This window comes from Scomber scombrus, chromosome 24 (assembly GCF_963691925.1).
Source record: "Scomber scombrus chromosome 24, fScoSco1.1, whole genome shotgun sequence".
Lineage (NCBI taxonomy): Eukaryota > Metazoa > Chordata > Actinopteri > Scombriformes > Scombridae > Scomber > Scomber scombrus.
In genome coordinates this window covers 2812655-2941462 of record NC_084993.1, presented here as the reverse complement: position 1 = coordinate 2941462, position 128808 = coordinate 2812655, and the positions used below count along the sequence as shown (strand labels likewise).

At 38.6% G+C, this 128808-nt stretch overlaps 4 protein-coding genes across 13 annotated transcripts; all 4 read right to left on the bottom strand.

Annotated features, from left to right (window-relative positions):
- Nucleotides 1–14604: 14604 nt before the first annotated feature.
- On the bottom strand, nucleotides 14605–43416 carry LOC133976334 (NACHT, LRR and PYD domains-containing protein 12-like). 7 transcript variants are annotated; one of them, XM_062414520.1, is made up of 19 exons: nucleotides 43162–43416; nucleotides 38633–38785; nucleotides 37977–38102; nucleotides 37257–37382; nucleotides 36290–36415; nucleotides 35490–35615; nucleotides 34559–34684; nucleotides 32857–33101; nucleotides 30959–32777; nucleotides 30131–30304; nucleotides 29497–29670; nucleotides 28451–28624; nucleotides 26366–26539; nucleotides 25500–25673; nucleotides 25002–25175; nucleotides 22596–22769; nucleotides 19124–19297; nucleotides 15646–15822; nucleotides 14605–14788 (listed from the first exon to the last, which is right to left on the bottom strand). In XM_062414520.1, the coding sequence occupies exons 2-19, from the start codon at nucleotides 38764–38766 to the stop codon at nucleotides 14782–14784; spliced, it is 4404 nt and encodes a 1467-aa protein (XP_062270504.1). In that variant the 5' UTR covers nucleotides 38767–38785; nucleotides 43162–43416; the 3' UTR covers nucleotides 14605–14781. The 7 variants fall into 7 exon arrangements, with proteins under 7 accessions (XP_062270504.1, XP_062270503.1, XP_062270508.1 ...); XM_062414519.1 differs by lacking the exon at nucleotides 43162–43416 and adding an exon at nucleotides 40996–42039; XM_062414524.1 differs by lacking the exons at nucleotides 19124–19297; nucleotides 43162–43416 and adding an exon at nucleotides 40996–42040.
- Nucleotides 43417–48596: 5180 nt separating this feature from the next.
- On the bottom strand, nucleotides 48597–107318 carry LOC134006589 (plakophilin-4-like). Its single transcript, XM_062445508.1, has 21 exons — nucleotides 107187–107318; nucleotides 90176–90288; nucleotides 87795–87829; nucleotides 87044–87160; nucleotides 84752–84906; nucleotides 80926–81394; nucleotides 70221–70391; nucleotides 67694–67895; nucleotides 67395–67527; nucleotides 64137–64350; nucleotides 59792–59978; nucleotides 55615–55732; nucleotides 54284–54478; nucleotides 52606–52779; nucleotides 52029–52179; nucleotides 51098–51290; nucleotides 50719–50803; nucleotides 50329–50446; nucleotides 50109–50240; nucleotides 49881–49954; nucleotides 48597–48857 (listed from the first exon to the last, which is right to left on the bottom strand). Exons 1-21 carry the CDS (start codon nucleotides 107316–107318, stop codon nucleotides 48597–48599), a joined length of 3429 nt encoding a protein of 1142 aa, XP_062301492.1.
- A 6403-nt stretch (nucleotides 107319–113721) lies between these two features.
- Nucleotides 113722–120066, bottom strand: LOC133976272 (uncharacterized protein C7orf57 homolog). 4 transcript variants are annotated; one of them, XM_062414434.1, is made up of 9 exons: nucleotides 119966–120057; nucleotides 119252–119285; nucleotides 119037–119104; nucleotides 118305–118508; nucleotides 117052–117145; nucleotides 116104–116215; nucleotides 115273–115337; nucleotides 115054–115154; nucleotides 113722–114426 (listed from the first exon to the last, which is right to left on the bottom strand). In XM_062414434.1, exons 2-9 carry the CDS (start codon nucleotides 119272–119274, stop codon nucleotides 114362–114364), a joined length of 732 nt encoding a protein of 243 aa, XP_062270418.1. In that variant the 5' UTR covers nucleotides 119275–119285; nucleotides 119966–120057; the 3' UTR covers nucleotides 113722–114361. The 4 variants fall into 4 exon arrangements, with proteins under 4 accessions (XP_062270418.1, XP_062270419.1, XP_062270420.1 ...); XM_062414435.1 differs by having other exon boundaries at nucleotides 118305–118484; nucleotides 119966–120055; XM_062414436.1 differs by lacking the exon at nucleotides 119252–119285 and having other exon boundaries at nucleotides 119966–120066.
- A 2685-nt stretch (nucleotides 120067–122751) lies between these two features.
- Nucleotides 122752–127310, bottom strand: LOC134006640 (four and a half LIM domains protein 2-like). The gene is made up of 5 exons (XM_062445582.1): nucleotides 127112–127310; nucleotides 126310–126484; nucleotides 125547–125716; nucleotides 123910–124096; nucleotides 122752–122984 (listed from the first exon to the last, which is right to left on the bottom strand). The coding sequence occupies exons 1-5, from the start codon at nucleotides 127265–127267 to the stop codon at nucleotides 122833–122835; spliced, it is 840 nt and encodes a 279-aa protein (XP_062301566.1). The 5' UTR covers nucleotides 127268–127310; the 3' UTR covers nucleotides 122752–122832.
- Nucleotides 127311–128808: the final 1498 nt, after the last annotated feature.

Genomic DNA, 128808 nt, shown 5'->3' with positions numbered 1-128808 from the left:
AAGGTTTTGAAGTTGTGGGTTCAATTCTCGGTCATTCTCTGAGCATTTTTTAAGTCAGCCACACTGCTGAGGATTGAGAAGCTCTGATGAAAACCATTCGGTTCAGTCTGATCCTGTGGCTTGCTGTGTTAGACAATAACTTTGAGGTTTTGAGGTTGTGGGTTTGAATCCTGACTCTGTCAGTGAGTTTTGAAAGTGATGACTCAGAGGAGAAGGGGGGGGGGGTGTTACCTAAAGTCATGTGATGCAGGTCACCTGACTGACACCATTGAGTAAAACAGCTGTTTGGACTCTTCACGTTAAGTTTGCTTTCTTTCATACTTATTTTACCTTTATTTACAGTAACTTTACACTTTGTTTCTTGCTCTTTGATGTTTGTGGTTCATCTTTTTATTTATTTATCATAAACTTTGGAGAACATGTTAGAAGATAAATCTAAAATCTGGTTAATGATTGATCAACCTGCTGAAATCAAACAATATCAAACAGCTGATCATTATTTCCTTTCTGCAGCTCTTAGAAATCAACATTTTTTAAGGGTCAAAGGCGAGACGTGACCATATTAGTCATTTTTTCTGGGTAGTTATATTTCTGACAATCGAAACATACATATGGAACCATATGATTATGATAAATGGACAACAATTAGTGTTACACTGAGTGACATTTTCTACAGTATTTTCATATTAATCCCCTAGTCAAAACGTCCTAATAGGATCCAATAGGATTCCCATTGATTAATTAATTAATTTATTTTGTCATAATTTAAATATATTAAAGTAAGATAAGTGCTATGTCTGTAATACTTTCTGTAATAATTTATTTAAGATATTAAAGTAAGATAAGTGTTATTTTTGTAATAATTTCTGTAATCATTAAAGTAAGTTAATTGATGTATTGGTTGAGTGTATCTCTGTTTATACCATTTTTTTTATTTACAAATGCTATATCTAGAAATTAAAGGTACACAGAGTAAATCAACATTCCTTTAAGATGCAATAAATTACATTTAAAAGCATATAGGATTTTGAATAAGATGGAAAAACCTGTAATCCTATAGAGGTATAATATTATAAATGTATAATCAATAGGATTCCTATTGGATAAAGTCCTATTGGACCAGCAGGACTTTATCCAATACGAATCCTATAGTGTAAAATCCAATGAGATTTATTGGACTTTATTGTATTGGAATGCTATAGGAATAGGATTTTGTCATGTTGGATTGGTTCCAAAGTAGAATTTCTAATTGGAAGTTCCTTTTGGAATCCTATAGGACTTTTTGACTAAGGCGCAATAAAAAGAAATAATTTAACAACATGTAAAAATAGAAAAATCCTTAAACAGCACTTTTTTATTGAGTTGTAATGAATACAAACAAGTCCACATTTAATAACATAACATAACTTATTTGTACATGCACCCTGCAAATATTTCCCTCCTGCTGCTTCACCAAGCACACATCTATCCACCCAGTGAGTCCACCATACACCTCATATGTATTAAATGCAACCTCCAAATCATCCTCCAATTCTTCAAATCACTCTCATGTCCATAAATCCATATGTGTCTGTGCTGTATTTTTAAAGGACCCTCTGATGCTCCATGTGTGCCTCCTGCAGGTGACACTTCATCTTTAAATTTCATCCAACGCTGGAGATGTGAAAAAAAGAGGTAAAATAACTGTCAGTGGTTAATATGATCTTAAGCTTCAGACTCATCAGTGTTATTAGTTATTCTTTAATTATTATTCAAGCTTCTGAATATTGTATTATGGAGTGAAGGCAAGGTTTTAGTCTATACTCTACTATGTATATATTTGTGAGAGCTGCAAAACCACCAGGAGTTTTTCTTTTTATGCAAATGTATTACAGCATATAAACACACACAATAAGTTGTTGATGTCTGTCTAACTCTACAGGATCCTTTCCCATACCACACCTCCTTCAGCATCATCAGTGTAACAACCAGCACCTCCTCAACTTGAGTAACTTGGTAAAAAAAATGAAAGTTTAACTTGAAACATTGTTAACAGAATTTTCTGTTTCTATTGAGCTGTAGATCTCTGCTGCTGCTGCTGCTGCTGCTGCTGCTGCTGCTGCTGCTGCTGCTGCTGCTGCTGCTGCTGCTGCTGCTGCTGCTGCTGCTGCTGCTGCTGCTGCTGCTGCTGCTGCTGCTGCTGCTGCTGCTGCTGCTGCTGCTGCTGCTGCTGCTGCTGCCGAAGACGGCGACGCCACGTCAGGACCACAGGTAGGTATCTGCAGATTTATTCAAGGCCCCTCCCCTCACAGCTGAAGGTTGTCACGCAGCTTCAATTCAATTCGAACTTTATTTGAATTGAATTGAAGCTGCGTGACAACCTTCAGCTGTGGGGGGAGGGGCAGGCAGGGGCTATACACCTTAAACTGTATGTAATACAATGAATAGAGACCATTTATCTAATGCAAAAACTCCCTGCCATGAAACGTTAATAAATATTCTTTATACTTGTGAAATTTGATGATTTCAAGCAAGACAATCTGCCAGTGGGGTCAGAAAACATAAAACTCTGACCACTAAAGATGTTGAAACTGAATTGATTTTAAAGAATGTCTCTACAGCTGTATTTACTTGGATTCTGTCATTTGTTTGACTCAGGACCAGGAAACCCTCCTTGGACTTGATGGAAGATTAAACGCCTCCCAGACAGTCGGTCCCCACCAGCCTGTGACGTCACTCATCGCTCTATCCTCATCCTCCGCCATGTTTCTACTCAACAATTTGTGAGTAACCTCTAACTGGTGCACATGCTATTTTATTTAGTTGCTTGCATTAGTGAAGCTGCCATTTTTTTTTTTAGCTCACTATGATTTGACTCAGTCCTGCACCTTTTATTACGGTTTATGGTTTAATGACGAAATCCACAAAATGAGATTTCCAAAATGTTCAATATTCAACTTCAAGAATGACATGGATTTATTCTGTTAATTGTTATAATAGAGGAGATAGAGCTGTTAATAGATTGTTGAGTCTGAATTGGATAAACACTTTTCTAAAGGAATATTTCTGAATTATTCATTAGAAGAGTTACAATGTATGTAATATCTATATTAAATGAAATGACTATTCATTGATGAACGCTCCAGTTACTTACAGTTATAGTGACACTGAAATGATGACACATTTACTGGTTTATATAATAATAATATAATAAGTGTAAAAACTAAAATTTCAGCTGGGATGAAAGTGACCAGAAAGGGCTCCACTGTCAAAAGTTTGAAATGGGATACATGCTAAAAAATGAGCAAAGGTAAATGTATTGAGGTGTCTAGTCATTTGTGTGGAGGTTTCACTTGAAATTTACTGGCTATCATGAAGATTGGACCAATGGCTACAAAACTTCCAACTGGTCCCTTATCAGTTCAACAGTTGTACTTGTTTATTAGTGACCTTATTTTTGTTTTACTTACTTACTTACTTACTTACTTACTTACTTACTTACTTACTTACTTACTTACTTACTTACTTACTTACTTACTTACTTACTTACTTACTTACATACATACATACATACATACATACATACATACATACATACATACATACATACATACATACATACATACATACATACATACATACATACATACATACATACATACATACATACATACATACATACATACATACATACATACATACATACATACATCATTATTTTTTTGACAGAGAGCAGTGTTTGTTCAAGTTGACTGGAGACTGATTTGAATTGGGAATAAATATAAATAAATAAATAGATGTTGCAGGAGATAATTGTAATAATGAGGAATACTAATGAGTATGAAATCAAAACTTTATTTAAAGATGGCAAAAATGTTTTTTACACTTGGAAAGTCAAAGCAATGTTGAAATCCAATTCTGTTTGCTGTGTTTGGGTCCAGTGTGAGTTGACAGAAATCTGATGGAGAGAAGGAGACACAATACAGCTGCGGTTATTGATCTATCATCATCATCTTCATCCTCAGTAGGATGTGAATGAGTGATGTCACAGTTTGATGAATGAAATGGAAAAACACACTTACACTTCCTCAGACTTGGTTTCAACCATCGGACTCCAGCGGGCTGAAAGTGTGGCACATTCTCTTTTAGCATGCTAACATGGGCGTTGCATGGTTGTAGTCTAGTGTTTTAATGTGTTGACAAGAAGTATGCACCAGACATACTAGTCTGCCCCCTATGAAAACTTGGCAAGCTTAGTGTTGAGATTGCTGTGTAAAGACGATTTACTGGTGTGTATTTGTTATGTAGTATTGTATTGTGAGTTAGGACAGTTGGTTTGACTGTGTACCCATGTTTGGATTTCCTGATGTGTTGCCACTCCCCCTAATGGGTAGGTCCTTTGTTTTGTGTGGGCGTGGTGCAATCAGCGGAACAGGTGGATGGAGTGATTGGCCACAGTATATTAGAGCATGGCTCTCAAGAGCGCTTAGCGGTCTTGGCGCTTAGCCGGTCGAAGCGTTAAGCCGGGCGTAACGTCAAGGGGGGCGCGTCTACAAAGGGGGGGCGCTCGTCTACAAAATCGTCTACCAAAAACGTCATCCAAAAACGGAGACCGAACACGGCAGGAATCTAACTTCAATTTTACAAAACCTAACCTGTCTTCCTTCCTTCCTTTGTCTTCCCCATGCAGTCCCTGACTAAAAAGTCTTGTTGCTGGGCTACAAGTTGACTGTAAGTATGTCTAATCCATTTCTTTTACAAAACATAGCTAATCTCAATCCCCACACTTTTTCAAACAATGTTTTGCTACCAAAACAAACTGCTAAAAAGTGTGTGCAATGACTAGATCGCAGCCTCACCTGCAACCAATAATTGATTACTCAATTACTGGGTGTGTATGAGAAGAACCCTAGCACACCAGACCTTCGCATCAACTACAACATGCCTAAAATTCACCCTGTGCTTTTCCTTTTCTCGTCTCACAGGCAATCCAGATGACAGATTCCAGTCCCAGACCTTTCTACCTTCAATGTTTATTTTCAATGTGCTTCTCCCTCTCCCCCAACCAGTCAATGTAAGGCAAATGGCCGCCCACTTTGAGCCTGGTTCTGCCTGAGGTTCCTTCCTGTTAAAAGAGAGTTTTGTTTTTCCTTGACATTGTCAAGTGCTTGCTCATGTGGGAATGTTGGTTCTCAAACCTGAAGACTACGCTTTAGACCTGCTCTATGTGTAAAGTGCCTTGAGATACCTTTGTTGTGATTTGGCACTATACAAATAAAGAAAGATTGATTGATTGATTGATTGATTGATTGATTGATTGATTGATTGATTGATTGATTGATTGATTGATTGATTGATTGATTGATTGATTGATTGATTGATTGATTGATTGATTGATTGATTGATTGATTGATTGATTGATTGATTGATTGATAAGAGGCTGAAGACCAGATCCACTGCTGAGGTGGCTGACACCTTCAATGTGTCTCAGTATCAAGTACAAAAGATTTCAAAAGACTGGAGATGTTTTGGACAAGCCCAAGTCCAGCAGACCCGCAACACGACTGCTCGGGAGGACTGTTTGTTGGCTCCGAAATCCAAGACCGGCCCCTTTTCCACTGCAGCTCCACCAGGCCTGGTCACCTCAACTCCCCATGTCAACAAGAACAGTTTGTAGAATTCTGTCTCAAAATGGCCTCCGTGGTCAAATTGCTGCCCAGAAACCAGCACTAAACAAAACACAATTTCAAAAAAGGATGGACGCTGGAAAAGTGGAAGAAGGTGGATTTCGCAGACGAATCTTCAGTCCAATTACATCACGGCCGCCGCAAATATTGCAGGAGACCTACTGCGGCCCGCGTGGATCCAAGATTCGCGTTTGGTGGCCGAAAAATCACGGTCTGGGGTTACGTCCGGTATGGGGGTGTGCGAGACGTTTGCAGGGCGGAAGGCGATATCGATAGCCTTAAATATCAAAAAGTATTAGCTACCTCTTACATTCCCAACCATAAAAGGGGTCAAATTTTGCATACTTGAATCAAAGTTCCTCAAGGCAAAGAAGATCAAGGTGCTCCGGGACTGACCGGCCCAGTCACCAGACATGAACATCATTGAGCATGTCTGGGGTAGAATGAAATAGGAAGGGTCAAACACCAAACCAAACAATCTTGATGAACTCTGGGAGGCATGTAAGATGTATGTCTTTGCTATTCCTGATGACTTCATCAATAAATTGTATCAATCGTCGTCCAACCGCATGGATGCAGGCCTTCAACCTCATGGAAGTCATACAAGATATTCAGCACCACTACTTAATTCACTGATGTTATGCAACATATTTTTGTATTTCAAGTCAATTATTTGTTCAATTTTCACATTACTCTCTGTAGGCGACAAAACTTTTGTCTTGCCAAAATCACACCTTTCTGTGTTCATTAAATGATCAATCTTTCTTCAGTGAAACTCATTTATTTTAGTATAATAAACATCATGTGGGAGAGTTTTAGCTTTCATATGAGCCATTTCTAAAACTAACATTAATTACAAGTCAGGTTATAAGTTGTTGTTTCTACACAATGGATAACTCAGCAACTCTACACAATGTGCCATTACCACATCTCTACAACTCCAAGGTCACCCACAAAGCCTCATTATAACAAACAAACAAACAATGCAATCTAGATAACCTCAGGTCACTGAAGCAAACCTGAAGCAAACATCAACTGCAAAGACCTCCTTCTCTGTTGGCTTGTGGAATTGTCAATCTGCCGGCAGACTTCATTTCTGCTCGTGCCAACCGCCTCTCCTTGGAGCTCCTTGCTCTCACTGAGACATGGATTAAACCAGAAGATAGAGCAACCCCAGCTGTTACATTATAACTTCTTATATTAAATAAAGGTAATGGAATACAATTGTTCTACATATTACATTTAATCTGGTAACCATGGAGATCAGGAAACATTTACATGTTTCAAATGAAGTCATTATTAGTATAAGTCCATTTAAATACACTGTAGGTGATACAATATGTAATATGTATCCGGTGTTGCAGCTAAACTTCCCCTCATAGAACCTTTCAGAACTCAAAACTGTTCAAATATTCACTTTAATACAAATAAATATGAATTAAAACTTGTTTTTTTGTGTTTGTTGGACTCACGTTGCGTTACTGAAGCCGACGTATTCGTTTCCTGCCAGTTCATGAAGTTCATGACCTGCAGACAAGATTTAGAGGAAGAGATTCAGTCAATTCATTAATCGATCAGTTGTTTGATCCATAAAACTGTTTCTCAAATGTCTCGTTTTGTCCACAACTCAAAAGTATTCAGTTTACTGTCAAAAAGTCTGAAGAAACCAGAAAATATTCACATTTATTCTTTTAAAAAATGACTCAAAACAATCAATTGAAGGTTTAATAATTGATAACTAACTGATTCAGTTTTAGTTGCATTAAAGACTTTTTCACAATTTATGGTTTTAGTTCCCCCAGCCCTCCAGACTGAAGGTCTAAAGAAAGACCATGCAAGTTATACAGTTGTAGATTGAATTTACGTCATTTTTAAACAACAAAAAACTACAAGAAATTCACTGGTTGTGACTTCTTTCATGATTATAAAGTCAATATGTTGGTGTTTTTCAACCAGTTGGACAAAACAAGACATTTAAAAGAGTCAATTTATGCATTTTTGTGACATTAATTCATCAATTTATGAATGAACATCACTTTAAAAGAACATTTATTATCTAAAAAACAACTAGTGATACTCACATAATCAAACTTCTCGACGTTGCTTGCTTCTTGCTGCAACACAAACACAACAATCAACATAAATAAATACAATAAAAAAAAGATTAAAATTAAACTAAACTAAAATACACCACACTGACACTAAAAGTTACCCATGTCATGACACTACGATCCAAAACTCTACATGATGATATTAAAACAGTGTGAGTTTTACATCACTACAGCTTTTCTAATTAAAAGTGGAGACAGCTCATCATCAAAGTTACGTGACCAATTCAAAAAAACAAAAACAGCCATTCAAGTCATGACATCAGATGAATTAAGATTAGGAGGTGGGAGACTAGCTGGAGATGAAGGAGGAGGTGAAATATTAAAAAAACAAGTTAATCCACTCAGGAGGTTTTTTCTTTCTTTTTGTTTTAAATATATATAAAACAGAGACAAATACAAATGTTTAATCTTTGGCTTCTCTCATCGAGGCGACTACGGGAGTGAAAATGTGCTAAAATCAGAATAGAATAAACATTTCATCAAAAAAAAAAAGAAGTAAGAACCCATCCCTACAACTTCAGAGGAAGTCAGCATCTCTTCTATTAATAATCAGGTATGTTTTTCACCATTGTTATGATATAAATTGAGTATATTGAGTATGTATATAAGTTAAACAGGAGGAGAAATAAATTAAATAAATAAATGTTTGGACACCTTTAAACCTCCTTATGTACAAACATCAAAATCTTCATAGACAGAAAAAGCACTAAATAAATACGGCAATACAATTCAAATGTATATATCATTATATTTATAGAATATATTTTGATATTAACATGTTTTAATCATATAAAATTATTATTTATTTATTTAATCTGGCTTTGAATTAGTATCATTTTTTTTATTTTCCTAAATGTCTACTATTAATATCTTATTTGCTGTATTTTAATTGTATTTTTTTTTATTATTTAATTTATTTGTTTATTTGCTGTTTCTAGAGTATTGTATTTTAATTTTATTTTCTCTGTAAAGCACTTTGAGCTACATCCCTTGCATGACAGGCACTCTATAATAAGTTTATTATTATTATGTTCTATTAAAATTGACTAATTGAACAACTAATTTTGGATGTTTTTGTGAACATTTGCTAAAAAGTTAACAGATATTTTATTTAAAACAGTAATAATATGTTCATCATCACACTCCTGTTACTGTACAGACTTGTTAGCATGTAGCTTGCAGTGTGAGTGCATCATTTTGGGTTTTTTAAAGTCATTTTCTGCCCTGGATTGATGAGACCAAACTCAAACAGATAGCTAAAGATAAACTAACTGAGGGGTTTATCAAATAAGAATGAAGTGATTTTAACATGATATAAAAACCAGTAGTTTGAGTTGAGGCAGAGCTGTGCTGTTTATAATCCAGACGTATATATAAACAGTTGGAGGACAAGAAGAAGGAGGGATGCAAGTGAAAAGTATAGAAAACAACATTAATAAAACAGCCATGTGAAGGCTAAAAGCTTTGTCACAAATCCAGACCCAAAAAAGAGGGGAGAGTAAAAATAAATAAATAAATCAAATTAATTTCAAAAAGGGGAAAATTACCAACATCATTGACCTGTTGCAGTGGTCATAATTCCCTCATAAGATCCTAATGCTGTAAAATATGCAACAACACATAAAACCACAACAAGCCTTGAAGAAAGGAACATTGCACATGAGTGTATCTGAACTGTAGAGGAGGAAGAGGAAGAGGAGGAAGAGGAAGCATGCACAGAGTCTCTGATAAATGTGTAAATACAGAAATATCAGCAGAGACAAAGGTGGGATTGTTTGTTTCATATCATATGGAAATGATCGGCTGCAAGAGGAACAATATTTTTCATTGCTGGTAAAATTACAATAATGAAGAATAAATCTGCATTTTTTGTTGTTTTTTTACATTTAAATGCCATCACTCTCATATGATGTGAACACAACAGAAGACAGTAAATGATTCATCTGCTCATCTGGACATGAACAGCTGGTGTCAAGTGAGAAAAAAGGAGGAGAAAAAATAAAATAAAAAGAAAAACACTTCATTTCTTTAATGTGTTTGTATTTAACCCTTACATATTGTTCAAAGTCTAATTTGACCCTTTTTTTTACATTTAAGATTAAAAAAAATCCCCATTCAACTTTTTTTTTTTAACCATAAATGTGATGATTTATATTAATGTGACCCTCAATATTCAAAAAAATGGAAATATTTCAACTTTCTAAACATGTTTTTGTGCAGTGGCTGCCATCAGTCCGTGACCCACAAGTGGTTTTCCAATATTTGCCAATTTTGAAAAAGTTAATGTAAGAAAAACTTTCAAATTGTTACTGAAACTTCAACAGGAATATTCAATGGATGGAATGTAAAACTACTTCATATTTCACAACTTCATTTATAGAAAAACCGTGTTGAAAATGTGTCTACTAAAATCGATACGGCAGGTATATAAGGTCATTTATTTGCAAATCTGTCATTTGTCATTTTATTGCATTCTATGCATTTTCCATTCAATAAAGCAACATAGTGTTTTTCTTAAATTAATTAAAGGTTTAACTGACAATTAGGTATATTTAAAGTAGAAATTGAGATATTTCTAACCTATTTAGTATTTTTATATATGCAACCTGCTGTATCATGATGATTGATAACTAGTTGAATATTGGCCATGCCTCCCTTGCTAATGATTGTCTTTTATTCATTGATTTCTACTATAACTGAACAATTCAGAAAATAAAATACACAATCATTTGTCATTGCTGCATGATACCTTCATTTCAGCAGATACAGAATACCTATGACGTTGTTGTGAAATATGGAAACATTTTCTTCTGGATGTTTGACTTGAGGGTTTTAAAGGAAACTCAAAGTTAAATGAGTTTCAAATGTTGGGTTTTTACATGTTTTTGGTCAAATAAGATAAACCAACTGTGACCAATAAATTACACAAAAATTCCTGATGTAGCTTTATGAAAAAATAAATGTGTCAGAAGGTTCAATAAACACTCCATCCACATTATTTCATGGTTCAGGCTTTACAGGGTTAAGCAGCACACATGATGCTTAGAGGAAGATTTACATTCACTGACTGAATCATTAACATTCAGCAAATTCAAGGCCAATAAAACATCATTTAAATACATTCAGGTATCTATTAATTCTCTTTAGTGTTGTAACATTAATATTTCACATGATACACAAAAACAAATGTATTCAAATATAATCGTGACACATTTACTTTGATATTAATTATTTTACAGTAAAAACAGTAAGATCTTAATTTAACTTCATTTACTAGTTTAACTTTTGACTCTTCGCTCAGTAGATGAAGTATTATCACAGAGAAATAAAGCAATAAATACAGAGATCATCTCCTCCTGTCTAAGTGTAATTAGGCTGTTTGCATATTATTGTAGTAATACTGACTGACTGTTCCTCCACATCAGTGAATACGACACATTTAATATTCAAACATAAAACATATTGATTAGCTAATTGATTTTAGATTTATCTTCTAACATTATGTATTTATTTTAAAAAAAAGGGACAGTGTACATTCATGAACATTTCAAATTAAAATGGAAATGCACCGGAATTAGCTAAAATAGCTACTTTTCATTCGTGAGTTTATGATATGTTTATGATAAATAAATAAATAAAAAGATGAACTACAAACATAAAAGAGCAAGAAACAAAATGTAAAGTTACTGTAGATGAAGGTAAAATAAGTATGAAAGAAAGCAAACTTACCGTGAAGAGTCCAAACAGCTGCTTTAATCAATAATGATAGTCATGTGACCAGCATCACATGACTTTAGGTGACACCCCCCCCTCCAGGTAAAAGTCAATGTTGATGTTTTCACAGCGTTGGATGAAATTCTCTGGGGAGGAGCAAAAGATGATTTGTCACCTGCAGGAGGCACACATGGAGCATCAGAGGGTCCCTTAAAAATACAGCACAGACACATATGGATTTATGGACTTGAGAGTGATTTGAACAATTGCAGGAGTGATGATTTGGAGGATGCATTTAATACAGATGAGGTGTATGGTGGACTCACTGGGTGGATGGATGTGTGCTTGGTGAAGCAGCAGGAGGAAATATTTACAGGGTGCATGACATGTGCAAGTTAGTTATGTTATTAATGTTGACTTTTTATTCATTCCAACTAAATAAAAAAGTGCTGTTTAAGGATTTTTCTATTTGTAGATGCTGTTAAATTATTTCTGCAACAATTTTTTAACCTACAAGTGTCCTCAAGAAATTAGTTTAACACAATTTAATTCGATTTAAAAAAAATTATAACTCACAAATAACCTTTAAAAATGAAGTGGATTTCCTGTAACAGATCCACTATTCGCATTAATATAATGTTTTATATTATTTATTATGTATAATACTATAGGTTAATGAAACAACTACACATGCAAACATTTTATTTCATTTTCATTTACTTCAAAATCTGGACTCAGTTACCCAAATGTTTGTTGCATGTGGTCCCATCCTTGTTGCTACCTTCAGGTGAGAGGGCAGACTATCAAACAGGAAGTGGGAGAATCCAATTTCATTTATAGAAGGGGAGCTCAGACTGTACTAAGTGGGGAAGATTACAGGGGGTGTCTGTTGTCTACTGTGATTATTTTAATACTACAGTACTATTTTAACATTGTCATTGCTTTTTATTGCCCTTGCAATAATCTACATAGTAGAGTATAGACTAAAACCTTGCCTTCACTACATGATATGATATTCAGAAGCTTGAATGATAATTAAAAAATAACTAATAACACTGATGATTCAAATATAATCGTGACTCATTTACTTTGATATTAATTATTTTACAGTAAAAACCTAACAGCAGCAGATGTTATATCTTAATTTAACTTAATATAGTAGTAGTCATTTTAACTCTTCGCTCAGTAGAGAAATAAAGCAATAAATACGCAGATCATCTCTTCCTGTCTAAGTGTAATTAGGCTGTTTGCATGTTATTGTAGTAACACTGACTGTTCCTCCACATCAGTGAATACAACACATTTAATATTCAAACATATAAAACATGTTCATTTTTAAGAGCTGAAGAAAGGAAATATTGATTAGCTGATTGATATTGTTTGATTCCACCAACAAGTTGATCAATAATTAAACAGATTTTAGATTTAACTTCTAACGTTATTTATTTATTTTTTTTAAAAAGGACAGTGTACATTCATGAACATTTCAAATTAAAATGGAAATGCACCGGAATTAGCTAAAATTTTCATTCGTGAGTTTATGATATGTTTATGATAAATAAATAAAAAGATGAACTACAATCATAAAAGAGCAAGAAACAAAGTGTAAAGTTACTGTAGATGAAGGTAAAATAAGTATGAAAGAAAGCAAACTTACCGTGGAGTCCAAACAGCTGCTTTAATCAATAATGATAGTCATGTGACCAGCATCACATGACTTTAGGTGACACCCCCCTCCAGGTAAAACTGCTGCTGGTGTTACTGGTTATCAGACTGGTCCTGCTGCTGAAGCTTGTCTTTAATGGTTTAATTAGTTTGTTGCTCTTAAAAATGTGAAGATGTAATAACCAGCATTCATTTTTAATTTTGATAAATGTCTAAAATAAAGTAGGCTAACTAATTATTTTAACACGTTTATTATATTCTATTAAAAAACTTTTTTGACCCTGTGAAGCTGTCAGTTTGATGACGAATCAATTAATAGATAATAACTATTATTATTCATATATTAATTATTCATATAATAATAATTAATAATTATTTCTATAAATACTGTATAGGTAAATTAAGATTTTTTTTTTGGTTTGTTTTGCCTAAATGAGCAGTACTATAGCGACAGTCTGGAGAAGGACAATGCAACTGCAGATAAAATGACAGACATCTTGACCTCTGCCTCCGCAATTGACAGGAAGTCACGTTGTTTAATACATTGTTTATTAAAATAAATTGATTTAAAACATTATATGACACATTAAAATAATTTACAACTTTCCAAAGAATTAATTTGTTTTAAAAATCTTCAAACTTCTCTGTTACATATTGTTTAATGTCCTTAAAAGTCAATTGACTGTTTTTAGAAAAATGTTATGTTTTAAGGATATGTCCTGCTCAATATTGACAAAATGCATGAACATTTAAATGAAGTATTCTTTTTTTAGAATAATTTCAAATGACATAACACAGACGAAAACACAAAATAAATATATTAATAAACCTGATGTTACTTTTAAAACATTTGTTAAGACATTTTTGGATTTCTCATCTTGCCAACCTTTATTTTTCACTGACCCATATATAAAGTAGTTAAACTAGCTCCACCTGCTGCAGCTACAACTGTAACATACTGTGTACACATGGATGCGACAGTAATCAAATTAATTACACTGACACATAGGGGCTGATTTTCTCCAAACTGAGTACTTTTAATGTTAATACTTTTAAAGCAGTAAAGTACTAGTACTAAAGTAAATTGAGTATTTACAAATCCTGTAAATTAACAGTTATTCTGGTTTCAACAGATACAGATAGTCACATGTAAAGAGACATTTCAAAATGATATGCCAAGACATGATTTTTACAAGTCTTCTCTGCTGGAGATGATCCAGATGGACCAACATCCAGACTCACATCGAGGTGGTTGAGTGGAGGAGTCTCCGTGTGTCTGCAGAGAGTGTGTAGAAGGACAGAGCAGCAGCAGATCAGTCCAGATACACTGATGATACTCTGTCAGATCCAGACGAACACACAGGGATGATGGTGGACTTGACTTTGTGTCTGACAGTGGAGCTGTTCTCAGATCAGTTCAGACTGCAGCACTGAGAGTCATCTCCACTTCTTCTGATTCCTCTGTCAGTCACTGCTGGATGAAGCTCTCCCCTCCACTCTACCTCCCAGTAACATGGTCCAGTCACAGCCTCTCTACACACAAACTGCTGCTGCTGCTTCAACCTCTCTGGATCATCAGGATACAGCTGATCCTCTCTCAACACACACTGCTGTTGTGGAGATCATCACAAGCTGAGGAGAGAAGAAACAACAGAGGTGATGAATCAGTGTTTAGTGAGACTCACTTCATTAGCTGTCAGTCAGTGATGCAGCACATCCAGTATAAAGAGCAGCAGGGACTTCAGTCCTGTTCAGACCAGAAGTGGAACAGCTGTGCAGCGTAGCTTGCTTCCTTTCAGCTCTCATGTTAACATGTTGGAGCGAACACACTGATCTCCAAACTCACACACCTGCACACACTTTTAGTATCAAGTGTGTTTACTCTGCAGATTTCACTGAAGTACACAGAGGAAATAAAGTGCAGAGAGTCATGAACACTTCAGTACTGCACAAACACTTTAGTGATACATTTACTGTTGTTACATGTGACCTGCTGTTAAAGTTAAAGCAGAGTCTCTGTGTGTTGATGAACATCTTTTCTGCTTTTAAATATCATTTGACAAATAAAAATGGAGGCTGTCATTGAAAATATTTGGAGGAAACTAAATAAGTGATGGACAGATACAAAGATGTGATTCCTGGACTTCAGCAGAGGTTCTGGTCTGTATAAAGACCACATGGTTACTAAATGTAATGATGGTTCTGTGAAATCAGAGCCAGTGATTTACAGGCTGCAGTCAGACTGATCTTAGAGCTCTGACAAAGATGAACTGATCAATTGTTTAGTGTTGAAATGAGAGAACAAACACTTTCAGATCAGATTTGATGAATGAGGATCACTGTCTCTATACATGTTGTAAGGCTGTCAGCTGTAATCCAGCTTTATTTCCTGCAGACATGAACACAACAACAACAGTCGTCTTCACATCAACTCAAACACATATAAAACTGTTAAAACCAGCACAGACTGACTCCAACTCTCTACTCACTCCACAGTCTCCAGTTTACAGTCTGGACTCTCCTTGAGATCAGACAGCAGCTTTTTGTCTGATTCCTTCAGGTTGTTGTTTCCTCTCAGATCCAGCACTCTCAGATGGGAGGGGTTGTTCTTCAGAGCTGAGACCAGAGAAGCACAGCTGATCTCTGACAAACTGCAGTCCCACAATCTGAATAAAGAAGAAATCATGTAGTGTTAGAAGCAGATTATTCTGCTTGAAATCATTCAATGTTTCATAATCTGTTCAGAGCTGAAGAAGGTTTAAATGTACAAGTTTAGAAAAAGGAAACTCCAAACACCTGAACCCAACAGGATGCAGGTTCAAAACTGTCAAATACAAACAGTGAAAAAGAGCTCTCATTAATATTAATGACAACATGCTGCTACTTCAATAAAGACACAGTGACTTAACAGTGAATTAGTCAGTGCAGCATTTTCTAGTTATATTAAATATGAAGACCAAAAAGATGCTCAGTGTGGTTCAGTATAAAGTCTATGTGATCACAGATGTTTTAATGTTAATGAAACTGATTTAAAACAAAGATCTGAATGTTTGAAAGTATGTTTTTAAATTGTTAACTTTGGTTTGAAGTTAAATTTAAATATTTAAAAACAACATTTGAATGTTTGAATCTGAAGGTGATTTAACTCATTAAAATGAACCTAATGTCTGTAGTTTAGTGTCATCACAGTTTTCATATCAAGAATATTTTTGAGAATTTTTATTATATTTTTAAGTATCGATTCTATTTCTCTGTTTTTTTGTGTTGGTCCGTGTATCAGTCCAAACAATCCAAAATCAAAAAAACTAAAGAATGACTTGTTATTTCATTATTTGTTCATGAATGTGATACAAAAAAGAAAATTACACTTTGTTTTTCAGACTTTTGATTTTAGGTTCAGGTCAAAAAAAGAAAATTAACAAAACGGCTCCAGGGCTGAATTTGTTTTTGTCTCCACTTACAGTAAGTTAAGTAAGAGTGAACTGTTGAGTTTCCAATAAGCAGGAGTCTTCCTATTTCTTTATCTTATATCTTTAGTTTAGTGTCATCACAGTTTTCATATCAATATAATTTATATGATATTTTGCAGTGTTAAATCAAGATATTGTGCTTCCTCTTCACCGTCTGCATTAGTCCATAGATCATATGTTGGCTCCTCTCTGTGGGATAATGTGTTTCTATACTGGCAGAATAAGAACATAAAAACACTGCAGGATCTCTTCATAGACACACTTTTTACCTCTTTTTAACAGCTGTGTATTAAATGTCTCACTTCACACTTGTTCACATGTCTGCAGGTGTGTGAAATTGTCTAGAAAGAGTTGACTAATGGGCCTCATGTAAGAAACACTCAAACGCACTGATTTATTATGAAATGACGTAAACGAGAGCTTTAAGAGAACTTGCCACTGAGTTTTCTCTTAGGTACCAACAAAATCTACGAGTGGTGCAGTCCTGTCGTATAACCAACCTGCTGTTCTCCAAAGCAATAAAACTTTGCTGTTGACTAATGGATTGTGTCCCATTCATGACTTTGAAGTCATTTTGAGTTGTAATATATAAACTACACTTCATGGTGACATTACCCTGTTTGTAGAAGTATTACTTTAGTATTAAATTAGTGTTCAACTATTTAGGCATGATATCATCAGTCATTTAAATTACCAATTGAAACTATGATATAATGCCAGCTTACAATACAAATATTAACAGTTGAAACTACAAAGCGACTTCTCCACAGTTACTTTTCCACAATGCAAACTGACTATTTGTTCATTACTTTTATTCATTTAATATAAATGTAGGTGATTGAGGTTATGGTTTGGTTTCCTGGGTGATGACTCTAGTGAGACTTTTTTTGCATCCAATTTCACATCAAACCATTTCTTTTTTTATTTCTGTGACAGTGAGCACAACAGCTGAGACAGTGTTCACACCACAGGTCATTTTTTTCTCATTCTTTGGCTTTTCGGGTCCTTTAATTCCTTCATTTACACTCTAAATAAAATGTGTTTCTGTTGATCTATTTCTGAGAGCAGAATCTCAATCTCTGAGCTCCTAAAGTTCTTCTTCTTAGTCTTTGGTGTCATTTTCATGAATGGAGTTTCTCTACAACTTGCTGGACCCCTGACCTTATATGATATTTTGAGGACGTCAATTATGCTGATTTATTATTCTTGGGAAAACACGTTCATTTAGAACAGGTGGGATTCATCATGTTTACGCAGGTTATGTATGACTGTTTCCTGGTGATAAAGTATTTGGTGAATATCTGACGTGGATCACTCGTACAGGTCCACCTAACGAAAAAAGTAAGTGAAATTTAAGATAAGAATATGAAAATCTTCTTGAATGAGGCAAACTGACTCTTTATTAGCACCTGTTTGATCATTTAAAAGCATAATATCTAACCTATATAATCCCTCACCATCATCACACATAGATGGGAGGAAGACCTGGATGAGAACATAACAGACTAAACTTGGGATGTTGTATTAAAACGTGTCCTCATCTCCTCTATCTGCATAAGACATGAACTACTGCAGTGTAAAATACTACATCAGACACACTGGACTAAAGACAAGTTGGCAGAGAGATTCCCAGACATAGATCCAGAGTGTAACTGTTGTAAAATGATCCCATCTTCATATCTACATACATTCAGGAAGTGCTCCAAACTAGCAATAAAGTCCTCCAGGTGACTGTGGACCCCTGCTCTATTATAGCTCAGAGAACCACTGATGTCTACTCTGTTAACAAACTCTAGTCTGACTTCTAATAAACATTTAATCCTACTGAAATGGAAAGATGTAACTCCTCCATCTCATACACAGTGGATCAGGAATATCTTGTATTATATGAGGTTAGAAATACATTAAACACACACTGTGAGGTTCATCTGACACATTCTGTAAGATTTGGCCACATTTTCTGAGATATGAAGAAGAGGAGCTAGAGCTATACGAGAACCCTGAGAGCAAATGTGACAGTAAGATAATGATATTGGTTGGATATCCTGCTCTGATAGACCCTGAGTATTAGGATAGTCTCTCCTCAGTCAAACCTCACTTTGTTGTTTTGTCTATTTTTTGTTCATTCTTATTTAGTTTGACTTTTATTTACTTTTTTTATTCTATCATTTTTAGAGGACAGACTCTAATGCTATTATTCAGTGTTATTGATCATTCTGAAAACGTTGTCAATAAAGTTAAATCGAGCATATAAACTTGTGTTATTCAAATTTGCTGCACTTAGTCCTTCTCTGCTGTATTTTTATGGTATTTTTTCTACTTCATTTATTTCTCTGCTTATTTCTTTTGAGGTTTGTTTCTACCTGTTCCCTTAAAAAAACAATAAACAAAGTAAAAAGAACAAAAAACAAAAGACAATCCTTATGTCTGCAGTTTTGCAACATCAAACTTTCACATCATATTCATCTCAGCACAGAAGTAAGAAATGGTGTCTGACCTCAGAGTCTCCAGTCTGCAGTTTGGACTCTCCATAAAATCACAAAGCAGCTTCATTACTGAATCATTCAGGTTGTTGTAACCCAGATCCAGATATCTCAGATGGGAAGGGTTGTTCTTCAGAGCTGAGACCAGAGAAGCACAGCTGATCTCTGACAAACTGCAGTAGTACAATCTGAATAAAGAAGAAATCATGTAGTGTTAGAAGCAGATCATTATGCTTGAAATCATTCAATGTTTCATAATCTGTTCAGAGCTGAAGAAAGTTTAAATGTACAAGTTTAGAAAAAGGAAACTCCAAACACCTGAACCCAACAGGATGCAGGTTCAAAACTGTCAAATACAAACAGTGAAAAAGAGCTCTCATTAATATTAATGACAACATGCTGCTACTTCAATAAAGACACAGTGACTTAACAGTGAATTAGTCAGTGCAGCATTTTCTAGTTATATTAAATATGAAGACCAAAAAGATGCTCAGTGTGGATCAGTATAAAGTCTATGTGATCACAGATGTTTTAATGTTAATGAAACTGATTTAAAACAAAGATCTGAATGTTTGAAAGTATGTTTTTAAATTGTTAACTTTGGTTTGAAGTTAAATTTAAATATTTAAAAACAACATTTGAATGTTTAAATCTGAAGGTGATTTAACTCATTAAAATGAGCCTTATGTCTGTAGTTTAGTGTCATCACAGTTTTCATATCAACAATATTTTTGAGTATTTTTATTATATTTTTATGTATCTACTTTGTTTCTCTGTTTTTTGTGTTGGTCCGTGTATCAGTCCAAATAATCCAAAATCAAACAAACTAAAGAATGACTTGTTATTTCATTATTTGTTCATGAATGTGATACAAAAAAGAAAATTACACTTTGTTTTTCAGACTTCTGATTTTAGGTTCAGGTCAATGAAAGAAAATTAACTAAACGGCTCCAGGGCTGAATTTGTTTTTGTCTACACTTAGAGTAAGTTAAGTAAGAGTGAACTGTTGAGTTTCCAATAAGCAGGAGTCTTCCTATTAACTTATCTGTTATCTTTAATTTAGTGTCATCACAGTTTTCATATCAATATAATTTATATGATATTTTGCAGTCTTGAAGCAAGATCTTGTGCTTCCTCTTCACCGTCTGCATTAGTTCATAAATCATATGTTTGCTCCTCTCTGTGGGATAATGTGTTTCTATACTGGCAGAATAAGAACATAAAAACTCTGCAGGATCTCTTCATAGACACACTTTTTACCTCTTTTTAACAGCTGTGTATTAAATGTCTCACTTCACACTTGTTCACATGTCTGCAGGTGTGTGACTTTGTCTAGAAAGAGTTGACTAATGGGCCTCATGTAAGAAACACTCAAACGCACTGATTTGTTCTGAAATGACGTAAACGAGAGCTTTAAGAGAACTTGCCACTGAGTTTTCTCTTAGGTACCAACAAAATCTACGAGTGGTGCAGTCCTGTCGTATAACCAACCTGCTGTTCTCCAAAGCAATAAAACTTTGCTGTTGACTAATGGATTGTGTCCCATTCATGACTTTGAAGTCATTTTCAGTTGTAATATATAAACTACACTTCATGGTGACATTACCCTGTTTGTAGAAGTATTACTTTAGTATTAAATTAGTGTTCAACTATTTAGGCATGATATTATCAGTCATTTAAATTACCAATTGAAACTATGATATAATGCCAGCTTACAATACAAATATTAACAGTTGAAACTACAAAGCGACTTCTCCACAGTTACTTTTCCACAATGCAAACTGACTATTTGTTCATTACTTTTATTCATTTAATATAAATGTAGGTCATTGAGGTTATGGTTTGGCTCCCTGGCTGATGACTGTAGCGAGACTTTTTTTGCATCCAATTTAACATCAAACCATTTCTTTTTTATTTCTGTGACAGTGAGCACAACAGCTGAGACAGTGTTCACACCACAGGTCATTTTTTCTCATTCTTTGGCTTTTCGGGTCCTTTAATTCCTTCATTTACACTCTAAATAAAATGTGTTTCTGTTGATCTATTTCTGAGAGCAGGATCTCAATCTCTGAGCTCCTAAAGTTCTTCTTCTTAGTCTTTGGTGCCATTTTCATGAATGGAGTTTCTCTACTACTTGCTGGACCCCTGACCTTATATGATATTTTGAGGACGTCAATTATGCTGATTTATTATTCTTGGGAAAGCACGTTCATTTAGAACAGGTGGGATTCATCATGTTTACGCAGGTTATTTATGATGTTTCCTGGTGATAAAGTATTTGGTGAATATCTGACGTGGCACACTCGTACAGGTCCACCTAGCGAAAAAAGTAAGTGATATTTAAGATATGAATATGAAAATGTTCTTGAATGAGGCAAATTGACTCTTTATTAGCACCTATTTGATCATTTAAAGGCACAATATCTAACCTATATAATCCCTCACCATCATCAGACATAGATGGGAGGAAGACCTGGATGAGAACATAACAGACTAAACTTGGGATGTTGTATTAAAACATGTCCTCATCTCCTCTGTCTGCATAAGACATGAACTACTGCAGTGTAAAATACTACATCAGACACACTGGACTAAAGACAAGTTGGCAGAGAGATTCCCAGACATAGATCCAGAGTGTAACTGTTGTAAAATGATCCCATCTTCATATCTACATACATTCAGGAAGTGCTCCAAACTAGCAATAAAGTCCTCCAGGTGACTGTGGACCCCTGCTCTATTATAGCTCAGAGAACCACCGAATGTCTACTCTGTTAACAAACTCCAGTTTGACTTCTAATAAACTTCTAATCCTACTGAAATGGAAAAATGTAACTCCTCCATCTCATACACAGTGGATCAGGAATATCTTGTATTATATGAGGTTAGAAAACATTAAACACACACTGTGAGGTTCATCTGACACATTCTGTAAGATTTGGAGACATTTTCTGAGATAAGTAGAAGAGGAGCTAGAGCTACATGAGAACCCTGAGAGCAAATGTGATAGTAAGATAATGATATTGGTTGGATATCCTGCTCTGATAGACCCTGAGTATTAGGATAGTCTCTCCTCAGTCAAACCTCACTTTGTTGTTTTGTCTATTTTTTGTTCATTCTTATTTAGTTTGACTTTTATTTTGTTTTTTTAATTCTATCATCTTTAGAGGAAAGACTCTAATGCTATTATTCAGTGTTATTGATCATTCTGAAAATGTTGTCAATAAAGTTAAATCCAGCATATAAACTTGTGTTATTCAAATTTGCTGCACTTAGTCCTTCTCTGCTGTATTTTTATGGTATTTTTTCTACTTCATTTATTTCTCTGCTTATTTCTTTTGAGGTTTGTTTCTACCTGTTCCCTTAAAAAAACAATAAACAAAGTAAAAAGAACAAAACACAAAAGACAATCCTTATGTCTGCAGTTTTGCAACATCAAACTTTCACATCATATTCATCTCAGCACAGAAGTAAGAAATGGTGTCTTACTTCAGAGTCTCCAGTCTGCAGTTTGGACTCTCCACAAAATCACAAAGCAGCTTCATTACTGAATCCTTCAGGTTGTTGTAACCCAGATCCAGCACTCTCAGATGGGAGGGGTTGTTCTTCAGAGCTGAGACCAGAGAAGCCCAGCTGATCTCTGACAAACTGCAGTTAATCAATCTGAATAAAGAAGAAATCATGTAGTGTTAGAAGCAGATTATTCTGCTTGAAATCATTCAATGTTTCATAATCTGTTCAGAGCTGAAGAAGGTTTAAATGTACAAGTTTAGAAAAAGGAAACTCCAAACACCTGAACCCAACAGGATGCAGGTTCAAAACTGTCAAATACAAACAGTGAAAAAGAGCTCTCATTAATATTAATGACACCATGCTGCTACTTCAATAAAGACACAGTGACTTAACAGTGAATTAGTCAGTGCAGCATTTTCTAGTTATATTAAATATGAAGACCAAAAAGATGCTCAGTGTGGATCAGTATAAAGTCTATGTGATCACAGATGTTTTAATGTTAATGAAACTGATTTAAAACAAAGATCTGAATGTTTGAAAGCATGTTTTTAAATTGTTAACTTTGGTTTGAAGTTAAATTTTAATATTTAAAAACAACATTTGAATGTTTAAATCTGAAGGTGATTTTAACTCATTAAAATGAGCCTTATGTCTGTAGTTTAGTGTCATCACAGTTTTCATATCAAGAATATTGTTATGTATTTACTCTAGTTTTCTGTTTTTTTGTGTTGGTCTGTGTATCAGTAAAAAATAATCCAAATAAACTTTAAACATAAACTGATGTTCTATAGAGTCAAAGGTCTTATGAAGATCTAGAAAAAGAATAAAGCTGTTATCTAATACTAAATCGGAATAGTCTAATATATCAAGGATGAGTCTTATATTATGAAGCCATTTTGTGATTCATCAATGATGTCATTTAGGACTTTATTTAATTTATTAGCTAAACACATTGCAATCATTTCTGGGGCTTTGGGATTAACGTAATTAAACCTTGGGATAGTGAGAACGGGAGTGCTCCACTGTTAATACTTTCAATAGAAACATTAAGCAAGAAAGGGACGAGCTCTGATTATAAAATTCAGAGGTCAGCCCATCTCTACCACGAGATTTGTTCTATTTAACTTTTTTAAAAGCATCCTTCATTTCTAAAATAGAGATTGGAGCATTTCCAATTGTCCTAATATTACTTAAGGAATTAAAAAAGGTCCTCAAGTTCAGCTGTTGATCATTTAGATTCATAAAGAGTTTTATAAAAATGCTCTCACATTTCAGCAATGTCTTTTGGATTATTGATAATTGAGCCATTTAAGGAAAGTTGTGTTATTAGATTTTAGTTTTGCCTTTGTTTTTCTAATTTAAAGAAATAACAGGAATTCTGTTCCCCCTCTTCCATCCACTTAGCCCTCAGCGTATAAAAGCTCCTTTGGCTTTACTGATGTATAACTGATCTAGTTTCTATTGTAGTGTTTGTAACTGAACTCTTTGATTCTCACACAGATTTTCAGGCAATATGGAGGATAAAGAAATGAATTCAGCCATCAAGCAGTTTTCTTCTTTTTTCTTATCTTTCCTAATATTTGCACTTGTTTCCATTAAAAGTTTTCTTAACTCAAAGTTTAAAAGCTCCCAGTATTTTCCATAAGCCCCTTCACTTTCTGCCATTTCAGGTACTCACTTAACTTGTTTTTAATAACTCCACTTAGAGTAAGTTAAGTAAGAGTGAACTGTTGAGTTTCCAATAAGCAGTCCTCCTATTTACTGTATCTGATATATTTAGTTTAGTGTCATCAGTTTTCATATCAAAATGCCTTCCTCACCATCATCAGACATAGATGGAAGCAAGACCTGGGTGAGAACATAACAGACAAAACATGAAATGCTGTATTAAAACGTGTAAATGTGATAGTAAGATAATGATATTGGTTGGATATCCTGCTCTGATAGACCCTGAGTATTAGGATAGTCTCTCCACAGTCAAAACTCACTTTTTTGTCTATTTTTTTTTGTCTATTTATTTTTCTTCTCTCATTTTTACACACCATTATTTTAGTGTTATTGATCATGATGAAATTGTTGTCAGAGTGAAATTGAGTATGTAAACTTGTTTTATTTGAGAATGCTGCACTTAGTCCTTCCCTGCTGTATTCATGGTATTTTACTATATACTACTATTTACTTTGTCTCTGCTTATTTCTTTTGAGGGGCAGGGTATTTTGTATGTGATTTCATATGTCCACTTAAAAAAAAGAACAAAGTTTTTAAAAAAAAGAAAGTAATAATAATAATAATAATAAGGTAATCATTTTATCTGCAATTTGGTGTCATCACAACTTTCACATCATATAAATGTCCCAACAGAAGTAAGAAATGGTGTCTTACTTCAGAGTCTCCAGTCTGCAGTTTGGACTCTTCACAAAATCAGACAAGAGCTTCATGTCTGAATCCTGCAGCTTGTTGTTACTCAGATCCAGCTCTCTCAGATCGAAGGGGTTGTTCTTCAGAGCTGAGGCCAGAGAAGCACAGCTGATCTCTGACAATGTGCAGCTCTTCAATCTGAATAAAGAAGAAATCATGTAATGTTAGGAGCAGATTATTCTGCTTGAAATCATTCAGTGTTTCATAATCTGTTCAGAGCTGAAACAGATTTCAATGCAGAAGTTTAGAAAATGCATTCAAAGTATTCAACTTTTGCCCATTTGGTTTACAGATTTGAGTTTCACACACGGAGCAAAAATTATGAACATTAAATTGGTCTCAGAGATCATTTTCCAATAATTTCAACAGTTTTTCTTTCAAATTTGAGACCCTTTCGATTTTGGACTAAGTTCAAAGTTAAACCAACTGTTCAAGCATTTTGGACACAGTCAGTGAACTGACCTCAGAGTCTCCAGTCTACAGTTTGGACTCTCCTTAAGATCAGACAGCAGCTTCACTCCTGAATCCTGCAGCATGTTGATACTCAGATCCAGCTCTCTCAGATGGGAGGGGTTGTTCTTCAGAGCTGAGACCAGAGAAGCACAGCTGATCTCTGACAAACTGCAGCCACTCAATCTGAATAAAGAAGAAATCATGTAGTGTTAGAAGCAGATTATTCTGCTTGAAATCATTCAATGTTTCATAATCTGTTCAGAGCTGAAACAGATTTCAATGCACAAGTTTAGAAAATGGAAACTCCAAACATCTGATCCCAACAGGATGAAAAAGTTGTTGTAAAATCTTCATATCTACATACATTCATTTTTCTCTTTTTTAAAGCTGGATTTCCTATTCACTTTATCAAATCATTTGCATGTTTTTACTTTGTTTTAGTTTGAGTTTTCTTTGCATATATTTATATATTTTTTGTATATAGTGCATTGCATAGTTTGACATTTTACTGTTACTATAGATCCTGAATATTAGGATAGGCTCTTCTGAGTCATACCTCCCTTTTTTTTTCTTCCTCTCTCTTGTTTAAACACTATAGACTCTAATGATATTATTAAATTTTTATGTAAACTTGTGCTTGTCCTTCCCTGCTGTATGTTTATGTTATTTAATGTATCTACTTTATTTCTCAGTTTATTTCTTTTATTTGCATTTAATTTGGGTATGTGTTTTCACCTGTTCCCTTAACGAAGCCATAAACAAATTTAAAAAAATATTAATTAATTAATAATATTATCCTTATGTCTGCAGTTTAGTGTCGCCACAACTTTCACATCGTACTTATCTCAGCACAGAAATAAGAAATTGTGTCTGACCTCAGAGTCTTCAGTCTACAGTTTGGACTCTCCACAAAATCACACAGAAGCTTCATTCCTGAATCCTGCAGGTCATTGTAACTCAGATCCAGCTCTCTCAGATGGGAGGGGTTGTTCTTCAGAGCTGAGACCAGAGAAGCACAGCTGGCCTTTGACAACCAGCAAAACTCCAATCTGAAAAGACATCACATTATTATGTCCTAATAAATGAGCTTTTCCCTGAATTCAGCATATTGACTTTGTCATTGTGTTATTGTGGATCATCATGTCAGCCTTCTACAGACATCATCCTAATGTCACCACAACATTCAGACACCTTTTCATGTCAACACAGATCAAAAAAATGCTGCTGACCTCCATCAAGTCTGTAAAAATGATCAAATTAGACATGTTGGATTAAAAGGCTTTTGCATTACTTTTATTTATTTTCTTCCTGTAAATAGTAACAGTTAAGTGTAATTTCATTAAAAACTTTGCAGAACTTGAGTATATACAGAAAAATCAACATTTTCCTCCTACTGAGGCATTTATTTCAGATTTACTCTCATCATCACTGCTGACTGACTGTGATCAGTGCCAAACACCAGACTGTCACATGACTTCCCTTTTAACTGGTGGTGCAGCTACACAAAGAGACATCATTTTCTGCCAGGAAGCATCATGCACAGGTTGAAGTGTGGCAGCTCAGACACGACTAAAGATACAAACTGCATTTGGAAATATGATTTGCTCTCTTTGTCTGTACTCCTGTATGAGAGCTTTAAAGTGTGTGAGTGAAAGAAACTTTAAGTATAAATTCCTGCAAAATACAATACAAGTCTTCAACATTTTTCCTATTTGGTTTACAGATTTTAGTTTCACAAACCAATCAAAAAACTATGAACATTAAATTGGTCTCACGAATAATTGTCCAATAATTTCAAACATTTTCTAACAAATACCATACCTTTCGATTGTTGAATATATTCAACGTGAAACCAAATGTTCAGGAATTTTGGATTTTAAACATTTTAATGATTTGTGAAATACAAATGAACCAAATTATAAATCTGAAACTTCTGTTATGTATTTAAATAACTGGATACATACAATATGTACAAGAGGAAAACACAGTTAGTAAACTGACCTCAGAGTCTTCAGTTTACAGTTTGGACTCTCCACAAAATCAAACAGCAGCTTCATTATTTACATACATTTTACACTGCAGAACTACTGCAGTGTAAAATACTACATCAGACACACTGGACTAAAGAGAAGTTGTCAGAGAGATTCCCAGACATAGATCCAGAGTGTAACTGTTGTAAAATGATCCCATATTCATATCTACATACATTCAGCAAGTGCTTCAAACTAGCAACTGATTGGACTTGTTTGTTTAGGACACTCTCAGAGGTCCTTCAGGTGACTGTGGACCCCTGCCCTATTATAGATATTTTCAGAGAACCACTGATGTCTACTCTATTAAAAAAATCCAGTCTGACTTTCTAATAAACATCTAATACTACTGAAATGGAAAGATGTAACTCCTCCATCTCATACACAGTGGATCAGGAATATCTTGTATTATATGAGCTTAGAAAACATTAAACACACACTGTGAGGTTCATCCGACACATTTTCTGAGATATGTAGAAGAGGAGCTAGAGCTACATGAGAACCCTGAGAGCAAATGTGATAGTAAGATAATGATATTGGTTGGATATCCTGCTCTGATAGAACCTGGGTATTAGGATAGTCTCTCCTCAGTTATTCTATCATTTTTAGAGGACAGACTCTAATGCTATTATTCATTGTTACTGGTCATTCTGAAAACATTGTCAATAAAGTTAAATCGAGCATGTACACTTGTGTTATTCAAATGTGCTGCACTTAGTCCTTCTCTGCTGCATTTTTATGGTATTTTTTCTACTTAATTTATTTCTCTGCTTATTTGTTTTGAGGTTTGTTTCCATCTGTCCACTTAAAAAGCAATAAACAAAGTAAAAAGAACAAAACACAAAAGACAATCCTTATGTCTGCAGTTTTGCAAAATTAAACTTTCACATCATATTAATCTCAGCACAGAAGTAAGAAATGGTGTCTGACCCCAGAGTCTCCAGTCTGCAGTTTGGATTTTTCACAAAATCACAAAGTAGCTTCATGGCTGAACCCTGCAGCTTGCTGTGACTCAGGTCCAGGTCTCTGAGATGGGAGGGGTTGTTCTTCAGAGCTGAGACCAGAGATGCACAGCTGGTCTCTGAAAAACTGCAGCTCTTCAACCTAAATAAAGAAGAAATCACATGATTATGTCCTTATCAATGAGCTTTTCCCTAAAATGAGCATATTGACTTTGTCATTGTGTTATTGTGGATCATCATGTCAGCCTTCTACAGACATCATCCAAATGTCACCACAACATTCAGACACCTATTCATGTCAACACAGATCAATAAAATGCTGCTGACCTCCATCAAGTCTGTAAAAAGGATCAAATGTACCTGTGTATATACACAAAAATCGATATTTTCCTCCTACTGAGGCTCCCATTTCCAACCACAGATTTACTCTCATCATCACTGCTGACTGACTGTGATCAGTGCCAAACACCAGACTGTCACATGACTTCCCTTTTAACTGGTGGTGCAGCTACACAAAGTGACATCATTTTCTACCAGGAAGCATCATGCACATGTTTAAGTGTGGCAGCTCAGACACGACTAAAGATACAAACTGCATTTGGAAATATGATTTGCTCTCTTTGTCTGTACTCCTGTATGATAGTTATAGAGTTTGTGAATGAGACCTTATGTATAAATTCCTGCTAAATAGTTTGCTCTCAATGTTTAATATAAAATACATTATTCCTCAAAAATACAATGCCAGTCTTAAACTACTTTCACCATGTGGTTTACCGATTTGAGTTTCACACTCAAACCAAAAAGTTATGAACATTAAATTGGTCTCAAAGATAATTGTAGTTTTCAAACAAATATCAGACTGTTTTTATTGTTGACTAAACGACTGTATAGGCATTTTGGACTTCAAACATTTTAGTGAAATACAAATGAATTAAATTATAAAATCTGAAACTTCTGTTATGTATTTAACTGGATACATACAATACAAGAGGAAAACACAGTAAGTGAACTGACCTCAGAGCCTCCAGTCTGCAGTTTGGACTCTCCACAAAATCAAACAGCAGCTTCATTACTGAATCCTGAAGGTTGTTGTCACTCAGATCCAGCTCTCTCAGATGGGAGGGGTTGTTCTTCAGAGCTGAGACCAGAGAAGCCCAGCTGCTCTCTGACAAACTGCAGCTCCTCAATCTGAATAAAGAACAAATCATGTAGTGTTAGAAGCAGATTATTCTGAAATCATTCAATGTTTCATAATCTGTTCAGAGCTGAAGAAAGTTTAAATGTACAAGTTTAGAAAATGGAAACTCCAAACACCTGAACCCAACAGGATGCAGGTTCAAAACTATCAAATACAAACAGTGAAAAATAGCTCTCATTAATATTAATGACAACATGCTGCTACTTCAATAAAGACACAGCGACCTAACAGTGAATTAGTCAGTGCAGCATTTTCTTGTTATAATAAGGTTTTAAATCTGCAGCTCTGACACAGTCAACAGTCTATACCACTGAAGAAGAACATAGATGTTAATGGTAAGATATTCAGTGTCAAATTATAAATCTGAAACTGAAACCAACTTCTCTCATGTATTTAAATAACTGGGTACATACAAGATGTACAAGAGGAAAACACAATCAGTGAACTGACCTCAGAGTCTCCAGTCTACAGTTTGGACTCTCCAGTCCAGCAGACAGAAACTTCACAGCTGAATCCTTCAGGTTGTTCTTACTCAGGTCCAGGTCTCTGAGATGGGAGGGGTTGGACTTCAGAGCTGAGGCCACGACTTCACAGTGAGTCTCTGAGAGTCCACAGTTCTCAAACCTGTTATTACATTTAAAATATTCGAACATCAAACACTTTGATCATAAATATAGACACTTGGCATTTTGACAACAAAGCACAGGGGGTGGTGGTGGTGTTTTTTTGGTGGCGGTGGGTGGGTGTCAGTAACTCCATATTGTGAATATACAGCAGATTCAAAGAACAGCTGTTATGAGAATAACTGGTTAACTATTTTGGCACCGAGCAGCTGTAACACAAGCTGAACCCACTTTAATAATTTATAAGTTTGACAATGGGCATGTGTGTAAAAGAGAGATGTATGATGTGTCAGTGATTGATATTTTACTGGTCGAAAAATGAGAAAACTATACATTTACATAACACTTTACTGGAGAGAGCTGGATTTGAGTGACACTTTACTGTTATATTGTTATGATTGATGTGATATTGGCTTTATAATGTTGACATTTTGTTTCCAAATCACTCTCAACACTGTAAAACGCTCCCTTAAAAATGTTTATCTTTGTTACAGGTACAAAGAGTACAACGCTTGGAGACAAATAGGCTCTTCGGAGTTGAGTACAGAGGCAACAGGAAGTATATACAACTTTTTGGACTGAGAACCTGGACAAAAAAGATGTGTGTGTTTTGCAGAGATTGATTTATAATGTTGATAATCACATCTGGACTTACACAGCCTTTCTGCAGTTCCTCACAGCTGGGATCAGTCTCAGTCGTCCCTGGTCTGATGTGCTGTACTTCTTCAAGTCCAGCTCATCCAGAACCTCCTCTGACATCTGCAGCATGTAGGCCAGAGCTGAGCACTGGATGTCAGAGAGTTTCTTCTCTGATCTGTTCTCTGACTTCAGGAACTCTTGGATCTCCTGATGTACTGCGTGGTTGTTCATCTCCATCAGACAGTGGAAGATGTTGATGGTTCTGTCAGGAGAGATTTTGGTCTTGTTCTTCTTCAGGTTGTCGATGACTCTCTGGATGATTTCTGGACTGTTCTTTGTCTGACCCAGCAGACCTCCTAAGAGACTCTGGTTGGACTCCAGAGAGAGGCCATGAAGGAAACGAACAAACAGGTCAAGGTGGCCATTTTTACTTTTGAAAGATTTCCTCAAGGCTTTTATCAAGAAGTCATCCAGGGATGAGCGACTGTAGTCTTTTCCCAGGAAGTTCTTCAGTACCTCTGTGTTGCTGCTGGTGTAACAGTGGTACATGTAAACTGCAGCCAGAAACTCCTGAACACTCAGATGAACAAAGCTGTAGACTGATTTCTGGAAGATCACACTCTCTCTTTTGAGGATCTCTGTACAAAATCCTGAGTACACCGAGGCCTCTGAGACATCAAGACCACATCGCTCCAGGTCTTCTTGGTAGAACATGATGTTTCCTTTCTTTAGATGTTCAAACGCTAGCCTCCCCAGCTTCAGAAGAACTTCCCTGTCAGCATTCGTCAACTCCTGTGAACTCGTCTCATGTCCCTCATCATACTTGTGTTTCTTCCTCTTTGTCTGAACCAGCAGGAAGTGTGAGTACATTTCAGTCAGGGTCTTGGGCAGCTCTCCTGTCTGGTCTGTGGTCAACATGTGCTCCAGAACTGTAGCAGTGATCCAGCAGAAGACTGGGATGTGACACATGATGTGGAGGCTCCTGGAAGACTTAATTTGTGAGATGACTCTGTTGGACAGCTCTTCATCACTGAATCTCCTCCTGAAGTACTCCTCCTTCTGGGCGTCAGTGAAGCCTCGTACTTCTGTTACTCTGTCAACACATGTAGGAGGGATCTGATTGGCTGCAGCAGGTCGAGAAGTTATCCAGATGAGAGCAGAGGGAAGTAGATTCCCCTTGAAGAGGTTGGTCAACAGCATGTTGACTGATGATATCTGTGTGACATCAGATACCACCTTCCTGTTGTTGAAATCTAATGAAAGTCTGCTTTCATCCAGGCCGTCAAAGATGAACAAAACTTTACAGAGAGCGAGCATCTCTGCTGTGAGCTTCTGTAATGTTGGATGGAAAGTGTGGATCAGCATGAGAAGACTGTACTGCTCATTTTTGATCAGGTTCAGCTCCCTGAATGAAAACAGAATCACCAGAATGATATCTTTGTTTTCCAAACCCTGTGCCCAGTCCAGAGTGAACTTCTGCACTGAGAAGGTTTTTCCAACGCCAGCGACGCCACACGTCAGAACGAGCCTGATGTGTTTCTTTTGGGCAGGTAAGCACTGAACAGGTAAGTCTTTGGCTGGTAAGACTTTGAAGATGTCGTGACACTTGATTGGAGTCTCATGGAGGGTCTCCATTTTGGAAGCTCTCTCAAGCTGCTTCACCTCATGTTGGGTATTAACCTCTTCACTCTGTCCCTCTGTGATGTAGAGCTCAGTGTAGATGGTGTTGAGGAGGACTTCACTTCCTGCTTCATCAGTTCCTTCAGTCACACAGTAACATCTTATCTCCAGACTGATCTTATGTACATGTAAAACCTCCAGGAGAGCAACGCTCACTAAAACAGAGAAAACAATGTGAGACTAAACAAAGACAATCTGACAAATATTCATTATTACAAAAATAATCAGTCTTACTTTGTACAGTGATGGTCTGACTCTCTGTCTGCAGTCCAGGTCTTGTTTTAAATCTTTTTCCACACTGAGGACAGGGGAAGTCTCCAGATGAAGCAGACTGGTCCCAGTATGAGTTGATGCACTGTCTGCAGAACCAGTGTCCACAGCTGGTAGAGAATGGATCCTTTAAGACGTATTGACACAAAGAACAGCAGGACAGCAGCTGCTCCACAGAAACGCTATTCCTCCTCTTCCTTGTCCCCTCTCTGTGAAGACATTTCTTAATCACTAAAATGCATCTTTATCAGTATTGAAAAATATTAAGACTTGTCGAGAGCTCAGACATGCACAAAAAACAGTAGCAAATAACAGCTTCTTTCTGAAAATAATCATTCATTTTATTTAAACTCTGCTGCTTTCATAAAACATATTTAAGTCTTGTAAACTAGTGTTAAGAGATTAATTTGTGTCTCTGCCGAAAACAGCCATTAACTGCGTTCTTATCTGGCTGTCTTACTAAACATTTAATGATCTGTCTGTAGTTTGATATTAATACAAACTTAACACTTCCTGCAGCTGCTTCACTGTAAAAGCCTTCCATTAAAGAGAGATTATTATGTGAACTGAGGTTAAAAGAACATTAAAAACTGTGGTAAACCAGCAGTTACAATCATTAGTTAGTGGACCTTACTAATGATTCAGAGCTTTCAATGATGGTCTGCAAGCTCCAGAAAATTAGTAAATGGACTTTTGAGATTAATTTTCTTCATTATAGTTCATATAAACAATTAGCTGATAAGAAAACTCAAACACACATGATCAATGTAAGCAAAGCATTTCTACATTTCTTTTGTACACATATTGCACTTTTCTGATATGCACCAATTCAAGAGAACATCTGGTAGCTTATAACAGCTGACCTGAAGTATATTTTGAGTAAAATAATAATAAGATTAATCACACATTTGAAGCACATTCTTTCAGGTTTTGAGTAGTTGCCGATCTTTACAGTGACTTCAACGTTTGGGGAAATATGTATGAATATCTTCTTGAAGTGTACATTTTGACATAGAGGTTCTCAGGTTGCTACAGAAATATCATCTGTAGTTTCTGCATATAAAATACAATAGTTGTGTTTACTGAATTTAGTGAACATCAAATGAACCTTATTCTAACATGTCTTTGTGTATGAGGGTGCTATGGAGTGGGCGGTGCTAAACAAGTGGATCATGTGACAACCTTGCCTCTTCAGGCTGTTGGGCTGCTTGTCTTTGTGTTTGTGTGGGGCGGTTGGATTGTTAGCTGCTGGGAACACCTGGACCCGGTGTTCCTAGAGCTATAAGGGCAAACCTTACAAGCTCTGAGATTAAAGTGAGAAGACAAGAGGAAACTCTGCTTTCTACTCTTCACTCTCCCTACTTTTGTTTTCTGTTTATTTGCTTGTGTTTCCACCTTACAACGCATCACTTACTATCTAGACAATCATGCATATACACTAACAGCACTGATTTACTGACTGCTAAACCTCATACCATTTTTGACATTTGGTTTTGAGTTGATTCAAATAAATGATGCTTTCTGTGCTTTAACTTCTTGTGTCTCCCATTATTTGTCTTTTTTTTGAGTAAGCCGTGACAATCATTAGTGCTGAAAAAATAAATACATTTTTGCCATATTCAAACCCAACATCCATATTAGATATCCTGTTTTCCACTTCTCTTACCTTGGGTCTGAGGGTCCAGGTTTGTTCCTGAAGAATAGAGGAACATCTTTGGAGAAGTCACTCTTCATAGACAGACAGTCTGATGCTGGATACTCTGCTCTCTGTCTGTGGTCTGACCACAGGACTCTGTAACACCACCAAGATGTTTTTATTCATATCATGTGATTCTTTGATAAATTATTTGATGACAAAGTCATTGAAGGAGCTCTATATACACAAACTTCTGCTCTTGCAGATAATAAGTTGTAGATTAGATCACAGTTTTTCTAAATGACTGACAGCTGTCACAGATACTAACTCAAACTCAAACACTTTGTAATTCAACATCGCAAACGTTGTTTGATGTCAACTACCAAATTTGATGTTGATCTGGTTAGGTCTCTCAGAGGAATTTGTTAAAATACAACATTTGTAAATGGCTTTACTTTGCGAAAATTTTGCACAGTAAATTCAAAATGGCTGACTTCCTGTTGGACTTAAGGTATGGATACAAGAGGTTTTCTTTTAAGTCTGGAGATGTTACATCTGCCTACTAAATGTCATATACCTACATTAAATTTAATGTTTGGGGCTTTGACTTTGACATTTTGTAGGGGGCCATTCAGCCATTTTGACACACCCAAGCCCAATTATACATTTGAAGCATTCTTTCAGGTTTTGAATAGTTGCAGATCTTTACAGTGACTTCAACATTTGGGCAAATGTATAAAAATATCTTCTTGAAGTGTAAATTCTGACATGGATGTTCTCAGATCGCTAGAGAAATATCATCTGCAGTTTCTAGTTATAAAAAACATAAAAAACATCTTTATTTGAAACAGTGTTTTAAATAGTTCTGAATCCTGATTAGAAATATTTTAACAAAAGCAGTTTTTCATCATCACTGGATCATCGTCCATCAGGTCAGTTTACAGTAGAAACAGTCTCTTACCTTGGGTCTGAGGGTCCAGGTTCATTCCTGAAGAATAGAGGAACATCTTTGGAGAAGTCACTCTTCATAGACAGACAGTCTGATGCTGGATACTCTGCTGCCTGTCTGTGGTCTGACCACAGGACGCTGTAACATCACCAAGATGTTTTTATTCATATCATGTGAATCTTTGATCAGTTTTTTGATGACAAAGTAATTGACGGAACTCTAAATACACAAACTTCTGCTCCTGCAGATAATAAATTGTAGATTAGATCACAGTTTTTCTAAATGACTGAGCGGCTGATACATATACTAACTCAAACTCAAAAGCTTCGCAATTCAACATCGCAAACGTTGTTATAAGTTACCTACCAAATTTGAAGTCACACTGGTTAATCCTCCCGGAAAAATGTATTACACTAAAACATCTGTAAATAGCTATTCCTGTCAACGGTTATTTCTGCCTACCAAATTTCATACATCTACATTGAATGTAAAGTTTGGGACTCTGACATTCACATTTTCAAGGGGGTAAGCTTGAGCCATTTGCCCACATTCAATCAGGCTGTATAATTCTTCAATAATTTACAGAAAAGCTAACAGACTAATTGAATTTCCCCTCAGGGATAAATAAAGCAATTTTGAATTTGAATATCAGCTATCACGTTTTGCCACATCTGATACATGTTCAAAGTTTTATGAATTTTCAAGAACCCCTGACACCTCATAAATGCTAAAAGTAATTAGGGGGCGCTATAGGGCTGATGATCATTAATGCAGCAATACATTTAGTCATTAGCCAAGAAACAGTCTCTTACCTTGGGTCTGAGGGTCCAGGTGCATTCCTGAAGAATAGAGGAACATCTTTGGAGAAGTCACTCTTCATAGACAGACAGTCTGATGCTGGATACTCTGCTCTCTGTCTGTGTTCTGACCACAGGACTCTGTAACACCACCAAGATGTTTTTATTCATATCATGTGAATCTTTGATAAATTATTTAATGACAAAGTCATTGAAGGAGCTCTATATACACAAACTGCTGCAGATAAATTGTAGATTAGATCACAGCTTTTCTAATGACTGACAGTTGTCACAGATACTAACTCAAACTCAAAACCTTTGCAATTCAACATTGCAAACGTCATTAGTTGTTACCTACCAAATCTGAAGTCGCACTGGTTAATGCTCTCAGAAAAAAAGTGTTAAAAAACAACATCTGTAAATGCCTTCACTTTGCAAAAATATTGCATAGTAAATTCAAAATGGCTGACTTCCTGTTGGACTTAAGGTATGGATACAAGAGGTTGGACTTCCTGTTGGACTCAAGGTATGGATACAAGAGGTTTTCTTTTAAGTCTGGAGATGTTACATCTGCCTACTAAATGTCATATACCTACATTAAATTTAATGTTTGGGGCTTTGACTTTGACATTTTGTAGGGGGCAGCCTTGAGCCATTTTGACACACCCAAGCCCAATTATACATTTGAAGCATTCTTTCAGGTTTTGAATAGTTGCAGATCTTTACAGTGACTTCAACATTTGGGCAAATGTATAAAAATATCTTCTTGAAGTGTAAATTCTGACATGGAGGTTCTCAGAAAGCTACAGAAATATCATCTGTAGTTTCTAGTTATAAAAACAGATTTAAAAACCATCTTTATTTGAAACAGTGTCTATAAAATAGTTCTGAATCTTGAATAGAAATATTTTAACAAAGCAGTTTTTCATCATCACTGGATCATCGTCCATCAGGTCAGTTTACAGCAGAAACAGTCTCTTACCTTGGGTCTGAGGGTCCAGGTTCATTCCTGAAGAATAGAGGAACATCTTTGGAGAAGTCACTCTTCATAGACAGACAGTCTGATGCTGGATACTCTGCTCTCTGTCTGTGGTCTGACCACAGGACTCTGTAACACCACCAAGATGTTTTTATGCATATCATTTGAATCTTTGATAAATTATCTGATGGCAAAGTAATTGAAGGAGCTCTATATACACAAACTTCTGCTCCTGCAGATAATAAATTGTAGATTAGATCACAGTTTTTCTAAATGACTAAACAGCTGATACATATACTAACTCAAACTCAAAAGCTTCGCAATTCAACATGGCAAATGTTGTTATAAGTTACCTACCAAATTTGAAGTCACACTGGTTAATCCTCCCGGAAAAATGTATTACACTAAAACATCTGTAAATAGCTATTCCTGTCAACGGTTATTTCTGCCTACCAAATTTCATACATCTACATTAAATTTAAAGTTTGGGACTTTGACATTCGAATTTCAAGGGGGCATGCTTGAGCCATTTTGCCCACACTCAATCCCAACATCCATATCAGCTATCACGTTTTGCCACGTCTGACGCATTTGCAAAGTTTTATGAGTTTTCAAGCAACCCTGACACATCATCAATGCTAAGAGTAATTAGGGGGCGCTATCGGGCTGATGATCATTAATGCAGCAATACATTTAGTCATTAGCCAAGAAACAGTCTCTTACCTTGGGTCTGAGGGTCCAGGTGCATTCCTGAAGAATAGAGGAGGATCTATGGACTGGTCACTCTTCATAGACAGACAGTCTGATGCTGGATACTCTGCTCTCTGTCTGTGGTCTGACCACAGGACTCTGTAACACCACCAAGATGTTTTTATTCATATCATGTGAATCTTTGATCAGTTCTTTGACGTCAAAGTCATTGAAGGAGCTCTAAATACACAAACTGCTGCTCCTGCAAATAATACGTTGTAGGTTAGATCACAGCTTTTCTAAATGACTGACAGCTGTCACAGATACTAAGAGGAAGATGGAACAAAGTATTAGAATGTTTGTTAAATTTTAAATAGTAAATACATTTCAGTAGAAATCTTAATACAGAAACTCAAAATAAAAACAAAATTTAAAGTTTTAAGCAGTGATGACTGCCCCCAAATCTCGTGGGCATTCTTCTAACACGTGTGAAAAGTTCATGCTTTTTATCTCTGGCCCATCAAAAATGTGAGTCATTGTGAAGAAGAAAAAGAAGAGTTCTTTCACATACAATGAGGCCTTCACATCACTCGGCCGTAAACATCTCTACAAAAACAAAAAGGTTCATCACACTTTCAGAGGCAGGACCTGAATGAGACATATAAATGAGTTAGTAGCAGCTCTCTTACTTTGTGTTTGAGGGTTCAGGTTCATTACTGAAGGTTGGAGGATGATTGTTGTCCTGGTCACTCTTCATAGACAGGAAGTTGGACACAGGAGGCTCTGCTCTGTCCTCCTCTTCTTCCTCCACACAAACACTCATCTTGTGGACTTCAGTCAGTCTGAGAGATAAACCAGAAACACTGACTGTGAGATTAGAAAGCAAGATTCAAGAGAAACAAGTCTGTTCAAGAACCACAGCAACAAGAGAAAACACCCAAACAAGTTAGTATCTCTCAGTTTTCTCACTGAAAAGGATATAATTAATTTTTTTTTTCATAATAATAATAATAATCATAAATTCCCACTGACCCCCTTCAGTAATGTTCAGTGGCGTGTCATTCAACACAATGCTCCTCACCCTCTTCAGTAGGACTGGTTCAGTATTATGGGGGGACAGAAGGGACTGAACCTGAAGTTGCATCTGCTGGTCTTGACACCAGGAGCTGGGACTACTGGTTTAGTATGAATAGCTTGTGTTTACCTGCATTTATTACATGTCAGCTAAAAGAGGAGTGAAATGCAAACACTCAAGACTTTTCTGTGAATATATTAGCGGTAACTAATGTTAGGGGAGCAATAGTAACATTAACCTGTTTCATTACAGGTTCATTTCCACCACTCATGGACTAGATCCACCTTTTTATGAAAGATTAAGTGGTATTAAGTGGAACTGAAATCAGCCCCAACTGTGAATATTTTTAAATCCAGGTAAAAAACACTTCTCTTCTCCTGTGCTTATGATTGAGCTCTTTATTTCAAAGCACTTTAAATTGTAATCTTTCATTTGCACTCTATGTCCTTTTAATGATTTTAAAGCAAATCATTATTTTATGCTGCAATCTTATTTTTAATGCTCTATTATAGTATTTTATTTCTCTCTCTTTCTATGTTTCTGTACATTGTTTTTATTATTAGTGTGTGTGTGTGTGTGGTGGGGGGGGGGGGTATGTATGTGTTGGATGATTGGGTTTTATTTTTATTTCTCAAATTCCATGTTTTTTTCAATTTTTTCTGTTAAATGTTTCTTTTATGTAAAGCACATTGAATTGCCACTGTGTATGAAATGCGCTATATAAATAAAACTGCCTTGCCTTGCCTTGCCTATATTGTCGCCTTTTCAGTTTTCTCCCTTGTCTTTCTTGTCTCTGTTTTCGTTTATGGATCCTGCTTGTATTTTAAGAAGCTGTTCTCCTCATTGCTACTGCAGCAAATGTCACACCCGGTTGTAGGCAGGACTGAACCATTTATGTAAACAGAGGAGGGAGTTTGATGAATACAGAGGCTTTAGATGTTTTTTAATTTTAGTTTTTGCAAAAAAAATAAAAATAAACCGTTTTTAGTGAGTAGGCCTACAATGTAAATATAATATTATTTTGATGTATATTAATGATGAATGATGACAGGTTAATAAAGAAAGAACTTGTTGTAATATATTTTAAGGCTCCTGTCAGTTAGGGGCCCTTAAAAACGTCCTGACTTTTCACCTCTGAAGTCATGAGAAGGTCTGATCCAGGTAAAGGGTTAGGGACTGATATCTCTTTTGACCATGACACCGAAACTTAGTGTTATGGGACTTTTCTATCTATACTGTGAACAAATACACTGCGTTTAGAAGAAAGTATTACTGTTGATCAATTTCTAAAACAGCAGAACAACAAAAACTTTTTTTTCAGGGAGAGCTACGTGGGAAAGAGCTCGATACAATCCCGGAAATACCACACAAACGATTCATTTTAACTCTTCAGTCCTCAAAGAGGAAACTGACTGAGACTTTCACGGTGAAATAAGGTTTTATTAACACTCACCTTCCGTCATTGGTTATAATTTAGGGAACATGACCTGGTAAAATAATGCAAAATCACAGGGACAGGGTAATTGAAAAAGACATAATTACTTTATTGTATATATAACCTGTCCATGCGTCATTTTTATGAGGCCTACAGTCTAATAATTAACAATGATACAGGCCTACATACCAAACACTTGACATAGGCCTATGCTTTAACTCAGGTAAATATCATACCTGATAACGCTTAAACTGCAAAGATGTATTTGGCCGCAAGTGTGATTATTAGATTAAAATAAATGTTAAAGTTTCACAAAGACATATCGTCGCTATTACAACTGACATCAACTTTTTTTCAGCGACAGCTCCGTGAGAAAGAGCTCGATATCAACCCGGAAATAGCACACAAATAAATTAACTCCCCGTTTTATTACTTCTCTTTATACCCACAGAAGTTCATTTTGACTCTTCTCCACTTTACAATCGTCAGAGATTAAACTGACTGACACTTTCATGGTGAAATAAGGTTTTATTAACACTCACCCTTCGTCAGACGTCAGTTTTCATCCACCTACTCTGCTCCTTTGAACAATTTAGTTTCACTTTTCACATTTACAAGATCAATTTAAAAGCAATATGATCAATTTGCAGCCACTTTATTAATTACAGAGCCATTAGAAAATATACGTTAACTTTTTTTCTGATGTTAGCATTTACGCTAGCGACATGACCGCTATGGATGCTGCTTGGATACAGTCGGCATAATTATTACTATAACTTATCAAATATTATAAGATAAAGATAAAGTCACAATACATGCACAGTAACAGCAGATTCAGTCATTACCTTTCTTATATACAGTCTCAATGGTCACAGGTCACAACACATCCACTCTGACACGTTCGCACTGTGTGTTTCCATGGTTACAAAAACACTCTTGTCTTTGCTGTAGACTAGTTATCAGGACTGTGGCTGTGAGTTAAATTGCTGTTTACTTAACCTTTTTTGTCCTTTTTTCTTTTTTTTTTTTTCTTTTTTTTTTTTACATATCATTGATTCACATCATTTATCAAGTAAGCAAGTGTCTAAAGTATTGTATGGCTGATTTTTGTTTCTTTTTCATTTCTGAATCTGCACACCACTTGCACAATAGCATGTAATATAGCTATTTAACTGACAGTTTGTGTTTTGCTTGTGTTTTCTGTTTTAGACGCCCTGACACTACAAATGGGGACTGCAAACGAATTTGCCTTTTCTCAGGCAGATCAGAAATGGCTGCATTACACCCCAGACCAGTCAGGAGGGGCTGGATGCCCTCAGAAGCTTTGAAATTTGGTGAAATGTATTGATTAAATAAATGAATGTTTGTTTGTTTTTTAAAATCGTGTGGATTTGTCATTTGCTATTAGATAAAAACCTGTTTAATAAAACCCATCATATTTAGGCCTATGTCTATAACACCCTGACTGTAGATAAAGCAGGATTTGTATTATTATTAGCCTATTTTTTATGTAGGCATATTTAGTAATTGTTGTGGTTTAATATTATTATATTTAATATTTAAATATCATTGAAAGCACGCTGACCTTTAGCCTAGTTAGGTTGAAATGTCAACATTGTTTCAATATTTCTGTTAGTTGAGATACTGTTGAAATTCCGTTGATCTTTAGTTACTAAATCAACGTTGTTTCAATATTAATTGAGGGTGCAAACTGATGTAGAATCAACATCAGAGTTCAACGTTGTTTCAATGACTTAACGTTGATAATGAAATGTTGATTTAACATTGTTTCATTGACTCTTTGCTCTCTAAACTCCTGATTTGTCAGCCAATGTTATAAATATATTTGGATAAGAGCTGTCAGCGTATACGCGATATGATTAAGGCGAGCGTAACACTTTTTAAAAAATGTTGTTTGTTTTTATCATGTTAATCATGCTGCTCACTGACTCACTCACTCCCATTACCCTCATCATATGAATGATGTTAAACATTTTGAAGCATAAATAACATTTTGGATTGGTTATAATTTAGGGAACATGAGCTGGTAAAATAATGCAAAATCCCAGGGACAGCTAGGGTTACAGAAAAATACATTTTTTTTTATTGTATACTATATAACCTGTCCATGCATCATTCTTATTGGCCTACATATCAAACACGTGACAATAGTAGGCCTATGCCTTAACTCAGGTAAATATCATACCTGATCATTTTAGCCGCAATTATAGTTATTTGATTAAAATAAATCTTACATTTTCAGAAAGACATGCTGTCAATACAAAGGATATAAAGTTATCAGTATTTGAACGTCGTGGCTTTTTTTGTCGTTTGATCCAGAGGAAAGCAGACGTGTCTGTAACTGCGTGTGCGCGCTCCCGCGGACGGAAAACACTTTGGCAAAACGTGCAGTAACTTTTCTACCTACAGACTACTGTGAACAAAGGGTGTGCATTTTTATTAAGTTATTACAGTTTATCAATTTGTAAGACAGCAGAACAACAAAAACCTTCCCTGTTCTTTCAGAAAGGCCTACGTGAGAAAGAGCTCGATATCAACCCGGAAACACCACAAATAAATTATCTCCCCGTTGTATTACTTCTCTTTATACCCACAGAAGTTAATTCTGACTCTGCTCCACTTTACAACCGTCAGAGATTAAACTGACTGAGACTTTCATGGTGAAATAAGGTTTTATTAACACTCACCCTTCGTCAGACGTCAGTTTTCATCCAACTGCTCTGCTCCTTTGAACTATTTAGTTTCACTTTTCACATTTACAAGAAATCACATGATCCTGCAGGGCGGACAGGCTCTAAACTCTTCCTCCTTTGTCATCCAGTATTTCCTTAAATGTATCTTATCGAGTGTGTGTTTGGATTTCAACCAGCAGTGTTGTAGTAATATAAAACTAATTACAATCAGCGTCCCTTGTGATACTATGAAGGATAAATAAAGCTGTCCTCCCTTTTTTAGAGATTTTTAGAGACACACAGGCACAAGTAGGAAATGCTTAAAGGACTCTGCCCCTTCAGTACATTATATAATCAAAATACATTTTGTGCAGGTGGATTCTGATCAGGAGGTTACTTGAAACGGGGTACAAGCTTTAAGTATATATGTCAGACTACTTTAAAACATCTAAAACAATTTCATCACAGGCACCGCACACTCACACAGGTGTTCAGTTTTGCAAAATCTAAAATTTCCAGTCATTATTAAAGACAACACGACTGCAAATATAAGTCCAATATATTGAAATGTGAAGTAGAAGTTATCATAGATTGAATCTTAAACAAATATTCACATCTAAAAAATAAAAAAAATTATCGCAGTACTAATACTTCATATGGCAGTATGAACGTAGTATTAGTACTTCATATGGCTGTATGAATGCAGTATAAGTACTTCATATGGCTGAAAGCAACTAAACGCACCCAGCAGTGATCTAAGCTCCGCCCCTCCCACCAAACGGCCCACTTTATCAAACGCACCCAGCAGTGCTCTAAACTCCGCCCCTTCCACCAAACGGCCCTCTCTACCAAACGCACCCTGCAGCTCTGCTTGTAGTTACGGCTGATGACCACCGGAGGGCGACATTTGACCAGAAACAGCAGATTTTTATATTTAAAACGAGAAAATATCTAATTTATATTACATTTAAATTGGCTGTTTAGAAAAATAAGACATATAAAAAAGAGTGTGGAGTATAATTAAACATTTACACATAAATAAATAATTTTCTCTCTTTTTTTTTAAACAAAATGTTTTTAAAATGTAATATCAGTAAATTTTATTAATTTAAGTTTTCATGAAGTAAATTATGTTTTTTAAAATATTAATAAGATAAAATAATGGTTCTTTATTTCATTTTGTACAATATTTAAAACATCTCATTATATATGTGTGTGTATATGTATCATATATTAGATATTTTCTGATGTTAAAGTCAAAATCTGCTGTTTCTGGTTAAATGGCGCCATCCTGTGGACATCAGCCGTAACTACAAGCAGAGCTACAGGCAGATTTATAAACTGATGGAAGGTTTTTTTAATTATCATTTTATTAGATTGTAACATATTTATATATGTTTATTTTATTTTGGTAGTATGAACGCAGTATTAGTACTTCATATGGCTGTATGAACGCAGTATTAGTACTTCATATGGCTGTATGAACGCAGTATTAGTACTTCATATGGCTGAAAGCAACTAAACGCACCCAGCAGTGATCTAAGCTCCGCCCCTCCCACCAAACGGCCCACTCTACCAAACGCACCCTGCAGCTCTACTTGTAGTTACGGCTGATGTCCACCGGAGGGCGACATCTGACCAGAAACAGATTTTTATATTTAAAATGAGAAAATATCTAATTTATAATATATTTAAATTGGATGTTTAGAAAAATAAGACGAAAAAGTGTGGAGTGTAATTAAACATTTACACATAAATAAATAATTTGTTGTTTTTTTTTTTAAACAAAATGTCTTTAAAATTGAATATCAGTAAACTTTATTAATTTAAGTTTTCATGAAGTAAATTATATTTTTTAAATAGATCAGATAAAAAACAATGCAGAGTCACAAGGATCATTGTAGAGACATGTCTATCACGTAATTGCCATGCCTTATTTCGCTACAAACTACACTTCTTTTGGCCACAGTTGTGATAATGTGTGATAATTGTTTGTATATGCATATTATGACCGTTTAATCAAAAGAAAATTAGACGTTTTATAGCGCTACCGCTCAACGGGCTGCTGTGCGCGCTCCCGCGGCCACAAATCAGATTCTGGCAGACGATCACTTTTTGGCACGACACCTGTCTGTCCTCCCCGCCTGGATTGAACCTATAAACTTAAAACTTAGTGAGCTACAGAGTCTCACATATCACATATTTAGATGAAAGAATGTCCTTAAACCTTCAGACTGTCTTTGCAGCCATAAAAATACAGATCATCAGTGTGTGTAAATGTGTTTAATTTCTTGTCCTTTCAGGCTAAAGAGCTGCAGACTCTACACAACCTTCGCAAACTCTTCGTTCAGGACCTCAACACGCGGGTGAAGAAGGTACAACTTCAGTGGAGAAATGACTTACCTGTAGTTGTGCACACTTTAGTTTCATCACCTGCTGTATTTTTTAGTTTTTAGAGTGCAGAGCTCGACTGTGAGGAAGGACTTGGCAACGTTGCCCAGAAACAGAAGATTTCCTTCCTGGAGAATAATTTGGAACAGCTCACCAAGGTCCACAAGCAGGTGAATATAACACATTATTATACATAAAATCAGAAAGGCATGCTTAATTTAAAATACTAACACTATACACTCATGTACTTTTCGCTGTCATCATCCACTGTCGTCCCCCATCAGCACCTCCATCAGAGCCGGAGGCGTCTACACCCATAACTGAAACCACAACAGCAAATTAACCCTGTGAGTAAAATCAAGCTTTGAGTTATTACCTTAGTGAAAGTCACAAAGGGTGACAGCATGCTAGATTTGTAAATGTCTTGATAGCCTTTTGCAAAAAATTATGGCATAAAAATACTTAAAAATAGGGTTCATATTTATGTCTTCATTTTCATTTTTATATCCCAACTGCCTTTTAAATTTGTATACTTTTGTTTAAATGTTCTTTTATTAAATGTAATGTAACTTTTAAAGTTTAAATGTTAGTACAGCACTTTGAAAGTTATAAAATACATACAAATTAAAATGAAATACATTTATTTTGGCCAATTCTGCATGAATGTTTAAAAATTTCTGCTATAATATTACATGCATTTGTTGATAATTTAACTGAAAATATTTGTTTTAGTGTCTTTTTTGTTGGAATAATCTAAATAAAACTAAAGCTTTCTTTCTTCCTGCAGACAGACCACGAGCAACTCAACGCATGCCCATCACGCCACGAGTCCCGGCCCTCGTTTTTTTGTGTGAAAACAAAGACTTCTACGTCGTCTTGTTCATGATATAATCTTTTTAATCCCTATACATATACAGTATTTCCCTCTGTAACATTGCACATCATCATCATCACCATCATCATCATCAGTTTTTGGACAGAACAGACAGATGGGGGTCATATTTTGGTCAGGTCACGAGTAAAATTAATAAAAATAATCAATAAATAATAGAAAAATCTTCTTCACACAATCACATATAAAGTTCTACATATTGAATACAACAATGTAACAGGACGGTTAAACCATTGTATCTGTACAAATAGATTTTTCACGTGTTTTTTTTCTCACATATTTCACATACTTTATGATATACTGCACTTTTTGGCCAACATTACAGAAAAGCGGAGCGGTTACAGATGTAACCCCCCCCCCTGCTTCTCTGAAGTCTCTTAAAGGTTCCCGAGAGTGACGATGTTCATGAGTAACGCTTCTCGTCTCCTAACCTGGGCCAAATAATATTTAAAAAATATCTTTTATAGGTGACTTTAGGAGCAGCGTAGTGGTTTTAAGTTGGTGCTGCTTCATGTGATTAATCTAATAAGACTTACTGGTAAATATGATTTGTCCCAGGTGTCGTCTTTTTTTAAATTTTTAATACACGATACTCAGATTCAGCTTCAGTAAATTCCTTTTTTACCTCTCTCTCTTTCTTTCTCTCGCGTTCAAAGATGATGCTGGCCGGCGGAAGATATTTAATTTTATAAAGCCAACACACTGCACACTTTTACTGCAGAGAAGAAAAAAAGAAGAATGAAATCAGGTGACGTTAACAAACACTCTGATAAACAACAAAGTCAGGGCTAGGTTTTTTTCAAAAAGCACCCTTTGACTAGGCCCATATCTTTGTGCTATGATCACTGACAATGGAGCAGATGCTACTGTTCGGCCGAGTCTGTAATAATGCAGATAAAGTTGAAAATGTTGGTTAATGCATCAGAAAAAAAAACATCCAATTTTAATGTTCCTAAACTTTTGCTATATTATTAAAATCTTGTTATTAACACTGATTTCAATGAATCTCCGTCATGTGGCATTCACAGGACGATTTTAAAGTAGGGAAAAATAAAATCTCTGAACTCTTGGATGCAACTTTAACTCTCAAACCCTTCCAAGTAAAAAAAAAATCTAAAGCATATGAATAAACAAATAAAAAATACCACATACGGAAATTAATATAGTGATTATTTAAATTCCCATGTGGTTTGTCGTATCCTACGATTAAGTGCATTTCTATGATTTGTTCCACGTCTGATATGAAACTACAGTTTTCTAACACATTAGCCATAAAACTTATATACTCTATTATGTATATACAGTCATGTCCTTCTATATATACATATATATGTGTATAAATATGTCATGTATTGACCCCTAGGAGAAGCCACGGACTCTCAATTTTATCATTTGTGTGCACAGATTACTTAATTCGTGACAAGGAATGTTAGCATGTTCACGCTGTGTGCTCTCTACAAAAGAGGAACAGGCACAATATATAAATCAAGGGCACTAATTAAGCAATCTGTGCACACAAATTATTAAATTAAGAGCACAAATTGTTAATCTGAAAGTACAAATTAGTCAATTTAGTCTTTTTTTCCTCCTCCATGGCTCCTCCTTTGGGGTTTTCTGCCCCCTAGTGGTCAAAAAAGTGCTTTATACAACTACAATGGTGTGAAATCTTCCCCTGCTGTACACATGATTTCCATCAACTTTTTCTACTTACTTACTTTCAAAGCACTTTTTTGCTGTTTACAGAGTAATTGTGATAAAAGAGAGCACCAGCAAGTTCTTAAAAAGTGGTTAAATGATAATCGTCTTACACAGCAATCGCAGAAATGTCATTTTGCTCCATTTCAGACGTTCAGACAGGATAATATGATATGGGTTTTTTTTTTTTTTTAAATTCGAAAGGATTGTGAGCCAAAATGGAGGAAATAAAAACATGATTTATCCGCATTATTATTAGCATCTGGTCTAACGTAGTCAAAAGCTGCAACGTGGGGAAACCGAGCCCTGGTCATTCAAGCACAGTTTCAACACAGATGCACACACATTCTCATGCATCCTCAAACCTTTCACGCAAACCACACCTTTCACGCACCCAACACACAAATACCCAACAGGAACAGACGTACACGGTGTCCGCTAATGTGTTTGTTTGTTGTTGTTGTTGTTTTTTTTACACCCAGGAGTCGGGGGAGCCGGTGAACTTGTTCGCCCTGTTTGAAGGCCTCCGCGTGGTGGAGTAGAAGTCCACGTAGTTGGTGTTGGCTTTGAATCGGAGCGTCTGGCTGGCGTAGCCATCGGGGGGGGAGGAAGGGGTCAGGTGGGCCGGTTCATCCTCGTAGGGCTCCTCTCCGTAGCCTTGTGGGGACGACAGGTACATTCTGTAGCTGTTGTAGTTCTTCCTGTTGGGTTCGTCGTAGAATGGCTCCTGGTGCTGCGAGAAGAGAAATATTAAGATTTATTGGTCTGGAAGTCGTTATAAAGCTGAGAATTCACAACTTTAACCCAACTTAAGTGTGTAGTTGGGAAGAAAATGTCTTTGTCCTGCAGATGCTAGTGTGGCTGTGGATGCTTTTAAAAGGTGTAAACATGGTTACAGCAATTTTGCTTCTTAAATTGTTCTGCCTTATCGTTTTAGGTTGCAAAAACTTCATGACTGACTTGTGATATTTGCTTTGGGGAGCTCCTAAAACTTTTATTATATGTAAATGTCGAGCTATTTTGATTGTAAATACATGCAATCAATGTATGTCTGACTATATTTGTGGAGAGGTGAACACTGAAAATAGCTTTAACCCAGCTAATTTGTGTAGTTTCATTATCTTTTACAAAGGAATATGTTCTTTTTTTTTGTCATGTATACTTGTTTCCAATAGCATGATTAGGTTTTAAAAGTTGCTAACAGGTTAAAGAAATACTGATTTATTTTGGGTCTTAAACCTTTAAGACTTGTATCTTCTTAGGTTGCAAAATTTTCATGAACTTAGGGACTTAAACACTTTGGGATAGATGTAAATGGTGAGGATATGTGATTGCAAATACGTATCAATGTGTGCCTGATCCTACATTTGAGAAAACACTGTTTATGTTAGATTATATTACATTAGATATTCTTTATTGTCTGCAAGGGGAAGTTCATTCTGCTTGTTTTTAATTAAATAACTTTAATAATCTTGCAAAGGATGACGACTGACATATGCATGAAACTGTGTAAGAAGTAGTGCTGTAAGTAACAATTATTTGCATTCTTCATTAAGTCTGATTCTTGCTGATTTGTTAGCTCCCAAATATTCAGTTTCCTATCATGGAGGACTAAGAAAATCAGCAAATATTGATATATCAGAAGCTGGAGCCAAAGAAAAGGGTTGTCAGCAGTGCAATATCTCTAAATCTCTGCTATGTAATGATGCTTTTTTTATCCTACTTTAATATTAGTTAATGTAATGACTTTTCTTACCTGAGACCTTCTCAAATCTTCTCCTGACTGGGAAGAATACGTCCCGATGAAATACGGGGTTTTCTTCTCAGACCCTAAAAAGTAGAAATTTCCCACACGAAAAAAAGGACAGACAGGAGAAAAGATGTATTTTAAACATTAATATTCATTGACTGTTTGAATGAGAACACCAGCGGTCCACATATCGATCCCTGAGGGTCGCCACATTACCAGCAAATCAACACGAACCTGTGTACTGCCTTTTGTGTAAACTGTTGTCTCCGTAATACGTGTCGAGTTGCATAGATGACTGCGCTCTCTGGTAGTTTGAACTGTGTCTTCTTATCCCGAGCATCGCTGGCGAGGATGTTGCGCTACCACCTAAAGACAAAAAACACAAATATATATCATTCTTAACGGGAATCTTTATTTTAGACGTGTTACAAAATGTGGGTTCGGCCTCGCTCACCTGATTGGATGACAGGGGACATCTGCATAGGGCTGGTGGGCAGGGTCGGTTGTGAGCGGTAGCGGTCTCGCTCCAACGTGGAGACGGGAGTGACGAAGTGAGTGTAATTCCATCCGTCCTGCACACACACAAACACACACACACACATATTTAATCTACATTCATTCATCGTCATGTTTAATCTGGAAGCTTTCGTGCAGGATTTTAATATTTCTGATATTTGGACTCTTTTCAAGTTGATGTGCAATTCCTGCTTTTGTGATTAAAGTATCCAATCTGGAAACAAAGGTTATAACAAATGGACTTTTTTCGTAACATCTGTTCTTAGATGTGAATTGAAAGCATTGTTGTTGTTGTTGTTTTTTGTTAGATGTGTCTGGTGTTACTGACCTGTTTGTAGAGGCTCCTCAGCTCTCTGTACTGCCACAGCGTGTTCAACACCTGAGCTGCTGCCTTCACAACCTTCATCGAGTACCTTCAACACCAGCACACACACAGCATATTACACGTATGATTATCAGTATTATTAAACAATTGCAGAGATTGTCCAGTTAATTACTAAAGTCAGAAAGGCCCCAAACTTCCCAACTAGCCTGTGCAAAACAAATTATTCCTAGTTACGTGATTTATTAGAGGTTTAAGACAGAAAATAACCAATTTAATCATTTTTTGCAGTCAAATTGACATCTAAAAAAGACTTCAACTTGAAATTATGCTGCTAAAATCTCTCTAAATATAGTTTTTTTTTCTCCCCTCTGCTGTTTCGTACCCTTTCCCTCGTCCTTTGCTGATGTCCACCAGCTTCTCGATGCCTCCGCTGTCGGCTAAAGCTTTGGCGTTCTCCATGTTGCGGCTGGTGACCTCGTGCAGCGTGCAGCAGACTGACGCCACTGTGTCATCCGACAACACCGGCGGATTGCCGCCAGGCAGCCGGTTCACCAAATCCCGCATGGCGTACTTTCCTGCAGGAGGAGATGCAAAAATCTTCAGTGACAAATAAGGGTTGGCAAGATGAGCAATACAAAAATATCTTTAAAAAATAGTTTTAAAAGCAGCATCAGGTTTGTCAAAAATGTACACTTGGTATTTTTGTTGGTTTTATATCATTTGAAATGACAATTGCACCTTTTTTTTTTTTTAACCAAAAGTAAAACTGAATGCTCCTGAAAATGTCAAATGGTGTAACCACAAAAGAATGATCTCCATGATTCCCCAGATTAAATGTAATATTTAGAACAATTGTATTCCATTACCTTTATTTAATATAAAAAGTTAAAATGTAAGATCATGCCAAACTAGTTGATATGGTGTTTTATTGAGAATTTACTGTTTTTAAGCAAGTTTGATTATTTGGTACAAAGTTTTTATGGTTACACCACTTCGATTTTAACCCCTTTAAATTTGACTAAACCATGGACATGGTCACTGGTCACTGAATATTTGTTTGTGTTGTGTTGAACGGCAGCAGAAGGATTATTGCACCATTTCATCTCCTCAGCTGTTGTCCACAAGGGGGCGACGTGTTATCACTCATGTGTAATCACACATGTACTTGTGACACACTGTGATGTAACATGAACATCTTGAACAAGCTGTTGATGTTCCTGCCATAAGTGTGAAGATGATCTTTTCACAGTTTGAGTGATCTGTTTGTGTGAGTGTATGAGTGTGTAGCTGAGTATGTGTGTGTCTGTTTGGACCTATCAGCTCCTTGTTCCGGCCGTCCAGCGCCATGTTTCGGAGAGCGGTGGCGACGGAGCAGACAACCCGGTCATTGTCCATCCTCAGCAGCTCCACCAGGATGGGCAGACCTTTCTCCTTACGCACCGCCGCTCGGATGTAGGCCGAGAACTGGACACACATGCACGCAAACACACACACAAGTTTAATGCTGAAAGACTTCATTTGAATCTTCACTCTGGTGAAAAGAAAAGGGTGAAAACTAGACTGAGTAACTCCTTGTGTGGTATCAATCCACAAAGATGCCTTCAGGTGAAAATGTAGCTTCAAAGTGTCCTTTTTTAAAATCTTGTTTATCCAGCAGAAAAATTCTTCAAAATCCGAGTCATGATGCTTTTACTTGATAATAAAGATGAAAAGGAGACTTCGCTGCAGAGGAACAACAAAGCCACTCAAATTTGGGAGTTTCGTGTGAGCTTTGATTCCAACTGAAGCATAAAAATCTTCACTTATAGGATTAAGAAATTCTTCAAATCTAAAACTACTTCAATACTTTGGTTTGGCCTTTTATAGTTTTAGGAGAAGGTGAGTCATTACCTTCCAGTTTCCAGCAGAGAGGTTCTGCAGCGACCCAGCGGCGCCCTCCAGCGTAGCCGGGTTCGAGCTCTCGGCCAGCAGGTTGAGGTACGGCTTCACCACCATCGGGTGCCACAGCAGCTCCGCTCCTCTCATCGTCTGGGAGAAACCTGGGATCGGCCCGACGCCGTCCCACTGCAAGAAACACACAGAACAACATGAAGAATATATTAATGGGTGTGTTTTAAACTCTGAAGATCTTCCTAACAGGGTTGGGAAGATTACAGATAGTTCAGGTGTTTTTCTTGGATACTGACATTGGATATAAGGGAGATAATTTCTTATAAAGCAACATTTATCTCTCATTTGTAAATGTATTCATTAGTTCATGTAGATTTTGGAATATAAAATGAAGATATTTGATGAATGAAGTGGGTTTAATTGGTTCATTTCTCACTCAGCCCGCCCCCCTGGCCCCTTTTAGCAAGGTTTGGGACAATCCCCCACCCTTCCCCATTTTTGACTTTTTCGACACTCTGTCGTTTTTTTAAATTTTTGCACTCTTTGGAAAATCCTTCAAAATTTCATAAAGGTGTATTTTAAGGTATTTTTTCTTCATTGATCAATACAGTCACTCTTAGTCGAGGTGGTTGAAACTGCACTTGAGCTAAAATCACTAAAATTTGGATTTTGCTCCTCTAGTGACCGGCAATCATAATACAACATAAAAAGAGTAATAAAACCAAACTCCAGGCTTCAAAATGTCAATGAAGAACTCACAGAAGCTAAATCCATCTTTTTCTTCACTTAAGACTGATAAAAGACATGATAAAAACTACTAAAAATTCAAGTCATTGTTGTACTGTAGCATCTACCAGACCTGACAAAGCAAATCTCAATTATCATCATAAACACAAATATCTCCACTAAATAGATTTCACGGATGATGTATCAGGGGAAATTAAGATCTCAGGTTTTCTCTTCTCTCTTTAGGGGATTTCTACTAAGGAAATTAATTGCCTACCGCCTCCTTTCATTTAAAAAATAAATAAAAAGATGACATTAATAAATCTGTAATGAGATGCTAAAATGTGACTCCACTTATCCCAAAAAAAAAAAAAAGGCATCAAATTTGATCATTTTAGAGCCGGGATCAGATGAGATGATGCAACGAGGGAAACACGTTTACTCAGCGAACAAATAAGACACAAAACATTTCTCTCGCTGCCTAATTAATGAGTTTAAATCGAGCTGTTCGCTGAGAAAACTCAATTATCTTCATCTTTAGAAGGAGAGCGAAGGTATTTGTATTCACTAATGTTTACTACAAACACTATTTTCCTTCCTGCCTGTCTTCTCTTCCTTCATTCATTTCTTCCTTCCTTCTTTTCCTGTTTTCCTTCCTTCCTTCCGGTCTTCTTTTCGTTCCATCCTTCCTTGCTGTCTTCTTTTCCTTCATTCATTTCTTCCTTCCTTCTTTTCCTGTTTTCCTTCCTTCCTTCCGGTGTTCTTTTCGTTCCATCCTTCCTTGCTGTCTTCTTTTCCTTCCTTCCTTTTTTCCTTCAATCATTCCTTCCTTCCTGTCTTTTTCCTTCCTTCCTGTCTTCTTCTCCTTCCATCATTCCTTCCTTGCTTCCTTTCTTCCTTCCTTCCTCCCTCCTTCCCTCTCTCCTTCCTTCCCTCTCTCCCGTGTTCCTACCTTGTCGTCGGGCCAGCCGCCCCTCTTCCTGCCGCGCCTCCTCTTGCCCCAGCAGAGGTAGTCCAGCTCCTTGGCCGGGGAGGAGAAGCCCAGCAGGGTGTCCAGCTCCTGGTTGCCTAGGAGACGAGAGGAGGGCATCTCCACCTCGAGCCGGTACGAGAGGTTCCTCAGGGTGCAGACGCTGTTCTCCACGATCTGAGGAAGGAGATAGGAGACATGTGGGTGTTAATATCCAAGGAAGGAAGGAGGGAGTGAAGGAAGGAAGGAAGGAAGGAAGGAAGGAAGGAAGGAAGGGAGGGAGGGAGGAAAGATGGAAGGAAGGAAGGAACTAAGGAAGGAACTAAGGAAGGAAGGGAGGATGGATGGAGGGAGGAAGGAAAGACAGAAAGGAAGGAGGAAGGAAAAGAGGGAGGGAAGGAAGGAAGGGAGGGAGGAAGGACAGAAGGAAGAAAGGAAGGAAAGAAGGAAGGAAGGAAGGAAGGAAGGAAGGAAGGAAGGAAGGAAGGAAGGAAGGAAGGAATGAAAGAAAGAATGAAGGAAAGGACGGAAGGAATGAAAGAATGAAGGAATGAAGGAATGAAAGAATGAAGGAATGAATGAAGGAAGGAAGGATAGTGGGCCGGATTGGACTCCTTGGCGGGCCAGTTCTGGCCCATAGGCCTCATGTTTGACCCCCTGCTTTAGAGTAAAGGCCATGAAGTCAGTAGAAGGACGAACATCCACATAAATAATCACACTGAGCATCAATAAGATTTAAAATAGCCGCATCAATTTCAAGTCACTTTTTATTTAGATCAATATCAGAAATTGGCACAAATTGTCCTCGCGGGGTTTTTACAATCTGTCCGGCGAACGTCAGCATCTATACTTAGACTGTTGACTCACATGAGCAAAAACTTTTAATGGGGTTACTTTTTGAACCAGTACTTTAACCAGTACAATGGTTTCTATTTGTTAACTTGCACTTTATTAGGTCACGTGATTTTATAACAGTTTTAGTATCCTTATTTATTTTTAGACATTACATATATTGTTTTTTAACTTGCTATTGGTTTTATTTACTCTTAGATCTCTTGTCTTTTTATTGTCGTTTGTTGCTTTATTATGTAGTGTGTAGTAGAGGATTTAGTAGTAGTAATAATAGCAGTGATGGGGAGAGTAGTGGAGTAGTTGTGGGAGCTTATCGCCCATTTTTTGACAGAAAGAAAGGTTAACTTATACATTTCATTGTAGTTTCTGGTGTATAAATGTGACTCGGTGTGTTTCTAAATGACAAAAACAAGTGTGTGTGTGTGTGTGTGTTTATTTGTGTGTGTTTTTTTTTGTTGCACCTTGCTGTCGTAGTCGGAGGTGTTGACGCAGGCTTTGAGGACGTGAAGCAGCGAGTCGACCAGACCCTCACAGCATCGCAACTGGCTCCTCGCCTCCTCCCCTGCTGAGCTCAGGTTCCTCACACACACACACACACACACGCACACACACACACGCACGCACGCACACACACACACACACACACACACACACAGAGAGAAAGCCACACATTAATTCAGACTGAGGTGCAGTGTGTGGATTCCCCCACAAGGTGGCTTCAAACCTGCCCGGATACAGTAAAAGTGTCGAGCTGATCGTCCAATAGGAACCTTCAGCCAGCTGCTAATGGGAGTGCTGACATGAGAAGACTGCACAACGGCGCACGCCAAGCTCCCACAATGCATTTCTATACCATCAATCTACAGCTCGCAGCCAAGTCTTAAGAGTATAGGGAATCACTGGAGGCTTCTGTGTGCAGTGGTGTAGTTTCCCTGCAGCTCAGAGTCACTGAAAGCAAAACAAGATGAGGAGAAAAGAAGGTGGAAAACAATGCACCGAGACTTCATTCTGATTGGGAAAGAAGGAAAGATGAAGGGAAGGAAAGAGGGAAGGAAAGGAGCAAGTTAGGAAAGGAAGGAAGGAAGGAAGGAAAAGAAGACGGGAAGGAAGGAGGGAAGGAAAGAAGGAAGGAAGGTAGGTAAAGACAGGAAGGAAGGAAGGTAAGGAAGATAAGGAAGACAGGAAGGAAAGATGGAAGGAAGGAAAGGAGCAAGGAAAGATGGAAGGAAGGAATGGAGCAAGGAAAGATGGAAAAGACAGGAAGGAAAGATTAAGGGAAGGAAGGATGGAAAGAAGCAAGTTAGGAAAGGAAGGAAGGAAGGAAGGAAAAGAAGACGGGAAGGAAGGAGGGAAGGAAAGAAGGAAGGAAGGTAAAGACAGGAAGGAAGGAAGGTAAGGAAGATAAGGAAGACAGGAAGGAAAGATGGAAGGAAGGAAGGAACGAAGGAAAAGAAGACAGAAAGGATGGAAGAAAAGAAGGAAGGAAGGAAGGATGGAAGGAAGGAAAGAAGGAAAACCGAGTCACTAAAAGCAAAACAAATGAGAAGAAAAAGGAAAGAAAGCACGTTGACTTAATTCTAATTGGCTCTTGACACTAGAGATTAAACCTCATCTAAAACAGACCAGTCTGCATAAAAGTGGGAAATCTGCACACAGCAGGTTTCCCACTTTGTTTAATGTATGAGGACGAGCCGCTACAGATAATCAGAGTCCGACCATCATCAGCACATTCTCCTTCCTTTAAAACTCCACAATGCAGAGATTTTATTTTATCTTTCAGAGAGAACAGAGAGAAGAGGTGCATCTCCACTATCACTACTACTGCTGCTGCATTTCAGAGAGTACAGAAATGTCCTCATGCCTCGGTGCCCAAATGTTGATTTTCAGCCTTTTTGCAGACATGGAAAAAAAGTTAGTGTCTAAATACGAACATAAATACATCCTATTACATTTAGGCTTAAGCTATTGATTTGCTTGGCTTTCAATGACTTCTGTGTTGGATATATGGATGTCCAGAAAAGTCAAGAGTTTCTCAGTCAAACATAAAAGGAGGCGTTTTTCTAATGTTTTAATATTTAACATGTTTCTAAATATTTTACATATATTGCTGTTTTTAATTCTTTGAAATCAATATTTTGTTTATATTTTAGGAAGGAAGAAAGAGAAGGAAGGAAGGAAAAGATGAAAAGAAGGAAGGAAGGAAAAGAAGACAGGAAGGAAAGATGGAAGTAAGGAAGGAAAGATGGAAGGAAGGAAAGAAGGATGGAAAAGAAGACAAGAAGGAAGAAAGAAAAAGAAGGAAGGAAGGAAGGAAGTGAGGAAGGAAGGAAAATAAGACAGGAAGGAAAGATTGAAGTAAGGAAGGAAGGAAATATGGAAGTAAGGAAGGAAGGAAAGATGGAAGTAAGGAAGGATGAAGGAAGGAAGGAAGGAAAGGAGGATGGAAGGAAAGGAGGATGGAAAAGAAGACAAGAAGGAAGAAAGAAAAAGAAGGAAGGAAGGAAAAGAAGACAGGAAGGAATGATGGAAGGAAGGAAAGAAGGACAGAAGGAAGGAAAAGAAGACAGGAAGGAAAGATGGAAGTAAGGAAGGAAGGAAAGATGGAAGTAAGGAAGGAAGGAAGGAAAGGAGGAAGGAAAAGAATACAGGAAGGAAGAAAGAAAAAGAAGGAAGGAAGGAAGAAAGAAAGAAAAAGAAGGAAGGAAGGAAAAAAAGACAGGAAGGAAAGATGGAAGGAAGGAAGGAAAGGAGGAAGTAAGGAAGGAAGGAAGGAAGGAAGGAAGGAAGGAAGGAAGGAAGGAAGGAAGACAGGAAGGAAGAAAGAAAGAAAAAAGGAAGGAAGGAAAGAATTAGAAACTGCCAATCAAGGCAACTCCGATATAACATGAACACGCAATCTGCAGCCACTTGGTGATAAATTGACCAATCACGGAGCCTCGTCGCCTTCTGCATTGAAAGGTTAAACTTCCTCTTATTGAACCGCTCCTTCCTGTTTCTGACCTCATCTGGGAAGTCCCCGTCTTCATTAAAACACGCTTAATATTTTTTAATTTCCCCCAAAGTGTCTCGTCAGTGTCTCGGCACAGATAAGCTTAGACGAGGTAATGTGAGATATTCTCCACCTGTGCGAACTCAAGAGGGAGGGATTTGAATTTTAGAGGGTTTCCTAAGAGAAAAAGCTGGATTTAACAACATTAGATTTGCTATTTTCTCTTTTCTTTTTGGGTTTCTTTGGTAAAAAAGGACAAAACGGGTGTAAAAAAAACTTAGCTGTTGACCTGTAAATCATTGGTCTCTCATGAGCTTTGATCTTTAAGCCACAAAGATCTAATTTAGCTGTTGTTTGCCACTGTATGTGTGACCAATGCATACTTTAAGACCTCATGCCTGCATAAAATCTCCATTACAGAGCCTCTCTTATTGATGGATTATACAACTGTGGGGTTTTGTTTTTTGTAGAATCATTACGATGAAAAGCAGACACACACAAAAAAGAAAGAAAGAAAAAAGGAAAAACCCAGAAGCACAGACGGCCGATAAATCCAAAAGTCGTCCTTGCATTTCCAAAAAAAAAACGATAATCAATGTAATGAGCTAACGGCACGGCTGGTAACTCAACAGGCTGAGGAAGAACGAGGCGCTTTGTTTAATGTTTTTTCATTAAGAAATGAGATTAAATTTAATTTGGAGTTTTTTGGGGGAAAGTTAAAATGTCTGCACTTTGTAAATGTGAAGAAGAGATGGTGATTAATATAAATAAACATTAATATACATAAACATTAATATACATATATATACACGTTAATATACATAAACATGCTAATTAAAGTTATTCTACAACAGGGGAAGGAAGGAAGGAAGCAGAGAGGTGATTGATAAACATAAACAAGCTCATTAAAGCTTGTGATTAACTTAAATAACAAAAGGGAAGTGTTGATTATTAAAGAGTTAGGTAAGGAAGGAAGGGAGGAAGGAAAAAAGGAAAAGAAGACAGGAAGGAAGGAAGGAAAGATGGAAGGATGAAGGATAGGAAAGAAGGAAGGAAGGACAGATGTGAGGAAGAACAGATGGAAGGATGAAGGGAAGGAAAGAGGGGAGGAAGGAAAGATTAAGGGAAGGAAAGAAGGAAGGAAGGACGGATGTGAGGATGGACAGATGGAAGGACAGATGGAAGGATGAAGGGAGGAAGGATGGATAAAAGCAGGGAAGGACGGAAGGAAGAGAGGGAGGAAGGAAGGAAGGAAGGAAGGAAGGAAGGAAGGAAGGAAGGAAGGAAGGACGGAAGGAAGGAAAAAAGGAAAGATGAAGGGAAGAAAATATGGAAGGAAAGAAGGAAGGAAGGAAGGAAGGACAGATGTGAGGAAGGACAGATGGAAGGATGAAGGGAAGAAGGATGGAGTAAGGAAGGAAGGACAGATGTGAGGAAGAAAAGAAGACAGGAAAGAAAGAGAAGAGGAAAGAAAGAAAGACAGATGAAGGGAAGAAAAGATGGAAGTACAGAAGGAAGGAAAAGAAGACCGGAAGGAAACTGGGCCAGATTGGACCCCTTGACGGGCCGGTTCTGTTACGGGCCTCATGTTTCACCCCCCTGCTCACTAGAGACCCAACAGAAGAAGAAAGGAGCGTTTGATTCGTTACCTCAGGCAGCCGGTGGTGTTGCGCAGCAGCAGCGATGACTGGAACTTCACCTTGTGGTGGTCGTCGCGGTGCGAGACGCTGCTCCAGCCAGAGTGAGGAATGACGACCGTGTTGGTGAGCGTGCTCAGAGCGTCACGGATGATCGTCATCTTCACCGCGTCGCACGACGACAGGTTCCACAGGACGCCTGCCGGGTTTAACGTACGTCAGGTTAATGCAAGATCACAAAGTTTACGTTGGTTTGGTTTAATATGTTGATCGTTGATTGTAGCTGATGAATAATATATAATAAATTTGGGTCAAATGTACACATTTCTCTTTTTTAGAAGGGGGGAAAGAAGGAAGGAAGGAAAAGGAGGAAGGAAAGAAGGAAGGAGGGAAAATGAGGAAGGAAGGACGGAAGGAAGGAAGGAAGGAAAATAAGACAGGAAAGAAAGATGAAAGGAAGGAAGGAAAATGAGGAAGGAAGGAAGGAAGGAAAATAAGACAGGAAGGAAAGATGAAAGGAAGGAAGGAAGGAAAATAAGACAGGAAGGAAGGAAGGGAGGAATGGAGGAAGGAAGGAAGGAAGGAAAGGAGGAAGGACGGAAGGAAAGGAGGAAGGAAGGAAGGAAGGAAAAAAAAAGACAGGAAGGAAGGAAGGAAGGAAAAGAAGACAGGAAGGAAAATGAGGAAGGAAGGAAGGAAGGAAGGAAAGGAGGAAGGACGGAAGGAAAGGAGGAAGGACGGAAGGAAAGGAGGAAGGAAGGAAGGAAGGAAGGAAGGAAGGAAGGAAGGAAGGAAGGAAGGAAGGAAGGAAGGAAGGAAGGAAGGAAGGAAGAAGGAAAAGAAGACAGGAAGGAAAGATGGAAGGAAGGAATTAGGACATTTTCCTTCCTTCTCAAACCTGCAAAGACGCTGATATTAAACAAATACGATGATGCAATCCCATTATCATCATTCTTTTTTGCATAAATCAGCTTTACTGTTCAGTAAAGTGCCGTTTTTATGACTGAAAGGGTTCATCGTTCTACTCCTCCATTCACAATCTCTCTTACCAAAAAGGCAGTAAACAAGGGTATTCAATATACCTTCACTACAAGCCATTTTGGAGGTCTTGTTCCTCTTAAATTGCATATTTGGCTTGTAAAATACACAATATATCATATTTATATGAAATATTGTGTGTAATATAAGCAGCAAACCGTTAGAGCTCACGCTTCCTCTCTGGATTTATAGTCTTTATGTTATAGGTTGTACACTTTACTCTGGTTTTTTATATACATTTTTAGACGTATTCTTATTTCTGATGCACCCAAACTGCTTTAAATTGTTTATTCTTATGTTTCCTTCCTTCTCACACCTGCAAAGACGCTCATACTATTGTATGAATTAAACAAATATGATCATGCAATCCCATTATTATCATTATCACTATAAAATCAGCATTACTATTCAAGTAAAGTGCAGTTTTTTATGACTGATTGCACCAAGTTTTACTTCACAATGACCCAGTTTAATTTCATATCTAGCTTATAAAATATTGCCTCTGAAGAATCCACGCTTTCTCTCTGGATTTATAGCCTTAATGTTATAAGTTGTACACTTTATTCTCCTTGTTTTGAACAGAGTACACGATTAAAAAAACCTCAAATATTGAACAATAAGGCGGAAAAAAACAACTCAAAAAGACCAAAAAACCAACAGAGATTAAGATAATCATCATCATCCATAAAAGCTTCCAAAGAACTTTATACCAGCACATATTTTTTAGTGTGGGTGTGAATCAACAGTGTTTGGAGACTCGCTCCGCTCCGCAAGGCTGCCGCAGACTAAATGTATATAAAAAATACTTTGATGTCATCAGTTTAAATGACAAAAGTCGGGAGTGATAAGAACATTTTAGGTGAAACTAGAAACATCCTGCAGCCATTTAAGTCCACTAAAGTTATGAAGTGCAGCTTTAACCCTTTACATACTGTTCATATTCTGACTCATAATTCGTCTCTTCACCAATTCACATTCATAAAAATCCCTCCATTAGTCATTAATAAATGTTTGACTCATCCTTCTATTTGATTAAAAGACATTCATAATCACTATTTTATGGTGCAGGAGAATATTTTAAAGAATATGATGAATATAGCAGCATGTTTAACCCTCCTGTTGTCCTCGAGTCAAGGAAGGAAGGGAGGGAGGAAGGGTGGGAGGAAGGGAGGGAGGAAGGGAGAAAGAAGGAAGGAAAGGAGTGAGGAAGGGAGGGAAGAAGGATGGAAGGGAGGAAGAAGGGAGGAAGGAAGGGAGGAAGGGAGGGAGGAAGGGAGGAAGAAGGAAGAAAAGGAGGGAGGAAGGAACGTAGGAGGGAGGGAGGAAAGAAGGAAGGAGGGAGGGAATGAAGGAAGGAAGGAAGGGAGGGAGGAAGGAACAGTCAAAACCGACAGGGTCAATTTGCCCCGGGAGGACGACACGAAGGATAAGTGCTGATTTTTTTTTTTTTTTTTTTTTTTTTTAAATAAATATAGGTTAAATTTGTACATTTGCATATATAAAAAATGTGTATAAGCTGCACAAAAACTTTAAAATGATGCATTTTACTTCCATTTTTGCAAAGTCCAGCTAAAAGAAAGTTTTCAAATGTCAAAAAAAATTGGTGAAATTCAATCCTGAACAATTATGTAAAGGGTTAATAATCTACATCCTAACCCGAGCTGTGCAACTACAAACTTCCCCAAAGCTTCACAACAAACTGAGGAACTGTTGTGTGTGTTTTGATGAAGAATCGAAGCCATCTTGCAGTTTCATCTCTCCTGGTACCAAACAGTATGTGCGGTGCGGCTGCAGAGCTTTTCATCTCGGCGTTCTCTGTTTTCCAAAGCACATTATCTTAGCATCTGTCCCGCGGACTGTGCCGAGATCTGTTCTGTCAACACTGCGCGCTGAGTGTTTAAGCCGCTGCCGCTCTCACCTCCCACAGAACAGCCGATGCACAGATTAACACGCTGCCAGCCAGTCAGACGGCGACGCGGACCGACGCTCAGACAGCCGGATCGCCCGGGCGATCGATGAACCGAGGCAAGCAGGCGAACACCCCACACGAAAAAAAACACCACTGAGGGATTTTAATGTGTCATGTTTTGGCATTTTGGGAGCTGATTTTTGTCAATGTGGGTGCTGCTTTTCACATGAATTAATCAATTTAGGTATAGAAACATGCACCTGAGTTAATAACTACACCTCACATAAGACTTTAATTGTACACTCTAACTATGCCACTTTGTTTTTTAGCATGATATCACAAAAACTGTTTAAAATGAGCCTTTGCTGTGAATTTAGGGCATTTTCTCATGAACTATTGCACTTACTTGAAAGAAAAATGTGCCCCACTTGTCCCCATAATGGCCTAAAACTAAGTTTATTTTTATGCAAATGTCCAGAATAAAATATTCCTGATGTTACTTAATTTATAATTTGAGAGACTAGTGCAGCCTTGGTGGAGATAATCGCTCTCAGAGTATCTCCTTTACTTTAAAGGAGCAACTTGAAGGTTGAATTTCTTACTAGATTTTGGTCAATTATGATGTTTTTTTTTTTGTGTCCATGTGGTTTAGTCAAATTTAAAAAGGTTAAAATGTGAAAATAAATGTATGAATAACTTGCACACATGATTCTTTTTTTGTGGACCCAGCATCAAATTTCTGCTTTTAAATCCATTTTGAGAGAATATATTAGAGGATTATGGCTAAAATGTCTAAGTGGTGTAACCATAAAAAACTTTGTACTAAATAATTCAACTTGCTTAAAAACAGTAAATTCTCAATAAAACACCATATCAACTAGTTTGGCATGATCTTACATTATAACTTTTTAAGAGACATAAAGGCAGAAATTTAGAGGGAGAAGGGAGATATTTAACCTTTGTGGTCAAATTGACCCTGTCTGTTTTGACTGTTCCTTCTTTCCTCCCTTCCTTCCTTCCGTCTGTTCTTCCTCCCTCCCTCCCTCCCTCTTTTCCTTCTTACCTCTGTCCCTTCTTTCCTCCCTCCCTCCCTCCCTCCCTCTTTTCCTTCTTTCCTCCCTCCCTCCCTCCTTCTTCCCTCCTACCTTCCTTCTTTCCTCCGTCCTTCCTCCCTTCCTTCATTCCCTCCTTCCCTCCCTCCCTTCCCTCCGTCCTCCCTCCCACCTTCCCTCCCTCCCTCCCTCCCTTCCTTCCTTCCTCCTTCCTTCCTCCCTCCCTCCCTCCTTTCCTTAATTTCCTCCCTCCCTCCCTCCCTTCCCTCCCTCCTTTCCTCTCTCCCTCCCTTCCTTCCTTCCTTGACTCCAACAGGAGGGTTAACCGGCCTCTTAATGAATATCCATCTAGACGTACCGGTGACCAACTCTCGCACTTCGTTGTCGGTGGTCTTCCTGAGGAGGCGCAGCAGAGCGGGAACGCCTCCGCAGTTCCTCAGCGCCACCTTGTTGTTGTCGGTGGCTTTGCCGTAAACCAGGTTCCTCAGGGCTCCGCAGGCGCTCTTCTGCACCTCGGCCGCCTTGTTATCCAGCAGGTCTACCAGGTGCTGGATGCCACCCAAGTGACACACCTGGAGAAAAAAGAGACCAATGACAGAGATGGATGAACTTTATGCCAAGTTAACACAGTATATACACCTAACACAGTGCAATGATTTAAGCTTCCTGTCGCCTGCTTTCATCCTGAATATGCAAATTATTACTGAAGCAATTACTGTGAGAGATTCTGAAGGAAAATGATGAAGGGGAGGAGGGAGGGAGGAAGGAAGGAAGGAAAGGAGGGAGGGAGGAAGAAAGGGAGGAAAGAAGAAGGAAGGAAAGGAGGGAGGAAGGAGGAAGGAAGGGAAGGAGGAAGAAAGGAAGGAAAGGAGGAAGGGAGGAAGGAAGAAAGGACAGAGGAAAGAAGGAAGGAAGGAAGGTAGGAGGGAAGGAGGGACAAAGGAAAAGAGAAAGGGAGGAAGGTAGGGGGAGGAAAGAAAGAGAGAAGGATGGAGGGAGGAAGGAAGGACAGAAGGAAGGAAGAAAAGGGGATGGAGGAAGGAAAGAAAGAGAGAAGGAGGGAGAGAGGAAGGACAGAGGAAAGAAGGAACAGTCAAAACAGACGGGGTCAATTTGACCACAAAGGCTAAAAAGGAGAAACTCAGATTTGAAATCAATTTGTCTCCTAAGACAAAAAAGTTGCTTCACCATCAAGTGAAGTGGACGAGTTTCTGTGTCCGATGTCAAATAATATTAAATCACATGAGAGAAACATAAGAAAGCTGTTTCCTTTAAAAAAAAAAAGAGTGTGTTTTTGGGATTTACGCCTCTCGAATCCAAAAGGGATAACTGTCACCATGACGATTATACTTCAGGTATAGCAGCCGTCAAGAGAACAAATTAGATTTTGACGCTAAAACTGCTAAATTCACACGGTTCAGAAAAAGGTTTATAAGTTATCTGCTGACAGATAAATTCAAGGCACGAAACAATTTACAAATAATAAAAGCTTTACGAAACTATTAAAATTGTTTTTTTCGAGCCTTTTTGAGACACTAATTTTGTCTCCTAGAAAAATCATATTTTTTAAATACAGAGCTAAAGTGTTTAAATGTAGTGATCTTCCTTCCTTCCTTCCTTTCCTCCATCCCCCTTTCTTCCTTCCTTCCTGCCTCCCTCCTTCTTTCCTTCCTTCTGTACGTCCATCCTTCTTTCCTTCCTTCTTCTTTCCTTCCTTCCTTTCCTTCCTCCCTCCTTCCTTTTCTCTTTCTTTCCTCCCCCCTACCTTCATCCCTTCCTTCTTTCCTTCCTTCGTCCCTCCCTCCCTCTTTTCCTTTCTCCCTCCCTCCGTCCTTCCTTCCTTTCCTTCCTCCGTTCCTTCCTCCCTCCTTCCCTCCATTCCTTCCTCCTTCCCCTTCTTCCTCCCTCCCTTCCTTCTTTGACTCGAAGACAACAAGAGGGTTAAATCAACATTATGGATATGGATGGATTACTGAAATGTGGATTCAAACACACACACACACACACACACACACACACAAAGCATCACTGTTCATAACTTTCTCAAAATAAACTCGTCTCAGGAGAGCAGCAGACGTTTCTGTTCTTGATTCTGTGTTCAAACCCGTCGCTGAGAATCATTTGTGTTTCCGGCTGTAGGAGCGGGCGAGTCTCCAGGCCGCTCCGACGGATAATTAAAAGCTCATCACCAAACAAACCAAACGGCACTAAAATGGCTCTCGCATGAAGGCTCTCTCTCTCTCTCTCTCTCTCTCAGCATCATCGTGCTGCAGTTATTTATTTCATGCAGAGAGAGAGAGAGAGAGAGAGAGAGAGAGAGAGAGAGAGAGAGAGAGAGAGAGAGAGAGAGAGAGAGAGAGAGAGACAGACAGTCGCAGCGCCCGGCACATTTGGCACCAACGTTCCCCAAAGTTTCGGTGGAGCAGATGGCGCTTTGGCTCAGAGTCTGGCAGCCAGGGTCTCAAAATAAAAGTCATATTTCAACTGAGAACAGAAATACAACAGCAGATATCTGAGGTGATGTAATATACCGATGCTGTCATCATAAAAACTTAAAATAGCACTGAATTGTCTTTATTTGTAGTATTATATAGCTTTTATTTATAAGTTTAGGTTAGTTTGTTTTTATTCTCTTTACAATAAATATAAACAACAATACAATAAAATAAAGGATTTAAACACTGCAACGTGTGTTTATGTGTGATATGAATATGTTAAGTCATTAATTTTCTAATGTAATGCTCATATTTAATATCTGAATAGTGTCTCCTTTAAATCACAAGTCTAATCCATCAAAAGATCATTACATTGAAATATTAAATACTGTATAATGACTTAACATAGTATATACATTATATATTATGCAGGGATGCATACATTACTGCAATATTTCCATTATGAATTAATTTGTTGATTTTTTTTTAATAGTATCGGATCAAACGTTTCAGCCGAAAATGACAATAAATTCTCACAGTATTATATAAAATTATGTAACAATTATTTTATTCTATAATATAAACTAATTCTAGTATTATATTATATATATATTTTATTATTTTTCTTCCAATTTATATTAATTATTTTATTATAAATTTTTATATATAATTTCTTAACCAATAACATATAAATTAATATATTATTATATTATATATTAATTATTTTATTATAAATTATACTATTATATATATAGACACAAATTCTTATAGTACTATACCATCATTCTTATGGTATTATAAATTCTGATAGTAATACATATACATTCTTATGGTATTATACCTAAATTCGTATTATATATAAAATATTACAGTCTGTGTTGTGGAGTGAAACCTTTAAACGTGGCAGCACCTTCCACCTCTTTCCTTCCTTCCTTCCTTCCTGAGTCATGACCGTGACGTTGGTTTCACTCTTATTATATATGAATGATTATAGTATTATATATAAAGTATTACAGTCTGTGTTGTGGAGTGAAACCTTTAAATGTGGCAGCACCTTCCTCCTCTTTCTTTCCTTCCTTCCTTCCTTCCTTCCTTCCTTCCTTCCTGAGTCATGACCGTGACGTTGGTCTCACTCTTATTTTTACCCTCACAGCTGCCCTGCGTGTCTCTTCACACCTCACCTCCACCTTGACCCTGTTGTCTCCGTAGCACAGGTGCTGCAGGTAGGCGGCTGCGTTGGCCTGGACGGAGGGGAAGTGATGCTGCAGCATGTGGATAACCTCCTGCAGCTCGGGATCACGCCAAGCAAACTCCCTGAGAGCAGGAAAGACACAGAATCATTTAATTACCACTTTAACACTCTTTTTGTAATTTCCTTTTCATGTTGGGCTTTAATGCTGCAACCCAGTGTACTTTCCTAGGATGGTGAAGTCATGACCCATCTCCACCACATAAATATGTCAGACATAGGTCTGCGTACCTCGGGTCTTTGTGGATGCTCTCGATGGACGGAGTGCGCGTTGCGACCCGATCCACCAATCCCGAGTGCCGGTGGGAGTAGACGGGCTCGGCGGAGACTCTGTAGGAGTCGACGTACAGAGCCGCGGTGCTCAGCCCGAAGCTGCTTCTTTGGTACGGCAGCGTGCCGCAATGGCTTGTGTTCCGAGGGAGGGTCTCCATACCTGAGGAAATAAAGGGTCAGAAACTTTTAAAAAATGGGGAAGAAGAATGTGAACGAGTAATTAGAGCTGCAGGAAACAGATTGGAGGCAGTTTAACCCTTTAATGCCAAGTTAATCATATTTAATAGATGAGTTTAACCCTCCTGTTGTCCTTGAGTCAAGGAAGGAAGGGAGGAAGGAAGGAAGGAAAGGAGGGAGGGATGGTTCTCTATTTGATGGTTCAGGCTTTACAGGGTTAGCTTGGTGTCAAACATGAGGCCCGGGGTGCCAGAACCGGCCCGCCAATGGGTCCAATCAGGCCCACCTTCCTTCCTCTCTTCTTTTACTTCCTTACTTCCTCCCTCTCTTCTTTTCCTTCCATCCTCCCTCCATTCTTTCCTTCCTACCTTCCTACCTTCCTTCCTTCCTCCCTCCCTCCCTTCCTTCCTCCCTCCCTCCCTCCCTTCCTCCCTCCCTCCCTTCCTTCCTTCCTCCCTCCCTCCCTTCCTTATCAAGCCCATGAGATCTAATTGGACTGTATGTGGACCTTGAATGTAAATGACTTTGAGTTAAAGCAATTAAAAAAATAAAAAAAAAAGCAAAATACTTTGAAGGTCATATATTATAAAACAGAGAAAGTTAAAGTGTGTTATGTAAGAACTTAAACCTGCAGCAGTCACTTTAAAAGCAGCGCGTCGTCTCAAAAGGCCGAAACCTGTTTTAAATCTTGACTAAACAAGTAAAATGGCTCCTTTACATCTTCCACTATCAAACTCCGCAGAGCCTTCAGCTTTAAATAATTCTGCAAAGGCTTCAATTAAGAAGCGGCGGAGTACATGAAAGGTTTCAGCCTAATTAAGTTCTGACCTCAGGGGTGTTTGGAGAGGGGGAGGGGCAGAGGGGTGATAGTAACAACAGTTCCTGGGCCTGTAAACCATGATTTCCACCACTGATTTTTTGAGGAATTATCTTCTGAAAAAGATGTGAAACTGAGACCAACTTCTCAACCCAAGGATAAGAGAGGGGGGGGGGGGCTGCTGTGATTGCGTAATTCACTGTGTTTATAATAAATGTGCTAAAACTCATGTGAGGGGAATCTGCTGAGTTGTGTGAAATGCTTTTTGGACGACTGCTGTTACTATTTCTGTGTTTTGTCGTCTCCTACTGCACCACCAGCACTACTTCTCTTAGTGAGTATTATTACTTCTAAAGCATCTAATGGCGCTTTTCCACTAAACAGTTCCAGCACGACTCAGTTTTTTTTGCGTTTCCATCAGGGATAGTACCCGGTACCTGGTTCTTTTTTAGTACCTGCTCTGGTGAGGTTCCAAGCGAGCCAAGCCGATACTAAAATGTGACGTCAACAGACTGCCGGCCGCTGATTGGTCAGAAGAGTTGTCGCTGGAAGAGTCATGAGCCGTCCCACATAAGAATCAAACCCGGCATTTTTAAATACCAACAACAGCGTTACAGCGTTTCTCTTCTCTTGCTTTGTGTGTGACAATAAGCCTCATACAGCAGGAAGCACACCATCGCCTCCATGTCCTCCATTGTTTATGTGTTTTGTGTCGCGTATAAAACGAAGTCACGGCAGTTTCGCGGAGCTGTGCTATGACGACCCCGCTCACATTGAGGAGGTACTTTTTTTGTAATGGAAAAGGTCGTTCCTGGAACCATACCGAGGCGAGGCGAGCCGAGTAGTGCTAGAACTGTATAGTGGAAAAGCGCCATAATAATAATCAGGATGTTTTTGCTTTTTTTTGGGTGCAAATCAGCAACAGTTTCTATTTTTAGGGCCACTTAAAGCTTAAATGTAAGAACCAAAAAATTAAAATTTCACAATAAAACATTTTTAGTGTTAAAATTTCTTTCTGTGATTATAATAAATCTGCAAAACATCATGTGAGAGAATCTGTTGACTTGCTTTTTGGAAGACTGCTGTTACTATTTTTGTTTTTTGTCATCTCCTACTGCACCACTACTACTTCTCTTAGCTAATATTAGTATTTCTGCATCTAATAATCCAGAATTTTGGCTTTAATTCTGCTACAAACCAGCTACAATTTCTGTTTTTAAGCCATTTAATGCTTAAATATCAGGACCAATAATGACAGTTTCACAGAAAAACATTTTTAGGGGTTAAAATGTTTGATTTCTTATTATAAGCCCTGTCCACATTTCCCCATATTTAACCAAAACATCCAATTAGCAAACTTATTTCTACTTAAACTTTAAAGCTAACACATTAAAACCAAACAACAGTTACATATAAACTCTAAAATATCAGATTTTAATGTCTAATAATAAATAAATGAATGATTTGAGGTTGAGCTGCAAGGTGCAGTACCTGTGCTCGTCCTGTAGAGGGAGCCCTGGGGGTCGTGGGTGGGGCTGTGGTACAGCGGACTGTGGAAGGAGCGCTCGTCGAACACGGGCGTCATGTGGCAGTCTGGAGACAACGCGGCCCGCAGCTCTGGATCCATCTGCCCCGCGTGGCCGACGTACGAGCTGTGGAGCCCTGCAGGAACATAAATATAAAGAAATAGGTCTAAATGTGTTGTTTTACAGTGTAGATTTCATTCAAGATAAATGTGGCATCTCAGTATAGATGCCAATAGTTTGGAGCTTTAAGGAGATATTTGTGCTTTTTTTACACGATTATTATTAGTGGTTTAAGTATAATAATGTAATATAATAATGTAAGTCTTAATTTAATTAAAAATGTTGATTTTTAAAAAAGTATTTATTTAAATTGAATATAATGAATATTTACTTCGTCAATTAGGGCTAGGTTGTAACATTTATATTTAACATTTATATATATATATATTTACCATTTATATTTAACATTTATATATATATTTAACATTTATATTTAACATTTATATATATATTTAACATTTATATTTAACATTTATATTTATCTTTAACATTTATATTTATTATTTAGATTTACCATTTAGATTTATATTAAAAATGTATATTTAACATTTATATTTATATTTAACATTTATATTTAACATTAAGATTTAACGTTTAGATTTAACATGTATACTTGGATTTATTATTTAAGTATACACATTTTTAACAGTTATATATTATAAGACGTTTTACATGAATTTCTGTGTCAAATGCAAGAAAAATGAGCTAAATATACAAAACATATTAGCTATAAAACTGCAAATTTTAAATTATAATTCTTTGGTAAAATGAATGTAAAGTATGAAACATGAAATAGATTGTTTCTTTTGCTTTTACCAACCAATGTCAGACCTGTACAATGGCTAAATACATTTAAATAAAGGGGCAAAAGAATATACAGAATATAAGATACATTACAATAATAACAGCTATAGTATCTATAATGATCACAATAACTTAAAAATACTACTCAGCACATTCCCACAGAGAAAGCAACATTTTCATGGCAGCACTGACACAAAAAAAAAGCAAAAGCAACAAGAAACTGAGGTATATATATATATATTTTTTAAAGTTCCTGTTGAACTCTGTTTTAATATAAAGTGTATTTCACTCTGCTGCTATCTGCAGACACTAGAGACTCTCCACCGCCTCAAGTGCAACTTTTGTTCAAGTGCTCTTTTATTTGCAGTATTTCATCGTTCTTCCCTCGTGTCTCCTCAACTTAACCGTGAATATTTTGTTCTCTACAAACTTTTTTTTGTCACTATAAATGCTGATGTGTGAAGTGTTTAGCAGGTTTTATGTGTTTTTGTAGTATTCTAGTGGATCTTCTTCTGCTCCTGTTGAATCTTCCTGTCGTCCTCCCGGGTCAAATTAACCCCATCTGTTTTGACTTTTCCTTCTTCCTCCCTCCCTCCCTCCTTCTCTCTTTCTTTCTTCCCTTCCTTCTTTCCTTCCTCCATCCCCCTTTTTTCTTCCTTTCCTTCCTTCCTCCCTCCCTCCTTCTCTCTTTCTTTCCTCCCCCCTACCTTCCTTCCACTGTCCTTCCTCCCTCCTTTCTTTCTTCTCCCCTACCTTCCTCCATTCCTTCTTTCCTCTGTCCTTCCTCCCTTCCTCTTTTCCTTTCTCCCTCCCTCCTACCTTCCTTCTTTCCTCCGTCCTTCCTCCCTCCTTTCCTTCCTTCCGTCTGTCCTTCCTCCTTCTCCCTTTCCTCCCTTCCTTCGTTCCTTCCTCCATCCCCCTTTCTTCCCTTCATCCCTTCCCTCTTTCCTCCCTCCTTCTTTTTCTTTCCTCCCCCCTACCTTCCTCCATTCCTTCTTTCCTCTGTCCTTCTTTCCTTCCTCCCTTGCTTTCTCCCTCCCTCCTACATTCCTTCTTTACTCCTATACCTTCCTTCTTTCCTCCGTCCTTCCTTCCTCCCTCCTTTCCTTCCGTCTGTCTTTCCTCCCTTCCTTCTTTCCTCCCTACTCTTTCTTTCCTCCCCCCTACCTTCCTCCTTTCCTGTCCTTCATCCTTCTCTCTTTCCTCCCCCCTACCTTCCTCCATTCCTTCTTTCCTCTGTCCTTCCTCCCTTCCTTACTCCCTCCTACCTTCCTTCTTCACTCCTATACCTTCCTTTTTTCCTCTGTCCTTCCTTCCTCCCTCCTTTCCTTCCTCTTTTCCTTACTCCCTCCTACCTTCCTTCTTTCCTCCGTCCTTCCTTCCTTCGTCCTTCCTTCCTCCCTCCTTTCCTTCCTTCGTTCCTCCCTCCCTTCCTCCTTTCCTTCCTCCCTTCCATTCCTCCTTCCTCCCTTGACTCGAAGACAACAGGAGGGTTAACTTCAATTTCCCTTCTTTTCTTATCAGATTTCCTTATTAAATCATTAATTATGTAGATAAAACCATGTATTCAAATACCTTTAGCCCAGATAATTGCACTATAAAAATCTTGTGGTGATATTCAGGGGGGGGGGGGGTTTGATGGTTTTGCTCTCTATCATTACAGCGGCCAAGTAATCTGTGCAGAATGAGCAAAGAAAGCCGAATAAATCCTCTTTCTGCTTGTCATGGTCATACATAAATTATAAGAGTATCTCATCATCATGTAGGTGAGGCTCTGCAAATAAAGCTTGTGCCACAAAATACTTATTTAATACATATTTCATAATAATAATGCCGACTCATCCTCCGACTGTTATTGTTGTTGTTGTCGCTTATAAAACACACGCAGACTTTCGGTCACTCGGTTTCTGCTGCAGGCGTCGTCATCAGCAAGTCAAACAAGCGGAGCGGAGGGTTTTTCCATCCTCCAATCTCAGAGCAGATCAGTTCAAAGAGCGCTCCAATTATAAAGAGGCTTTAGGGCACGATGAAGAGGAGGAGGAGGAGGAGGAAGGGGGGGTGGAGGATCAGTCCAACAGCTGAAGCACACAAATTTGCGCTTAGAGCTTGTGATGAAGGAGCTATTTGCTTCTGCAGCTCTCTCCTCTTGATTTAGATAAATAGAGAATAAGACAAGTCTCTTATCCCAAAGAATATTCATTTAATCTTCCTGTCGTATTGACCCCGTCTGTTTTGACTGTTCCTTCTTTCCTCCCCTCCGTCCTTCCGTCTGTCCTTCCTCCCTCCCTCCTTCTCTTTCCTCCCCTTCCTTCCTCCATCCCCGTTTTTTCCCTTTCCTTCCTCTCTTCCTTCATTCCTCCCTCCCTCCTTCTCTTTTTCCTCTCCCTACCTTCCTCCATTCCTCTGTCCTTCTTTCCTTCCTCTTTTCCTTTCTCCCTCCCTCCTTCTTTCCTACCTTCCTTCTTTCCTCCGTCCATCCTTCCTACCTCCCTCCTACCTTCCTTCCTTCCTCCCTCCCTCCCTCCCTTCCATTCTTCCATGATTATTTACTAAATATATAGAGAAATATTGATTTCAAAGAATTAAAAACAGCATTATATGTATTCAGCAACATGTTAAATATTTTAAAAAATTAGGAAAATCTTAAAGGTCTGACTTCTTCCTTTGTAATCATCAACATTTTCATCAGTAACTTTAATTTAATGACACATTATTGGGTATATACTGTGTGATATACGCTAGAACGACTGACCACGAAGAACCTTTAAGCTACTTTACTGTTAATTCAGTAAATATGAATTCAAATTAGTGTAATAAGTAATTTTTACCTACTTTTTACTCTATGCTGTGACTCCAAATTTGATTATATTCGACTATAACTATCAGTTTGTGTGTTTTTGGCTCTCTAACAGGTTCAATTACCTAAGCTACGAGTGCCACTGATCAGCAATAGGCTAATCTTGCATATCCATCAATTGTTTATCTCCCGCTTGTAATCTGGGATTATGTTCGGATATGCAAAGGATAACTGGAATAATGACTTAGGGCGGACGTATTAGGCCACTTAGCGGCACGGCAGGATGGAAAAATCACCGGAGAATGGACAGCGTTTTATATAGTTCACTGCACTCTGCACTCGCACACACACGGACACACACACACACACACACGGACACACACACACACACGGACACACACACACACACACACGGACACACACACACACACGGACACACACACACATAATAAGAAAACGCTTAAAAAAGGAGGCAGTGTAATAAAGCTTTGCAGTGGCGTCAGCTGATAATCACATGCTGATGCTCCAGAGGGCTTTGTGATAGAAACACCCTTATATGGGTCAGTGGGAGCGGCTTAGTGAAGTGACAGAGGGCAGGATGGAGGGATGGAGGGATGGAGGAATGAATCTGTGTCGCTGCTGCAGCATCAGCAGCGACTGTAAATCCTTCAACCGGCGACGGACAAGCAGAGAGGAAAAGTTGTGGCTGAGTAGTTGATGCAGAGGTGGTTAAATATGAGGCACACGGGCCAGAACCGGGCCGCAAAGGGGTACAATACGGCCCACTGTCCTTCCTGTCTTCTTTCCTTACTCACATCTGTCCTTCCTCCCTGCCCTCCATCTTTACTTCTTTCCTTCCTCCCATCTGTCATTCCATCCTTCCTTCCTGTCTTCTTTTCCTTCCTTCCTTCCTTCCTGTCTTCTTTTCCTTCCTTCCTCCCATCTTTCCTTCCCTCCATCTGTCCTTATTTCCTTCCATCATCCTTCCTTCTTTCTTTCCTTTCTTGCTTCCTGTCTTCTTTTCCTTCCTTCCTTTCTTCATGTCTTCTTTTTCTTCCATCTTTCCTGTCTTGCTCCCTTCCTCCCTTCCTTCCTGTCTTCCTCCCTTCTTTCCTTCCTTCCATCTTTCCTTCCCTCAACCTTTCCTTCCTTCCTCCCATCTTTCCTTATTTCCTTCCTTCCTTCCTTCCTTCCTTCCTTCCTTCCTTCCTTCCTTCCATGTTTTTAATGATCCAACCCACATGAGGTCAAACTGAACTATATGTGGCCCTTGAATGAAAACGACTTTGACCCTCTGAGTTAATAAGACGAGAGGAGCTTGAGGTAGATTTGGGTTATTTTAAATATTCTGATGTTTGCATCAGAAAGGTCGGATTGTTTAACATCTGCAGGACCCTGATCTGGTTTAAAAACCTACAGTATGAAAGGTTTTTATGGTCCAAAGAGTCGTCAAACCCGACTGTAAGCTCAGGCTCAGCGAACAGCCGGAGCTGCAGTACAGAAATAATCCTCAAAGCTCAAGTTCCTCACTCCGCCTCGGCCGTCTCAACCAATCACAGACGCTCAAAGTCAGAGGTCGGATCTCCGTTGGAGGGAGATGTCAGTCAAGTTCACATCATTACCGTCATAATTAAATCCTCATTCACTTCAAGTTTGACATTGTTGTGCCCTTGCTGGTGTAAGCGGCTTGGAAACTTCACAATAAAAGAGGCGCTAAAGTGATTAATTAACAATCATTCTGATGCTCAATTATTGCACTCAAGTGATTTATTAAGCAAAATGCAGAATGCAAAGTGGTAGAATTTGCTGCTTTTATCTATTTTAGATGATTATAAATTGAATATCTTTCCATTTTGGACTGTTAAAGACACAAAACAAGACAGTTAAAGCCATCATGTTGAGCATTATCATACAATTAACCTACTTAACCCTCCTGTTGTCCTCGAGTCAAGGAAGGAAGGGAGGAAAGGAGGAAGAAGGAAGGAAAGGAGGGAGGAAGGAAGGAAGGAAAGGAAGGATGGAGGAAAGAAGGAAGGGAGGAAGGTAGGGAAGGAAGGAAGGGAGGGAGATGGAGGAAGGAAAGAAGGAAGGGAAGAAAGAAAAAGGAGAGAGGAAGGACAGACGGAAGGAAGGAAGGGAGGAAAGAAGGAACATTCAAAACAGACCCGGGAGGACGACACGAAGATTAATATTGGTAAAAAAAATAATAATAATCTTAGCTGCAGCCGTAAAAAGAAAAGCTTTCTCCATACCTGCACTGGCTGAAACAGAGTGAAGTGCTTCTCTAGTCCTACCGGCTCATTAGTGGACTTGAATTCACCTGAAGTCCCAAGTGTAAATCAGGGAAGACAACGAGCAGAGCCGCAGTAATTCAGGAGCAGAGGCTAATTACATTACTGTATGTAATTATTCTAACTGAGCTTTGGGTCACTTTTTTTTTTTTTTAAAGAAAAGAAAATGGATTAATGTAAACAGAGGAGCTACTTCAAGTTTAAAAACAGCGATTAAATTGATAAGGGAATCATTATTAATGCATGTTTTTTAAGCTTTTCTGAGGTGTATGGCTGCAACTAATGATTATTTTCAATATCATCTAGTGTGCTAATTATGTTCTTAATTAACTCATCAATTGTTTAGTCTGTGAAATGTCAGAAAACTGAGAAAAATGCACATTTCCAAGACTCCAAAGTTGACATATTCAAATTGCTTTTTTCAGTCTGATCTCACAAGAAAAACAACAATATAGATGTAAAATTCAGGCGAGAAAAAACAACTTAAATGTAACATATACGTCATCGTGCAACCATAATAATCATGACCCCAAAGTTCAGATATAAGCTGACTTTTGCCTTATTAGGAGAAGGCAAACAGTGGACGTTCACTGTTGCCATGATGATGAAGGTTTTGCAGGAAGGAAAAGCGTAAAGAAGAATAAATCACATTTCATTTGAATGCAAACTGTGACCTTTCACTAACCTAACCAGACATTAACCACAGTGTTGTCAAAACCATTAAACATCATTATTTTATAAACAGTGATGTGTAATGGCTCTAGAAAATGGCATATAACGCTCCTATGGGTGATTCTGCAGAGCATTACTATTGCTGCTTCCACATAACTATAATATATACTATTATTTATATCTTATACTGCACTGCAACTTGTTATTCTTCTGTTTTTACTTTAGTGTCATTTTATTTCCAATTTAACCCTTTTAACCCTCCTTCTGTCCTCGAGTCAAGGAAGGAAGGGAGGAAGGAAAGAAGGATAGAGGAAGGTAGGAAGGTAGGGGGGAGGAAAGAAAGAGAGAAGGAGGGAGGGAGGATAGAAGAAAGGGAGGAAGGAAAGGAAGGAAGGAGGGAAAGGAAGGAAGGAAAGAGGGAAAGGAAGGAAGGAAGGAAGGAAGGAAGGAAGGAAGGAAGGAAGGAAGGAAAGGAGGGAGGAAGGAAGGGAGGAAAGGAAAGGAGGGAAGGAAGGAAAGGAGGGAGGAAGGAAAGGAAAGGAAAGGAAAGGAAAGAAGGAAGGAAAGGAAGGAAAGGAAAGAAGGAAGGAAAGGAAGGATGGAGGAAAGAAGGAAGGAAGGAAGGTAGGAGGAATGGAGAAAAGAAGGAAGGAGGGAGGGAGGGAGAAAGTAAAAGAGGTAGGGAGGAAGGAAGGAAAGAGGGAAAGATGAAAAGGGGATGAAGGGAGAAAAGAGAGAGGAAGGAAAGAAAGAGAGAAGGAGGACAGACGAAAGGAAGGAAGGGAGGAATGAAGGAACAGTCAAAACAAACGGGGTCAATTTGACCTGGGAGGACGACACGAAGGTTAATCATTTTTGAATGCCTTCTTATTTTGCCTTGTGTTGCTTTATATTCAGAAGGAGAAACACTAGCTCACATTTTTCCATCCTTAATTAAACCAACCAATCTGCTCTGTTCATACATGTCATGTTTCCATATACAGCAGCAGACATCAACGTAAGCATAGCAAGACAACCTTCCTGCAGAAGTACTTAACAAAGTCAAATGATCCTGGAGCTCATTAACAAAACATTACTGCTGCGTGCTGCTTTTTGTAATCAATCATCTACTTCATGTAATCAATTGCAATGTGCATCTGCAAGAAAAACGTTGCTGCTATACAGGGAAAACAACTGCAACCGCCCGCTTGCTCTCTTCTGCTTTATATCAAGACTAAATACTAACATGGTTTGTGCTGTACTGCGTTCGTGTGTACTGTAGATGTGTTTTTTTTTCTTTTTTTCTACTTCCTCTAGCTGCACATCAATCACCCAACAAGATTAAAGTAGGACTAAGTTCAAAACATCTACCTGGTACAAGTGAAATCCTCCTTCTTGAAGATTACATTCCTTATTTTTCCTCATTCTGGCATGCATCAAATACATTTTTTATCAAACCCAGCAGCATTTATCTGCCAGTGCTGCGAGATAATTTGACTAAAAACTCCCATGAAATGAGCCGCCTAAGCCTGGATACGAGATAAAATCACCTGCCGAGCTTGCAGTTTGCCCTGAAAGTTATTTTGTTCAACGTGCAAGCTTTATTTAATGATTCTCGCTAAAACCTCGCAGAGACACAGGAAAGGAAACTTCCTCAGTGAGATGCGTTGTGTGCAACAATATTAATTCAGTGCTGCAGGAAAGGTTATTTACCCTCCTGTTGTCTTCGAGTCAAGGAAGGAAGGGAGGAAGAAGGAAGGAAGGGAGGGAGGAAGGAAGGATGGAAGAAAGGAAGAAGGAAGGAAAAGAGGGAGGGAGGAAGGAAGGGAGGAAGAAGGAAGGAAAGGAAGGAAGGGATGAAAAAGGAAGGAAAAGAGGGAGGAAGGAAGGAAGAAAGGGAGGAAAAGAGGGAGGAAGGAAGGATAGAGGAAAGAAGGAAGGGAGGAAGGGGGAGGAAGGAAAGAAAGAGGAGGAAGGAAGGAAAGAAAGAGAGAAGGAGGGAGGGAGAAAGGAAAAGAGGAAGGAATGGAAGGAAGGAAAGAAGGATGGAGGGAGGAAGGAAGGACAGAAGAAAGGGAGGAAAATAAAGAAAGAGAAGAAGGGAGGGAAAAAGGACAGATGAAAGGAAGGGAGGAAAGAAGGAACAGTCAAAACAGACGGGGTCAATTTGACCCGGGAGGACGATGTTGGAGCTTTGGAGCGTGGCTTTGTTTATATTAACGGGAAGCTTTCACACACACACACACACACACACACACACTCAAACCATCGTCTACTGCAGCAGCGAAGCTCCCAAAAAAACACTCTGCAGCAGCTTCACTCACATTAAAACTTAACATGAGTTTTTTTCCGGCCCAGATTTTTGACCTGATTGGATTTGACCCGGCAAACCTCCAGGGCACAAACTCTCTCCCCCGTTATGTTACTGAATCAAAAAGATGGAGCGCCGTAGAAAAGACGGCACCTTTCTGTCGGAACGCGTTAACGTGTCTTTCGACGTCTGTATCAAAAAATCCACAGTCGATCCCAAAGGTTCACTTTAAATGCAGAAGATTAACTGAGGAGACACTGAGGGATTTTATTTGTGTGTATTTTATCATCTTCCACAGCTCTAATTGAAGAGTGCACATATATTCATGCTCACATTTCCCCTCGTGGATGTTTAATGCGACTGTCAGGGGTTTTTTATTATGTCATTGAATTTAATTTAATGTGTCTCATGTGACTTTTTAAAAAGGCAATAACTTGAAGTAAAATAACTAAAATAAAGAACGACTTAATGATGAGTCTTTTAATTCTGTTTTAACCCGATCTGAGCGGCAGTATTAGATCTAAATCAGGAGGGTCATACTCAACTTCATTCAAGGGCCACAAACATGTGGGCCGGATCATTAAAAAGATGTAAGGAAGGACTCCTCGGCGGGCCGGTTATGGCCCACGGGCCTCATGTTTGACCACCCTGATCTAAATGACACTGTAGAGCTGTGATTCCCAACCTGAGGGTCGGCCGCTTCTCCAGCTGGTCACAAGATAAATGAGACGCTTCTCCAGATGATTTATGTGATAGGAAAGTTTTTGTACATTTTTTGGACTCTTTCAATAGTTTTATCTCTTTGGGCCCAAAACAATAGACCATTTAGACTTAGTAGGAAATGCACAGGTGTTACTAACAACAATTAATGACAGCTCTGTTGTATTCAAGCGTCCATTAATAAACCGATATTTATCAAAACAATTGCATATTTACACCTGTGCTTTCCCTATTTTTACATGTCAAAATGACCGATTACACAAATGAAGCAACTTAACAAGTTCAGAGGTGAAAACTCAACTGATAAATCAGCACATCTGTAACAAGGGCTCGCCTAAAAGCTTGGAAATTAATGCTGTAGAGTCTAGAAAACTGCTAAAGGACCATTTTCACAATAGATATTTTGACTTAGTGGGAAATGCACAGGTGTTACTAACAACAACTAATGATGGCTGTGTTATAGTCAAGTGTCCAGTAAGCTGTGGCAGTGGGCCAGCATGCATAATTTAATGATATTTATCAATATTAATAGCAATTACTTATTTACACCTGTGCTTTTCCTGCTTTGCCATGTTAAAATATCTACAAATGATGCAACCTGACAAGCTCAGAGGTGAAAACTCAATGTCCAAACTATTCCATAAAAAGGTTCATGTGGCTGCAGGATTTCATTCCAGTCAAGAAGGAGCAGGAGCACGCCAGGCTTCACTCATTTAATCAACTGATATCAGTCTTCAGACAGCTGATTGATTAAATCGGTGTGCTCTTGATTGGTTGGAACAAAAACCTGCAGGCACATGAACCCTTTATAGAATAGTTTGGACATGCCTGCTGTAGAGTCTAGATATCTGCTCAGGTAAAAAATGATGTCATATTTAAATTGTAATGTATCTTAGGAGGCAGATATGTGCTTTTTTACACGTAAAAGAGAGAAAAATCAGCCTGCAGAAGCATGATATGGTTGACCCATTTGATCTATGAAAACCACAGAATAGGCCACACAATAACACTACATCTGATTGGACGTCAGACTGACCTATGAGGCTGTCCGGGCGGGGCAGGGCGCTCCTCTGGTACAAGCCGTATGGATCCGCTCCGTAGGCCAGCGGCTGGCTCTTTCTGGGCAGCGTGGAGCCGTAGTGCTGTGGCACGGCGGTCATCCCCGAGCGCAGCGGCGACCCAGTCATCCCCCTCCCCTCAATTAGGGAGAGTGTGGAGCCCAGACGGGTACCAACTCCTACTCCTCCTCCCATCATTCCTCCTCCAACTCCTCCCAGGGCCGTCAGCGCGCCGTCAGTCGGGGAAGAAGGCGACGGGAAGGAGGGTGGCATGGAGGTGCCGGGGAAGATGGCAGCCAGCGGTTTGGGCTCTGAAAGGATGGGCGAGTCGTAGGTGCTGCCCTGGGACGTTCGCAGGGAGATGCGGGAGGGTGAGACGGTGCCACAACCGGGAGACTGGCTCCTGGAGGGGAGAGAGGCCATCCGCCGCAACACCCGACCAGACGGCTGAGAAAAGGGGAAGGAAAACATACAACTTCCAGATACTTATATTCCTTTTTAGTTTCACAGGTCATTATATGCTTGTGCAAATACCATATTTCAAAATTAAACTGTGCATATAAAAGATTAAGCATGCGTGTAACGTTGCAGTAAAACGCTTAAAAGCATGTTTGCGTGTCCAGGCATTGTTCATTATAAAAAACAATCAAGGGTGTAAAAAGGAATTTAGAGATTAAAAATGCCTTAAACACAACAACAGAGCAATTCAAGGAAGAGATAAACCTCAACCCTAAGAGATGTATTAAAGATTTTTAAATATAAATGCTTTACAAACCTCTGTAAATCTTTATATGTGTATATTTTCATGAAGCAACTATATCATCATCTATAAAAGCAAAACATTAAGAATTCTTATTTTAACTTATTACAAACTTTGTGAATTACATTTTAAGTGTCATTTTAAAGGGAGCTTCTGTTTGCTTATGGGCATTGATGTATAGATTGTCTCAGATCACCACCACTTCAGTACTCTATGTATTCTAGTTTTACTTTGTCTTATCTTATTTTTATTATTATATGACGTTGGTTTATTATCCATCTTATGTTAAGACCATTTAGGACCCTTGAGGACCATTAAAGGTCTTTTTTTTCCTTTTCAGTGCAGCTTTGGGTTCATCCAACACAGATTAAATTCATGTGAACACGTTTTGGGGGTAAACTGAAAGCCTATTTTGGTTCATCCATTGGGAAAAGGGAGGGTTTATTATGCTTATCTCATTATTATTATTACCCTTATTGTAGCTTCTCATCTATAAAGCAAAATATCATGAAGAAAAAAATGCTCTTTTTAAAGATACAGCCAAACTGGTATTGCACAAACTTTCTGAATTACATTTTAAGTGTCATTTTAAAAGGGAGGTTCTGTTTATAGATAGTGTACATGAGGTGAAATACTTTGAGTTTTTTGCTTATTAAGTCTTAAATTACCACCACTGAAGTATGCATTCTATGTATGTAAGTTTATTAATATAATCAAGTTGGTTTTATGTTCTTTTTTTAAAAGTGAGGCGCTTGATGCATGTAATTTCTTGCACTTTTTTGTATGAAAGGTGCAATGCAAATAAAGTTATTTTTATTAGTTGTGTTTGTTTTACCTGATAATTAATGCACCTGCTTTCTCACATCTCTATAACTAGAGTAAGTGAGCAGTGGATTTATTGAGGGCCCTCCAACATCATTATTATTAAAATGGCATTTAATGACATTTCACTCATTTTTAATTAACATTCACTTGATTCCTGGCATGCATGTGCTCTCCGGGCCCCAAAACAACAAAAATGTCAAGTATAATATCCATAACATTCAGGTAATCAGTTCAACATTTCTACACTGCACTGCTCCCATTTGCAAATAAACTTGATGAATCACTTGGATGCAGAATGCTTTATCGTGTCTCATGAAGGGGCATCATTATCTTTTTCATTTGTCCAAATAAGTGAATGTACATGACTTTGAATACATTTCATTCATCGGTTCATTCATTTCGGCTCCGGAAGTGAGAAATACATTACGTTTCAGTTTCAGGGACACTTTGACAGAATACTTTCATATTTATGGTGACAAACATTTACTTCCCCTCCTTATTACCAAATGTAAAATGTCCCTCAATTACAGACTCAGTCAACTGGATGCTGATCTGTGCCGCCTTAATCCATCGAAGCCCCGAACGCCTCAAAGGAAAATTAAGAGCCGAGACATGTAAGCCCATCCAGTCAGGCTGCTGGGTTTTTTGGAATAAATCAGGAGAAAAATTCAAATGGGCTCACTATTATCTGTCATTCCAGCTTCCACTGTCATGCAAAGAGCATATAATTATTAGCCACAATAAACGGAGCTGATAGTGTTTGAGTCAAAACTATTTTAAGGTAAAAAGTCGATTTGAATGGTTTTAGCTGATGTTCTTCATCATTCACACGATGGTAATTATTGAGCTCCCACTAGCTGTCATCACTCTGTGGAAGAAGATTATTATTCATAGAAGAAGGAAAAAAAACAACAAAAACAGCTGAATATTTGACGTGACACCAATTGAATAGCAGTCACACTGTAATTGGATTTTTTTTTTTTTTTCCTCATTTGAGAAAACTTACCACAAGCTCCTTTATCATAGCTGTTCAGGGCTTTCAATCATATTACATGATCTTCATCAGCAGATGCAGTTTACATACCTGGTGGCTTCAATGCTGTAATTCAACGTTGGGGCTTTTTATTAATATTGAAAGCTCCAAAAACAGCCACTAAATAGTCTTTGTGGTGACTTTTTTTTCACCCAACTGCTGTTTAAATGGTTAGGAATGAACTTTGACCCTCAACTTTTACATCAAACGAGGGAGAAGTCCTTAACCTTCGTGTCGTCCTCCCGGGTCAAATTGACCCCGTCTGTTTTGACTGTTCCTTCTTTCCTTCCTTCGTTCCTTCCGTCTGTCCTTCCTCCCTCCCTCCTTCTCTCATTCTTTCCTTCCTCTCTCTTTCCTCCCTTCCTTCTTTCCTTCCTCCATCCCTCCTTCCTTCCTTCCCTTCCTCCCTTCCATATTTCCTCCCTCCCTCCTTCTCTTTCTTTCCTCCCCCTACCTTCCTACCTTCCTCCCTCCCTTCTTTCCTTTCCTCCCTTCCTTCCTCCTTCTTTCCTCCCTCCTTTCCTTCCTTCTTTCTCCCTTCCATCCTTCCTTCCTCCCTCCTTCCTTCCTTCTTCCTCCATTCCTTCCTTGACTCGAGGACAACAGGAGGGTTAAAGTGCTAAAGAAAAAAAAGGAAACTGACCCATTTTTCACCAAAAACCCACTGACTTTAGTCACTTTTACTACACCTGTTGGCTTTCCATTCTGGGTAAATGTCCGGTTCATTTGATATTGGGCAGATTTACCACCCTAAATTGTTTGTAATCTTGCACAAGCGTCTTAAATCTAACCTGACACGACAGATGGTTTTGCTGTCGGGACCATCTGAGGAAGTCGTCCTTGAAAGCATCTGTCTCTTGCCGTCGTCTTTACCTAATCCAGTGCAAAGTCGGGCGAGGCATCTGGATTTGTGAGACTCCACTAGTTTTAAATATTCCTAAATCCAGCAATGATCAGAATTCAGCTGCTGATATTATCTTAAAACACTGATAGCATCCAAGATTTGGCTTCATGGATGTATTAAAGGAGCTGGATAAGGCTCTGCAGCTCGGCCCCCCAGTGGTCACTTGTGGTATTGCACCAAACAAAATCACCTTGCAGCCCTAAACGCATTTCCCCCATAGACCACCACTGCAAAAGAGAATTCAACTGATTAATAGCATAACTCAGCAGACATCACTCCTACCTGGCCAGATGCTTGACCCTCGGCTCTCGGGCTTCTCGATATCGAAGCCCGTGGCTCCGAACGCACCACGTTCTGGTTGCTGTAATAACTAACGCTGCTGTCCTGGTAGCCGCTGTCTGAATACGAAGTCATATGGGCCGAGTGACCTGCTGAGCCTGAGAGGAAAGAGAGAAAGAGAGAGAGAGAGAGAGAGAGAGAGAGAGATAAGAGGGTGAGGAAACACTGAGTCCTTATTGTTATCGCTCGGTCCTTCATGTGACAATATTAAAGCAGTATGAGGTGTGATAAAATTGATCAGCGCAGCCGCCATCGCATCAGTCACAGCGGTTTAAATCATTTGCATATTATCTCACTCGGCTTTCAACTTGTTAAATTACATTATGCATATAAATACACACGCATGGATATCTGCATTAAGGCTTTATGCTGTTCCTGGAACAATCTGCATACTGTATAGCTTCTATAAAGCTGGCCTACTTTTCTCCTGTAGGATGAGGAGGAGGAAGCAATGTGGGGGGGGGATACATTTATATTATCCGACCACTCCAACCGTATGGAATATAAATAAGACAAAAGGCGAGTTTGTTTTTAACATTTCAAACAGCTACTCAGAAGTTACATGCTTCCTAATGATGTTCAAATGTACCATAACAAGAGGAAGATAGAGTGGGGCTTTGCATGGGAGATGGTCTGGTTCATGGATGCAAGATGGATGGTGTGATGCCAGATGAAAGAATTTATTATAAAAAAATCAGCTGCATCCTTTTTTCCTGCTATCTGCTCAAAGAGCCGTCCAGAAAGATAAAACTGAAAACTGTCTCCTTTTCCTTCCTGCACGCATATGAATTCACAGCTGCACCGACTGCATCAACCGTTCGCTCTATCAGCCCCCTCCCAATCTTTTGGCTGTGAGGAAACTTGATGGACCGAAATGTCAACCGCTCCAGTGAAGATGCCTAATGTCCAACAGCGACAGGCTGTGGTTATACTGCTGAGCATCCAGGTGTGAATGTGGAAACTCTTCTGACCTGACGGTTTAAAAAACCAAGAGTAAAATTCATACAGTAGTTTTGGTTGATTGCTGCTGCTTCTTTTTTCTCTACCATCTTTTTTTTTTTTTTACTTTTATGTATAATTCAACATAAATTTGAGCAACTGCCTAGAAAAAACACATCAACCTCCTTCTGTAGTGTTAATTAAGTGGGACCTGTGGGATTTGTGATGTCGGTTCAGATATCTCCAGGAGTGTGTGGATGTGGGCGGCAACAAATGGCAGCATTTAATAGTTTTTTGGGCAACAATAGAGAGACCTGGCACTGAGGATATAATAAATAATAAGTAAAGGATGTTATTTGTCTTGACTTAAACTCTTTAATATTGAATTATTTTGAGAAGTAGTTAAGATTTCAGGCGGTTAAGAAGTTTTCCTTCGTTCTTCCCCTCCTTCCCTCTTTCTTTGCTCCCTCCTCCTTCCATACTTCTTTCCTCACTTCCTTCCTTCCTTCTCTCCTTACTTCCTTCCTCTTTTCCTCCCTCTCCCTCCTTCCTCCTTTCCTTTCTCCCTCCTTACTCCTTTCCTTCCTTCCTTCCTCCTTACCTTCCTTCCTTCCTCCCTCCTTACTTCTTTCCTTCCTTCCTTCCTCCCTCCCTCCTTACTCCTTTCCTTCCTCCCTCCTTTCCATCCTCCCTCCCTCCCCCTTTCCTTCTATTCTTCCTCCCTCCTTACTCCTTTCCTTCCATCTTCCTCCCTCCTTAACTCCTTTTTCCTTCCTTCCTCCCTCCCTCCTTACTCCTTTCCTTCCTTCCTTCCTCCCTCCCTCCCTCCTTTCCTTCCTCCCTCCCTCCCTCCCTCCTTTCCTTCCTTCCTTCCTCCTTACTCCTTTCCTTCCCTCCTTCCTTCCTTCCTTCCTTCTTCCTCCCTTCCCTCCCTCCCTCCCTCCACAGGTCCTTCTTTGGCTACCTGCCTCTTCATGTCATTGTTATCAAAGCCATTTGAATCTTATTCCTTTCCTTCCTTCCTTCTTCCTCCCTCCCTCCCTTCCTTCCTTGACCTGAGGACAAGAAAGTAAAGATGCGAATCTTGATTTTGTCACTCAAGTATCTTAAAGAGTAAGTTGTCCTCACAGTAGCGATGCAAGATCTTCTATAAGTGAAGAAATGATTCACTCACAGCCAACCAGAGACACTGACAACTCAGATTTTTCTTCCAGATTCTGTTTTCAGACATCGTAAACGTCCATACCGCCTCAACATTTTTGCTCAGACTACGTTCTCTTTGTACATTTAACAGACCCTCACTGTCATGCAGGGAGGCGCGGTCCGGTTCATGCAGGTAGAGTCCGTCCTCTGCCTCCAGGTGGCGACCGGGACATCCAGACGCCTCCGTGGCTCCGCCGTGCGACTCTCCGCCTGCCGAAAAACATCAGGAAAGCAAGTCAATCAATCACTTATGTGCAAAATTAGATTTAAGAGACACATTACCTTATAAAATAGTTACACAAATACAAAAAAGAAAGTGGCTGTCTTAATGAAAAACAATATAATAGCATCACTAGTCTAAGAAATGAAATGTATTGATTCTTTGACAAAATAATGCAGCATTTTATAACAGTATTTTGGTTTTATTGGAAAGCCGACAGTGAGGAATGAGCCAGGAAACAGAGGAGAGGGATCTGTGACAGAATAGTAAATGGTTTCAATTCACAGACTATATTTATACCGGTGGAAACATTGTTTGGTTTTGCCTGACTGGCCGGTGCTGCTTTCAGGCAATTTTCAGCTCTTTCTGGTGTAAAAAAAAAATGCTCTATTTAGTGGATTTTATCTTATTTCAAGCTATGGTATTTACCATTTGAGACAAACATAGCTGGCATGAATGTAAAACTCAATATAGAGCATTACTGAAGGTATTTGCTTTCACAGGTCCTTAAGAAAAAGAGTGTAAGAAATACTCTATTATCTCTCCTAATTTGAATCTGAAGAAGCAATATTCCCTTTTTTTAAAATAGCTCTTTATAATAAAACACGAACAAATAAATCCTACCTGCAGATCTCCATGCAAACGACTTCTCAGATGAGCTTTAGCAGAGGAGAGGAGGAAGGAAACGGAGAGAGAGAGAGAGAGAGGAAAGAGAGGCGAGAGCAGAGAGAGAGATGTAAATCAAATCAGAGTCTCGGTCCAACACTTTACATTCAATCAATCCACTAAGAGCGAGGAAGAAAGGGTTTCAAATATATGAAAATAATAAAAGAAATATCTCGGGAATACTCTGCCTTAAAAACATTCCTTCAGGCTCAATATGCGAGAAACTCGAAGAGAATGAAGCGTCTGTCGTTATTGTGTGAATTTAGATTTATTTCCACTCAAATTGATAAAAATAAAAGTCAGTTGCATTGTATTGTTATGAGGTATAACCTGAAACATAGCTAAGAAAAGCAGCTGGGGCAGATAAATAATATACTACAAGATGATATTGTAGTATTAATTCTTAAATATAAAAGACAAAAATGCATCTGAGACTGTTATTTTTAGAGACAGCAGAAGATCAAAATGGAATAAAATGTAAAATATGAATAAATATTAAGTCCCTCTTCATGCACGCACTGCCTGGCGGAGTATTAAATTCAGTCTTCGAGTGAATCTGAAGGTTTCTGTTTGTGTTCAGGGTGATGTATGCCAGTTGTGACAGGACAATGTGACTGTCAACTAGCTGCACATCATTGCTCATGAAGACAAATATCACCATTATGAGGTTTGACAGAGCAGTCTGACGGCCAACTGTAATCTATAAAACAACAAATATTATTTTTAGGTTCTTTTCTAGACTCAGAAAATCAAATTAAAAGAATTAAAACAGATGTAGTCTGCTACCAAAGTCAAAAGGACCAGAAAGCCTCAAAAACAACCAAAAAAAATACAGTTAGTCAACAAAGGTGACATTGTGATTAAGTGCTCGAAGGTTTAAAGCAGCAGATGCTTCTTTCTGAGCAGTTTCTGTAAACATTATACAAAGCAGGATGATATTAAATCCCCATTTTTAGCATTTACATGTGTTTTTAATGCATTAAAGCTCCACTGTTCAGCTTTAACTGGGTGTTAAAGGTGCAATAAATTACATTTAGCCCCACTGGATGTCATCAGTCTCTACATCCATTTCCAAGATGGTAGTCACATCACAAACTCTCTCAAATGACAGCTAAAACAGTGCGTTAAAATATGCTTCTGAAAACATTCGATTTGGTCTGAGATGCTCGCGCTACAGTGCGACATCTAGTGGCTGAACGTCATGTATTACATCTTTAATGAAACCATAAACATACATGAAAATCATCTATAGGTGGCTCAATACTTTATAAGATACTAAAGAAATCTCTGTGATCGTGTTTACACTTGGCTTTAAATTGCGTCTTGGATGATTGGATTATAATCGGACAGCACTAAATACAAGTGTTAATGACCACTAAGATGCATTGTGATCTAATCTGGGACTAGGGTTGTGTATCATTTAAAAAAGTATGATACCAATACCAATCCAAGTAGCCTTCAAGTGACACTGATACCAACTAAGTACTTCATTCGATACCCATCAAACATATAGTGCTCTGTCTTATATCCGGTGTAACAGGCGTGTAGCGTTGAACCACTTTAGAGCGTTTAGGTGGCATCTTGGCTGCTGAACTGCTAAGCATGCTAACTCAAATTCACCACGACTTCACCACCACAGACTGGTCGTAGCTGATGTGGCAGTGGACCAATCACATGTCGCATTAAAATCGAAGAACGCTTGAGTTGATTGGCTGTGAGCAAGTCATATTTTCTAGCTCTTGGGTGCAAAAAGGATCGATAGCAGGTATCGTTTGACGGTAGATTATTTTGGTCGATACCTTAGAGAGGTATTTATTACTGATACGCAGCCCTATCTGGGAGTCATATCTCATGTTGTGTAAACACTAATGCATCCTGATGTGTCCCTCATGAGGATGTAACAAGAAAACACATCATCAATTCAGGGCACAGTGGTTGTTTTATAGTCGCCAACGCCAAATTACTTTGCCCTGCCAACCTCAACAGTTGTAGTCTGTCCATGTATATTAGCTCTTGAAGTTTTTATTTTTATTTTTATTTTTTATTTTTTACATAGTCCGTGCAAAACAAATCTGGCAACAGACTGATGCAATAACTGACCCTCTGGCGGAAGTGACGTAGACAGTAATGAAATCTGATCAGCGGGGGACACGAACGATGTGTCCCCTGCTGTCCACTTGTGTTCAGATCACTGTAACGCATCTTAAAACAAGTGCAAACAGCCTCTTTGTATCAGCATTTTCCTTTTTTAATGCTATAAGATAAGAGCCATCATTTAAACAAATAAAAGTTGCATGTAAATACAAAAAAAAAACCCAGCATCCCGCCGTTAGATCTACCTGCTACTGTCTGCTGCTGGTGACTCGGCTCCCAGCATGCACCTCTCCAGCTGGCTCGCCACGATCTGCCGCTCCTCCTCCAACTCCCGAGTCAGCCGCTCAAACTGGAGCTCCTACGGCGAGACATTGACAGCGATGATTACGACCCGACATCCACAACGACACAGCAATTTAAGCAACACCCCCCCTCTTTTAAGACCTATTTGATGTCAGTTAGAATTAAATGTAAAACCCATTTTGTATTCAGTTCGCATGACTTGACTGATTTCTCACCGGCTGTGAGCTCGCTGAGAGACTGCAGAGTTTTTCTTTATTTAGCTTCTTTTTTTTATTTTAAGCCTGTTAAAGTGGATTCAACATTTACAACATTGAAACTGTGTCCAGGACCTTTAAACAGCCTTCAGTTCGGATAATGTAATAACATACATTTTGAGACTTTGAGCACTAAGCAGGAGGAGGTTTCAAGCCCACCTTTCGTGTACAGCAAGTGTTCATAAAAAAAAGTATGTGTATAACTATAAAAGAAAAGACGAAGTACTTTACATAAACAAGTCTAATTAATTAACCTGCCTGTCACATTCTGGTTTTTTACTCTGTTGATGTTTAAATAGGTGCAAACATGCAGGCTGCAATAGCTGCAACAAACTATTCTCATTACAAACCTTTAAATTACTATTTTGCTGCATACATTACTAGTTTGTGTCACAGAGTGGAAGTGGTAGGCCCCCAATGCAAACACTGCACTTACTGATGAAATAGTAGATATATTTCCAACACATGAGAAACTACAAATGAAGACAGCAAAAAAAAACACACAGAGACTCAGACAATGACTGAACTGAAAACCAACACCTATATAGCCATGGGGCGATTACTAAACAGGACACAGGTGAAACACATGAGGAAATTAACTGAGGCAGGAAAACACAGGAAGTAAAACTAACTACATACACGAGGAGAAAAATGTACTTTAACCTTCATGTCGTCCTCCCGAGTCAAATTGACCCGGTCCGTTTTGACTGTTCCTTCTTTCCTCCCTCCCTTCCTTCCTTCTGTCCTTCCTCCCTCCCTCTTTCTTTCCTTCCTTCTTCCTCCCTCCTTTCCAGCCTCCCTTCCTTCTTCCTCCCTTCCACCTTTCCTTCCTTCCTCCCTCCTTTCCTTCCTTCCATCCTTTCCTTCCTTCTTCCTCCTACCTTCCTCCCTCCTTTCCTTCCTCCTTTCCATCCTTCCTTCCTTGACTCGAGGACAACAGGAGGGTTAAATGATTAATCCATGATCAAAATTGTCCACATTCACATCCGTCACATGCTTTTGTCCAAAGAAACATTCAAAACAGGTACAAAATAAACCCCAAGATTAACGTAGGAGCTAATTATAGCTGATTTTGTTTAAATATGTCACCTCTAGCCTTCTGAGATACTTCAAGTTTCATGATAGTCAAGTCTCAGTAAAGTCTGAAGTCCTCCACAGCTCTTCTACGCAATTGTTTTCCTCAATTCAACATCTGGCTTTGATTATTTTCATGAACATGATGTGCGCAATTACCTTAATTCAATTTGCACATTATACTCTAATGGTCCTACTGTGGAGCATTGTGTATAAATTGTGTTTACGTGGCATGCTGAATAATACTTGTCATTACATTTGCAACATATCTTCGTAAATAAAACACAGCTTGCTTTTTCTAATATGCTGTTTATACACCAGGAAGAGTTATTATAGCTGTACACATATCTGCTCACCACTACATTGTACTGTGTAAACTATTATATATACTTAATTATAATGAATAAATCAGGGAACTTGCACTGCTGAATCTATGACGCAGGTTTTTCTTCCAGGAGTTTAAGTTGCTATGAGGAAAAAACTGACAATTTAAAAAATAAAAAAAAACAATCATATATCTGTATTTATTATTTGTATTTTTGTAAAGCTCTGGCTCTTGTTGCCATGACGACCCCAGAGAAGTTACACAGTAAATTATGATCTAAAGCAGCATCTACTGCTATTTTTCACACAGCAGGATTCATTAAAATGGCTGAGAAGTCGTGCTACTTTGTTCTTTATGACAGTGACCTCCAGGTCTTAAGACGAAGCCTGCCCCCAAACATCCTTGGATTATATAGATCAGTGGGAGATGAACAATTGCAAAAAGTGGTAGATGTATTAAGGTATTGACCAATGGCTCTATCCAGGAGTAAACAGTCTCTCTTGCCAGTGCTGTTGCAGAAAGCCTTACTCAAGAAAGAGAGGCAACGTTCACATCCAACAAGAGTGAAACAAAAGACTGGACATCATATCTACAGAAAGGAAGAGGAAGAAGATCTGTAGAGGAAGATGTCCGCAAAAAAGGCTCAAAGGTGAAATTTCACAGGGCAGTGATCTCAGATATACCGAGAGATCTCCTCGCTAGAAAAAGGAAGAGGCGGAAGATGACCGTGGATACAGAGGAGCCTTTGGCCGAGGTCATACCCCCTGAAGAGGAAAGAGAGCAAAAGGCAGGGAAGAAAGCAATGCACACAAGAAGTCTTGCAAGAACTTCAGAGTAAAGTTCATTGGTTTGGCAAAAGGAAGAATGTGCTGGAGTGGCGTCCTTTCCTGTTTTTGTGCAGACTTGAGCACACAGTGTCCCCATAGACATTTTTGGTGATGCACGCCGATGGCAACGATCTCAGACTGACACCCAGCCAGGAAACTTGCATCTGTACTACAGCTGCATGCAGAGATTCCCTCCATGAGCATCACATTTTCCTGCATCAATGAACAGCAAGTGTAAAGAGCTGGGCACTCAGGACATTGGCAACCTTGGCGATGAAGCGGTTGAACATCCACTCTTGAAGTATTGTGAGATAATATTTCTGCAGGATGGAGAGCACTTCACCACAGAGGGAAACCAAGTCTTTCTGTCTAGCAAAGACTCTTCAGATGTCTTCTTTAAAAAGAGTGCTTGACTTTGTTGAATGCCCCCCTGACCCTGAATAATAAGCCACCTTGAACAGACCAAAGGTGTCATTTTCGTCTGTGTGTGTGTGTGTGTGTGTGTGTGTGTGTGTGTGTGTGTGTGTGATCCTTCCTGGTTTTATAGAGCAATAAATCCTAAAGACAAACAGACATTGTATTTGACATCTCTCTCAGTTAATCTTCTATCTTTTCACTTAGAATAGTGTAACACCCCTTTGATCAATCATAGGTTGGAATACTATAGAGGATAATGGACCAGTAGGTTCAACTGCTGGAGCACAGTGAAGTGTTTAAATGAAGCTCAGAGACAAGAGGTAGAATTTGGAATTAGGCCGGCTTTTTGTATTAAGTAAAAAATAATAAAAATAAAATGAAAAATACAAATTTATAAATATGGGTACCACTCACTGAAAACACTGGTTGTGTTAAATCACAGAAAAAATATATACATCACATTGGCAATTGCTCAGTTTCACATTAGTGATCAATATCTCAATTGTAACCTGAGTTAATTATCACTTTTATGTAAATCAAGTTTCTCTATAAATCAAATCAAATTATATAACATGGCTAAAACAATCAATTATGCTCACAAAACAATACTCTTCAGGAAAATATCCTGCCACTCAGTTCTCAGTTCCACACGGGGGGAAAAAAGAAAACGTCAGAGTCAAAAGAGGTAATATGTGCAGGTGTGTTGATCAGGGGGACTGAGGTGAGAATGTTTTGCAGCAGTCGGCCTACCACCCCAAACGGTGAATTAGGATACGTTCAGTAGCCACTGGTAGTATCTGGTGATATTTCTCTTCCGCTCTAGATCCAGGTGGGAAGGCTCGCCATCAACATCACTGGAAGATCCAGATCCAAATCCAAGAAAAACTGGAAGATTACATGAATCTTCAAATACAAATATAATCTTTAATCACATTGTGTAAGCTTTACACTTTTTACTAGGTCCTTTAAACTGTCATATTAACTTAACATATTAATTGCATATAAAATTCAATAAACAAAATATGCAACAGTACAAATAATATTTTACCCATTAGATTATCAAAAATGTAAACTAACTCATTTCTTTTTGTAACCAAAATAGCTTCTCACAGCTTACAGTGAGCAAATAAGTGCATAAAATGAGCTCAATGAAGGTACAAAATACAAATTAATACAAAATTTACATGAAAACTCATTTGGAAAGAAATATAAGTCTCTCACGTTACAGGTTGGGCGCACATGCACAATGACGGCGCTCAGAAAAAACCCAGTTTTCTAAAAAAACAAAAACATATAACAAGAGCACAAATACTTCACCATAAATGAATTATAATAAATGAAAAATCTTTTAGTTGGCTGAATTACCTGCTCAACGGAGCTTTATGGGGAAAGCGCGCGAAGGCCCACAGTCACAGTCAAAGCCAACGGCTATTAGCTCGAGCTAACTAGCGTCGCGGCTAGCGACTATGCTAATGCCCGTTTTTAACAGTACTTCAATAGTACCGGACTAACAGTGGACTTCAATATAACGCGGCGTAAGCCTTATGTCTTCAATTTATTCTGTTTTTGTCAACAAACTTGTCGTTACCGTTCACAATTTCTCCGTTGCTCACTCTTGCTCCTCTTTTCATACAGACCGGAAGAAAGAAAGAATAATACGCGCGCACTCACTAGACACGAGCACGGGGCGGAACTCTTTGCATCAAATAGTCACTGATAGGTCACACTGGCCCGTCAATCCCCTCACAGATATCAAAGATCCTCCCCTCCAGGTGATACTCATCACTCTGCGCAAAACACATTGACCATAGTCACCAAACCGTTTCTCTCCCTTTTTCCTCTCTCATTCTGGGACTCACTCTGCCATGTGGGTAACAATAGCACATACTGAAAATGTACTATGAGTTTGTACCTTTTCGGACACACTGAGCTGTAATTATCATCTCACTCCTGAGAGAGCATCCTTGCCGGCTAGGGACACGCAACCATGGTAACCCGTACCAACCATAGAGTCTTAGCTCATTAAAAAACATACATTACGCCTACAAAGTGAAACCTTACTTGGATTAAAGTGTTATTGACATTGCGCCAGAGCTGCCTGATATTTATACTAGTGTGGTGTCCAATGCTTGTATACTGTAATACTGTATTTCCCCAAAAGTAGTGGGCACTTCATGTACTATTGGTTTCATATTATGGTTTCAGATATACTAGAAAACCTTGCATACTAGGGTTAGGGTTAGGGTTAGACATACATAACGTACTAAATAGCATGTTAGTATGTCCTCGAGTCAAGGAAGGAAGGGAGGAAGAAGGAAGGGAAGGAGGGAGGGAGGAAGGAAGGAAGGAAAGGAGGAAAGGAGGAAGGGAGGAAGGAACGAACGAACGAACGAAGGAAAGGAGTGAGGGAGGAAGGAAGGAAGGAAGGAAGGAAGGGAGGAAGGAAGGGAGGGAGGAAGGAAGGAAGGAAGAAGGAAGGAAGGGAGGGAGGAAAGGAAAGAAGGAAGGGAGAATGGAGGAAAGAAGGAAGGAAGGAAGAAAGGAGGGAGGGAGAAAGGAAAAGTGGAAGGGAGGAAGGGAGGAAAGAAGGACAAAGGAAATAAGGAATGGAGGAAGGAAAAGAAGGAGGGAAGGAAAGAAGGAGGGAAGAAAGGGGGATGGAGGAAGTACAGACGGAAGGAAGGAAGGGAGGAAAGAAGGAACAATCAAAACAGACGGGGTCAATTTGACCCGGGAGGACGACACGAAGGTTAAGAATACACAGAATCAAAACCTTTTAAGGCCTTGAGTGAATATTGAGACTTTCAGGCTGGCTTGATTCTTTAGCTCTGGACTCCTACGAACTAAAACAAAGGGCTGAATTAGTATGTGTTGGGTAAATGGGACTCAGACGCTGTTTGTCGGCTCAGTGCTTTATGATTAAGTGTATCTCTGGTACACTGTAGGCCAAATGCCATCCCGATTTTTTCTCTGAAAGGCCGACTTGCTCATGATGATAAAGCATTAAAAAGAAGCTTTCAACTGCTTTAGACATTTCCAAAAACATGAATTGGCACAGAGATATAATATGATATCTATATCAAAATATAACACTCGTGGCAATTTTGGCAACTTCACTAAAAATATGACCTATTTATTAAAAGGCTTAGGAGCTGGTAGGGATTCAATTCCTTGCTTAAGGGCACTAAAGCGGAGCAGATGTTTGTCAGCTATAACCAAGTGGCTGGTAGTTTTGGCACTCCCTCGTTTTTTTTTATTTATTCTGTTACATAACACAGAGGCTTCCCAGCTGCTTCATAAATCTTCTAGGCACCACAGCTGGTGTCATCGTGGAGGTTCACTGGAGAATTAGCTGTCTGCAAATAACGTCTGAATACAAAACAAGCCGGCTGGAAAACTCACACACACACATATACGGAAAGGAAACTCTGCTGTCAAAGACGTTCGGGAAATATTCTCGATCAAAGTGAAAGATCTGATAAGAAAGATGTGTTTTACTACGGCTCAGTAAACCTGCGCCTCGACTGTAGTTTAAAGACGTGAAGTCACTTTTACATCGTCTTTTAGTTCTGGTCCATTACGTGTTCATACGGACTTACTAGATATAAACTAAGAGAAGTAAACATGAGGTCATATGCACTGACAGGTTGCTCATTAATTAACCTTTGTGACGTCCTCCCGGGTCAAATTCACCCCGTCTGTTTTGACTGTTCCTTCTTTCTTCCCTTCCTCTTTTCCTTTCTCCCTCCTACCTTCCTTCCTTCTTTCCTCCGTCCTTCCTTCCTTTCCTTCCTCCCTTCCTTCTGTCCTTCCCCGTCTCCCTCGTTTCCTTGCTTCTTCCTCCCTCCTTTCCTTCCTTCTTCCTCCCTTCCTTTCCTTCCTCCCTTCCTTCTGTCCTTCCCCATCTCCCTCCTTTCCTTCCTTCTTCCTCCCTCCTTTCCTTCCTTCCTTCTTCCTCCCTTCCTTTCCTTCCTCCCTTCCTTTCCTTCCTCCCTTCCTTCTGTCCATCCCCGTCTCCGTCCTTTCCTTCCTACTTCCTCCCTCCTTTTCTTCCTTCTTCCTCCCTTCCTTCCTTCCTTTCCTTCTTTCTTCCTCCCTTCCTTCCTTCCTCCCTCCTACTCTCTTTCCTCCCTTCCTTCTTTCCTTCATCCATCCCCCTTTCTTCTTTACTCCCTCCCTCCTACCTTCCTTCCTTCTTTCCTCCGTCCTTCCTTCCTTCCTTCCTCTCTTCCTCCCTCCTTTCCTTCCTTCTTCCTTCCTTCCTTCCTTACTTCCTTCCTTTCTTCTTTCTTCATCCTTCCTTCCTTGACTCGAGGACAACCGGAGGGTAAAATAATGATGAATATGTATAAACAGATAATATAGTGCAGTGTAGTAATACCAGATATGGGACAGTCATCACTGCTCTCTTTTTAATGAAGAACCACTAAAAATATACAACACTTCACTTTTTGATGTGTCAGGGAAAACCTTGTACTCACACGATGAAATGAATACGTGTTACCATGGCAGCCAAATTATCCTGATTAATTGCATACAGTAGACCACTTATACAGATTGCTTCAGCGGTGTCGATGGACAGTATCGATTCCACAATGTTAAAAAAATGCACAGCGGAAATGGAAAAGCAGCTCGCTGCTCCAAAAAATTAATGATTGTGATAATGAAAATCACAATCAGTCTTTCATTTACTAACTGACAAAGTTTATCATCCATCAAAAGCAAAGTTACAATAAAAAAAGAAGATTTAAAGTTTTCAGGCTCAGCTGCAACTCTTACTACGGTTTAAATATCTTCATTATATATTTAAAAAACTACATAATACCAATCTTTATTTTGACTATTTCTCCCTGTTTTACTGTGTGTGTCTATCTATTAATAATATTGAATGAACAAGTTTAATTACACACTCATTTCTGCAGCTTTTAAATGTAATGAACTGCAAACTTACATTCCCCTCGGAGATTTTAAAGCTTGATTACATGCAGTTTTTTTTTAATAAGATTCTTGTAACAGCTTATATTAATTTGTTGTTTATTGTGTAGTTGTGGTTGTTTCTATCTAGCTGATTATGTTCCTGTCGCCTACATCTCTGCACAGTTCATCATCTATTCCACCTCCGGACCCTCTGATCTGCACACCAATCACTGCTCTCCGTTCCACGCACCCAATTAAAAACTAAAGGTGAGTGATTGTTCACAGTTTGTTGGCCCTAAATTTATGAGATGAGAGAGATTTATCTATCTATCTATCTATCTATCTATCTATCTGTCTATCTATCTATCTATCCTACTATCTATCTATCTATCTATCTATCTATCTGTCTATCTGTCTATCTATCTATCTATCTATCTATCTATCTATCTATCTATCTATCTATCCATCCATCCATCCATCCATCCATCCATCCATCCATCCATCCATCCATCTAGTACAGTATATAATCCCAAAAACCTACAAAGACGCTTAAATCCACACAAGCAGCTGTTTTACGTCTCTTGATAAAAACCTCTTTTGTATTCGGGTCATCTCTTCGGCTACGTGATGCTCACAGCCTTGACAGTGTCTTTTAGTCAGATGGTGTACAGTGCTTTGGTTAATGGTCTCATCATGTTGGTTATTTGCTTGTGTCTTATCCACTGTGGACTGAAGACGTCTGCACGCTACAGGAGCTGACGGCATATTCAAAAAGCCACCTGGCCTGACGTCGAAGCCAGCGAGTCTTACTTCTGTGCACAAAGTGTTTTTAACCTTTGTGTCGTCTGTTTTGACTTTTCCTTCTTTCCTCCCGTCTGTCCTTCCTCCCTCCCTCCTACTCTCTTTCTTTCTTTCCTCTCTCTTTCCTCCCTCCCTTCTTTCCTTCCTCCATCCCCCTTTTTCCTTCCTTCTGTCCTTCTTCCCTTCCTTCCTCCTTCTTTCCTTCCTTCCTTCCTTCCTTCTTCCTCCCTTCCTTCCCTCCTTCCTCCGTTCCTTCCTTCCTCCCTCCTTTCCTTCCTTCTTCTTCTTCCCTTCCTTCCTCCCTTCCTCTTTTCCTTTCTCCCTCCCCCCCTCCTTCCTTCTTTCCTCCCTCCCTCCTACCTTCCTTAATTTCCTTCCTTCTTTCCTTTCGTTCCTTCCTTCCTTCCTTCTTTCCTTCCCTCCTTCCTTCCTCCCACCTTTCCTTCCTTCTTCCTCCCTTCCTTCCCTCCTTCCTTCCTCCCTCCTTTCCTTCCTTCGTCCGTTCCTTCCTTCCTTCCTCCCTCCTTTCCTTCCTTCCCTCCTTCCTTCCTCCCTTCCTCCCTTCCTCCCTCCTTTCTTTCCTTCCTTCCTTCCTTCCTTGACTCGAGGACAACAGGAGGGTTAAAGGCAGTAATTCGGGCCAATTTCAAACCGGCATATACAATATAGAGGGGACTCACTATACTGTACATCACTGTGGCTCTGGCTGCATGAAACTTTAATGATCCCCATGAGGACACTGGGTACACACAGCTAATTTTACAGCGTTAATAAGTGTTGATTTTTCCGCGGCAATTACTCCGAGTTAATTGGAGAGATGTTTGTCTGCTTATAGGGGCTGCGATGGCTCTGAGGCAACTGCTCCAAACCATCACAGAATGGTACATTTATTGTGCAACTGGAGAAAAAGATTAAGTTTAGCTTGGGATTTTAATTTGAGAGTAGACTAATACGAGCCAAACTAGATTTTATTTCTACTTGTTTACATGGTGTTGACATTTTTCTAGGATATTATGAACATTTTGCAGGATCTTTATGCTTAAAAGTCATACAGGATATTAAATAAAACAAGAAAGTCGATGCAAATATCAAAACAATAAGCTCTGAAGGTCTGGAAATAAGACAAAATCATTCAGCACTTCCTTGATTTTCGGTTGTGGCGCACCTTCATGCAGCGAGATAACATTGCCGTCTAAATTAGTCTAATCAATTACTGCCTTTGTGAGGTGATACAAGAGAACAAACAGAGTTATAATCACACATAGGAAGATGCGAATGATTAATTACTACAAGTGAGGAAAAACTTGAGAGGAGCTAATAAATGAACAGAGTCTTTAGCAACAGTAGCAGCTCGTTGATGTTGCACACTAATGCTTAGCAGGTATAATGCTTAAAATTAATTGGCAGGTATTTTGTTAATCGATTAATCATTTTGGCTCATCGGGGTCTAATTTCGCTTTAAATGTCAATATATTCTGTTTTTTTTTTAGTATTTTATGACAATAAACTGAATATTTTTGCATTGACGACTGTTGCTCGGGACAAAACGACACATTTAGGTTGCTTCTTGGGCTTTGGGAGACATTCATCAACATTTTTCACCATTTTATATAATGACTAATTCAGATGTACCTAATTAATTGCTAATAAAAATTATGACTAGTTGCAGTCCTGTCATATTTACATAGTTTAGTGTGTTAGTATGCAAATTAGCATTAACTGCAAGGTGCTGTTGAGGCTGATGGGAAGGTCTTTTTTGACTTGACAATGGCGCTATATGAAAAATCAAAAGAAAACCAAACTTAGTACAGTGCAACCTGAGGGGAACATGAATGTTAACACCAAATTTCAAGGCAATCCATCTAATAGTTGTCAAGATGCCAAAGGATAACCGAACCAGACCATTGACATCTGTACAAGATTTCATGGCAATCTATCAGTAGCTGTTGAGATATTTCAGTCGGACATTGCCATCTCTACATCTATGCTGCTACCATGACCAAACACAAGACACCAACAAACCAAATAAGAGACAACTACATTGGATGAGATGATATAAATGACAGAAAAATAGAACAAAGTGGAATATAAATGACATGAAATGGAAAAGGAGAGGTTAAAGAGGTGATTGAGTCGGGAAATGAGCAACAAAACCTCACCTGAAGTGTGAAGGGACAGTGTGGGATGCATACTGACACAATCACTACTTCCAGTCAAACAACATGGTGCTTAAACGTGCCGCATAGTGTCACAGCGTCACTGCTGCTGACTCTGCCTCTTCTCTCTCTGCTCCTGCATCTCCTTACATCACTTGAGAGCAGCGCAGAGACAGGACAGGAACACACAGACCCTCCTTGTTTCAGCCTTTGCCACATCATGGCACGCCTCGAGGGATAAACAGAGCCACATTGGTGCCCTGTGCTCGTCACCTCGTGATGTCTGGAAACGCGCCTAGCCCTGCCAGGCCGATGCAAAGCCGTGCCAGGCAGTATCGTACCAGCTGGAGGCTGCTGGACGTTTCGTCAAGGCGTATTTTGCGACATCACAAAGTGTTTTTCTCTTATCGAGTGACACCAACCACAGACCTCTGCATCTTATTCCGCCTTGCCATGTCTAATCATAGCCCTGCAGTTCAGTTTATCCAGACTGCATCTGTGATATCCGTGAAATGTTCGGCCTAGTTCTGCTGCTGCCTTTGCAATAAGTCGACATCTTAAAGGAAGAATTCACCCCTTAAAAGACTTTGTTTTAAAAAAAGAAGGAAAAAAAAGGCAGCTTAACATTTTCAGGCTCATTTTGCTGCTCGGTGATGCGTTTCTCTCATTCTCTCCGAACATCCTGTCAGTGACGCAATGACACATTTCTGACAGAGCAGCACATTTGTCCAGCCACAACATTAATTACGCAGGTTTTTTCCCTTAAGAGACGCCATTTTGCTACGACATTCAGCAATTATACAGGGAGAAATCATCAGAGATACAAGTTGATACACTCAAAGTAGCCTCAACAGACCAGATAACAGTGCATGCCGCTCTTGTTTTGCCATTTCTCTTGCTCTCTCTGCCCACACATGTAACCCCATAGATGGATTAAAACACTTTGAGTCTGTTTATACGCCCAAACGCCCACCTTTTATGGAGAGCAACAGGTCTGCGCTCATTTTCTGTCAAAAGGCATTCTGGGAGACAGTGGAAGTCACTAAGTAGATGAGGCAGAGTGGGTTCACTGAAAGAGTAAATAACTCCTAGAAATGCAAAGAGCATCACAGACTGATGAGATCTGAAATAGTATCCGAGGGTGGCTTGTTTTTCTCTTTGATTTCCACTCTGTGAATCGAGAGGAGTCAGCAACTCCGCCACAGACTGCTAACGTGACACCTCAGGCATCCGTGATCTCCAGTCAACAAGGCCGGCTTCAACAACAAGATATCATAAGCTCTCTCACTTTTTTTCCCAAAGTATGACAGGGAGCACACATTCAAATCGAGGCAGATGTCAACAAGATGTCAGCAACGAAACAACAACAACAAAACAGCAGGGCAGCGCCAGGCGATGACATAACTGGATTGACAGAGCTGATTTAACCCTCGGAGTCAGACTGTGACCCCGCAGCTCATATAAAGCAAACCTCCTGCACGAAAAAAAAGAGGCCACATAAGAGAGCTGTCAATCCATCCATAGATCAGCCATTTGGAAAATTTGCTTTGGCGACACACACGTGGCGTTTCTGGGCCTTAATCGTCGGAATGAATCCAAGCGTGGAGAGCGCTGACGTGGCCCAGTTGTTGTTTTATTGAGTCCCCTCCCGATTCCTGGGAAGGGTTCTGCTGAGCGTGCATGTTTTTTATTTCCAGTAGCACCAGGCGTCACATTCATACAGTAAGAGGCTGCTTTTACACCTGGGAGCTGCCCTGCACAACAACAGCCTGATGCCAAATATATATTTAGAGATAATGAAAGACTTTGCTTCCTAGTTTCTTACCGGGGTGAAATACTGAACTACAGTATGATCGAATTATTAGATTATTGACCTCCTTCACCATCATCTACTATCCACTATTTCAAACTAAAGCCTCTGGTCTTTACTTGAAATTGCAGCCAAAATCACAACGTTTCCAAACATACCAAATATTCCAGTGTTACAGAGAAGTGCTATTAAGGCATCTGGAGTTGACAAAACAATCTACTCACATTTAGCGGCTCTCCGGAGGCTTTTAATTGCATCACATCATCTTCCTCAGCAGAGACACTGAATTGTAGATTCACTGGTTTGAGTCTGGCCAGGGTGCATTTTTTCCACCGCTCTCTTTCCCCTCATTTCCTGACATCTATCACTTACTGGCTGTCAAACAAAGGCATAAAACACCCCCCAAAATAGCAGCTCAGGAACTACAGGTACTAAATGGACCTTTGCAGTGAGACTGTTTTTTCAACTACTGCTTCCAAAATGTGGAGAACAAAAAGCAGGTATCATTTGTAGTTTACCTGCAAGACAACTGTAGAGAAAGTTTGTGTTAAATGTCAAATGTTTTCGTGACAGGTGCCTCAGTTTATCCAGAAAAAAAACACAAACACACACACACAATTGGAGGGAAAATCACTGAAGGCCAAAGCTGCCAAGTAAGTCTGCCGGTGTGCAGGTGTGCAGGTCAATGTCAATGGCAACCCACACTAGATAAATCTTACAATGTAATGATAAAAACAGATTATTGTGACAGCTCTGTAAGCAGTTTAGATTTTGATATCAGGCACACACATTGACTCAGTCTTGATTTCACCGAACGATGCAAAATGCAGCTACAGACCCTCTCAGCTTTCGTGTTGGATAAAACTTTGCTGCAGGCTGTTGTCTCAACATCTCATCAATCCCGCAATGTTTGCCCTCGAGGAGTGACGAAATTAAACCGAGCACTGACACCGTGTAGGTTTTGGGTTTCACGAGGTGCCACTTCTCCAGCTCTGGTATTTCCCTGTTCACGTCTATCACTGCTACTTTTAAATGGGCTAAATGAGAGCAAAGTGGAAAAGCATCAGGGCCTGAACACAAAGGGAAGGCAATAACTGATGTGCTCCATTTAGCACGTCTAATTTGACATTTCTGTGGAGGAACTGCAGGCAGTAGATTTGATGCTTCAGCAACGCCACCGCCTGCATCTCCCCACTGACAAAAGGTAAAGCAACTTGATTATATTTTCTGGTTGCAGTCTGTTCAGCAGTCTGCTACATGATAAAATGTTTGCTCTGTGGCAACTTCTAAGTTTAGACTGCAGTCACGCTGTATGTTGTAGGCTGTTTCTGTACTTTGTTAGCTGTTAATCATCATTCATTTCTTCCCCTCCTGTTCTCAACATGCTCCCCCTCATTAAACAAATCAAGCATCTCTGACTCACCTCTTCCAACAAGTCATCATAACTAAAAGACAAACCAAGACATTTGTCGCCGCCTCCAAAAAACAGCACATAAGAGCATCCTGGTGTCCATATGAGCAGCAAAACATGCTCGTCAATTAATTACGTAATATTTAAAGACATCAGTGCCTTCCCTGATTTTTCTTGTATCTAATCAGATTTGTATGAAAACAATGATGGTTACACCAATTGACACTGGGTTGCATCACATCATTGACTCAAGTGTCTTTGTTTAGGTAACTAAAACTACTTAGTTAAGGTTTAGGAAAGACCTTAACCTTCGTGTCGTCCTCCCGGGTCAAATTGACCCCGTCTGTTTTGACTGTTCCTTCTTTCCTCCCTTCCTTCCTTCCTCCCTCCCTCCTTCCTTCCTTTCTTTCCTTCCTCCCTTCCTTCTTTCCTCCCTCCCTCCTTCTCTCTTTCTTTCCTCCCTCCCTCCTCCCTTCCTTCCTTTCCTTCCTCCCTTCTTTCCTCCCTCCCTCCTTCTCTCTTTCTTTCCTCCCCCTACCTTCCTCCCTTCCTTCTTTCCTTTCTCCCTCCCTCCCTCCTTCCTTCTTTCCTCCCTCCCTCCTACCTTCCTTCCTCCCTTCTTTCCTTCTTCATCCCTCCCTTCCTTCCTTCTTCCTCCCTTCCTTCCTTGACTCAGGACAACAGGAGGGTTAAAGAAACTATCATTCACAGTTAAGAACACACACTGATCAATATTCCTGATAGATTACTAGAAGGACGAGGTGGACAACTTTCCATACTTTCCTTATTGTCTTACTGTCAACAAATCAAACATGTGTGGAGCCAAACCAGCGATGTTATTAGTCTTTGGAGCCGTTTCTGAACAAACTAACGTGCCTAAACTCCTCATAACGAAGGAACATGTCACCCAGTGCAGCGGTGATGTGTTTTTAATCATTTCTAGAGGAACAACAGAGGTCTCCAGCACAGAGGAATAAGATATATCAGGCTTTGGATACACACACAATACTCGTTAGTAGATCAATTTGTTGTTAGTTCAGCTCCGAGCATGATATTTGTTGACAATAAGAAAAATACAGAAAGGCTATACAGACTGTATCCTTTTACTGTTTACCTCAGTCATTAAGATGAAGGATAGCATTCCTCACAGAGCTTTGAAGTGATTCGCTGTGTTTTGGAGTCTAATAAGCCAAAAACATCACGGATCCATTACTCAAACTTGGCACACTAGGATCGTATTTCTTCATCTCACTGATATCTGGTAACGTCACGCTACGTCTGTCTTGCCTTCTGAGGTCAAAAAGTCACCAGTGACGGTAATTTTTAAGTAACTGAATAATCAGCTTTTACTGGGGAGGAGAGTCGCACATCTACATGGTTCTGGTGCATTTTTCGGGGGATATTTCAACATAGATTTCTATTTCAAAACCAGCATTAAAATATAGTTGCAGAGCTCCAAGCAAGAGTCGTCAATGATCGCCTTAAACATAGTGAAATTAAACTGATCTAGGGCTGCAACTAAGGATTATTGTCATTGATTTATCTGCTGATTGTTTTCTCGATTCATTGATTAATCTTTTAGTCCACAAAATATCAGAAACAAGTGAAAAATGCTGCCACAATACAGACAAAGTTAACACATTCAAGTGTTTTATACCAGCAAATATTCAGCTCATCTTCATATATGACAAATAAAAGCACCAAATTGTCATTTTTGCTGGAAAAATAACTGAAAAACAAAGATCAACTGACTATGCCTCCATCAATTTCCATCACAACTTCAAAAATGTGTCATCCCAGACAGCTACTGTAGAGATTAAACACATAACATCCAATATATGCAACTGCTGCACAAAGCATGAATATGTGAAGGAAAAAATGATTCAGCAGACTCTCTCTCTCTGATTCTCTTGTGTGAAATGAAGCAGTTTCCAAAAGAAGAGCTTTTGAGGCACTCGGCATGAGCCAGCGGTGATAGAGCCGCTCCTGCTGCGTTTCAACGAAAGAACCAAAGCAACATCAAGAACGCAGCAAACACCCTTTTTCCCCTTAACTTCACATCAGTTGAGGCTTAAAAGCAATCTGCAGCTCCGCAGAAAGTGCAGATTAAAAAAAGTTAGAGTGAGATTCTCTCTTTTTCTTGGACATCATAAGCCTTTAAATAGCAGTGTGCCGAATTCAGAGTCACACAGCCGGGGACTAAGTTGAGAACATGGCCACTGTCCAGGCGTAATTAAGAGAAAGAGCAGGGGAAAAGACTGACTCCCATGGTGACGGGATGGAGAGAGAGAGGCATTAAAATAACAGCAGGGGGACGAGAGGCAGACGGAGAGCGTTCACACTGCAGCTGCAAGTGTCTCTCTGTGATTTTTCTCATGTTCGGTATCAATAAGAAGTTCACAGTCAGTTCATTACGACGTCCAGCACTTAAATCACAATCAGTTCTTTCCAAGATATTAATTAGATTTTAGAGGCAATTGCCATTAGCTGTGCAGCCAGAGTGAGGATGATGAGAAGATAAAAAGAAAGTGCAATAGAAAGGAGTTGAGCAACCTGAAGGCAGAAAGTGTAACTAAAAAGTGTGAAAAGCAAGAAAATGAAAGCAGGTATGAAAACACACTTAAACATCGCTGCCAGATCTTATAAAAGCTTGTTCACACTGATCTTTTAAAAACCACGAAAACTTGCACGATCAAATACTCCAATACATTTTATACATTCCCACGAGAGCTGCAACTTCTCAAATTAGTGTTTGAGTGCAAGTTAAAGGGTCTTCACACTATCCCCCAATACAGGTGTGAGTATGGCACATGCTGAAGATTCAATCCTTGAGATCATTCATCATCATAAGAAGATAATAAAATATAAGCAGGATGGTTGTCAAGTGTGAACGCAGCTGCAGGATTCAGGAGTGAACAATAAGATTGGGTGTGACTGCAGCATCTCCTGCCTCCTACCTACCTGCTCTTTGACAGATGCCAGGAGGTTGGTGGTGGTGGTGTTGGCGTTGTTGGCGTCCGTGGGAAGGCCGTGACCACTCTGCCCCTCTCTGACGGCCATGGGCCCTTCCCCCTCTGCGTCCCCTTCTTCCATCTCTTCCACTACTCGCCGCTATAGTCCAGAGCCGGCTGGCTGCTGAGGCGCCCTCTCTGACCCTGCAGAAGGACTACAAGCCGGTGAGGATGGTGGACAAGTGGGATACACAAACAACATAAAATCACTGTCATGCACTAACTGGGGTGGGGGGGGCATCGGTGCGAGTTTACACAGACCATATTGTGTTGTACCTACTATAATAATCCTACAGTGAATCACCATGACCTTAAGCTGTGTGCTATTCTGTGTTTCTAACCTCTCTAATTTCCCTGCAGGGACTCGTAGTGGATCCGTGGTGCTCACTGGTGAATTCATAGTGACCTTACATCACAATAACATCTCCTACAATAACCCTTTGGGGGATTTTAAAAGCTGTGATTGAGGCTTTGCATCCTTCTATAGTATCAATTTCTGATGGGATTCATAATGAAGCTCAAAAAATACGATTCCAGTGCATTCCCATATATGTCTATATTAATCTCCTGTGATATTATGAGGCTATCCACATATGATTTAACCCTTCACTGGGGCGTGTAATTGCACATTTGCCCATAAATACAGTTGCAATAGTTTACCATTAAATGGTTATGCATTGTGCAGGTGTGCATGCACGCTGCACAGAAGGCATTTAACAGCATGTCACGTTCATGATTTTTTTCCCTCCGTGATGAGCCTTCGCAGCCTGTCTGTCAAACGTGCACATTAATCACTCAACCATCAATCCAAGCAGCAGCAGCCAAGGACGAGGTCACAACGACTCACCGGGTCCGGAGACCATGCATGGAGCTAAGGGATGCACTGAAACCGAGCCCCCCCTCCCTTTTTCCCCCTTCTCCCACTCCCTCATCTCTCCATACCTGGCTCTTAACACAAGCCGAGCACAGTGCGACTCACCGGCCAGATGTTGCTGTTAGAAGCAGGCCACAGCTGGCTCGATCCGTCCTGTTACGCATCCATCCTCCTCCTGCAAAAGGCGGTCCGTGACAGCTACTACATTTTCCCCACACGTCCAATAAACAAAACAAACAACAAACACAGTCCCGTACACGTCCACGTCCACACACACACTCCTCGTGCAATAATGTGTGTGTGTTGTTTTTCCTCTTTATCCTGTGTGAGGTTTTAATGCACCCATCTATCCGTGGCGTCCGCGCTGAAACCCAGCCACCCACCCACCGACCGACCAACCAACCCGCCCAGCCACTATTACCGATCAACGGCGTGACGTCACCATGCGGGGATGGATTATATTCCGATACATGTATCGATCAGCTGCCGGATGCACAGATGCAGCGCATGTGTCGCCGTGTTGCAGCTGCTGCAGAAAGAAGCCCCCCCCCTTCTGTTTTTTTTTCTCGGTGAGATGCAGCCTGCAGCGACCAGTGTGTGTGTGTGTGTGTGTGTGTGTGTGTGTGTGTGTGTGTGTGTGTGTGTGTGTGTGTGTGTGTGTGTGTGTGTGTGTGTGTGTGTGCATGTGTGTGTGTGTGTGTGTGTGTGTGTGTCAATCTGTCATACAGTACTTTCAGGGACAAATCAGAGACGGCATGTCCAATTGGAAGCAAAGATTATGTATAAATCGGGGGGGAAAAGCGGATATTAGTGTAGTGAAATCCAAAAAAATGAATGTAAGTCAATGCAATGTCCCCAAAAGTGACCTAAAACAAGAAATTTGTGTGTGTGTGCAGGTCTGACTGGTCGTTAAGGGACTCCCAATGGATAAATTAACAGTAAAAGTTTATGTTTAAAGTCAATTGCATGGAAGTCAAATTGCACCAGAAATTAAAACTGTATATACCAAGTAATTAAAAATGACCAGATACTAAGACAAAATTATATTATTATAAAATATAAGTATTAGTGTTTTAATTAGGCTTTTTAACTAGGGATGGCTTGTCCAATTGGAAGCAAAGTTTATGTCTTAAATTGGGGGGGGGAGCAGATTTTTGGTTGAGTGGTAAAATATAGAGTTATTGTAAAGTGTAGGTGGTTAGGGTTAAAATAAGTGTCCAGAAAATGAAAGTAAGTCAATGCAATGTCCCCAAAAGTGGCCTAAAACAAGAAATGTGTGTGTGTGCAGGTCTGACTCCCACTGCATAAATTAACAGTAAAAGTTTATGCTTAAAGTCAGATGTGTGGAAGTCAATTTTTTTTTTAAAATATGACAAGGCAAAGATAATTTAATACAAAATAATTAAAAATTATCAGATATTAAAGCAAAGCTATGTATTAGTGTTTTAATTAGGCTTTTATCTTAATTACAGGCTACTAGTGAGAGGAAATAGTTCAATTTATACGAGGTAGTAATTCATGATTCTGACACTGAGTTACATCAATGGCAGTCAAAATGATGGTAGTAAATCCACATTTATAAATCTAGGTCAAAATGAAAAGATACTTAACAAAACTATGTCAGATTATTTTTTAACATAACTGATCACGAGTCATTTATCTCTGAAAGCCAAATGTTTCTACATCCAATAACTGACTTAATCCATTAAAAAAAAAAAAAAAAAAAAATGAGTTGCCTTAGTCAAGTTAAATATTTATAATCTGCAGTAAAAAGGTAAGAAAAGGTAAAAAAAACAAACACTTCAATGAGACGCAGTTTAACCCTCCTGTTGTCCTCAAGTCAAGGAAGGAAGGATGGAAGGAAAGATGGAAGGATGGAAGGAAGGAAGGAATGATGGAAGGAAGGAAGAAGGAAGGAAAGGAGGAAGGAAGGATGGAACGGAGGAAGAAGGAAGAAAAGGAGGAAGGAAGGATGGAAGGGAGGAAGAAGGAAGGAAAGGAGGGAGGGAGGAAGGAAGGAAGGGAAGGAAGCAAGGGAGGGAAGGAAGGAAAGGAAGGAAGGACGGAGGAAGGTAGGAGGGAGGGAGGAAAGAAGGAATGAGGGAGGGAGGAAGGAAGGAAAGAAGGACAGAGGAAAGAAGGAAGGGAGGAAGGTAGGAGGGAAGAAAGAGAGAAGGAGGGAGGGAGGAAAGAAGGAAGGGAGTAAGGAAGGAGGGAAGGAAGGAAGGAGGGAGGATCAAAAAGGATCAAAGATCAAAAGATCAAAAGACAGCAGCAATACAGTTACAATATAAAAATAAATAAAAAATTGGACAATAAATAATAAGTGAAATAAAAACCACTTATATAAAACACTTACATACAGAGAGCCTGGACTCCAGAGCCTTCGCATCTTCCTTAGAAACAGTCGAGGGGTACGAGGTGTTTAAAGACGAAGTTCAACTTGAAGATTGTTCCAACCGACTGGTGCCGAAAACCTGAAATGCTGCTGAAGGTAAGTAGGAAGTAGGGATGGGTAATATATATCGTGATATGACATAAGTGTTGTCTGGTCCTGGTTTTAAAAGCTGCATTACAGTAAAATGATGTTCTAGCTGCTCTATTATTTACCTTTTACCCACTTTGTCATTATATCAAATTTACTGATGATTATTTATCAAAAATCTCATTGTGTAAATATTTTGTGAAAGCACCAAAAGTCATCTTTACAATATTGTTGTGATATGGATATTGAGGTATTTGGTCAAAAATATTGTGATATTTGATTTAATCTATATCGCCCAGCCAAAGTAGGAAGGAATTTTACCCTTGAAAACCTAAAAAAAAATAAAGCCTACAGTTTTAGAGAGTAATTATTACATTATGATTATTAAATTGATGTAAAACTAGTTATCAGTCAAGTTAAATATTTATAATCTGTAGTAAAAAGTTAAGAAAAGGTTAAAAAAAACCCACTTACAATTAGACGCCTTTTAGAGATGCTCAAAAATCCAATACTACAGCTGTAAACACACATTAAAAGCCCTAATCTAATGTCATAAAAAACCTTTAGTTTTATATAGTAATTATTACATTAATTATGATTATTGATGTAAACCTGGTTGTTAGCAGTTACATATTTATAATCTGTAGTAAAAACGTAAGAAAAGGTTAAAAAAAACAAAACACTTCAATTAGACGCAGTTTAACCCTCCTGTTGTCCTCAAGTCAAGGAAGGAAGGAAAAATGGAAGGAAGGAAGGATGGAAGGAAAGATGGAAGGAAGGAAGGAATGATGGAAGGAAGGAAGAAGGAAGGACAGGAGGAAGGAAGGATGGAACGGAGGGAGGAAGAAGGAAGGAAAGGAGGAAGGGAGGAAGAAAGAAGGAAAGGAGGGAGGAAGGAAGGAAGGGAAGGAAGCAAGTGAGGGAAGGAAGGAAGGATGGAGGAAGGTAGGAGGGAGGGAGGAAAGAAGGAAGGAATGATGGAAGGAAGGAAAGGAGGAAGGAAGGATGGAACGGAGGGAGGAAGAAGGAAGGAGGGAGGAAGAAAGAAGGAAAGGAGGGAGGAAGGAAGAACGTAACACTACCACCTTAAAAGCGTCATAAAAAGGCTCCAGTTTTAGAATAATTACATTAATTATGATTATTACAATAATATAAACCTAGTTGTTATAGAAACCACACTACTATAATACATGTCAACCTTATAAAAGCTATATGCAAAATGTCTTTCTTGCATAAATCGACACACACACACACACTCAAAGAAAGAGGCGTCACAAAGTACATGCACATGCCCGTTTATTTTAAATGATAAGAGTCTTTGTGCAGTCATCAAGATAAGCAGTTGTCTTACATTGAGTTGTGTCAGGTGGATTTCCCCCCCTTTTACTTTTCTTAACACTTGAGAGGTCTTCTGTTTGAGAGAGCTGCCTTCTTTCAGTCTCCTCTGGTACATTTATGCATTTAAAAAAAATTTAAAAAAACAATAAAAAAGCAAAAAGAAGGGGACCAAAACAAGTGACGAGACCACTTTCGGAGAGCTAAACCTTTTTTTTTTTTGTTCGTTTTTAAAAAAAGGTTCCCAAACATCTCACAGGGATAAGAGGAAGAAACACTATCAGTAACTGTAAATACCGTACCTGAACATTTACCGGCTCATTAACGTAAACCTGTTCTTTAAAGCAAACGATACTGAAAAGACGATATGTTCGCTATTCCTTATACTGCATGAACAAAAACAAAAAAATCAATCGATGTCACTTAAAAACAATAAAGCATCTAGTTTGGATCAACACTTGACACTTTCGTTTTTTAAATAACACACTCACACACACACGTAAGTTTTTGCATTATCAGTTAAATACAAGTATGCTGCAACCGTAAACTTGTGACACATCTCCTGTAAGAGTTTCTGTCGAGTTGATTCTTTTCAAATGAGAGTTTTATTACTATTACGCAGGTGTTTGGATTTAAAAGGGCAAAAAAGTCAAAAGGCTTAAATCTCAAATCTTAAATGTCAAACGTCTCAAATTTTAATGTCCTTGTAGGATTAGGGATTTTTCACTGTCACTGTCAGGTTTTATACATTTAAAAAAAAAAAGATAAATAAATAAACGCATAACTCAAACTGTCCATCAAAATGTCTCAGAAATACTTTACATTTCTGAGATCCTGACAGTCAAATTAAGAAGCCAAATACATTTAAGAGTCGTATATATATCGTGTGCTGTGTCTAATTAAAGTGTCTTGAATGTAATTTAACATACTATTGATGTATTTTTGAGTTTAAAACAACAAAAAAACAGAAGTTTGCAGGAGTCTTTCATGTTTCGATCTCCTTTTTAATGTAGTTTTTATTCTAAATAGATACAGAATTGTTGCGGCAGTAACTACTCTCTCACCTGAACTGAATAAACTCCTGTTAGCTTGATAAAAACATGTGTAGATGAGATGAAGGAGGGTTTTTTTTTGTGTGTGGCGTGACCAAGGCTGTGCACTAACACTAAAGTTCTCCTATTGACGTCTACTAAGTCAGAAACACTGCTGGAGCAGGGATAAAACTTGCTTGGTTGGCATGTTCAGAACTCACTTTTTATTTTAAAACAACCTGACTGCCTTTAAATCTTCACTTCGGGAGGGGGAGGAGGGGGGAGGGGGTTACACTGGGAGTGGAGTGGACTTTTTTTCATTTTTTTTTTAGGCTTGTCAAGTCTGCAGAAGGTGGAGCATTTTTTTCTTAAATATCTTATCTGTTTTTGCACGAGTTGCTTTGGCGAAAAAGAAAAAGAAAGGAAGAATGCATGGCTTCTTCTTCTGCTGACACATTTGGGCCGGCATCAAACACTTGGCAACGGTTTATTGATTTCGCAGATGAGCTTTTTTTACCCTAATTAATAATAAACAGTGATGGTTTCTTGAAGAGGAGATGCACCCTCCAAAAAAACAACAGACGATGATGAGAGATATAAAAGGAAGATGACACCTTTTGCAGAACAGCAACAAAAAAAAAAAAAAAAAAAAAAATCACTTTTGGCCCCTTTTTTTTAACTAAAATGCGGCAGCTGTAGCCATCAGTGTGCATTTATTCAGCATGTGTGTTCACAGCTGCAGGGTTGCTTGTCTGCTGAAACACACAAACCTCTTAACAAAAAAAAAAACCAAACAAACAAAAAAATCCCTTCAGAGCGAAGGAGCTCTTGATCGAAACAAGTAATATTTCACGTCACTGGAACCACAATTCGTACGCACAAATCACGTTGTTGTTTGTTTTTAATTAAAATAAATTGTCTTTACTTGATCTTCATACAACCAGAGTAGGAAACTAACACCAGCCAGCAGCCAGATGCAGTGACGATGATGATGATGATAAATCTGGCTTTTAAATATAAAATGTTAGTTTCCTTCCCTGCTCACAGCTCGTCTTTCAAATCGAGGAAACGACAATATTATAATTAAAAGAAACCACAGCGAGCACCGACACATCTACTCAACAAAACCTGCGTGAATTAATTAATTATTCTTCTTTTTTACAAATTAAAGCAAATAAATAGAGAAGGACACAGTACCTTTGCATAAACATGAAGTACAAAAACCTAACAGTCAGTGGATCTACACTAAATGTGAGTGAATCCAGAGAGGGGTGGTGTTGTTGGTGGATTTGTGTGACACCAGTGAACCAGTGTTAGGACGAGACCCCCCCCCCTTTCCCTTTCCCCCTTTGCTTTTAGTTTCCTCCTTCAGGACCAGAACACCTGTAACGCCTCGCTCTCTACTCCAGATCATTCGCATCCGCGTCCTCCGTCGCCACGGTGCTGGTCTGTTCCGAAGTCACACCTGGAAAACAAGACGGACGTTAACACCAGGGAAGGGAGGAAATGGAGGAAAGGAAAGAAGGGAGGAAGGAAGGACAGAGGAAAGAAGGAAGGTAGGAGGGGAGGGAGGAAGGAAAAGAGGGAGAGAGGAAAGAAGGACAGAGGAAAAAAGGAAGAGAGGAAGGTGGGGGGAGGACAGAGAGAGAAGCAGGGAGGGAGGGAAGAAGGACATAAGGAAGGAAGAAAGGGGGATGGAGGAAGAAGGAAGGAAGGGAGGGAGGGAAGGAAGGGAAGGATGGAGAGAGAAAAGAAGGAAAGAAGGAAGGGAGGAAGGTAGGGGGAGGAAAGAAAGAGGAGGGAGGGAGGGAGGAAGTAAGGACAGAAGGAAGGAAGAAAGGGGGATGGAGGAAGAAGGAAGGAAAGGAGGGAGGGAGGGAAGGAAGGGAGAAGGAAGGTAGGGAGGAAGGAGAAAAGAAGGAAAGAGGGAAGGGAGGAAGGTAGGGGGAGGAAAGAAAGAGAGAAGGAGGGAGGGAGGAAGGAAGGACAGAAGGAAGGAAGAAATGGGGATGGAGGAAAAAGGAAGGAAAGGAGGGAGGGAAGGAAGGAAAGAGAGGAAAGAGAGGAAGGAAAGAAAGCTACTATATCGTACTTGAAGTGTCGTCGTCGTTGGGAGACTTGTTCTTCTCCTCCACGTAGCCGTGACTCAGCAGCTTGGTCATGCTGACCGGCGGAGCCTTCTTTTCGAAACACCTGCAGAAGCAAAACGGGACGACTTCACTACATACACTACTAATTAAATTAAAAGGCTTACATTATTGATTATAGATAAATGATGAAGATAATGATGATGATGATGGGATTCACTCACGTTCTCTTGTATTTGTTGGTCATGGACAGACCCTCCATATCACAGGCGATGCCATCAGGGGACATCTGCAAGATTGAACCAAACTTACATTCAATTAATGCTTTTAAATCACTTTTACTGTATAATCTGAATGAAAGAGCCACATTATTATTATTATTGCGCAATAAAGCAAAAAATAAAAAGGTGGATAGTTGTGACTTTTCTGCAAGATTCATTTACTTTGTTGGCAAATGTGAAATGAAATGATGGAAGAAAAAGTCATGCAGTGGAAAAGAATTGAAGAAACTGGCGTGGAAATAAAAATGGCACAAATAATCTTTAAAAAACTTAATCTGACATGTAGGATTATCTCCCACAGTCATTTACATATTAATTGATTTACTGTTTTCAATATACTTTAAAAAGAAAAAGCTACTTTAGAACAACTTAGAGGACTTATACATCTATATTTTAATCCTTATTTGCTTATTTTTATAATGATACACCTTTTTGGCAAAGCCTCCATTTCACAAGTGTTCAATAAATGAAAATTAAGACTACTTTTTTTTTTTTTTTTAAAGATTAGTGTATAGCAGATCCTTTCAATGCAGCATATTTTACTTACCTGAAGCATTTCCAAAATAATAATAAATAAAAAAAAGGCAACAAAAGCGCCGACAGGGATACGAAAATGAACCAAAATGCGATGATAAGAGCGAACTCAGGTAAAATAAAGAGAGGGCGATGATATAAAAAGATATAAAAAGGATGGAAGACACCAGCATAATGGCATCAATGTTTAAGGGGGGGTGAGGTGGTGGGGGGGTGAGGGTGTTTTTTTGATCGATTCACCTTCTCCTTATCAGGGGAAAATCTATCAGTCTCTTTTTCCCAGGACGAACCGTTATCAGTGCCAAACGGTGCAGTCAGAAGCTGCTTGCCGGGAGATGTTGCTTTGCCTCCGCTGCAAGTACAAAACCACGGTGACAAAGGACGTGAAATTACCACTTGCCATTCATCACAATGTGGGCAATTTTTTTTTAATTAATTTATTTTTGGCAATTGGCAAAAAAAAAAAAAAAAAAAGGGAAGGAGGACGGAGACTTATCCAGAAAAATCAGATTCGGTTGTTTAAAATATTGATTTTTTTTCTGTTATGTAGCTCCGTTTTTTTGTTGTTAAATAATAATCATAGTTTTAATCCTCTGCAGTGATGTCATAGGCTCAAGGTTGACAGCGTGTGTGTGTGGAGAGAGAGTGTGAGTGTGTGTGTGTGGAGAGAGTGAGTGTGTGTGTGGAGAGGTGGAGAGTGTGTGTGTGTGTGTAGAGAGAGAGAGTGAGTGAGTGTGTGTGTGGAGAGAGAGAGTGTGTGTGTGTGTGTGGAGAGTGTGTGTGTGTGTGGAGAGAGAGAAAGAGAGAGAGAGAGAGAGAGAGAGAGAGAGAGAGAGTGTGTGTGTGTGTGTGTGTGTGTGGAGAGAGAGAGAGAGAGAGACACAGAGAGAGACAGAGAGAGAGAAAGAAAGGGAGAGTGAGAGGGAGAGTGAGAGAGAGAGAGAGAGAGAGAGAGAGAGAGAGAGAGAGAGAGAGAGAGAGAGAGAGAGAGAGAGAGAGAGAGAGAGAGAGAGAGAGAGAGAGAGAGAGAGAGAGAGAGAGAGAGAGAGAGAGAGAGAGAGAGAGAGAGAGAGAGAGTGTGTGTGTGTGTGTGTGTGTTAAAACTTCACATTTGTCGTTAAGATAAAAAAAAACATGGTGACGCATCTTCTTCATCTTTACACGTTTGTCTGAGCGGCGTTTCTTTACCTCTTTGACTCATCACCTCCAAACCACTTGGGTGGATTGTAGGATTTCATTGGTTTGTCCTCGACATCGACATCGAGATCGTGACTCAACAGCCCTGCAGGGGTGAGAAGAGAGGAGAGAGAGAAGGGGTGAGAAGAGAGAGAGAGGGGGGCATAATGTTCAAGCTGCCAGAGAACATGATGCATCATATGTCACCTTTAAAAGCAACGCTGCAATACTTCAACTTGCAGCCTACTCAAGCTCAGAGGCTGAAAGACCCAAATATAAAATGTTTTAAAAGCGTATTCTGCCAGTGTTGCTACTACAGAACAGAAAATGTGAGTTTGCTCAGTTTCCCCCTCTGATAACTGAATTCAGAAGTTTAATTCATCTATATTTTCCCCACAAGGCTTTAAAATAAACATTTGTGGGATAAGGATTTCCTCTCTCGTGTGTTGTGGCCGCTTTGCATTTCAAAGCTTTGAGCCAAAGAAAGAGCTGGGATGGTTTTTATCCTCAAAAATGTGATTCCAATACACAGTTAGGATGCAGTCTGAATGGCAGGTTAGTCAGATTTAATCATCAAATATGCAAAAGTAGAGATGATTTTAATGTAGAAAAACAAGATATTACAATAAAAAATATAAATATTAATTTGCTTGAATGATAAACTCAGTATCAGCATGTGTGTGGTCTAATATGTGCCAATATTTTAAGTTATATCTGCAGCATTTAATGTATATTTGATCATTTTTCTTAATTCAATGTTGGGTTTTTTATGTTAAATGTGTTTTTTGTTATTTATAATCATTAAATTCACAGTGAAGTTTGCTGTTTCAGTGATTATCAAATGGTAAAATATCATCGCCTTCATTACATATCTTTGTCACATGTGTGTTTGAGGAATTATTGCAAAAAATATATATGTCTATGTATTATTCTTTATATATAAAATTATCAGGTAATATATCAATATCAGAATATCGATATTGCCCCAAAAGTCCAGTATAGGTCAGGCCCTAATTCATAATTAAACATGCAAAAGTAGAGACAAGTTTAATGTAAAAAAAAAAACAAGAAATTACAATAGAAATAACTGAATATTCAAAATGTTCCCTAATATTGAAGCAGAATCAAAATAAACTGGTATTCATGTATTTATTGTGCTCAATCCAAAAATATCTAATATGATAATAAATGAATGTGTCGTAAGTATTTGAGTTCACTGTCATTAAACACCTAAATTAAACATTTAACATGAAATGAAGCGTCACCTTTATGTCCGCCCCCCTTGGCGAGCTTGGTGTAATCTGAGTCTGACTCGAAAATCCCGACTCGGCGTCCGCTGATCCTCTCCGCCGGGCCGACGGCCGTGTCAGCGGTCTGGCACAGACCTGGGATCTGGGAAGTCGGTCCAGTCACGCCACTGTTAGCAGCCGCTCCGGGCTTTATGCCTGTAATGGAATCGGGAGACGTGGCTCCATTTTCAAGCAAACTAATGCTTAATCACGTGCAGGAACTACAGTATGTATTCAATGTAGTTCATTTGAAGTTGCAAAATCCATAATTATAAATACAAAGTCAGAGAATTAATTATTGCAGCATCATAGCCGCTCTGACTATCACTATACATTGTCACCTTTCTTTGTTTTTATGTTTTTATTTAGCTATTATAATTTATCTATTTGTATTTATTTATTATTTTATATTTATTTATTTATTACTCCTTCTGCACATTTCTTTTTTCTTAATTTCAAATAAATCTGCATGCATTACTTTTCTTGTATTGTGTATTCTCTTCTTTAAGTGCAAAGCTGGACACAAACTTAAATTAAGCCATTTCTATTTAGTTTTCCTACATTGGCTTGAATATATATTCTGCTTTTAGTATCCAAATGTGTTAAAAGTGCTTTGGACTTATTTGGGAAATGCATTCAAACATTTTGCCTATTTTTTTACTTGCAGTATTTTTGTCTCTAAATTCACAAAGCTGTCAAGTCTTTTACCTCCGGGCTTGGTCCTTCGATGGTTGGGTACGGCTGCACTCATTTCAGTTGAAGACATATCTAAAGATCTGATGACCAGAAAGAAAAAAATGTAAAGACACAAACACTTACCTCAAGCTTAGCAGTAATATCTTTTCAACTTATACATCCTAAACTTAAAAAAAAAAAAAAAGAAGGTGCACTTGTTGCTTGTGAAATGTCAGAAAATGGCATACCCACTCTTTTTTTCACCCAGCATCTTCAATGAAACTGTGTGCACAAATTAACATTAAAGTGGTATAAATTTGCTTTTTAGTTCAAAGTATGACTGCCGAATTTACTATAACAACATAAAACAACAATAAAAGTTGGTGAAACATGTTAAATAAGTAGTTTACAATGAATTTAAAGCAATGCAAGCTTAAACATGTCATTTTTCTAATTAGGTTTGGCTTCAAGGAGACAATAGCGCCCCCTGTGTGCACTATTTTCACCTCGAAATAAGCCGGCATACATTAAAAAAGGTTTAAAAACACAATTAGCTATAAACAACACTCATTTTGCATGTGTAAGAAGCCAAATAAAGTGTAAATATGTGCAAATAACCTGATTTAACTGACATTTCCCTCCTTTAAAAAGGCAGAATAAAGGGTGCAGATGTGTCATTAAAAATCTAGATTATAGTCACACTACACACACATTGTCTAGCTTAAATATGTATGCAACACAATCACGATATAAGCTTTTCTTTCTGGTGTTTTCCACAGCATCATTTAACACATCAATGCAGCTAACAAAGCCTTGCTACATGAGTTAGCCGCCTCGCTAGCTGCCGCAGTAGCTTTTCCATGGCGCTAATCTCACTCTGCGCCAAAACCACGCTCCTTTTTTTTTAAAGTGTTAAACCAACATAATCTATTGCAACAAAAAAAACAGGACACACGTCTTACATTATCTCTCTTTCTTTCTTTTTTTAGTGCTGTGATTTTAAAGATGCCGTTAGCCTCCTCCTTGTTCTGCACAGAAAAAAAAGGCAGGGATGTACCAAGACGCTGCACACACACACTTCCTGTGGCACCTGCCGCCGACTTCCCGTAAAAAAAATAAAAAAAACCGCGTTCCGTCAAAGATCGTCTATGTTCTAGAACGGGTGACGTAATTTTGAAGGTGGCGCTGGTCGGCATTCCATTGAGAGCGAAGTTTTTTTGAATGGAGTGAGAGTGAGAGGTCTTACTGATTCTTACTGCAGCCGAAGTGAATATAGAGGCGATCTTTGGCTCAGTTTAGAAGCCAAATGCTGTGTTGGTGCTAAAATCATAATAAGTATAGTTTAGTTTATCTTTATTTGTTCAAGAGGGACAGTGTACATTAATGAACATTTATATATATATATATATATATATATATATATATATATATATATATATATATATATATATATATATATATATATATATATATATATTTTTTTTTTTTAAAGTTAATGCACCCAATACATATTCACTTTAATTGTCATTCTTATGCAGGTACATAAAAACCAAATACGTTAAAAACACTTCAAAGAGTTAAAAGAGAACTGTGCAATAATTAACATTCAAATTGTCAGTTTAAAATTAAGACACTATGTAAATATATATTCCATAAATAGTTAATAAATACTAAGTGCTAAAGTTAGTTTTAAAATTAAGTGCATAGTGGGGAGGACAAACAGTCAGTGATTATTGTGCATTCAGTAGTCTAACAGCAGATGGGAAGAAGCTGTTTTGTAATCGAGAAGTCCTTGTTCCGAATGCTCCTGTATCTCCTTCCTGACACAATTCTGTGAATTGTAGCCAAAAGGCGAGTTTCCATTGGCAGTCCCCCTGCCAGAAAGAGCAAGGCCATGCACATAATCGAATTTATCATCATCATATTAATCACATAAAATAATTAATCATCAATACAATACACAATGTCCTGATAATCACATAATCAACATCTTGTGGGATTTTATTCCACTCATGAGCTGTTCTGTAAGAAAAAAACAAACTTTTTTAAAAAAAATTTCAACTGAATATCAATATCAGAGGCAGTAATAGCAGTATTAATAGCGAATAATATCTGTTCATCTATATTATTAAATTATTTTTAAAATATATTATTCTACAATTAGTGTTTTTTATGTATTTAGTGTATCTATTATTTTTTATTCAGTTATAAGTTAATTGGATTGTTCGTGTACGTGCCCCATAAAGGACTTTGAGCACTGTGTAATTGTATACTAATATTTGATACTTTTCTTTATTCTGCTGGGAATACGAAACATGTTTTACTATGCAAATCCCAAGAACATATATAATATGTGTCATATTATATAATTTCAGTTCTGCATTTTGCACATTTATATATGGCAGATTTATTTACATAGAGATTGTTTACTGTATATAATATTTTATGTTGTTTACTTTCACCCTTGCAATACCTTTTTCCACTGTACTGCTGTGTCAGTTTTAATTTCTCCCATTTTATCTTATCTTATCTTATTGGTGTTGCTGAAGGTGAGCAATCTTAATCACAATCACTATCATGCTGCAGATCCCTGAACTGTTTTACATTATCTATTCATCTATATTATTATAATATTGTTTATATATATTCTACTATTACTGTTTTATCTATTATTTGTGTTCATTATGAGCTAATCTAGGAGGGCTTAAAGTGCATTTCACTGCATATTTGTGTACAAAGACCTTTAAGCAGAGTGTAATTTCATACTAATATTTGATAGTTTACAATATTCTAATTTGTCCTTACTTAATACCAATCACTAATAATACCTTCTTTATAAGGAGAAATTAAAAGATGGTGAAAACAAAGAAACAAGCTGCAGACGATGTGGACCGAAACCCATTTATTGACATCTTATTAACAGTTACAACAGCAGACTCAATGATTAAAACTCTATTAATGACATCTATAAGTGCAATCTTAACGACATATTATAAAGTCAGAAGCCATATCAGCATTTATTAATGAACTACCAACATACCAAGATAGACAAGTTAGTTTTCTCACAACCTGCTGATTAACACTTAAGTCTTCCTTAATAGAAAAGTGCAGGATTTAAACAAATGTTATTCAAATGTGGTTTCATACTTTTACCAATAGACTTGATAATTTTTGTCACCATTTATGTGACACGATGGCTTAAACGCTCATTTAGACTGGAGTGGCTCAGTTTCTACACAAAAATAGTTGTTTCCATAACAGGTTGTATCGCTGAAATGCAATAAGCAATCATCATATAATCCACACAGAAATATATTAAACAGAATATATGTATTAGAGCAAACAACAATATATTAGTATTATTATTCTAAATTATATTAACTCTGTCAAGAATAAGCATCATTATCATCAATCTAAACAAGTTTAATAAGCTCTAAAATATCTATCATGCTCTTTTTAAGATTTATTCCAAAATGAGATGTACACAATTGTAAAAATCTCACTTTTCTTTGGTATTTTTTTTACATACAACCACAAAAACCTATGACTTACTCTGTTGTTAAACTATATTGTAGTTACTGCCTGTCATTAGAGTATCTTATAAAGTCTTCAAAACAGAAAACCTACATTGCTGAATGATTGCTTCATCTCATTCATAGTACTGTAAGTGCATGCAAGCAAGTTCTTAGCAGTAAGAACTAGTTCATCTCTCAGAAACCAATAAATGATACAAATAATGCAGAAAAAAGTCAGATTAGAAGAATTACGCCGCTGCTTTTTTGGATGAGCAGCCAACTTAGACACACTCTTTTCCGGCTTGGTGACCCGCTCACATGTCTTTGCCGCAGTCGGGGCAGAGGATGTCCTCTTTGCACGTCAGGAAACCTCGGCCAACCAGAGTCGCGCAGCATCTTGTGCAGTTGAAGCAGTCGTTGTGCCACTGGCGCTGCTCAAAAGAAATGTACTTACTGCCCCCGAGACCTGAGACAAAAGCAAGAAAAAGACGAGCCATAAGTAACCTACAAGAGGGACACAATAACCCGAAGAGTCCCATGATCTCCGTAATTTAATAACCCTGTAATTGATGGTGATTGGATCACCAAAATCATGCACAAGACATCTAGAATATTTATGACTCCCTGTGTTTGAATTTCACTCAATTGACAGTGATTGGATACACAGGATGCAGAGGGGAAGCATATGATCTGGGGAAGGTTCAGCCTAGGTTAAAGTTGTCTTTTGAAGTGAGAACTCCTCTGTCTATACAACCTCTTCAAATTCACGATATAGTGCTGAATATAATTTGTTTTGACAGGGTTTTTATTGAGGACAAATTAGGAATTCTGACACGCTTAATGACATTTCAGCTGGACTGAAATTCCTATAATCAAGAGTAAGAGTTGTCTCTCATCATTTTCTTGGTATGTAAAATTCAAATATTAGCTCCTAATTTAACTTCAATTTGAAGGCCTAAATAAAAACGCACATGTACAGTAGGGCTTCCTTGAACATAGTATGGTATACAACCAACAATGAAACAGTTTATGGAGTTAATTCTGATAATAAGAATGACTTTTCTGTTAAATGACTAAATTAATCAAACAAATGTGGGCGGAAATACAAAAGTCTGGAGTCAGGCTAGACTACACATGACCCTGCCTCAGAAAGATTAGTCAATAAGATACCTCATTGGAAGCCAGCAAAAATCTACTCATGATATTATTGCAGTCTGGCAATAAAATGGCACAGTTTATGAAATGTTGGATTTTACGACATGATGTTTTTTCATGGGCATAATTTGCACTGAAAATTAAGAGATGAAAGATTCGTTAGTCTAAAAAAGATTCCATTAAAGGTGAGGGTGATTTGATTTCTGGTGATTTATCCTGGTGAGGCTGACAGTTACCGCTGATAGGGGTGGTGCAGTAGGCGCATTTCTTCGCAAACAAGTTGCAGAAGCAGTTGAGGCAGTAGGCGAAGTCGTCCCGGGAGGTGAAGCGTTGCCCGGCCAGCTGCTGCTTGCATCCAATGCAAACAAAGCACTCCTTATGCCAGGGCTGGTCACGGTAGTTCACTCCTCCGGTGGTGATAGGCTGAAAGATACAGACCATATGTCATGTGGGTTAATATTTGACTGATTTCATGACTGTAAAATAAGGGCATGATCAAGTTTATGTAGGCTTAAGTAAGTAAATACTGTGCTATAGAGACAAACAGTAGAGCATACAGCATTTTGAGATAGGTAAACAAGATAATGCAGGTTCATAAAAAACTTAAGGGGCAGCTTATTGGCTTTTTAAGAGCTTTCAACCACATTTCACGTTTTTTATTAGTGGTTGTCTTTCACATCCATCGTCTGAGGTAATCTGGGCGATCTTCCTGATAACTAAGCAAACTGTATTTACTGATTAACACCTTAAAATGTGGTTGAAAGATCCAGAAAATGTACTAAATTAACCTAAAGTTTTTTTGACAGACTCATGTTTCCAAGGTTCCACTCAATGCAGTTTTTGTCAGATACACATTTAAAATAAATCACCTGAGCATAGAAAGTGAGACCACAGTTTTCAAGCCTAAAACATTGCAGAACAAGCTCCCATATGGGATCCTTTTTTTTGTGCTGTTCGTTTGCCGACTCTGTCAGGAGAGGCAGATGCTGTCTCACTGCTTAAAAAGGTTTTCAAGCACATAAAGACGTCTCAGATTCCTGACCATCTGTTCCCTGACTGCACCATCAGACGGTGATTTGTACAGTAAAATAAACTGTTGGGTGAACTTTTTAACTTCCAGAATCAAAACTTAATTTAAACTCCAGCCAAAACATCCTAAAACTTTAATTACAACAAATGTGGTTTGTATTGGAGGGAGAAAAGTGTCTAGACATCTCGAATATTTCCATTTAATAGGATTGTGAAGCTATCAAAATATGATCACCTGGGTTTGAACATTTGATTCAATACAAGCATCATGTAACTTCAATGTGTTGTATCCTGTGAGTGTTTTTCTGCATTTGTATGTGTGCATGTGTGCATCTATCTATCTATCTATCTATCTATCTATCCTACTATCTATCTATCTATCTATCTATCTATCTATCTATCTATCTATCTATCTATCTATCTATCTATCTATCTATCTATCTATCTATCTATCTATCTATCTATCTATCTATCTATCTATCTATCTATCTATCTATATATCTATCTATCTATCTATCTATCTATCTATCTATCTATCTATCTATCTATCTATCTGAGCTTGTCTTTAACTTAAAGTTACTTGAGGAAAAATGGTTTAAGAGGTCGATTGACCCTTAAATTACTTTTTAAAGAAGAATATTGATCTTGTTGCTATGTGAAGGATGGGGGGGGGGGGGAATCATTAAAGACCTCTGTGTAACTTCACAAGCAATAAGTAAAAACAAAATCAGTTGCCTTAGCAGAAATGTATTGATTAAAAATCTACGTTAAAGACAAAATATATATCTTTATAGTAGCTAAAGGCAACTAGAGAACATTAAACAGAACCAATGGATTGCTGTACCTCCTTGCACTGCACACATTGCAGAGCAAACACCTTCTCATAGCAGGGCAGGCAGTAGTTGTTGGCATCCCTCTGGACAAAGCTCTTGGTGCCAATGGGCTGCTGGCAACGGTTGCAGGTGAAGCAATTCTCATGCCAACTGTTGCCCTTATGCTCCATCTTTTTAGAGCCTGCTGGGTGGAGGGAGGGGAGAGGGGGAGGGAAAGAAGGAGAAGGAGAGGGAACAAGAAGGAGGTGAGGGAGTTCTAACCCTTACAAATGTCATTTTTCAATTTAACCTGCATGTCAACGATGTGGTGCTGATGTAACACCAGGCTGTTCCTTATGGTAATGTCTACCTCGCTAAAGCTATTATAGCTGCGGAAACCCAATAATAACACATAGGCCTACCTTCATCATCATGCATAATCAATTTGGAAGTTGTCCAGTTGGCCTGTCTTTTCACGTTGCCTATACAGTAAATCCCACTATCTGAATGCTGATCAGATCAATGTAAACCTTAAAAAAGAGGTTTATTTATTTTATAGCAAAATGTTATTGCAAATTAAAGTGCTACTCTAATCAATGACCCCTTCTTGGCATTGGTAGTCCAAAAGCCCCACATATAACTGTCTCAATCTTCTATCTTTAGCTTTTTTGTGGGGATTGTGTTGATTATGTAACCGATTTATCTTCGCAAACAACCCTAACTTTGCTCAAATTACATTATATTGGTTGTAATTGAGGCCATTTTCGTCTCCGAGTTCAATCGTGGCCTCCTCACCTGGCATGATGGTCTTCAGGCACTCATGGCACTTGGAGGAGTACTCATTGCAGTAGCAATCGGTGCACAACAGCAGGTCATCCTTGGTGGCAAAAGGCCTTTCCACGAGAGATCGTTGGCATTTGATGCACAGGAAGCATTCGCTGTGCCAGTGGCGGTCCTTGTACGACAGATCCTGCAGAGAGGGTGAAAAGGAGAGTTAATGGTTCAGTTGAGGATCAGAAGGGTGACTCTTAAATTAGCAAGGTGGATAGAATAGGCGTCATGTTCTCTGGCTTTGGTGTGAAATTAGATTAACTTCAAAAATGTGCTATAGTTCGTCATAAAGCACCAAGAAAAGAGAGCATTTAAATACCAACTAACTACCTCTGCTGTTTTCAATTTTCCACACTTTTAGACATAAAACAGGGCTATTATTTCGACGGCTGGATTCCTTTGTAATGACATTACCTGCGTCAAAGAGTGGAGCTTGACTCTCAATAACCATATCTCAAAAAAAAAAGAAAACTGCCATTTTATTGAAGCATGAGTCATATGAGCTATTTTCTTAGTTCTTCTTCCAAAACCTCCTTGTTTGGTTGAATTGTTGATGAGTATCTTGGTGATAGCTAGGGTTATTTCCACTCACATTACAGGGTAGTTTTTGGTGTTGCACTCAACATTCAAAGAACATCAACTACAATTGTACCATGGTGTCAAGAAACAAGTATGTTAAGCTTGAGGTTGCATTTAAGCAAGATTTGAAGCTAAAAAACTGGTTATGCCAAAGTTTGATGACCGGTTGATTAAAAAAAGAAGATACCTTGCTGGTGCAGCTGATGAGCTTTTTGCACACTTCACAGTCGTTGGCATAAAGTGCCTCGTAGCACTTTATGCAGAATGGGCTTTCATCCTTCAGTATGTACTTCTGCCCATACAGGGACTCCTTACACTCTGTACAGTCGTAGGCCTCCACCATCTTGACTTTAATCTCCTGTGTCAGTCTTCAGTCCTGTCTTTAAAAAGAGTGACAGAAAGAATAACGAGGTTATGGAGTTATGCACAAGAATCAACCTCCGCCCGAAATTTGGGCTGGATTTCAGTCATTTGATGGCTTCTTTCTTTGCTCTGCACATTACCGTCCCAGGATCACATGGTCCAGTAAATTACATCACAACTCCGTGACCATGTAACAGGTACATAATGCAGCTTCTCTGAGATTCGTGGAAACTTAATTGAGTTTCTACTTACAACAAATTAGGCGGAGGAATGTTGCAAAGCAGGCCTCAAACAGGCACACACTGTAGAGTAAATACCTTCCACTTTATTAATGAACATGATGTGACTTTTAAATTTGGTTTGCTTGCTCACAAAGAGTCTAAATCTAAGTGCAAGGCCGTAGAAATTAGGCCAGCTTCTACTAAATTCCCCTGAGAAAACTAACCATCCATCTGGAGGAGACAAAAAGAGCTGAGAGTGAAAAGAACAAGGAGAGGAGGTAGAAAATGGTAAAAGTTGGAGAGGGAAAAGACAGGAATAAGACCAATAAAGTACCAGATGTTCTTACTCAGATTTTAAATATTACTCAAAGATGTTGGTTGATTTAGAAAAACAATTGCTACATAAAATTTAATGCAACCTATTAAATTCAATTTCTGGAAAAGAAATCAGTTTGTTGAGATAACTTGAAGGTCTTCATAGGAAAAAAGGGATGATCGGTCACATTTGATAACATAATTAAGAAAATTTTTCTCCCAAACTACCTTATAAAGACTTCTGAGATCGTTATCGCTTTTACATTCACCACTTTTCAGTCATTCTTAAGTTGTTGTCAGTTGTTGTTTTATAGATGATAGCCAGCGATTTCAATTTTCCTTGTTTTAAGAATGAACTTCGTCTTAATTCGGAAGATTAGAGTTTGGACAAAACTCCTTATTCAAGCATCTAATCCTGTGTCTTCACATTATTCTGCACATCACTCTTCAGCCTAGGTTTATCCTTGTAACATTTTTCTTCAATTGCGGCACTCACTTTTCCCCTTTTTGACATACTTCTGCAAGTAGTTCCAAATACACCTCTAAACCTCCACAGAATATGCACATTTTTTACCCTCTGTACCCTAAACACATTTCTATAAAACCTATCTGCGCCTCTGTAAACCCCTCTGTGCCTTATTCACTCCTTTTCTAATCCTCTATAGCTTCTACACTCTCCTATAAACCCTCTGTACTAGGGATGTGCATCTCCATTACTGAGGCTGATGCAATACACACAGGATACATTAAAGATGCATAAGAAGCAACTTCCTATTGTGATGTAGTCCCTTTAGATGCAATGCGAAAGAAAGACTCAGCGTGGTACAGATTCTATTTCTTAAGCATACAACAAATCATACATTAACTTAAAAAGTGCAATTTTTCCTTAACACATTGGATTTTATAGTACTGCAATTCAGTAAGCATCTCATTCATTTCTGTTTGACCTGTAAAAAACACCCGAACCTTTAACAAAGAGGCCTTT

Coding starts and splice junctions, on each gene's coding strand:
- LOC133976334 (XM_062414520.1), bottom strand. CDS start 38,766: ATGAGTGTTTGTGTGGAGGAAGAAGAGGAGGACAGAGCAGAGCCTCCT. Junction 33,102..34,558: donor CCTGGACCCTCAGACCCAAG/GTAAGAGAAGTG, acceptor ATGTCTTCACAG/AGAGGGGACAAGGAAGAGGA. Junction 26,540..28,450: donor TGCAGACTGGAGACTCTGGG/GTCAGACACCAT, acceptor ATGTCTTTTCAG/ATTGGAGTTTTGCTGGTTGT.
- LOC134006589 (XM_062445508.1), bottom strand. CDS start 107,318: ATGGAAGAAGGGGACGCAGAGGGGGAAGGGCCCATGGCCGTCAGAGAG. Junction 67,528..67,693: donor AGCATCCACAAAGACCCGAG/GTACGCAGACCT, acceptor TCCTGCTCTCAG/GGAGTTTGCTTGGCGTGATC. Junction 50,241..50,328: donor GTCCCCTGTCATCCAATCAG/GTGAGCGAGGCC, acceptor TTTTGTCTTTAG/GTGGTAGCGCAACATCCTCG.
- LOC134006640 (XM_062445582.1), bottom strand. CDS start 127,267: ATGGTGGAGGCCTACGACTGTACAGAGTGTAAGGAGTCCCTGTATGGG. Junction 125,717..126,309: donor CCTGAAGACCATCATGCCAG/GTGAGGAGGCCA, acceptor TCCACCCAGCAG/GCTCTAAAAAGATGGAGCAT. Junction 122,985..123,909: donor CTGCACCACCCCTATCAGCG/GTAACTGTCAGC, acceptor CTTTTGTCTCAG/GTCTCGGGGGCAGTAAGTAC.
- LOC133976272 (XM_062414434.1), bottom strand. CDS start 119,274: ATGCTGGGTGAAAAAAAGAGTGG. Junction 115,155..115,272: donor ACCAACAAATACAAGAGAAC/GTGAGTGAATCC, acceptor TTGCTTCTGCAG/GTGTTTCGAAAAGAAGGCTC. Junction 114,427..115,053: donor CAACGACGACGACACTTCAA/GTACGATATAGT, acceptor CTTGTTTTCCAG/GTGTGACTTCGGAACAGACC.